Source organism: Amphibalanus amphitrite, unplaced genomic scaffold (genome assembly GCF_019059575.1).
Source record: "Amphibalanus amphitrite isolate SeventyFive unplaced genomic scaffold, NRLGWU_Aamphi_draft 001751F_arrow, whole genome shotgun sequence".
NCBI lineage: Eukaryota > Metazoa > Arthropoda > Thecostraca > Balanomorpha > Balanidae > Amphibalanus > Amphibalanus amphitrite.
Window position 1 is genome coordinate 1 of NW_024883244.1, and position 112,128 is coordinate 112,128.

General features: G+C 49.9%; 5 protein-coding genes and 1 long non-coding RNA gene across 10 annotated transcripts; 3 read left to right on the forward strand and 3 right to left on the reverse strand.

Moving 5' to 3' along the window:
* Nucleotides 1-144: 144 nt before the first annotated feature.
* On the forward strand, nt 145-45,507 carry LOC122374984 (potassium voltage-gated channel subfamily H member 8-like; the record flags this gene model as incomplete). The annotated part of the gene is made up of 11 exons (XM_043354109.1): nt 145-283; nt 6,152-6,320; nt 22,402-22,606; nt 26,551-26,730; nt 28,995-29,113; nt 29,357-29,437; nt 30,765-31,014; nt 36,638-36,897; nt 39,001-39,149; nt 43,035-43,236; nt 44,848-45,507. Coding segments are annotated over 11 exons (2,060 nt in total), but the record flags the coding sequence as incomplete, so codon positions are not given.
* Nucleotides 45,508-46,201: 694 nt separating this feature from the next.
* On the reverse strand, nt 46,202-56,751 carry LOC122374985 (Y-box factor homolog). Of its 3 annotated transcripts, XM_043354110.1 has the most exons (8): nt 56,588-56,751; nt 51,670-51,733; nt 51,068-51,291; nt 49,917-49,946; nt 48,398-48,855; nt 48,103-48,147; nt 47,759-47,824; nt 46,202-47,181 (listed from the first exon to the last, which is right to left on the reverse strand). In XM_043354110.1, the coding sequence occupies exons 1-8, from the start codon at nt 56,646-56,648 to the stop codon at nt 47,134-47,136; spliced, it is 996 nt and encodes a 331-aa protein (XP_043210045.1). In that variant the 5' UTR covers nt 56,649-56,751; the 3' UTR covers nt 46,202-47,133. The 3 variants fall into 3 exon arrangements, with proteins under 3 accessions (XP_043210045.1, XP_043210046.1, XP_043210047.1); XM_043354111.1 differs by lacking the exon at nt 49,917-49,946 and having other exon boundaries at nt 56,588-56,747; XM_043354112.1 differs by lacking the exon at nt 47,759-47,824 and having other exon boundaries at nt 56,588-56,747.
* A 322-nt stretch (nt 56,752-57,073) lies between these two features.
* On the forward strand, nt 57,074-60,578 carry LOC122374980 (lethal(2)neighbour of Tid protein-like). 3 transcript variants are annotated; one of them, XM_043354104.1, is made up of 3 exons: nt 57,080-57,232; nt 58,504-58,592; nt 58,837-60,578. In XM_043354104.1, the coding sequence occupies exon 3, from the start codon at nt 58,866-58,868 to the stop codon at nt 60,135-60,137; it is 1,272 nt and encodes a 423-aa protein (XP_043210039.1). In that variant the 5' UTR covers nt 57,080-57,232; nt 58,504-58,592; nt 58,837-58,865; the 3' UTR covers nt 60,138-60,578. The 3 variants fall into 3 exon arrangements, with proteins under 3 accessions (XP_043210041.1, XP_043210039.1, XP_043210040.1); XM_043354105.1 differs by having other exon boundaries at nt 57,096-57,113; nt 58,241-58,592; XM_043354106.1 differs by lacking the exon at nt 58,504-58,592 and having other exon boundaries at nt 57,074-57,232.
* Nucleotides 60,579-64,839: 4,261 nt separating this feature from the next.
* Nucleotides 64,840-108,767, forward strand: LOC122374979 (kelch-like protein 17). The gene is made up of 14 exons (XM_043354103.1): nt 64,840-64,920; nt 72,117-72,307; nt 79,789-79,885; nt 88,258-88,379; nt 95,222-95,336; nt 95,701-95,807; nt 97,867-97,983; nt 99,088-99,301; nt 100,502-100,786; nt 101,936-102,052; nt 102,233-102,344; nt 105,806-105,949; nt 106,831-107,011; nt 108,225-108,767. Exons 2-14 carry the CDS (start codon nt 72,173-72,175, stop codon nt 108,468-108,470), a joined length of 1,992 nt encoding a protein of 663 aa, XP_043210038.1. The 5' UTR covers nt 64,840-64,920; nt 72,117-72,172; the 3' UTR covers nt 108,471-108,767.
* LOC122374982 (phosphatidylinositol 3,4,5-trisphosphate 3-phosphatase TPTE2-like) lies at nt 69,124-71,768 on the reverse strand. The gene is made up of 2 exons (XM_043354107.1): nt 71,440-71,768; nt 69,124-71,115 (listed from the first exon to the last, which is right to left on the reverse strand). The coding sequence occupies exons 1-2, from the start codon at nt 71,464-71,466 to the stop codon at nt 69,211-69,213; spliced, it is 1,932 nt and encodes a 643-aa protein (XP_043210042.1). The 5' UTR covers nt 71,467-71,768; the 3' UTR covers nt 69,124-69,210.
* A 1,645-nt stretch (nt 108,768-110,412) lies between the features above and the next one.
* Nucleotides 110,413-111,306, reverse strand: LOC122374983. Its single transcript, XR_006255312.1, has 2 exons — nt 111,228-111,306; nt 110,413-110,964 (listed from the first exon to the last, which is right to left on the reverse strand). It is a non-coding gene; the product is annotated as an uncharacterized LOC122374983 (long non-coding RNA).
* Nucleotides 111,307-112,128: the final 822 nt, after the last annotated feature.

The following is a 112,128-nucleotide window of genomic DNA, read 5'->3' on the forward strand; positions in this document are numbered from 1 at the left end:
ATATGATTTGCCAAAGCACGAGGTAGGACTATTGTTCCATAGTGTATGAAACTGTTGCAGTTGAAGAAAATATCCACCAACATCATGTCTATGAAACACATTCATTGTATTCACCTGTTGCTTGTGTGTGTGTTTTGTTTGCAGGTATTTTTAAGTCGTGCTGGGACTGGCTGATACTTGTGGCCACTTTCTACGTGGCCGTGGTGGTGCCGTACAACGCCAGTTTCGTCATGGACCGCGACCGACCGTCCGTGGTCAGCGACGTCGTCGTCGAGGCGCTCTTTTCATAGGTGAGAGAGAGAGAGAGAAAGAGAGGAGAGGAGAGAGAGAGAGAGAGAGGAGAGGAGAGAGAGGAGAGAGAGAGGACGGAGCAGAACGATCGGTAGCTCTCTCATAGGCGAGGAGAGCGACGGAGAGAAGGAGAGGACGAAACAAAGTGACCGTTCTCCGCATTTTTACGAATTTTTACGATTTTTTATTTCCAAGCTTCAAAGCCAATGGAAAAGCAGCTCCGGTGATATAAAGCTTTTGCAGAAATATCTGTTTTTCAGAAGAATAGATTCGCATGTCAGGGACGTCAGGGCCAGGGAACAGTCTATCAGATGTGCTATCTATAAGCAGCGCAGTTCAGTCTGAAGCAGCGGTGAGAAACGGGAGAGGAAGAGAGAAAGAAAGAGAGATATCTCTCTTTTCAGCAATATGCCTCGCCATAACCGTGTGTTCTTTACTCTGGGACTAAATGCCTAAAATGAACTACTAAATACCAAATTCAACAAGTATTCCTGAAATAATCAATAATCGTCACCAGGGTTGTATACGACTCAGTCAATAGCAATCAATTCAATCACGACAAATTTGGGAAACCAATCAAATCAATCAAGTCAGAGCAGTTTTCGGGAATTGATTCAATCGACTCAAACGCGACAATGAAAGGAATCAATCAACTCAATCAAACGACTCAAACCAAGACATACATTAGGTTTTTTGCCCACCAACTTGGAAAAGTGTCCATAGCAGTCGGGTAGGTAGGTACCTACCTACCTACCTATTCGTTTTTCTTAAGTTTGCCCCTCACTGTAAACGTCTTTTTGAACACAGCACGAGAATTGCTAGCTGAATTACTTAGAAAACTGGTTGGCGCACATTGATTTGACCAGATTTGACAGACGATCAATTTGATCAAATTTATTTACTATTTCACAGACTCGTAGCTCGTATTTGCCAATACCTACAGCCCCACAGGGATAGACGACTTCTCGGGAATTATGTCTGAACTAATAAATAAATTGCACGGCGCTTAACATAACGTTAAATCGTCGGTGTTCAAAGCTTATTTTGAAAATATTATTCATATCTACAATACAATGTGCGCCAACCAGTTTTCTCAGTAATTCAGCTAGCAATTCTCGTGCTGTGTTCAAAAAGACGTTTACAGTGAGGGGCAAACTTAAGAAAAACGAACTATACCTACAGAAGAAACATAAAAATATTGTCATTTAAAATTATAAATTGCCATGCCATTCAAAGTTTCTATGTAATAAGGAAGGATACCTAGTGATGGACAGGTGGATCATGATATTGAGGTTCAATGGGTAGAATTGGAGCAGAAGTTTCATTTAATGGGTGCAAAATAACCCAGTAGTTGACTTGCCCCTTAACCCAAATCACCACCTTTCACCTAAAAGTTGTCAATTTAATTTTGGCCATATTCCAACTCCATTTACACTAAATATCAGATATTGCAGTTGAAAGTTGACTGCTCGGATTTTGGCAGTGTTCGTGCTTTGGCCATTTACCCTACACCATGTCTATTTCAATGGATTATATGCATCAATAACATATTAACCATAGGGAAATAGAAATAAATATCTTACCTGTATGTGACGGTTTTGGTTAGACAGAGACTGACGGGCAGCCTGAAAAATCTTTCCACACAATGTGCATTTGAGACGTGGGATGTTGTCAGATTGGGAAGGAAGAGATTTGAAGTATTTAGCGGTCCACGACTCTGGACGTGGCATGTCAATGTTAGGTACCTATGTGAAGAATTCAAAACATTTGTGTTTGAATTTTATTGCAATACAATTTGAAACTGTTAGGACTGGGGGATAGGGATGAGGGTTAAAAAATATATTTAAAAGGAAATGGAGAGGACAGGAACTCTGGAACCACAGTATAAGTTAAGGACAAAGGAAGTGGGAACGAGGAAAATTAAAACGCGAACGGCACGGTGCGACTGCATGAAAACGTTTTGCCAACAAGTATGCTAAGCTTTTATAAATCCTTATTCTACGTCTTTTGATTTTTTGGTAAGATGACGTCATTGATTATCATGTAGTATGGTAGATCATCATAAAATAAATCGGTTATACAACACCAATTTCGTTTTAGTTATTATTTTATTTGAAATAAAACCACTTAAAGGTAGTGTGCCAGCTTTCCTGGACCGTATGGAGTTAATGGCCCAGATAAGGAGAACCGGATTTTTAGAACTTATCCATACCTTCAAAAGTCATGGAAACGTCTTAAATTCTTCAAATTTTGAGTACCCCAGTGCGAAATTCGCCCCGACGGGTTGTCGGTCGTACCCCAACCACATTTCACACCACTATGAACAATAAATGCACACACTGAAATCGCTATTACCGATATGCTCATCCAATCAAGTTTCGATAAACCCGTTCATCATCATCTCCTGCGGTTTCGAACACGCCTGTTAGGTGGCTTCTGATGCTCGTCGAGGTCGGAATTTCCAAATACGCGTGGTGCGTCGGGCCGCGCGCTCTGACTTCGGCCAAGAAAAATGCGTCAGCTGATCTTTGTCATTTCTGCCACTTGCGTGTGGTGAAATGGGGTCATAACTTATAAGACGGCTTTTTCATATCAATTATTTTACATAAAATCATATTTCAAACCATAAATAATGTTCGACAGCCAAATAAAAGAAACAATACCAATACGGGCTTACAGTTTAAGGCTCGACATTGTGTTGTCTACGATTAGACAGCTGATAACTCATTCCCGTACGTCGTATGGTCGTAACACTATAATGACCTTTGCTTATTGTCACAAGTGCGCCGCATTCGCGATTGTTGCCCGACGCCTGTTTGCAGGTGAGCCCACTACAGTTGTTATACATATCTAAAAACCGAAAAACTTTTAGGCGAAAAAGGCACTATTCCAGGCCCATTTTTGATTTTTTTTGCGATATTAGGTAAAAACAGAAGCTTCTTATCCTAGGAAAAATAAAATGGGAAATCTTTCAAAGGTGGCACACTACCTTTAACCCGCGCCCGGCTGGGGGTCCTGGATTTCCACGCCCTGCTGGGGGGGGGGGGTGTTTGAACACCCCCCCCTTGTAACTCGGCTCCTGGGCCACGTAGCGATACGCGGAAGGCGGCGTTCGAAAGAGCGTCAAAAATAATGACGAAATCACTTAGGTCAATTTTTTGGTCAGGTCAAAGGTCAGGTCACCAGAGGTCATTGAAGGCAAAATTTCGCCGATTTCCAGGTCGAATGGCGAAAATTTCCAAGAAGCCAACGCATAACTCGGGAACCAATAGAGCTACAGCGCCGCGGAAAAGCGCATTCGATAGCCCTATTAACGCCCTTTCTGAGTAATTCTCTCAGATTTGACCTAGCGTCAACGGTTTTGCCTGCAGGGGGCAAAAACTGCAAAAATAGCCGATTTTTTCGGAAACAGTTTTTCTGCAATAACTTTTGACCCAAGCCCTGTACGAGCTTACTTTTACCGGCATCGTGTTCCTCTCGTCAAGACGCATCGAATGAACTATAACTTGACCTAGAAAGGTCAACTTGAAAATTTGACCTCAGGTCAAGGTCATGACCTGACCGGAAAGGGTCATGTTGCATATCAGTCGATCCGTATCGTCGAGCTGAACACATCTAAGGCGTTTTCATCGCTCTAGCATGCCTCTATCAAAAGTTATTTGCGAAAAACTGTTAGATACCATTCGTGACCTAAGATGACCTCAGGACATAAACAAGGGTCACGGACACCATTTTCATGTTCAGTGTGTCTAAACCACTTGTAATTCGGTGTTTGGGAATGTTTATAATGTCTTTCATCCAAAAGAGGCGCATTTCATTTTTTCCCCATTGACTTATAATGGGGAGGTCGCAAAATTGACCTGACCTTAGGTCATCGATATCAAAATTCTGAGATATACATTTTGTACATGCTATTGCTCTTAGCAATCGCTGAAAGTTTCAAAGCGATCGGTCACTCGGTGTAGCTATGACAGACATTGAAACATTTATGAGGTGAGGTCACTTCAAGTGATCTGGTGACCTGACCTTGAATGACCTTGGTCTGAAATTTTCACAACATGTGTAGAATTGATGTATGATAAGGTGTACCAAAAACGGCGGCGCTCCGCGCCGCCGTTTTTGAGATATTCGCGAAAAACCACAAGGGGGGGTGTTCAAACACCCCCCCCCCCCAGCAGGGCGCGGGTTAATAATATTCGGTAAAATATTTCAAGGAAAATGAAATATATTAAATATGTTATGCTTAGGCTCTCAGGAGAAAAGGATCAACAAACGTTCTGCTGCAAATTAAACAATGCAGCAAATTAGCTATTAATTAGGCACGTAAACGTAAATAGCGAGACGAAAACGGCGCTTTTGTTTCAGTTATTTTTGTAGGGGTTTCAGATATTTATGGAGTTCAGTGGGTTGTTTCTGAGGAGATGTGGAGATGTGAATTATTAATTAATCACACTTTATTAGTATATAGGGCCTTGCACTTTATCATCTGGATTAGAAAAAACGTTTCCTGCTGAGTGCAGAAAGGTAGGTAGGTGCATCGCCAGGTTCTATCACCAGGATTGGTGCAGTTATTGCAGTTGAAAGTCAAAGTTGGCTGTTCATGTTTAGGCCCTGTTCTTTATTTGGCCATCTACCCCATATTGCAGTTGTGATGACAAGCAGTTTTCAGTGTAGTTTTGTGATCTTTGATGTCATCAATTGGTGTCATTATTTTTCGTCAACTAAAAGTTATTTGAACTCTCCTTTCAATCGACTCAATCATACGAGTCACTCTAATTTTCAGGAATCAAATCAGTCAACCAGTCGCTAAAGTCAAACGAGTCAGTCAACCAGTCATCTCGAAAAGTCAATCGACTCAATCCAATCAACTCAAAATACGCGTTGAAACAAATCAATCAATTCAATCGACTTGATTGGTATACAACCCTGATCGTCACTTATCATCAACAATCAGTTTTCCATCACCAGCTTCAAGTCGGCATTCGCAAAGAGCAGGTCACTCGTATCCTGCTATTTGTCATCACCAATCAATAACCACCAATTATTATCGCCAATCCACCGATCACCATCCACCAATCTAACAATCACCAGTCACCAATCACCATCATCCTTTCTCTGGTTGTTGTTCGCCCTTCCCCGAGTATCATCAGGCGGCCTAAGTCCCGTATCTATCCTCTACGTCGGCAATCGATCCAGCCGCGGCGGCTGAAGGCGAAAACAGTCCACCGTTCCGCCTGATTGGGCCGGTGCGTGACCAGTGAAATCCCACGACGACCGATTCAGAGTGGCCCGAACCGGGTCACGGCATCATCCGTGACCGGAGTCCCGAGCGCACGTCACGCAGAAAGACGCGCACTCAACAAAACCGGAGACGCTTTCGTGAGAGCGCCACGCTCATTTTTCGGGAAAACGAAATTAGATTTTAAGTCCTTGTTGACAAGGTCAGCGTGATGATTGCTGAGATGGTGTTGTAGTTAATTACCTTATAAATTGAAGGTTGTCTTTCACACTGGTATAAATAGAACTGAGGCTCAAATTTATTCAGCCATAGATAGTAGTTTATGATCCAGCATTCATACCTGAACGTGACTTAGACCAAGATAAAGATTGTTGCATGCCAACGGCCAGCAGCATTTAAATATCAGTCCGCTGGGTGTTTACAATAAAATCTGTTATTGTGACTTTGTGTCATATAATGACGCATATTATGGGAATTCATGCTTTCAGCTTATTGACATTCTCTCCCAAAAGGAAATACATTTTGTATATATCCTTGGATGTAAGATGAAAAAAGATGCCGAGCTATGTAAGACAAAAATCACAAGCCCTTTCCCGGTTTCTCACCTCTCGCCGTGTTTCGTTTCTTAGATATCATCCTCAACTTTCGCACCACATACGTGAACAAGAAGGGCGAGGTGGTGTCCAACCCGCGCTACATCGCCACCAACTACCTGAAGGGCTGGTTCATCGTGGACCTGCTGGCGGCACTGCCGTTCGACCTGCTGTTCGCAGCCGACGTCTACAGCTCGGTGAGAAGGAGGCACTGGCCGTCTGTCAGCGAACAGGGGCTGTGCAAGGGTCTGTCGTAGCACCTGCGTTCTGTGGGAATCTGTTAGATTCCATCCACTGTGCTAGTGTCACTCTTCTGAAAAATTTATAAACGGCCAAATTTACATAGCGATAACTGACGTGGTTTGCGATATTTAGATGACGAGTACGCGCTACACAGATGACATGGTGAAAATTGTTCAAAGCATTGTACCTACGTGGTGGGGCATTTTTACGCTCTCTTCTAAGATTTCTGCGGGTACGACCGAAAGACGTTGGACCGATGTATGGCTCATCGCATTTACGGCGCAAGCCTATACACGAGGATGATACTGCCAAGTTTGATGCTTCATCTTTGCATATAATATAGCTGTGATTAGCCTGTTATAAAGGAATGTTACGAACCTGCTCAAGTCTAATCAGTTTTTAAACGGAAAATTGATCGCTATTATAAAACGAACTTTCAACGTTAAAATATTTCGTTTTACACTGTGACATTTGTTAGAAGGCACGCCAAGCACCCTTCGCTGTAGTTTTGATCCTAATTGGGCTCCCGTGCTGTGCTTCAGTGTTGTGGTGGTGTGGCCTAGTCCTATTTATTCATCTGCATGATATGTGTTCCCTCTTTCAGCTGTGGCGCGCTCTTAACATGAAAGGCAAGGTACTTTACGCACGGTGTGACCATTGAGAGTGACGAACTTAACAAATAATTATGATTTTGGAGCGTTTCACCAGAGCTGCATCAGTTCAATTAACGAAAAACGTTGTTTAGGATATCAATGATATCAATATCAATTCAATTCAATTCAATTCAATATCAATTCAATCAGTGATATCAATGTGTTTTGTATGACAGAGTGGGAAAATACTTTCATTTTCAATATCGCTGATAACAAATGAAGTTTAACATGAACGAGAAATTTCCAATCGCCCCACTGTTTTTGTCAGTATGTTTTGAAATTATCCACGCTTTCTGTTTTAATTGTTTAGGTGATCACAGAAACTGACTCATGAGATATATCACTGGCGATTTCTTTTATCGACTAGAATAACGATTTACCTGAACTGAAAAAATACATTAGATTAAAACCCTCGCCGGCCGAGGGAGGAGGGGTGCCACCCCCCCCCCCTCCCTGGGTTTTTTTCGCGATAGCTCCGAACACGCTGGCGAAAGAGAGCTGAAACTTGGCATACCTGACCATTTATTCAAGCTGGATCTTTTGACATCAACCGCATTTTCGGGTCAGGTCAGGTCACTGACCTATGACGTCTTAAGTGAACCTCTGCACGGTCTTCAGGTGTCGCAACTTCACAACGCCCTCACTGCCAGAGGAGCTTTCACCTTTCACAGGGAAATGAAACTTGCAGGATCTAATATCCATTACGAGTCTCACAACTTGTATCGCTCGGATTTTTCCTAAAGGTCATATGAGGTCAGGTCATTTTCGTGACCTCACCATTACCTATAAGTTAATGGGGAAAAACGAAAACTGCTATTCTGGCGCCGGGAACGATCTCCAACTATCTCAAGCACACAGAATCATGATTTGGTGCACTCCTTGCAAGGTTAGATGCGTCACTTTTACAATGTTGACCTTGCGTGACGTCATTTATGACGTGATTAGGGTCATATTAGTTTTTCGTCAATAACTCCTGATCAAATTAAGCTAGCGAGTCGGAAAAGCCACCAATGGACTCAGGAAGACAGGTCTTCCTGAGTCAAATAAAAAGTATATCGTTCGACGCGCCTGAGCAAGGTGACGAGCCCGATGCTGCCAAAATCGCGGCTATGCGGCCGTTTTTTTTTTGTGAAATTATTCACCAAAAACGGAACCGTACCTTGGTGCACTTGACCTGACCTCAGAGGTCACCGGCTGACCTAGGACCTTAAATCGGGTATCAATCTTTGCGTCTCGTAGCAGCGCACACGCTCGTTTTTTCCGCGACGCGCTAGCTCCACCAGGGGCGAAACGGCGAGAGGAGAGGGTTGTACCCCCCCCCCCCCCTCGGCCGGCGCGTAAGTAGAAGACCAATAGGTCCGGCGAGGGTTAAGTACATAAGTTCATGTGATGCAGCTCTGCACCGAACGCATTGTGGCTGACTTATTTGCGGCCTTCCTGCATGTTAGAGCGCAAGTCATGCATGCCTTGTTGTTATCAGTCATATAGGACGCGGACGCATATTTCATCACCTATCAAATAGTTAAGGACCATATTATAGTGAGAAGGTCCATATTATAGTAGGTATATTTAGACCACAGTTGATGGAGGCAAACAGTTAAATGCTTCTTCGGGAATGCAGTAGTATCAATTTCCAGTGCCTGTTGTCCAATACATTCGACGTATTGTTAATGTAGAGGATAATGAATGTTTCATCCGTCTATAAAAAGTATTTCGAAACTTGAAAAGCAAGATAATTTTGCGTTGTATATTTCGGTGAAGAGTACCTTGTGCTACAAAGTCCTTTTGAAAATGCATTTCAAAATGAAAGAACTAAGTAGAATGAGACGTTGCTTACTTAATGGTGCCTCATCAAGACGGTAAAGTATTGCGTTCGCTTATGGAAATGGCGCATGGGTTTTGCAATTCAGCTAATGCATGAAACATGCCACAGTCCATACTGTTCCAAAATGAAGGCACCCAGTTTTGTGATAGCAGTTTTTGTTCTGTTGCGTGGTGTAAGTACCGCATCGTCTTTCTGGGAATCAAACTCAGTGTGTGTGCTGCGTGTTCCTAGGTGGTACCTAGAAATAGTTAAAGCTAGCAATTTGAATTCATTCATTTATTAATCATCAAATATTACTCGGAGGTCAAACTATGACCCTGCCTGGCTGACCTAATAAATCCAGCTGTGACTGCTTTAAATGTGATTGGCCACGATTTATTGTCCGTCCAAATTAGCCTTTCGCTTTAGGCTGTAGCCTGATTACCAATTAGGGACGATTCGAAAGCCGTCATCCGGCGGCTCGATATGGGTGCCATCCGAGTTGGCTCGTTCGTCGCCAACTTGATTACTGAAGTCAATCTGGCAGTGGGAGCGCGGAGCCACGTCGGTCACTCTATGGTGATTGGCGTGCCAGCCCGGGTCAGGGTCTCCCCGCAGCGGGGACATGGCACCGCCGCCGCAACAGCCAATTTCCCCTAAACGAAACACGGGTATGAAAACAGGCGCATAAGCATGGATCTTGAAGAGGTCATACTGTAGGTAGACTAGGTGTAGATTTGCAATGTAAATGTAACAATGAAAAAAGGGATAACGGAATAAAGTAAGCACCAGTTGTAAGGTTGAAGAAAAGCATTGTTGAAACACTAAATGCGCTCCTCAATGATGCCTCTACTAACAAAGCATTCATAATTGTCCATTACAATGTCAAGAACTTTGAAATTGAAGGAGCTTGCCCATAAATATTATATTATCAGAGTCAGGAGCATTTGGGTACGCGCGCTTTTAATGTGACTGGCTCGCTCAGTACTTGGAGCCTCGGAAGTCCGGATGAAATCCCGCAGCATTTCCCCAGTGACGCCAAGAGTTGGCTGCATTTTCTAATTCCGCTCGGCTCCGAGAATGCCCAGGGGTAGCGCCGAATGACCGGTGCCACTCGCTGGAATGAAGTCTCGCCACTGACGGGAAGTATTTGCCTCCTCGGGGAGCACAAATCGCACTCAGGTGCGGTGCGCCAGCCGACCGGAGTGTCACCTGGCTCCTTTGTGTGCGATATTGATCAGCTGGAACTGGAATGGGATAGGGAAGTTCATATCTCGGACTATTCATTCCAAACTAAGAGTAGATACCGGGTAGTTACCGACTAAAGAGCCATAGCTGTCACGGTACCGACATTTTGACTAGGACTGAAACTCTTCTGGGACTTCACATCCGGAGTAGTTTGTTCCATGATTATGTAACGCAGATGCGTTACATTTTTTTCATCTTTCATGCTGAACTGCAAGCTGTGCCACAAGCTGAAACACGGCCATCTGCGAGCGCCGCACAGACACGGTCAGCCGGCTAAATCGGCTGTGATACCCTCTCTCCGTCCCAGCTGCCGTCCACACAGACGGCGCAGTAGGCTCTGACAAACAGGGGTCCTCTATAGATGACCACCCCACTTCATGAGAACCCGGATCTGAAGCCAACAAATAGCATACCGAAACGCGCCATTCTGCCAGCCTCGAGCCATTAATCAGTTTAGCCTTTGGAAAACAAGACTCTGTCCCACGCTCGGCACCCCGCCAGAGAACAAGGAGAGGGGAGTGCAGACCGGCCCTGATTTGAACCAAAACAAGAAAGGGGAGCGGGGACCGACCCGGTTTGTACGAAAACAGGATGAAATGGAACTCGGTCGCCAACGACAAAATATAGGACATCTGGCCGGAGCTGACTTCAAAACAAGGGGGAGCGGAGGGCCAGGCCCGCCACCTGGCACCTCAGGCGCCGTGAGCGCCGGCGGCGAATTCCACCCGATCGCCACGTGAAAGGGTGCGACTGCATGGCCGGGGGTGCCGAACTTCAGCAAATCACGAACGTTTGAAGGCGGAGCCAAACGCACTTTCTGAGAATGGAGGACGAAGATTGGACAAGGAGATGCTGCCCGGCCCTCTGAAGTATGACGTCATCAAAAGTATAAGTTGATGAAACGGAACTGGAACGCTCTCTGGTCCTCGCTCTCTCGGACGACGCATCCCGCGCCGGTGGCACTCTCGGCCCACGTCTCTCGTCTGACATCGCGGACAGCCCACGAGACACCAGCGGCTGGCATCACGGCGCCGGCGGCGCGGCTCTGGCCGCCGGGCCGGGCGCTGGACGGACACGACCATCATGCCAGCGACTCCATCTCAAGTAAGGTCACGCGGTGAACACGGGTGCGCACCTAGTCCCTAAAATCCTTCAAGTAACCCCCCCCTCGTTACTGCTATGTGAGCCACATTATATTCCCCTTTTTAGGTGTCGTCTGCAATGTTTTAGGCCATTCAGTTTAGGTAGTTAAATTTATTCTTGGGACTTTCAGTCTAGGTAGCTTAAGTTCACAATTCGATTTCGGTAAACTATGTAACTGTGCGCGTGGCGCGAGACGCGTGCCGACGTGGACCCTCGTCCGGCGCCCCGTGGTGATTAAGGCGGACGGAGGGGATTATACACCGTGGGGAGTCTGGAAAGGGACGGGCGACTGTGTACCGCACCGCGCGGCTTGTGGGGCTCAGTTGATGGGCGGCCTGGGCCCAGAATGTTTCTTTTAAATTTGACGTGTAAGGGAATTTAAGGTGTTGCGTCGGAGTATGTAAATAAATGGGACTTGTAAATATTGAAATACGAGTGTGAGTATAGTGCTGAAGGGCAGGGATCGGAGGATGGAGCATAAAAGGCCATATGCCAACCCACAGTCGGGAAAGAGGTCATTTCCAAGGTGTCTGGCCAGAGCAATTTACAACGATCAGTTTTCTTTATCTGTTTGATTTTACACAGTGCACACAGGGATTATACGGGGAGCACAGAACACACACAGGACCTCCCTAGCCTAGCCGATACTGGAGCTTCTCCGGTTGACTCCTAAGTGCCCTTGCCAGTGGATTTCCTGGCACTCCATCCTCCCCAAATTATCCCACGGTCCAAACAATAGCGATTACACACAACATACACAGGACCTCCCTAGCCTAACCGATACTGGAGCTTCTCCGGTTGACTCCTAAGTGCCCTTGCCAGTGGATTTCCTGGCACTCCATCCTCCCCAAATTATCCCACAGTCCAAACAATAGCGATTACACACAATACACACAGGACCTCCCTGACCTAACCGATACTGGAGCTTCTCCGGTTGACTCCTAAGTGCCCTTGCCAGTGGATTTCCTGGCACTCCATCCTCCCCAAATTATCCCACGGTCCAAACAATAGCGATTACACACAACATACACAGGACCTCCCTAGCCTAACCGATACTGGAGCTTCTCCGGTTGACTCCTAAGTGCCCTTGCCAGTGGATTTCCTGGCACTCCATCCTCCCCAAATTATCCCACGGTCCAACAATAGCGATTACACACAACACACACCGGACCTCCCTAGCCTAGCCGATACTGGAGCTTCTCCGGTTGACTCCTAAGTGCCCTTGCCAGTGGATTTCCTGGCACTCCATCCTCCCCAAATTATCCCACGGTCCAAATAATAGCGATTACACACAATACACACAGGACCTCCCTGACCTAACCGATACTGGAGCTTCTCCGGTTGACTCCTAAGTGCCCTTGCCAGTGGATTTCCTGGCACTCCATCCTCCCCGAATTATCCCACGGTCCAAACGATAGCGATTATACACAACACATACAGGACCTCCCTAGCCCAACCGATACTGGAGCTCCTCCGGTTGACTCCCAAATGCCCTCGCCAGCGGATTTCCTGGCACTCCACTAATCAATTTACCAACGGTCCGCACACAAGCAACACACTAGACCTTGTTGCACACGAAATATATGTAATTTTATTCTACATGGACACTGCAAGGGATGGAACCGGGGAGATAGATGATGCACGTCACGCCCCTGTGCGTGGAGAATCCACCGACGCGGCCATGGGTTAGGAGGGAGATGAGACGCGAGTAGAGACGCGGACTGTACAAATAGAAAAATCGGGTTTCCCGAATGGCGCTAAACTCGGACAGACCCCACTAGATATAAGGCCTCGATTGAGTAAGCCCTGGATGCGTGCAATAAGTCGCGAAATTAAACGTGAGGATGAAGGCGAGTCGGGCACAGACCGCCGAGGAGGGTTTCAAGAAATGTTACCCGGTCAGCCTCGTGTCCTGGCTCGGAGGGGACGACGGGCTGTAGTCTGTCTAACCTCTGGCTAGCGGACACGGGACCAGTGGCCCGATTGTTCCGGCCCAGGGTAGGCCTGGGTGATAATTAAGGTCACGTGGGCCGTCGCCTGGGATGTGTATCGGCGGGTGGGCCGCCGCGAGATGACGGTGTTCCGTCTCGGATTAACAGCCTCGGAGGCTGGGCAGATTTTAGGCTGCCGGGCTGGCCCGGAAGCCCTGAACTATGACTGGAGCGAGATGCGGTCATCAGTATCACGGATGGACCTTAGTTACCCAGCCCGGTTTCAAAAAGATAGGTAGGCCCGCTATCGGTCCCTCAAGTGGTCGGCGCGGGACGTCATTTGAAGAGCGACATAGATAGTTTCGGAGGTGGTTAGGACCCCGGGCGTCTTAGCGAGGGAATCGTATGCCGCCGGAAGAGTAATGCCCCGCGAAGGAACGTATAATGCCGCAAGACGGGGGTGAACATTAGATACCGAGCATTCGAGTCGGGTGATCGCAGTCAGACGGTGCTGGCCACCCGCAGTCAGTCGAGTAGCTCCGGCCATGCTCTGGTCCTTTCGAATAGGTCTGTGACGACAGCTTAACTACCAGCCACGGATAGATAGGGCTTTGGACGCCTATGTGCTGGTAGTCGACGATGTGTGTTGAGTGCAGGATATCCCCGAGTGGACCTGCGTGCGTGGAAGACGCGTGTCGTCTTTGTAGTTAGCCGACGAGAGCTAACCTTTTTTTAGGTCGCCGGGTTGGCCCGGAAACCCTGAACTATGGCTGGTGCGAGATGCGGTCATTAGTATCACGGACGGACTTTAGTTACCCAACCCGGCTTTCAAATTTTAGATACGTCCGCCGCGGAAAGCCCGGGCTACTGAGTGCCCTGCGAGCTCTAGCTCCGGAACCGTGGGCTGGAGTGTGTTAGAGATGCTGACTGACCACTGGCAGCAGAAGGTAGGTCCACGCGTGAGTGGCAGTAAGACAAGGGCTGCGTACGTTGTTGCAAAGGTTTACCGGCCCATGCTGTAAGTCCATTGTTCGCTCAACAACCTGCGTGCGTGTGTGTTTATTATTTGTGTGTAGGTAGTTCGGCATGGTCTTGGACCCGCTATAAGTCGCGTAATTCAAGGGCGGAGTGCCGAAATCTGTGGTGGTTCGTATATTCTATTCGTGTAGCGTGAGCATTATGAAGCGTTTGTCTGATATACGGAGCATTGTGGTTATGAAGGGATAACGGTTAATGAAATTTAAGGCCAATGACTCAATAATGACTTGCGCACGCCTTAGCACCACCGGGGGAAGTTAGGCAAAGAGGGAGGGATCGGAGACGGCTAACTCTGATAATTATGAGGTATAACTGGACGTATGACAGAAGTGAGAAGGGATGCACGAGTGGAAGTATGATTGTTGTGTATATCCGGTGGGAGATAGCCCTCAGCTAGGAAGGGCGCTGTTGTTTGAGAGTGGGACTTTTTGTTAAATAGAGTTGATTTTCTATACCAATATGATCGAGGGTAATTGATTAACATTTATCATTATCTCCCATTCCCTAACCCTGGCCTATGTGTTTCCGATGATTGATCGCCCCGGAGAATGTAAAGACAGAGTCGGGACGAGTTCGCGAGGGGCTGAACCGAGAAGGGCTACTACGAGTAGAAGCGCACCGACCAGGCCGATTTTAACACCCCCACTCGAGCCAGCCCACCTGCTGGAGAAGTGAATGCCCGGTTAGCCCCGCAACGCCGCGAAATCCCGCTACAGATTTGGCGCCCAACGTGGGGTAGGATCAATCAAAGGAATCATGAAGTCGGTGGACGGACGTGCATTGCCGAACCCAAAGCTAAAATTTCAGAGGAAATGCGAGCGTGAGTGAGAAAACGTATTATGTCTGAGCTAGATGCAGTGGGAGCTGGTCACTCAGTGCAGCGTTACTCGGGTTAAATTGATTTGATTGAAATCAGAAAGCGTGGATTGCTGGAGGGTGTATATATCATGAAGTGATAAGGGTAAATCGAGGATCAATTTTAAGTGACGGGCGAGCGGGCTTGGTATATTTTTTCGGCTACAGGTATCGCTAACTAAAATTATGTGGCTCACATCTAGCGAACCCTAACCTTGAGTGAAATCCCGTGATCCAAAGTTAGAGTAATCACACCGAGGATGCCATTTTTAACCCAATTTTTAAGAGATTGTACCCATCCTATACCAAAAAGGTGCAGTGACCTATGTGTGACCCGTGGACTGACCCGCCTCTGGAGAGAACTGACAGGAGACCGGCAACCGTCCACGAGCCGTTCTCCGTGACGGAAACCCCCGTTACAGAACAGGCAGTCATGTATGTTGCCGAACCCAATGAACGTACTAAAAATACGACTGAGCACGACGCTATGAAGAAATTGAATGTGCTGAAATGAAAATCAGGATTGAAGAAGGCAAAAGTCACCAATAGGACGCAGCATACTGAAATGAAGGTGACAGCGCAGATTGTAAATGATTGAGGCACGTTTTAGAAGCAGTATGGAAAGCTGAATTGCGATAAGAACAAGAAGGACAACACACAGCCGAGTGACGGCGAGAAAGAAGACATTGAAGTAGTATACCGATGGAAACGACGTTGATACTAAATGGCAATGGATACATGCAATCACAGAAAGGAAACGACAGCTGAGAAGAGTAAAATGCAAATGATTGAAGAACTGTAACATCACGAAGCCATTTGGAAGAGCAAACGTGCAGCACAGAGAAGAAGAGACGCCGACAAAAGAACAGAAAAAAGGTAGTCATCAACAGCGACTGCCTGACAGCCAGTGCCCAATGGAACTCAAAATGAAGGCAACGCCGGAAATAAATAACAACAGAAGACCGGAAGAAGGAGAAGGAGACACGAATAGAACCAAAACTACAATGTTGTCAGCAGTTACATCGCACGTCTGTGACGACAAAATCAGACGGCAACCGGAGTAATGGTGACGACAACTACAACCATGAAGCATCATTAGACACGACCATTCAGGGACACTTCAATGCTGCCTGTTTCAACCAAAATGGACAGCTGTAATGGACCGGGTCAGTCTGCGGGCCGATTTCTGGACCGCCCGCCGCACTGGCAGGCGGTGATCCGCCGTTCATCAATTGCAGGTGGCTCCCATTTCCCAAACTTCGAGACCGATCATGTGATCTGCAGCAGGCCGGAGCGATGTTCTCAACGTCACAGCCAAGTAATCATGGAGCAGGCTGCAGTGGAACCACACCTGCCGCCAGATGTGACAGCCAAACCATCATCGGCAGTCTACACCAGAGCGCAGCCTCTGCGGCCACCAGACCAGCAGAAACAGCTTGGAAGCCACGTTCAACCCAGGCTCAGCCACAGACGACGAGTTCTGGGCCGATCATAGCCAGCCCTGACAGCTCACCAGGGCAGCTGCGTACGACATCGATGGTCGGCGAGGACTACGACTACAACTACGAGACTGGGGAAATCCGGAACTGGGACACGACTACAGCAGCAGCCGGCCGGTTCGAGACCAAATCGCGGACGACCGCCAGTCCGTCATCGCGGCCATCCCGGACCGGAGCTGTCGTGGCTCATGGAGCCACCATCAGGTGCCGGGCTCACTTCTTTGGCATACCACAATCTGCACCGGTATGTTATCGCTAATTTGATCGAATTATAGTGACCAAATGTACCAATGTTATTTTTTTGTATTGTCATGTGTTAATTATTTCAATGGTTTCATTCAATTTCCATTGTTTTGCGCGCAAATAATTTGATGTGTAGTTGGTGGTGTATTACGGGATAGTACGTGAATGTTTTTAATTCTGGAAATGTAAGGATGGCCTGAAATACTGTGCAATGACACAAAAACCCGCACTCCTTTTGTCCCAATCATCCAAGCTCGTATTATGCCATCCTCCCCAACCGAACACTCCTGTTGAATTAGCTACCAATCCTTTAGAAGACGGCCACCCGCCCTCGTCACAGAAGTCACCAAGAAACACGACGAAACGGCACCAAATAGCACGGCAGAAGCGGGCTCTCAAACGTTTAGTCGCGGGGCGCGACTATAAAAAGAGGTCTGAAAATGTAACGCAGATGCGTTACATTTTTTTCATCTTTCATGCTGAACTGCAAGCTGTGCCACAAGCTGAAACACGGCCATCTGCGAGCGCCGCACAGACACGGTCAGCCGGCTAAATCGGCTGTGATACCCTCTCTCCGTCCCAGCTGCCGTCCACACAGACGGCGCAGTAGGCTCTGACAAACAGGGGTCCTCTATAGATGACCACCCCACTTCATGAGAACCCGGATCTGAAGCCAACAAATAGCATACCGAAACGCGCCATTCTGCCAGCCTCGAGCCATTAATCAGTTTAGCCTTTGGAAAACAAGACTCTGTCCCACGCTCGGCACCCCGCCAGAGAACAAGGAGAGGGGAGTGCAGACCGGCCCTGATTTGAACCAAAACAAGAAAGGGGAGCGGGGACCGACCCGGTTTGTACGAAAACAGGATGAAATGGAACTCGGTCGCCAACGACAAAATATAGGACATCTGGCCGGAGCTGACTTCAAAACAAGGGGGAGCGGAGGGCCAGGCCCGCCACCTGGCACCTCAGGCGCCGTGAGCGCCGGCGGCGAATTCCACCCGATCGCCACGTGAAAGGGTGCGACTGCATGGCCGGGGGTGCCGAACTTCAGCAAATCACGAACGTTTGAAGGCGGAGCCAAACGCACTTTCTGAGAATGGAGGACGAAGATTGGACAAGGAGATGCTGCCCGGCCCTCTGAAGTATGACGTCATCAAAAGTATAAGTTGATGAAACGGAACTGGAACGCTCTCTGGTCCTCGCTCTCTCGGACGACGCATCCCGCGCCGGTGGCACTCTCGGCCCACGTCTCTCGTCTGACATCGCGGACAGCCCACGAGACACCAGCGGCTGGCATCACGGCGCCGGCGGCGCGGCTCTGGCCGCCGGGCCGGGCGCTGGACGGACACGACCATCATGCCAGCGACTCCATCTCAAGTAAGGTCACGCGGTGAACACGGGTGCGCACCTAGTCCCTAAAATCCTTCAAGTAACCCCCCCCTCGTTACTGCTATGTGAGCCACATTATATTCCCCTTTTTAGGTGTCGTCTGCAATGTTTTAGGCCATTCAGTTTAGGTAGTTAAATTTATTCTTGGGACTTTCAGTCTAGGTAGCTTAAGTTCACAATTCGATTTCGGTAAACTATGTAACTGTGCGCGTGGCGCGAGACGCGTGCCGACGTGGACCCTCGTCCGGCGCCCCGTGGTGATTAAGGCGGACGGAGGGGATTATACACCGTGGGGAGTCTGGAAAGGGACGGGCGACTGTGTACCGCACCGCGCGGCTTGTGGGGCTCAGTTGATGGGCGGCCTGGGCCCAGAATGTTTCTTTTAAATTTGACGTGTAAGGGAATTTAAGGTGTTGCGTCGGAGTATGTAAATAAATGGGACTTGTAAATATTGAAATACGAGTGTGAGTATAGTGCTGAAGGGCAGGGATCGGAGGATGGAGCATAAAAGGCCATATGCCAACCCACAGTCGGGAAAGAGGTCATTTCCAAGGTGTCTGGCCAGAGCAATTTACAACGATCAGTTTTCTTTATCTGTTTGATTTTACACAGTGCACACAGGGATTATACGGGGAGCACAGAACACACACAGGACCTCCCTAGCCTAGCCGATACTGGAGCTTCTCCGGTTGACTCCTAAGTGCCCTTGCCAGTGGATTTCCTGGCACTCCATCCTCCCCAAATTATCCCACGGTCCAAACAATAGCGATTACACACAACATACACAGGACCTCCCTAGCCTAACCGATACTGGAGCTTCTCCGGTTGACTCCTAAGTGCCCTTGCCAGTGGATTTCCTGGCACTCCATCCTCCCCAAATTATCCCACAGTCCAAACAATAGCGATTACACACAATACACACAGGACCTCCCTGACCTAACCGATACTGGAGCTTCTCCGGTTGACTCCTAAGTGCCCTTGCCAGTGGATTTCCTGGCACTCCATCCTCCCCAAATTATCCCACGGTCCAAACAATAGCGATTACACACAACATACACAGGACCTCCCTAGCCTAACCGATACTGGAGCTTCTCCGGTTGACTCCTAAGTGCCCTTGCCAGTGGATTTCCTGGCACTCCATCCTCCCCAAATTATCCCACGGTCCAACAATAGCGATTACACACAACACACACCGGACCTCCCTAGCCTAGCCGATACTGGAGCTTCTCCGGTTGACTCCTAAGTGCCCTTGCCAGTGGATTTCCTGGCACTCCATCCTCCCCAAATTATCCCACGGTCCAAATAATAGCGATTACACACAATACACACAGGACCTCCCTGACCTAACCGATACTGGAGCTTCTCCGGTTGACTCCTAAGTGCCCTTGCCAGTGGATTTCCTGGCACTCCATCCTCCCCGAATTATCCCACGGTCCAAACGATAGCGATTATACACAACACATACAGGACCTCCCTAGCCCAACCGATACTGGAGCTCCTCCGGTTGACTCCCAAATGCCCTCGCCAGCGGATTTCCTGGCACTCCACTAATCAATTTACCAACGGTCCGCACACAAGCAACACACTAGACCTTGTTGCACACGAAATATATGTAATTTTATTCTACATGGACACTGCAAGGGATGGAACCGGGGAGATAGATGATGCACGTCACGCCCCTGTGCGTGGAGAATCCACCGACGCGGCCATGGGTTAGGAGGGAGATGAGACGCGAGTAGAGACGCGGACTGTACAAATAGAAAAATCGGGTTTCCCGAATGGCGCTAAACTCGGACAGACCCCACTAGATATAAGGCCTCGATTGAGTAAGCCCTGGATGCGTGCAATAAGTCGCGAAATTAAACGTGAGGATGAAGGCGAGTCGGGCACAGACCGCCGAGGAGGGTTTCAAGAAATGTTACCCGGTCAGCCTCGTGTCCTGGCTCGGAGGGGACGACGGGCTGTAGTCTGTCTAACCTCTGGCTAGCGGACACGGGACCAGTGGCCCGATTGTTCCGGCCCAGGGTAGGCCTGGGTGATAATTAAGGTCACGTGGGCCGTCGCCTGGGATGTGTATCGGCGGGTGGGCCGCCGCGAGATGACGGTGTTCCGTCTCGGATTAACAGCCTCGGAGGCTGGGCAGATTTTAGGCTGCCGGGCTGGCCCGGAAGCCCTGAACTATGACTGGAGCGAGATGCGGTCATCAGTATCACGGATGGACCTTAGTTACCCAGCCCGGTTTCAAAAAGATAGGTAGGCCCGCTATCGGTCCCTCAAGTGGTCGGCGCGGGACGTCATTTGAAGAGCGACATAGATAGTTTCGGAGGTGGTTAGGACCCCGGGCGTCTTAGCGAGGGAATCGTATGCCGCCGGAAGAGTAATGCCCCGCGAAGGAACGTATAATGCCGCAAGACGGGGGTGAACATTAGATACCGAGCATTCGAGTCGGGTGATCGCAGTCAGACGGTGCTGGCCACCCGCAGTCAGTCGAGTAGCTCCGGCCATGCTCTGGTCCTTTCGAATAGGTCTGTGACGACAGCTTAACTACCAGCCACGGATAGATAGGGCTTTGGACGCCTATGTGCTGGTAGTCGACGATGTGTGTTGAGTGCAGGATATCCCCGAGTGGACCTGCGTGCGTGGAAGACGCGTGTCGTCTTTGTAGTTAGCCGACGAGAGCTAACCTTTTTTTAGGTCGCCGGGTTGGCCCGGAAACCCTGAACTATGGCTGGTGCGAGATGCGGTCATTAGTATCACGGACGGACTTTAGTTACCCAACCCGGCTTTCAAATTTTAGATACGTCCGCCGCGGAAAGCCCGGGCTACTGAGTGCCCTGCGAGCTCTAGCTCCGGAACCGTGGGCTGGAGTGTGTTAGAGATGCTGACTGACCACTGGCAGCAGAAGGTAGGTCCACGCGTGAGTGGCAGTAAGACAAGGGCTGCGTACGTTGTTGCAAAGGTTTACCGGCCCATGCTGTAAGTCCATTGTTCGCTCAACAACCTGCGTGCGTGTGTGTTTATTATTTGTGTGTAGGTAGTTCGGCATGGTCTTGGACCCGCTATAAGTCGCGTAATTCAAGGGCGGAGTGCCGAAATCTGTGGTGGTTCGTATATTCTATTCGTGTAGCGTGAGCATTATGAAGCGTTTGTCTGATATACGGAGCATTGTGGTTATGAAGGGATAACGGTTAATGAAATTTAAGGCCAATGACTCAATAATGACTTGCGCACGCCTTAGCACCACCGGGGGAAGTTAGGCAAAGAGGGAGGGATCGGAGACGGCTAACTCTGATAATTATGAGGTATAACTGGACGTATGACAGAAGTGAGAAGGGATGCACGAGTGGAAGTATGATTGTTGTGTATATCCGGTGGGAGATAGCCCTCAGCTAGGAAGGGCGCTGTTGTTTGAGAGTGGGACTTTTTGTTAAATAGAGTTGATTTTCTATACCAATATGATCGAGGGTAATTGATTAACATTTATCATTATCTCCCATTCCCTAACCCTGGCCTATGTGTTTCCGATGATTGATCGCCCCGGAGAATGTAAAGACAGAGTCGGGACGAGTTCGCGAGGGGCTGAACCGAGAAGGGCTACTACGAGTAGAAGCGCACCGACCAGGCCGATTTTAACACCCCCACTCGAGCCAGCCCACCTGCTGGAGAAGTGAATGCCCGGTTAGCCCCGCAACGCCGCGAAACCCCGCTACAATTACGTGCCCTTTGCAATTGTCGATATGGCTGTAGAGGGTCTGAGAGGCTAGCCATGCGGTTCCCGTAGGGCCAAAACTCGGTAACTCGATCTAACTTGGCATCAAATTAAATGCTACGGTAAGTTCATTACCATGCACTCCTCTAACTTATCTATATAGAGGAGCAATGCTGGAGGCTGGGACGTTATAATAACACACATCCAATGGCTTACATAACCGTCTAATAATGAAAATTCTTGCGATGCAGCTACGGACAACACCACAAAATCTATAGATTTGTCTTATTTTGTCTGACTGGCCTGAAAGGTCTGGCACTGGAGAGAAACGGTTGGAAGTCCAAGAGAATTTGAAAGCATTGGCACTGAGTCAGCTAAACACTAATCTGTCGATATGACAGGGCCAAAAACCGGGTTGATGGGTCACCTCAACGTCTACGTCTGTCCCCTAAGTATCCCACCCCAGCCCCGGGCGATAGGAGACCCTCTCCATCCCCTCTGACTGACCTCTGGGCCTCAGGAGACGCCGATTCACCTTCTGAAGCTGACGCGGCTGCTGCGGCTGGTGCGACTGCTGCAGAAGATCGACCGGTACACGCAGTACAGCAGCATGATCCTGACGCTGCTGCTTGTGCTGTTCTCGCTGGCGGCACACTGGCTGGCCTGTGTGTGGTACGTGCTGGCCGACAGGGAGCGGCAGCAGCACCCAGCAGACTGGGATATCGGTGAGTCGAGAGATACCGACACCGACACTGACACTGACACTGACACTGAACGTAACCTCGGTGACACTGACACTGACACTGAGCCTAACCTTTGTGACCCTGACACTGACCGAATGGCCGACTGGGACAATGGGACATCGGTGAGTCGACTGACACTGACACTGACACTGACACTGACACTGAACCTGACATTGGGCCTAACCTTGTTGACACTGACACTGAACCTAAACTCGGTGACACTGACACTGACACTGAGCCTACCCTTGGTGACACTGACACCGACCCACATGACACTGACAATTAACTGGACCCTGATCTGAGTGGCACTGCCACTGGCGCTGAACTTGACCCGAATAACTCTGGCCATCCGGGTGACAATCACAACAAAAGTGTGTCCAATCAGTACCACTCGTTTAGTCATGCTTATCCTTCTCACCGTTCAGTCTCGTAGCATTTCATTTTTTTTATTTTTGCATCGTTGTTTTTTCTCCGTTCATCGGATAAGTTTGTGCAAATCCCTTCTCTTCCTATATTCGATTGTATGAGAATTAAAGTGATAAAAACAGTTTGCCTAAGTTATCTTGGTTCGTTTTTAGTTCGCCATCAGTAATAACGTTGATGGTCACCTTCCAGTCTCTCGTAACTTTTCTAAAATAATCATACAGAATTATTGACGGCCGGAAGCTGACAGCTTCGTTAGTATGACGTTTCATTTGAGGTCTGACGGTACTTGATGGCTGATGCGAAGATTTTTTGTCTGATGCCTCTTGTTTTGGTTAAAATTACCGATGCCACTACTTACACCATGTATTCTATGATGTCATGATCCTCATATAGATATGATCTAATCTAATGATCTGTTAGATCTAACAAAGCACTTAATAGGTGGACCCTGTACCCCTTTTTCGCATCACTTTCCGACGTTTTTCTTTCTTTTTTACCAGCCGTCATCTGGCTACCGTGTCTCAATTCCTCCTGAAATCCTTGGTGTCTGTGTCCCCGGGGCTTTCAGCGACGATCGATCGCCTTAGAGAAGAGTCGTGAGAACTCTCTGAGAGATCCGTGAGAACTCAACCGGGCGGTAACTCTTGTCCGTTCGCTGCTGAGACGATCCAGACTCAGCTCGCGCTCGATTAAACACCATGGCAGCAGTTTTGTCATCGACGTCATCAAATGATACTGCGTCATCGACGCTGATGACGATGTCATGATACACCGTTGTTCGAACACCAGGGTGATGTTGAATTAATTTCGGGCCACTCCAATAAAAGAGTTAAAAGCTTGTGATGAAATTACTGAACCGGCAGCAGTCGGGAGTTGGAACGCAATTTTTTTATAGAAAAATAATATGTGCATTGTATCGTTTTTTTCTGTTCTCATATTTGTGATATTGGGTTCCAGATTTGTTGGGTTATACCCTGACGAAAGAGATGTAATTTCCACATGTTGTGACGGCTCTAAACTCGAGGCAATAAGGACTCTCCTTTGATAAACGACTTCCACGGGTATGTGTGAGGTTGGAAATAACAGCTGATGGTATGGAGGGCTGAGAAAGTCCCACCTTCTAACCTTGTGCCATTTCACATTTATTCACTCTCCCATGTCACGTCTTTTCATTCATGAGACAGCACCGCACGTGGACTGGCAATGACAACGGGTTCTCAGACACCGTGCAGAGTTTCCGTGCCTACTGCCTATCCCGAACCTCATCTAAAAGTACTGAGGCGGCCTTTTCCCTGCCGCTGTCTCCGGCAGCAAAGCACAGTCCCACACCGTTTTCCACTGCGCCGACCGTAGGTCATCGAGACTCATGGGGACAGCCCATGGCCGGCCTCACACAACTTTTCCCATTAGTTCAGACACCACTGGTGGGAGACGCTTTTCAGCAGAGGTCATTTTCACGGCCTGAGCAGAGAGTAAATCGACCGTGGTAAACTTCAGGTGCCGCTCGAGCGATAACGTGAGCTCTAGCCCCATTTGGCCCGGTGGTCACGTGAACCGCGACAAAATGAGGGCACATAGTTTCGGCCGATTGCGCAGGCTGGTTTGAGTGGTAATGAGAAATTGAAAACATCTAGAATGTAATGTAGAAAGCTACCATAGATGCTTAACAAACAAACACAATCTAGAAATGAGATCATGATTTGCATGCAAACTACTTTTCAGCATGAAGCAGCGTGCAATGTTACCCATAACGCATCAAAAAAAAAACATCTGTCTTTCCTGTTATTCTCTCAATCAATACCGGTGTTTAAATCTTCATCTAGTATCTCATCAGTCAATAGTTCTACTGAATCAGTCGGCTGAAGCAAGCAAAGGCTGTCACAACAATCATTCGCTGCACCTTTGAGTGACCTTTGAACGTTTTTCTTTGAAAGTCTGTTCTGCCTGGTAACCTTCTAACAAGAACAAATCGAAATCCGACAGGATTTCATGCTCTGCAGGATTAAATTCCGATCTCAGAAGCTCCCGCGACATTTTCTGTCACGATGCGGATACAGAATGCGGTTCGTCGCTTAGCTGTCTGTAATTAGCGAGACTGGCTCGGTTCAGATATTGACAGACGCCTCGCATTGCCGACTTATTGGAGTCCTACGGGGTGGGTCGCCGCGCCTCTGACGGTCGCCAAGCTGACGGTCTCGATATGTCTCAGGTATTCCGATGGTTTGTCTCAAAGTACGCCACTGAAACTTCGACATGTCTCCGCTTCGGACACGATGAGTCCAAATTTGCCTCTAATCATGTAAATTCGTTTGTTAAATTGTCTCGCTCTCGTCAAGGAGTCTTGATATGCCTCCGTTCTCGCTACGATGAGCTCCCTCTGCTCGTGCCAGGGACTGCCTCAATTCACCTCTGCTTCCGACTGACTCACAGAGCAGGCCGCCCACAAAGGAGGATTGTTGGGAATTACGCACACGCGCGGAGCATGCTCATATGGACTGCTCAGGTCATCAGCTGAATGACATTTGATCGTCCGTTCTGGCGCTATGATTCGCGCAGCGGCAGTAAACAACGCCAAATAACACCAGCCGTGCTTCCACTATGTTATAGGCAATGGGCATATTGCGTGCATTAATGGTGCATATTGCATATATGCATTCTGCGGGGTTTATGACGACATTTTATCACCGCCAGCGGGCGGGGACCGAGATCGATTAGAGATAAAATTCGGAAAGTTCAGGGTCATCAGCAATCTGGACCATGGACGTATTGATTGAAGCTGGGTTCTGTGAAGGCCAATAGATGAACAGGAAGCGAAATGAGGCTGCGCTTGATTGACAATAACGCTATCGAAAGTGAATGGAATTTGGTTTTGTGAAATAATTCCTTTCTTTATTTCCTTAAAAAGGCAAAGCATTACTGGGCAAAAGATAAATAAATATGTGGTATCTGTTTACGCTTCCCTGTAAATATTGCGATATTCGTTTAGCTAGCGGTACTGCTGACTGGGCAATTTTCTGGCACACTTTTAGAAACATTTCTTCTGGCGACGAATACCAATTTAGTGTCTGCAGCTATAACATCAACCAGCAACAAGCCATTAAAATTACATAAGAACTTCTGAGCTTGGCAATGCTAAGGCTGTCAAGCACTTACTAGTATAAAGGAAGTACAAAGCATCACGCTGAATTCTTATTCACAGTACATACGGTCATAAGAGATTCTGGTCTCATGCTGTAAATCCGAAGAGCGGCGCATCAGTATTCGAACTGAATGTTCGTACATTGAGATGGGATTTCATTAGCTTTGACCAAAGTCCGGTAGCGACCCATTTCCAAAGCAACTCATGTTCCTAGTGTTGCCGCCCATTTTCTTATCTACATATATTCTATCAAAACTCGTACCCCAGACGCGTTGGGTGACGGGCCCGTTCTGACGGGCCCGTCTTGAAACCATCGGAGTCTTTCTAGCTCGTGACTCTCCTGCTGTCGCTGTCTCGCCAGGCTGGATACCGCAGCTGGCGGAGCGTCTCCACCTGCCTGTGGACAATGTGACCACGGAGATGTCGTACATCACGGCTCTCTACTTCACCTGCACCAGCCTGACCAGCGTCGGCTTCGGCAACGTCAGTGCCAACACCAACACGGAGAAAATCTTCAGCGTCGTCGTGATGCTGGTCGGAGGTGAGATGACGCACTGAGAAGGGCCGAGATGAACGTGCCAGAGGACTACTTATGCTTTTTAGATGTGTTGAATGTTAAAAGTAATTTCATTGGTATCATGATACTACATTTAATCGAAAAAAGAAAGAAATGTCTTTGATATGTTGATATTTTGTGAAAAGTTCAAGAGCATTTCCAGAAATTTTAGTTTTATCCTTTTTATTCTCGAGGTGCTTAGTCATCCTTGCATGTGCATATATGAAAATAATAATTTTTGGCAAGCTTTAAAAGCGCTGAGCGCCGAGCAGCCCGGTGAGGTCTCTGTGATAATTACCAAAGCCGACAGCGCTTAACGCGGTGTGATGGCGGTAATTGGCCGTCTCAGCTGCTAACTGGCCGTTAAATGTCGTTACTCAGAGCGCTTGTTCGGCTAAACAGAAGCTAAACGGTCAGATTGACGTTGTTTTACAATTACTTTGCTCCTGTTGCGCATACGTTTTGTATGCAATTTATGAAAACTTCTGTCTGTCGGTTTGATGGACAATATCATCATGGTATATCGAATATTACCAATCGCATCGAATTCAAATCACAGTAGTTCCTTTACAGTTCCACATGTAAAGGCGAACGCTGCCCCCTTCCACACTCTGGCAAATCTCCAGGAATCAGTAATTCCTACATAGGTCTCTCTCGCCCCCAGCGGTGTCACACAGCAGAGCACCGTGATGTGTTATGCAGCGCTAACCTTTTACTGACTAGTATCACATCAGCAGTACTCACCACCGGGCCTGCGACCTGTCCATCGGAGCTGCATTACCATGAAATAATGAACACCGCCATCGCGCCGGTCGGGCTTTGATGTAAAATTCATGTCGGCGTCGGGCCGCTCCCGGAGCTGCTCTCGCGTTGTCTCCGGTGACGGCGGCGTAACCACGCCGCTGCCGCTCCCCGGGGCGGCCCCGCCGCCGGCCTGGACCGGCGTGAATCGTGTCCAGCGCCCGGCAGGTGGGACGGCAGACGTCACATTTGGTGGTGGTTTCAGTCCGACTGCAGGCGGACGGTCGATAGCTGTCGGGCTCGTCGACGAGAAATGCAAAGTGCATTAGTGTCCTTGAAAGTGATAATGCTTCCTGACTAAGAGGTGGAAAGAAATATTTTGTCCAGATATGGTGGGGTTTGACGTTAGGTCCTCTGAGCTTCTGTTTTCGAATAAAAGCGACACTGGTTTGGTTTCCTATTATCCCGTTTCTTCTTTAAAAATTGAACACATTCCATAGCTGAGTTGTCAGCCTGAAAACTTCCAATAATGGCAGCGTTGTTGTAAGTTTTCCGGTTCTGATATCCTGAAACTGGGTAGGAATGCAATATGTCGGCGATGATACTAACGCCAGACATTCCAATTCTATGGGGCAGAGATCTAATAAATCATGCCTATGGCGTTATGTGTCCAAATCCAGAGCAAGTTTAAGAAAACTATAGCTGGCTTATTCACTTGCATATGATGGCATATTTATGGGGAAATGATCAGCCTACTGCGGGACTAACTAGCGGAAGAAAGCCCCGACCGGCTACATCGGTGCCTTTCTCCTCTGCGAGCCACCGACGCAGGCAGCTCCTGGGCGAGCGAAGCGTCGGCAAATCTCTCCCCCACTGTGCGCGGACCAGTCCCTGTTTACCTTGTCGGGGCTTAGCGAGTACAGCTGTGACGACAGCCGTGAGCGGATCAGGGACGGGGAGTCGCCTGGAGAGTCGCCCGGAGAGTCGCCCGGAGGGGGAGATTTGCCGAGCCGAGACCGGCGGCCGGCCGATCAATAAGGCCAGCCGTCCAACCGGGCGTTCACCGGCAACGGTTCAAGGTGTAGCGCCGGCTATAGGTAGCGCTGGGCGACAACGGTTCAAGGTGTAGCGCCGGCTATAGGTAGCGCTGGGCGACAACGATTCAAGAAGATAGCGCGGGCTACGGAATAACGGACGGGCGGCAACTGTTCAAGGTGTAGCGCTGCTCCGGCAGGACCAATCGCCGCCAAAGATATAGCGCTGGCTACCAAACGGCTGCGGCTGGGTGGTACGGTTCGAGGTGTACATATGTAGCGCGGGCTGCGGCCCAGCCGGGGAAATAGGAAGCCTGCGCTTGATGCTGGAGTTTTGATGAGCTGAAAATAAGGACAGCTTAAGAGGACAAACTACTGTCCAATGTCCATCCCGAAGAAATAAAAGCACAGCTGAGTGGCGTTAGTGAGAAATGCGAACACAAGCTTGACTTGGATGATTCTCTCTGATTTCAGCTCTGATGCACGCAGCAGTATTCGGAAATGTGACAGCAATAGTACAAAGAATGTATGCTAAACGCTCATTGTATGACTCCAAGTGGAATGACCTGAAGGATTTTCTCACACTCTACCAAGTAAGTTGAATCTTGATTTCACAAAGCCGCATCAGTATTTGCATGATTGCTGCAATAATAGGATGTTATGACAGTGGAAAATAAGACCTAAATAACCACGTGAAGTTTGTCGTGGTGTTTTATTCATTTGACTTAGATTTCTATTGCTGAATAAATACTCCTTTAGTTTGGTTTCTTTGTTGTTCTGTTTGCTGATATTCGGTTTTTGTTGTGTTTACGACCCTCAAATGTCTACTTCCTCAGGTTCCAAAGGAGCTCAAGCAGCGGATACAGGACTACTTTCAGACTATGTGGTCGCTCAACCACGGGATCGACATGGGCGAGGTAAGATGGCGGGCCAAGAGGGCTGGCTGGCGGGCTCCTCCACGATGGTCCGTTACCGCCTGAAGCACGCTGCGCCGCATTACATGGGTGTCCGGCGGGATAGCATGTGTCGGCGAGCCCGCCCGGTGAACGGACGGACAAAATTCGACGCTTGATCCTGAAAGCACAGAAGTAATTCACACTTTTGCCAGGAAAAGCTGGTTAATAGTCTTGTTTTATCGGTAAAGCTTCCAATTTCCTAATTGTGAGTAAAGCTTATTCCAAATAGTTTTGTAGTAATGGCCCATGCACAGTTCATACCTATAAATCGCAACCACACTCAGAATCAGTACGTGCTACGTGTTTAACTATTTCATCTAAATATATGTACATATAGCGCATTAGTGTCATTGTAAGCTACCAATTACTATCGTGCTGTTCCGGGCCCTCTAATTAACCTTCCAATTTGCTGGCTTACTGGAATGTTATTCGGTTTGAAGCCGCTGATCCTGTCCTCAGCCAGACCAACCGAATAACCCACGCAGATTAATGGCATTGCTGTGTCTTGTGTCGATAGATTTCACTTGATATAATATAAAAATCAATAAAGGCGAAAAACAGAACCGTCATTTTCGTCGCTGTTAGCGTACAGCACTTCGAGTAATGTGGTGCTTGATAGTTGGGCAAAACCTTGCCGTTCCTAGAAGCACATTTATATTTCGAAATACGCCACTCTCAATAACAACAAGTGGTCGTCTTGTTAAAAGTAGCGGACTTCCACCAACTCCTAATCGTGAACACTTTTGAAGTTTGGCAATAAGTAGAGCCATCTAGCAGAACTTTGAATATTGCACTTTGTACATAATTAGGATCTGCTCTTTTCATCAGGCGAAGCCATTCATCACTTCCACATTTAACAAATATCAGATGCACTTACAACCTGGTAACTGCTCTCCTCTACAAACACATAGGTATAAGTCGTCCTGTTCTCCATTCTCCTTCCTCGGCCGACTGTATCGATGACGCAGCTCGTCATTGGCCGTGCTGCCGGTTCGTTAGCTGCTGACCGCGTCCACCGAACAGCTCGTGCAGTCCCGTGCTTTGATGAGGTCAAGGCTATAGCAAATAGCGTGTTCGCTTTCAAAACAGAGGGAAGGAAATTACCCATAAGTGGATGATTGGCTCAGGAGAAACCTATTTTTAGATTGACGGCTGATGGTCAAGCGTGAGCAGGACGACCACAAACATGCATCAATAAATGTTAAATAAATGAAAATAATGAATGTCTGCGGTGGTTCTCGAATATTTACCGCTCACTAACTCGTTAATATTTCATTTTCTCCCACAGATTTTGCACGACTTTCCGGAGGAGCTGCGCGGCGACGTGTCGATGCACATTCACCGGGAGCTGCTGCAGCTGCCCATCTTCGTCACCGCCTCCACCGGCTGCCAGAAGCTGCTCTCGCTGCACGTCAAGGACAGCTTCTGCGCGCCCGGCGAGTACCTGGTGCACTGCGGAGACGCGCTGCACTACATCTACTACCTCTGCAACGGCAGCATGGAGGTCGTACAGACCGACATGGTCGTCGCCATCTTAGGTGAGACGGGGGAGTTTGACAAGGAAGGTGGAAACTGTGTGGGAAGCTTTAGCTGCCATCTGAATACGGGATATTGTGCATACAGTAAAGTTATACCGTACTAGAATTGAAGCATTACCATTGTGAAAGGACATGTCGCCACCATATGCTGAGGAGTTATCAAGTTGAAGCAGTAGGTGGGCGCGGCGTGGGCAGTGCTTATCAGCTCTCGAGGCAGGCGCGGCCAACGTGCGCCATTATCGTCGACATGTTATCGCCGTGGTATTGACACGGCTAATGTGACCACTCAGTCACATATGGACACCATATGACCCCGACATACGCCGCACAGCGTTACAGGGGTTGGCTCTCGGACGCAGCCCATGCCCGTGTGTGGGTGAGACAAATGCATATTGTAGCATAGTGTCGCCATTATTGACCATGTGCATTTTCCACCCCCCCCCCAAAAAAAAACTGATGTCATTAACACAATCTAAATTTATTGAAGTCTAATGTTATCGAAATGCTAAAGCAATAATTAGCTCCAATGCGTTGCCATAAAACCAACGAAATTATTTATCTAGAGCACCCATTTTTGTTAGAAACACACACACCTAGCAAGCAGCGCACCGAGTGAGGACCGGCGGCGGTGCGGGGACCTGCGGGGACCGATCGATGACGCCCTGTGCCGGTGACGGCCGCCGACGCCGGTGCGCCCGCTCTCGTAACGAGCAAGCCATGTCAGCCTCGCGGGGGCAGATTGTGGCCGGGCAGGCGACGCCCGGTCCCGGCGGAGCCACCGGCCGCTCCTTTACCCAGCTGACCCTGCCCGGCTCCACCGCCCCCCCCCCCCCTCTCCATCCCCCCACCTCCACGGCGCCCCCAGGGGCAGAGGCCGCTCTCAGCCCCCGCCCGCGAGCTGTCGCGCGGATATTGGCTCTTAAGAGCAGTTAGGGTGGAAAAGTTCGGTGGAGAGGAAATGGATCTGAGCAGACACCTGAGTCGTCTCTAAGATGGAAATTCCGATATAAGGTCATTCGGGAAAATATCAAAAACTGTAATTACGGCCTTGGTTAGATATTATGAGTTCAAACTACATAATTAGAAAATCGATTTTAAAGTCATCCTTCTGTCCTATATGTAGACAGTGCAGTGGTGCAGTGCAGTCATATGTATATCCCTCGCCGGCCGAGGGGGGGGGGAGCGGGTGCCGCCCCCCCCCCATAGGTTTTTTTCGCAATAGCTCCGAACACGCTGGCGATAGAGAGCTAAAACTTTGCATACCTAACCTTTGATTCAAGCCGGATCTTTTGACACCAACCACATTTTTGGGTCAGGTCAGGTCACTGACCTATGACGTCATAAGTGAACCTCTGCACGGTCTTCAGATGTCGCAACTTCGCAAGGCCCTCACTGCCAGAGGAGATGTCACAGGGAAATGAAACTTGCAGGATCTAGTATCCATTATGGGTACCCTGGGGCACTTTACACATATCCATTATGAGTCTCGCAATTTGTATATCTCGGATTTTTCCTAAAGGTCATATAAGGTCAGGTCATTTTCGTGACCTCACCATTACCTATAAGTCAATGGGGAAAAATGAAAACTGAGCTTCTAGCGCCGGGAACGATCTCCAACTATCTCAAGCGCACAGAATCGTGATTTGATGCACTCCTTGCAAGGTTAGATGCGTCACTTTTGCAATGTTGACCTTGCGTGACGTCATTTATAACGTCATCAAAGTCATATTAGTTTTTCGTCAATAACTCTTGATCAAATTGAGCTAGCGAGTCGGGAAAGCCACCAATGGACTCAGGAAGACCTGCCGAATCGAATGATATGCGACATGACCTCTTTCGACCAACTTCGTGACCTGGGGGTGCTGACCTGACCTTGACCTGAGGTCAACACCCCAAGTTGACCTGACCCGGACAAAAAGTATACCATTCGACGCGCCAGAGCGAGGCGAACACGATGCTGCCAAAATCGGCGCTCTGCGGCCGTTTTTTGCCGAAGTTATTCACCAAAAACTCGTACCTTGGGGCACTTGACCTGACCTCAGAGGTCACCGGTTGACCTAGAACCTTAAAATCGGGTACCAATCTCTGCATCTCGTAACGGCGCACACGCTCGTTTTTTCCGCGACGCGCTAGCTTCACCAGGGGCGAAACGGCGAGGGGGGGGTCGTAACCCCCCCCCCTCGGCCGGCGCGTATGTAGAAAACAAATAGGTCCGGCGAGGGATATGGGATTACATAGTAAGCACACAAATACACTTTGTGCATGACTTTCCAGCATGTTTTTCAACGAATAAAGAACGTCATCTGCAGCTCTTGCGTTGTCTGTGGCATAAGGCATTCGCCACAAAAAAAAAACTGACATGCTGCATTGAATAATCGAGGATTATGTTTTTCCTATCTCAGCTGATTAGACTTTGTTCGAGTTGGTCCCTGCGTTAGCTTTCATCAGACTAACTTTTACCAACTTTCCCATATGGCAAAGTTTTCTGCGCCTTTCTGCGGCTCGGGCATTAGGTGCTCTGCTTCGCGGCGAGCGCCGGCGCTCTCTTTTCTTCCCGAACAAATTAGACGGCCAGCCAAGTTCCCTCTGGAGAGGACATGTGCCCCGTAATGGCACTACCTGTCTCCCAGCAGCGGCGCTTCAAATTCGTGACCGAAGAAAGTTGCGAGAAATTCTCCTAAATCCTTGCGATAGCATAGGTCACTTTTAGGAAAGTTTAGGCTCTCGTGAAGCTTTTGTAACGTTGAAAAAGCACCATGCGAGTGTGTTTTGGGCTACTGGTAGCTTAGCAATTACACTGTCAGTATTATTCCCCGCTTGTTGTAGGATGCAGTTTGAGCGTCCTTTTCGGTTTCATAAAAGCAGGCGGCTCGTCCATAAGTGTTCGATTTAACCCGCGCGGGGCTGGGGGGGGGGGTAAATTTTATCCCCCCTCGCGAATTTTTGCAATATCTCAAAAACGGCGGCGCGCAGCGCCGCCAAACTTTCAGTACCTTTTCTTACATCAATTTGACACGTTCCCTGAAAATTTGAGCAAAATCCGTCGGAAAATTTTTGAGAAATTGACGTTTTAGTGACGTCATGTTCGCCATTTTCGCCTCAAAAACGGCAAAATTTCAAACGCCGCTAACATCTTCACTTTTAAAGGAATCAAGACGTAACAAAAAAGGTTATACGTAATTCTACTTTGTCTATCAAATGGCTATCTCGGTTTTTTGAAAATTTTGGATTTTGACCCAAATTTTTTCAAAAAACTGACTTTTTTGGGAAAATGATCATAAAATCAAAAATTTTGAGTGTATCAAAAAAACGGAATATATGTCAGAGAAGTGGTCTATGTGCACCTACATACTAATTTTTAGAAGAATCGGTTCAAAAATGTGGGAGTTATTCAAGATTTTATGACGTCACGACACACAAAAATTTTGAAAAATGAATTTTTTGGAAGTTCTAGACCTCGTACGGAAACAAAAATAGCACCATTCGATTTGCCGTGAAAAACTGCATCAGATAGACACCTTTTTAGGCCTTAACAACCAACTTCAAAATTTGACCTCACTTGACCTGACCTTGACCTGACCTCGACCTGAAATTCATCCAGAGGTGGTCTATATCACTTATTGAGTGTGCCTATTGAATTCTATGAGTAAAATGACCCATAAAACATGTGTCGCACATGCCCTTTTCTATATTTTGTTTTTTGGTGACCTGACCTGACCTGACCTGACCTTGACCTTGACCTCTGAATGGTATTGTATGCAACGAATGTTGTTTTGGTAGCCTAAGAACACGTTTTGGGCAATCAGTCTCAGTCGATGACTCCATTCTTCGGCAACTACGGTGCAAGGCCGATACTGTAGAAACTTGCAATTTGTACCCTTGACCTGACCTTGACCTTGACCTCAAACTTTAAATTAAGTACATGTTTTTAGTTGTTCGTGATGAGATCTTTCGATTGGCGTTTGATTTTTCCAAATCGGACCATTAGTTCGGGAGATAACAGGGGGGGGGTAAAATTTACCCCCCCCCCCCAGCCCCGCGCGTTCGGCTGGAGACCCCAGCCCCGCGCGGGTTAAGGAAACTGGATCTCTTCCTTACCGCTGTTGATGCCTTACGACGCTCAATTGATCACAATGGCCAAAAACCTTTTTTCTATCCGGTAGACATTGCCCAGCGCCCATGCTGCCTGGTCGTCTCCTCTGATTATCGCCAGGGAATCCCTTCCCTCAGTCAATCTCGGGGGAGGGGCCGCCCCCGAGCTGGGTCCCCGTCGGCTCTGCTCGCCCTCCCGGCGTCTCAGCCTGGTCTCAGGGGAGCACAGCGCCTGGGGACATGGCCTGCCACTCTCACAATCGGCTCTGCATCTGTTGTCTGCAGAATGCGACGATGGGAACGGGGAGGGGCGGCTAGGCCGACAGGCAGCGTCAGCAGTTGTGTGAAAAATCGAACGGAGTTGTCTTCAGAATGCAGAGAAAGAGAGAGAGAGAGAGAGGGAGAGGGAGAGAGAGAGAGACAGAGAGAGGGAGAGGGAGGGAGGGCGGGAGGGATAGAAGGTGAAAAGAGGGGGCGAGAGAAGAGGAGATGCAGAAAGAAGGTAACGATGTGTTGGACAAAAAGAGAAGAGCAAAAGAAAGGGTTGAGAGAAGGATGAATAGGAGAAATTGTGAGTTGACCTGTGTTGAAAATGAAAAATGGTAGCCATTTGTGCATTCTTCGCTAACAACGAAAGACTCAATCCATAACTAAACTTCAAGCATTGCGCATTTTTTAATTTCACATTTAACTACTTTTAGGCCTAAAATGCAATGAGCCCATGTGTCAATGCATTCCTTTTTCAAATAATTTCCAATGTTCTGTCAAGAACGCAGCAGCTATGATAACAATAGCACCCGCTTTCAGCGCCTGGCTCAATTTCTTTTAAAGCCCTGGGATCCCGTTCGCTATCGCTAGTAACTGCGTCGATTTGGCCGACCCCGGTGCCGCTGGAGCCTGGAGAACCGTCCCTGCCACACCGCCCTTACTAGGTTCGGCACGATCTGAGCCCGCTGATCCCGCCCCTCTAGCTCTGGTTCGTTCCGCTGGCTCCCTCGCCCTCCATCCGACCCTGTGCGGTCAGCCCCGGAACCCCAGGTGACCCTGGTGGTCCGTGCAGCCAGCAATCGATGGGCCTCATCAGGTCAGCCGGCCGTTCCATTTGAGACCTGTCCACTGCAGCCGAAACAGGCCCAGTCAAACGGTGAAATATTTATCGTAACTGCCCACCGTGTTATGAGCTCATGCCACACAAGGTACTCGGCAAAGGAATGAAATTATTGAACGGCATTCTCCTTGTAGGTAACTTTGCAGGAAGTACCTCTACAAGAATGTCCGAATTACCCACTCGGTAATAACCGTTTAAGAACTATGACAGTGGTATGCGTCCTATCCACGTGCTCAGTTTAGATGGAAACGTGACATCGCTCTTCAAGCGAAACACGGTCAATCATGTGCAGTGAAGTATCCCGTGATGGTATCCTGTACCTGACCTTCCTTAACCCTTTCCGTCTCCACGACAGGCAAGGGTCGGGTGACCCATGGCGGGCTGCGACTGACCCACCCTGACCTTTCCCTCTCCCTGCGACAGGCAAGGGTGACCTGGTGGGCTGCGACATCCAGCGTCACCTGCAGGACGGCAGCGATGTGGTCGTCAAGTCGAGCAGCGACGTCCGCGCGCTCACCTACTGTGACCTCAAGTGTCTGCACATCGGGGGACTGGTGGAGGTGCTCAAACTGTACCAGGACTTCCAGCAGGACTTCAGCAACGACATCCGGCACGACCTCACCTACAACCTGCGCGAGGGATACGAGGCGGACGTCTCATCGGTGAGCGCGAGCGTCTCCTCGGTGAGATACTGAATGGTTCGTTGGTGAGGTGAGATCCTGAGCAGCGCGAGCGGAGAGCCCCGACCATCCCCTCCATGAGAACCTCACACAGCGTTTGGCGCTGACATTTCGCCAAGGTTTCTTTTTAGGGATAGTATGAGAAACCGACTTGTCATCCTGAAAAAAGCTAGGAATGCATACTACAGCTGAATACAGAATGCGGTCTGTACTTAGAAATCGATGTATCGTAATGTGATTTGACATTAGTATGTGACTGCCGACCCAGCCATCTGAATTAAACAGCGCGCGCTATTCTCGGGAGCGCGCTCGTTTGAAAGATTTGGTCGTTAGTCATGCTATAAATCCCGTGAAGTGGCTCTTTGTCACCGTTACGTAAGTCGTTGATTGCTGATTATCTGTCATGAAGTGCTTTGCGCTTACTAATATTTTTAAATAAATTTTAACGCTTGTTTAGTCCGAAGCTCCAGTGAAATCTTCGTAGCAAATGCACTTTGCATGGTCCTTTCAAATGGAATACCCAAGTTGGTCTATACTAGTTACATTACGATGTTGGCGAATGCAGTAAAATACCGACGAAAAAAAAACTATATTTTCCGTCGGTATTTTTCCAGAAATTATACCCTCCCTCTTTCTTTCTACTTCTCTTTCCCATCCCTCCCTCCCTCATCCTCCGACCATCTCTCCCTAGACTGTCTGTCTGCCTGTCTGTCTGTCTGTCTATCTGTCTCTCCCTCTCTCCCTCTCTCCCTCTCTCTCTCTCTCTCTCTCTCTCTCTCTCTCTCTCTCTCTCTCTCTCTCTCTCTCTCTCTCTCTCTCTCTCTCTCTCTCTTCCATCTCTTCCTGAATCAATTTGCACATGTCAGCGTCGAAGGCTTTTCTCGAGTCGTAAACTGTCCCACTGCGGTGCTGTGGGGTTCAGTGGCCGTTTGGCCGAGAGTGGTGACCATTGACCACCATTGGCTGACTGCTGTTCCTCTCGGGGTCAAGAAAGCTATACCATACCGTGTACTCTGATCACAGGGTCAAATAGCAATGACACAATACTGCTAGAAGGTCATGGGGTGAAACTGCATCTATATGTAGACACGGCTTCCCAATAGTGATTTGCAATTAGGTGGAGTGGGTCGCAGACTAAATTGTGCTATTGGCTTTACTTTTAGCATAGATAACATAATTCTATGCTTTTACAGTGTCAACTTTCGGGCTGGGGAATGCAGATATAATACTGTGTCAAGGTGTTGTTAATGCCAAACTTTTAAAAGCTTGTTAAAACTGAGCCGTAGTTACTTCGTACAAAAGCGGCACAAACTGACCGATACCAGGCAGGTAGAGTAACTTTACTTGTCAGAGATATTTGACAGACAGACTTTGTCCATCAGATAGCTGTGCTAGTTAGCGAAAACACTTCCTGTAAATCGAGGCAGCTTTCAACTATTTCAGAAACATTTTGTGATAAAGCAGAAAAACAGATGTTGGATGATAGAGCTGTAAACCGAAACAATGCTTTTGCGTTGAGACAATGTCTTCCCTTTGTTAGTCCGGATTATCAAAATCTCATACTACTCGCGTTCGCTCTTCTGAGCCGGCGCCCACTGGGAACACGGTCTCTGTGTGGTTCGCTTCCTTGCCTTTTCTCACCCTGGCGCCTTCCTTTGAAGTTTGCCTTTGCGCTGTGTTGGCCGGACGATCGCACCGGTCCGTGAAATCGGCCCATAAAACACCCATTCAGCGTGGTCCACCGAACCGCCCAGCGCTGAATAGACGAGCGCGGCTGCAGCACACAGGAGCTGGCACGCAAAAACGACTTCAGACACTTCCGCCGAGTTCTGAAACTCGAGAACATTTGATCCTAGGCAACATTGCTTCTATACAACAACGTTGCACAAAGACAAATGATAACTCAGTTGCCTTTCATAAAAATGTTCATCGATAAAGCTAGCTCAGATCTCTTTTTCAAAATATACTTCATACTCAGCTCAGATTTGATTATGGACTTCATTTCCACAGGTCAAATATTACATTCCGTAGAAATGTCCACCCTTACCCTTCCGTATAAATTTGCCATACCTGCCTGTAACCAGCCCCTGCTCCGCGCGTTCCCAGGACACGGAGAACAGCGTCGGCCCCGGTCACACACTGCCCTCCATCAGCGAGGACAACGAGGCAGAGGAGGAGGCAGAGGAGGTGGAGGACCCGCCACTCTCGCCGCAATCGCCCAACATGCGCCGCAATGGCAACAGCAGACTCTTCTGGTAAGTGTGGTGTCGAAACGCCTGCAGTGAGAATGTAGAGGTGTACCTAGTGTTGTGAAATGTAACGTGGTTCTATTTGGGCGTGCCTTAGCAGCACGGATTTGTGCTGCTGTTGTGTTTAATTTGTTTATTTTGTTACATCTGCACTTTGTGACCTTTCCTGTTCACCGCTTACTGCATCTCTTGGTAAAAGCATAATCTGTGGATATCATGAGCCAAATATCAGGCTCAAAACAAGAAGTAAGGTCCACTCAACACATTCCCACCAAACAACCAGCTGTGGTAGTTCCCACCAACCACACACCTCCCTTGCCCTGCGGCTTCGACCGAACTATCGAGCGACGAACCAGCGCTAACAAGGCTTTTGCCGCCGAAGGTCTAGTACCCTTGACCAGCTGAGTCGAGGGTCAAACAATAACGTAGAGTTGGTGAGCTTGTGAGCCATTCAGGGAAACAGAACAGGTTAAACTGTGAAGCCATAATAAGAAAGGCATCATATCAGAGTATTCTTGGACTGATTTCGTTCAGCTGAAGCGCCGACGCTCGCAGCGTCAAATTGAAACAGTGCGAAGTGACGCTCTAAATATTTGCTGAAGGCGTGTGAAAAGATTGCAGAGCTTAGGCCGGCGGCGAGGCTTGTTAGTTTTTCATGAGAGCGACGTGCGCTGTCGCCCTCGCCTTCAAGCTCAATTACGGTGATAGTCACTAAAGCCGACAGCTACGAATGAGAAAGTCAGCTTAAAGGGCTTGAAGCGTTCAGGATTCAAGTGTTTGGAGTGCATAGAGTTGGGGTGTTCAAAGTGTAGAGTGCAAAGTGTGGAGTGTCCCGAGTTTCCATGTTGGAGTGTAGGTATAGAGTGTCCGGGGCTGAAGTGTTTGGAGCGCTCAGGGGTGTTCGCGCTCCAGCTGAGCTGTTCGGCCTCTCGGCCCGGTCACCTGGGACAGAGGCGGGCGGAAGCGGACACAGCACGGCCGCCCGGTCTCAGAAAAGGCACTTCAGCTGGCAAATGACGTGCCCCGCTGGGAATGCAAACACGACCGCGCTGAGCAAATGTTGAGATTTGCTTCCCTCATATCTTGGCTTAGGTGGACAGAATTCATTATTAGCGCTTCACTGGAAAAGTACACAGACGTAAATTGTCATATGCTTTCGAAACGCTGGTGGCGCGAAATCACAGTTAGTTACTTGTGATTTGTGAGATACATTTCTGGACATTGCACTTGTATTTCCATTGTCACTGCCCGTGAAGGTCAAGTTCAGAGAGATCATGATTGATCAAAATGACACGATGCGATGCGTTCAACTTTATTTGCTTACTTTATTTTTTTTTCTTTAGTCACTTTAGAACACCGTCTCTTCCGAAGGTACGTACTATCTCGGCGATAGAACGTCACAGCTTGATGAAGCCGTCCCAGTCCGCCAGGCAGGACACCAGTCCGCTCAGTGCGTCCCTCGGACGTTCACTGTCTAAGAGTCACATTTTTCCGATACCGTTCCGTCCCGTTGAGTCGGATTTATCGGCCTTATTATAGCCGGCAGTCCATGTGTCAGGAAGGTTCGACGCAGAGCCGACGCCACCGTGTCGTAGTCGCGTCTTATTGCTCGACTCGGTGACGGTAGAACATGCGGGCACTGACCGGTGCATTGCTGAGGGACTAATTTCCCTCGGGACGGCCCGTTACGGTGAGAAGACGCCTGGTTGAATGTGCGGGACGGCAGTAGTTATACCAGTCGCTAGCCACTAACCACTTCATGTCGACTGCGGTCTGGGAAGGTGTGAGCTGTTGAAACTAGGGGCCGGAGACGATGGAATTAGGTCCAAAGGCATGAGAGATCATTGCATCTATGCATAAACACCCCTTGATTTCTACAAATGAAAATACTTAAAAACGTCACGAACTTTAAAAGGTGCGACACTACAAAAAAATGAGAATTGCTTCTGAAAGTTTCGAACAAACCAACGAGTTCCGCCTTTTGCAGAGCTGGTTAGCCGCCACTTTGTCTCTGTTGCACCGCGCCAAATGAGATGTCCAACTAAATCTCGACACTAATTAGACTGGCCGTGTCAGTGAAGAAATGGCGCCATCAGGAATGAATAGTGCAATTTATGCTAATAAATGAAGGTATCATAGAGACATTCCGGCTTAACAAGCTCCGCGAAGTTTGCTGAACTGTGTGTCGCATTCCCTGAGCTGAATCTATTAGCAGCGTGACTATAGGAAAATAACTCGTCGCTGGTATGCGCCAACAACCAGCGCAGGTAAAATGTATCCACAACACATTTTGGAAGAACGTCATTGCCAATGAGTAAACAGGAAACTGGAGCAATACTTCTGACAAGTTGAGATTTAAGAGATTTTTTTCTCCTCCTTTTGAACTGGCTTCATAACTCATAAGTCCTGTCTTGCCACCGTTTGTGTGTTTTACGGGCATATGGGCATGATAATTTAATCGGAACGTCTATCCTGACCCTCGACTAAATAAACATCTGTTCACCCCTGTACTGCTCGATATTTACCAGAGCACCAGCATTTCTCAGCACCAATATTCCGGCGCTCATCTGGGACTCCTACCGCGCCATCCCGACCGTACCATCGGTGGGCCCGCGCTCCCGTCCCGCACAGCACTCGGCAATCGGTCCGGCGTTCGATGCCTTGTCACGCACAGGCCGGCCCCGTGAAAGCCGGCTGTCACAGCGCTGCTTTCCAGGCCGGGACGGGGGTGATGTGCCCGTCCGTCTCACTCGCTCAGTATTAAACCGGGCGGCGCAGCGGTGCGCGGCCGCTGATGGAAATAGTTTCTCCATTGTGAGAAAGGAGAGCCGGCAACATACGACGCCGACGCGGTCCCGAAGTGTGTTAGATGATTGCTTTTACCTGGGGATCGATGCCGGTCGGCCGACCCGCGCCAGACAAAAGGATGTTTGTCCGGTCCGCCGGACCAGCGTCAAATTGTACCACCGGGGGTACAGGGCAGATCAATGTGCTGGAGATGTAAACATCAGAGATGGATCAGTCTCCGCCTTAACCTCAGCTGAAACTTTACCGCATCAAAATACTCGTTTACACCATATCATAATTTGTGGATAAAGCTATTTTCATCGATCGAACACCTTGCTCGGACAGGATAAGTGTGTAAAACGTCATTTGCAAATATATAGTAGCTATCATCTATGCAGACTTTCGGTGATATTACAATGATATTACAATGATATTACAATGATATCCTTCAGCACATACGATCCCCGCCGAGTTGTTGAGACACGCCGCTCGATACAAGGCGACCCCGGCCGGCGCGCAGGAGCCCTCATGTAGTGCGGCACAGCATGCTCCAGGCGGTGGACACTGAGAGCCATCTGTTGGTGGAATAAGTAACTACTGTGCACTGCGGCACAGCCTACTTCAGGCGGCAGACATTCATGGCCATCTGTCGGCGGGATAAGAAACGACTGTGTACTGCGGCACAGCATGCTTCAGGCGGCAGACATTCATGGCCATCTGTCGGCGGGATAAGTAACTGCTGTGTATTGCGGCACAGCATGATCCAGGGGACAGACGCTCAGAGCCATCTGTCGTCGAGAATATCAGCTTCAGTGTCGGGCGGTACAGCATCATTCAGGCGGCATTATCAAACTGGCTTGAGGACGGACGAAATATGCATAGCGAACTTATCGACGCTGGGCTCTCTACCCGAAATCATTTCCACTTTCCTTCAATCACTACAAAGTACACACGAAATTATTTTTGTTCCATCCAGTCACTTTGTTTCCTTCCAGTCGCTTTGTTTCCTTCATTCAGGCTTCAATGTTGTGAAGTGGTTTCGTCAACTGACACAAGTTTTAGTTTATGTCTATTTTGTGACCTCCTCTCCCCCCCCCCCTACAGTGAGGACTCGGAGCCGCTGCTGCGGCCGCGGCGGGGCGCCGAGCGCAGTCCGCTGGGCGGTCAGCACTCCACCTCCCTGTCGCCGATGGTGCTCCGTCTGCGGCGGCTCGGCTCCCTGGACAACATGGCAACCGACCGGCCCCGGGAGCGAGACCGGCCACCCGACGACAGCCGAGCCAAGGTCGACCAAATTCACGACCAGGTAAGGGAGGGGCTGGACAGGGGCGGGGAGGAGAAACTGACCCTCAGGCGGTCGGCGACGGAATTGGTTACTAAGAGCTGGAACGAGCAGAATTGTAAAGCTCCATAGCTAGAGTGATAGTTCAAAGCCCTGCACGAATTAACAACTCGGAGAGACGAACTGTTTCCTCACCTTCCTAACCATCTCTCGGTCTAAAGTTATGAGTTCTGGCTCACTTCACTGGACTCCCTGGATGAGGACCACTCTCCCCTGTCCGACCTATTCGGCCCGTCTCCTGTCGCCCGTACCGGCCAGTATGCAGATGCAGATGAGCTCCGCGGCTGTCGTTGCAGCGCAATAACGGCGCCGTCAGCCGCCGCTCTGGGGAGCCGTTCGGTTGAGTGATGGTCCCCGTTCATGGCCCGCGTCCGCCCAGCGCCGCGCCGATCAGCTGGCCAGTCGATGGAGGGTGCAGGGGTTCGTCGGAAAGTCGAGTCGCGCCCTCCCACGAGCCGGGCCCCGGGGACCGCCGGTCGTCTGCCGCAGCCGCCAGCCGAGTTAATTGACGACCGACTCAGACTATTTTATTGGAGCGAAATGGCTCGAGCGGTGTTACTATACTGAAGAGGCTGAAGCATTGGAGTGGGACTGCTAGCATTGCCAATTGGGATATTAGTGTGAGGAAGTTAGTTGGCTCTTTACCGGTTAAACGGTTATATAGTGCCAACTGCCAACGGCTTAGTCGCGCGGCTTATGATCCAGCGAGGCAACTTTTCAAATGCACAGTTGTACAGCGTGGCTATTAGGCTGATGAAACTCGACGATATAATGATAGGGCAGCGTAAACAGCACAAATCTCGAGGCTAGAACAAATGAGGCTGCTGTCTATGATTCGTTTTCTGAATAGCTTATTCAACTAACAAATTACTCAATTCACTCACGCTTTTTAAGTCCCGCCCCGTCGCATGACTCATGCATGTAGGATCAATGCAGGTGCACGCCCTCGAAGTATTTCGCACGCTCAATCCTAAAATGTAGTGCGAAGACGGGCTATTAATGCTAGCGGTAACTGCTGCAGCACGAATGTCCAGTATTACAGTTTTACTGTCATCTTACGTATGGATCGGAGACATAACTGCGCCCGCAGGCAGCGTCTTGGAGAGCCGGAAGCTTCCACAAAAGCTTCCATTCGTCTGTCTTATCCGTCTTCATATCAAGAAAAAAATACACACATATTTCAAAAGCAGTCGCCAAACAACAGGGACCAGGACTGGACGCATTGTGACGATGTCAGGTCCGACTCACCGGTCCGAGGGCCGCGCGACCTACAGAGTTATACCTACCAAAACCTTGAGCTATCTTAGACCGGCGCAGGTCCCTTCGAACTAGGATAGGGCTCTCAGAAACCGCTGTGGACCCTCTGAGACTGGCGAATGTCCTCCGCACTCGGCAAGATCGGTTTGCTTCAAAGTCTTTGAATTCAAAGGACAATGGGACGACTGAACAGCGCGGCTCTCGGCTACTACAAACTAGGCCTTTAGGCTTTGGAAGCTAGCTCCAACCCTGTGTACACCAACTCGACCGAATACTGATCCAGGCGGACCGATAGTGACCACGCTCTCCATGTTTCAGGTCCAGACGGCCGTACAGCTCTTACAGACGCTCACGGCCCGCACGGCCCAGCAGCCCGCCGCGCGCGCCACCTGTGACCAGGAAACGCAAACTGAGTTTCCCACACGGATGCTAGAGGAGTTCGTGTCGCGAAACAAGGACCGAGTGCTGGCCCTGCTCGGTGTCGGAGCGGACGGCAACCGCGTCATGAACGCCGCCCATCCACGCTCGCCCCAGCGGGGCGTCACCTTCGCGCTCGAGATGCCCGTCGGGAAGAGCGAGAACGCCGTTCGGTGTCGCGCTCCCTCGCAGGTGACAGACTTTTAGCGCGCGGGTTCTGGCCGCGCGAGTGGGGCGTTGATGATTGTTACGTGCGACGCACAGGCACCCGGGTTTTATCTTTGGACGAGTGTTTGTTTATACCGTGAGTGCCTGTGCCGAGTGGAGGAGTGTGTGAGGTTTGGGAGAGAGTGGGTTCCGTTTGAGAGGCAGAGTATTTTGCGGACTGACCTTATAGGGCGGTTGGATGTTTTGAGACATGTGACGGACGGACGTCGGGCGGCGGCCAAGACCGGCCACTCATATTCCAGTCGAATCAGACGATCTTATGTATATACTTCTTGCGCACTTGTTTCTGTGATCTGCCCATGCCCAAATAAAGACAATATATCAGCTCATCAAGCGGTAGTGTAAAGCGCGTTACGCAGTTCAATGAAAGCTCTATGAAGTCCGTTACCGGCAAGTACCGGTTGACTGTAAGAACATCTGCGTAGGTTATAGCTCAGGGTCCATGGACAACAGCAACCACGCAAACGCTCTTAGCCATCACGCTGAAACAGCACTCCACAAAGCATCGCACGATGCAGCCAAATGATGCATAATAGGGTGTGATGCTTACCAGAGGCCGTCCGAAGATACCACAAAGGCTTGCGTTTGTTTACGCCGGTAGCAGCCCGCGCCGGCAGGCACACGCCACCGCTGCGCGCTGTCCAACGGGGACTGAGGAGGCACCTGGGTGGGTCAAGGTCACAGCTCGGTACTATTCCACGTCACCCTCAGCGAAGGGCATCAGTCCCCAGCCACCACCGGCAGAACGAGTCAGAAATAGAACTTTCTAAGCATAATGACATGATTATCCCAGCATTATGGTGTGGCGTATGTTAGGCCTTCAGGTACACACCAGCCGACCGTCTCAAGTCAGCCCCAGGACCTCGGATAAACAAAACAAAGGCAAGTTTTCATGAGCCTCTGGTCCTCCTGGTCCCTGTCAGCCCCAATGACCGCAGATCCGAGCTAACTAGATCCATCACAGATGTAATCACCCCAGTTCGGTTCCAGACTTGATCCCGTCAACCGTCATGAAAACCCAATACGCCACAGTCAATGAGAAGTTTATTGAAATGCACATGTTTTGAAACTCACAATCTTTTTGGCGTCAAAACTCGTAACAAAGTACAAAAGTCAACACCGAGACAGAGCCCGGGGGCCGATTCTCACCAAAAACAAAAACGGAGAGACAGCAGTAACAGATTTCTGCACTGGCCAAAACTTGAAATTACTCAGTTTTGTACTCGCATTGTATTATGACCAGTACATGTGGTGTGGTGTTGGGGGCCGACCGCGCGGCGGGGGTGCTGGTCGGTCCCCGCGCGGCGGCCGGCCCCGCGCCGGGGCGGCCGGTGGACAGCGCCCCGGCGGCCGGCGGCGCGCGGCCGCCGACCTGCGGACTCTCAGGCCGGTGACTCGTGATGTCCCGCAACATGTGCACGTACGGACTCGGACTGACTCATTAGCGGCAAACGGCATGCAAGGTGGGAGCGGCCAGCACAGCGGCCCGGCGGCCGCCGTGAAAAAGTCGTCACGCGCCAAATCAGAATGGCCTGGGGCGGCGCCGGCCCGCCTCGTTTGGTGACGGATGGTCGGCAGCGGCGGCCGGCGGCGCCCCGCGCGTGCGTGTGCGATGATGCTGTCGAAAACACGCTATTCACAAAACTCGTCTCAGCGACGGCGCACTCTCTCCTTTTAGTGGGAGCCATTCTGATTTGTGTAATCAAGCAGTTTTATCTCAGTACTCGCGCTCTCGCTCAATAAAAGGAAAGGTGTTGTCGCTGGCACGGAGCGGCAGCTCACAAGGGCGCCGTGGCTCCAGCTGGTATCTACACGGCGGCCGGCGGCCGATGGAGCGGCCACCGCTGGCCGCGCGGCCGGCGCCGACCGCCGCCGCGCCGCCCGGCGGAACAGGGCTAATCTGACGGTGTCTGGGAGGGCGGGCGGCAGCGGCGGCGGCGGCGGAGCCCGGCCGCCCGCCTAGGCTTGACTCTCGGAGGTTGTGTTCTCCACGGGCTGGGCGTCAGACTGCCGACAGACGAGTAAGGTGTCACACACAGAGGGCGCCCGCCGACACACCGACTCACAGGGGGCGATAGGGGCACATTGGAGGACACATCACAGCACACCACTGGGGGTTAGTTCAGTCGGAGAACAGACGTTTAAACCACACAACAACAAAGTGCACCAGTTCAAACGTTCGATGGTAAGACCGTAGAATTGGTTTAAATAACAATCATCATCACATGGTTAGACTTCATATCAAAAGAGCAGGCTTTCTTACGTGTTGTGTGAACCCACAAGATACAAAACGTCACGCCAGGCTTTCAGCGAAGCAGCAAAGGCATCTCATAAGATAGGGTATCAAGCGCAAAGGCAATTACCGCCACGGACCACGGGACGAGCACAGATATCACGTTCAACGAGTCAGATACACAGCAAAACCCAGCAACCAAACCAGACCGATACATTTGAAACTCCACAGAACCCCACTCGCAAACAGCACACCGGAGTGAAACTACCAGACACACCACCCCACACCATCACCCCACTCTGCACACTACCCCATGTGCTGTGCATGTGTGCCAGCGTGCCCCGTACTGACCTTGGCCGGTGCGGGCGCCTCCTTTTTGGCCGGAGCAGTCTCCGCGGCGGCGGGGGCCGGTGCCGACTGCCGAACACCAAACACACAGGACAGGCTCAGCATGCAGGCTGGGACAGACCCGGGCCGCAGAGCTGGGTCCAGAGACCACACAACACATACAGTGCGCCCCCACCCACCCGACAACCACCCGACCGGGGCAGGTCACAGGCAGACGCGCGGAGAAACTACCGAGCGTGAACCAAGACAGAGACATGCGCCAGGTGGTTGGGTTTCTGGACGGAGGAGCGAAGTGTGCCGGGAGGATGGGGTTGTGCCGAGTTTCATCAGCCGGTGCGAACTCTCACCTTTTCTTCCGCGGCTCCTCCGTTCTCCTGGGCGTCTCCCTCTCCCTGTGAAGGGTAACGGCCACTAAATACACACAGACGAGACGGCGGGCGGGCGGGCGAGCGGGCACAGGCAGGGGCGCGGCACCGGCAGCGGGCCCGGCGGTCCACACCGGCCGGTGCCGCCACGGTACATGCACGTGCCAATATACACGGGAACCGGCGCCTGGCTACCCTCCTTTCGGCTCACCTCCGAGTCTCGCACTCTCCCTCCCTCTCCCTGCCGTCCTCCCTTCCTCTCTCCCTCCGTACTCACCTTGCCGGTATCCTCGCGGGAGCCGGAGCGGGGCGCACCGCGACCCCGGCCGGCGCCACGGCCGCGACCCCGGCCGCCGCGGCCACGACCTCTCGACCGGCCGCGGTAGCCGCCACGGCCGCGCGGCCGGTCCAGGTCCTCGTCGTACTCGGCGTCGTAGTCGCCGTTCTCGGCAGCCTCGTCGGCGCGGCGCCGGTATCCTCCGCGGCCGCCGCCGCGCTCGCCGCCGCGGTATCCGTAGCCGCGCGGCCGGCCCCTGCCGCGGCCGCGGGGTCGCGGTGCCGGCTCCTCCTCACCCTCTAGGTGTTCCTCCTCGTCACCCTCGTCATCGCGCCGCCGCCGGAAATAGCGCGGGTAGCGCCGGTAGCCACGGCCGCGGCCACGACCCCGACCGCGGCCCCGGGCGCCGTCACCGCCGCCCTCGCGGTCGCCGTCGTCCTCGAGTTCTTCTTCGTCATCTGAAACACCGACACCGATACAAACGGTCAACGGAGCCGAAACGACACCGGGTTTCGGACAGGCACAACACGGTAAGACAAACACAAGGAAAGACACACGTAAGCACAGGGTCAGAAAGCAGCAAGGATATGCTCATCCACTGTTGCACACCGATACAAAAACTGATACAGAAGCGGTCAGAAGCACCGCACGGTCGGAAAACAGTTCTGAACAAGCGCAGACTCAGAAAGGCACGGACATTGTGTCAGACATCCGAAGACTAGCAAGAACAGACACAGCTAAGAACAGACATGGACAAACACAGCCACTGATATGATACGGTCAAATGCCATCCAGCGAAGGACGGCCGTGCAAAGCACCAGCATGCCGGAAAATATAAACGGATCCAGCATCTTACCTGCCATTGCAATCTGCATTCACTTATCGTATCACATGCCAATTTTTGTGTAACCGAAATCGAGGTTCAAATTAATCTTAACCATGTTTTAAATACGCACACAAAATCACAATCTCATGCTCCGCAATTTGAAAGTTACATACTGACGGTACAAATCAAGCCACAACATTTCCGCTATAATTAGGACGCCAATCCGTTCCTTCCCTGTGCGAAGGGAAGCTCTACAATCTCTGGCGCAGGGAAGACCTACAGAGTCAGCGCACGATGGGATTACGGCCAAAGCTGCACTACGGTTACCCGTGGTCTGCCGTACGTCCAGCTGTCCTCCCAGGCCTCAGCGTGCGGCAAACGACCATGCAGAAAACAAATAAAATAAGGCAAACCACCTGGCAAGCTACCACAACCTGTGTTTAGAGGTGACAACAGTAGTACAGCCACGCCACTCGAGCATATCGTGGGCACCCCTGATCCAAACACGTCATTTAGGGTGCATAGCCGCCCCCCCCCCCCGCTCACCACCACCTACCCAAGCAGTGCACACAACATTCAACACCCCTATCGCCAAGTGAACCCCCGCCGCTTGAATCACCTCACACCCACTCCCCCCCCCCCCCCGCCCCCGTGCTACAATCACGGCCCGCCCCGCCCGTGTCCCATACTAACCGTGGTACTCGTGACCCTCCTCGCCGTCCTCTAGAACAGTGACAACAGGCACGGATCAGCGTCAGAGAAGCGGCGGCGCCAGGCGGCAGCGGCGGCCCGCACGGCACAGAGCCCACACTGACAGCCGGCGCCGGATGCGACTCAGCAGCAGACGGCCAGCTAAGACACCGGCCAGTGGAAGCGAAGCTCGGCTAGAATGTGATCGCGCCAGATCGGCCGTCCAAGGGGCGAATGTGCCCGCCGGCAAGCAATATAATGGCTGGTAAGCTGATAGGAGAAGCCCGAGCAAACAGATACTGAGCAGTGCTTTGAAAGATACGGAGAAAGGAAATGCCAGTCGCTAAGGCACCTACGATTACGTTAGCACTCAGTACCGTTTTATTCGTTAAAATACTAAAAGGGAATGAAAGAAAGTGACAAAACATATTTAATCTGGAATTATTCATGACAACTAACTCATGCAAGATCGAGAGCATTTACTTTTTTTTTTTTATTCAGGCCTCCCTCCAACGGGCACTTATGGCCCATTTACAGGAGGGCTCCTCCTCCTCCTGGCCCTTGTTCCCCCACCCCCCAGGCTACGGCTGAAGTGGGAACCTACCCCACACCTGATGACACAGCCGGGGACGACGCCCGCGGAACGGGCGGAACCGGGAATCGAACCCGAATCCGGCACCGCCCGCACCGCGGGTCGACGCCTTAACCGACTGCGCCACCAGGGCCGCTTTTAGCGAAACGACTTGCATGTTTATTTTGAACAAAACGTACACGAGCAAAACCAAGTCTACGTACAAGTCTACAGTCCGTTGCCTTTAGGTTCGTGATTCATCACTAAATCGGCCGACTTTGTCCATACAAGCAAAGCCACGTGAAGAGTCGAGACATCAGGACATTGACAACCACATACGCAACCATCGCGGACGACTGAAGCACCCGGGAAATAACTATAAGAATATCGTCCCACCCACCGTTTCATAGCCCTAATCTTGCAACGATTAAATTCTCGTGAGGAAAATCGAGTGCAAAGATTCAACTAAATGCGTAACCCCATGATACTCCAGCTCACTTCGTTATACGGCATCCCCGTCCCCCCTCACCCACCCTACCCCCCCCCCCCCCGCGACCCCGCCCGCTCCCTGCCGCCCCCTCACCGTAGAAGTAGCGGCGGTAGCGGCGGCGCCGGTCCGCAGCGTACTTGCTGCCCTGGACGGGCTCGCCCGACGGGCCGGTCACGTTGGCCGCCTCGTTGCCCTTCTCGCCCACCACCACGTCGAATTCGACGATCTCGCCGTCGCCGACGCTGCGCACCAGTTTGCGCGGGTTGTTGCGCGTGATGGCACTCTGGTGCACAAACACGTCCTCCTTGGTGTCATTTCTGGCGGTCGGGCGGGGCGGGGGGGCGGGGGCAGGGGCGGGGTACGTTAGGCATGGGGCGGCGGCGGGCGCCGGTCGGGCCCGCCTCCCTCCCCTCCGACGGGCCAGGCTATTTTGGCAGGCGCCGGCGCCGACGGGGCGGTAGTAAAACGCGCGCAAAACAGAACGGCGGGCCGCACACCGTCGTACCGCGATCGGGTGGCGGCAGGGACGGCGTCTGCCGCCCGGGTCACCCCGCACGACCTGCAGGGCGTCGGCGACACCCATGACGGCATCCCATGAGTCATCATACCGCCCCACGGCACCGCGTGTAAGGAAATACGGTACCGCGCGCCGCTCACGTGAGGAAAGAGGGCGCCGCGCCGCCGCTCCGGCGTACCTGTTGATGAAGCCGTAGCCACTCTTGACGTTGAACCACTTGACGGTGCCGGTGACCTTGGTGGCTGAAACGGGAAAACGGGACGCTCAGCGACAACAACAAAAAACGGACAACACCTCAACTGACCGATGCGATCAAAGCAAAACATGTACTTACGGCACGGTGTTACCCGCTCGGTTCGAGCAGTTGCGGTACAATAGCGTTGTTGATAAGCGTTCAACGACTTAAAGGGACCCCCCCACCTTAACATTAGTTTTGAGTTGAGATAGCCAAGTTTGCGGCCAGGCTCAGAAACCACCATTTATCCTGGTCGCAACCCCCGCAGCTTTATGGTGTTCAAGAAATTTCTTCCCTTTACTTGCAGGGTGGGACCAGCGTGGTCCCTATCTCTTAACCATTACGGGAATCTGATGACGTCATCAGGCTTTCGAACGTCCGTTAAATGTTTGACTAAAACGTTTTGTAGCACGCGGTGGTATATGCTGCTTTGCGCGCAACAAATGCCGCACTTTCAAATAAAGTCGCTAGGAACAGCGGAGATCCCAAAAAGTAAACAAAAGTAAAAGTCTAATATCTTGAAAACCGGTGAACATTTTTCGATGAAATTTGGTAGATATTCGTTTTTGCTCTTTCTGAACCGAGCGACATCACTTTCATGCCAATTCATTAACTTTTTTGAAGGTGGGAGGGTCCCTTTAATGGCTTACAGTTTTGGTGGTCAAATTCGGAAATAACCTCGACTTAGGAAATTAATGTCGTTTTCAAAATGAAGTTTAAAAAAAAGTCAGTGCCGACCATTCGGCTTAGTGAGTGTGGTCGGCGCACAGTTCAAGGGTCCAAGCAAAAGTGACCCTCCACTGTGAGGTCAAGCATTTCTTATCTTATGTTCCTTATCTCTCAGTATATTTACTTCTCAATGTGAAGTGCGGCTGAGAACATGCTTCAGAGTTCAGGGCAATGCTGGCAAATGGAAAAAGTGAGGGCGTACTTTCATTTAATATATCCAAATGCTTCAAAAGAGCAGACTTACAAAGAGGGGGCCAGAGTTGGCTACAAACAGAGCTTGTTGTACAGGATCTATACCACACAAAAAAAAATGGTTTGATACTTCTGGTAGTCAACATGAAAGAACATGAAAATTACAATAAAATGATCACACAGCAAAGCATGGCCTGACTATGGAAGGCTAAAGTCACATATCCTAGTGCCAGAAAGAATGATACCACAGCTTTCACCACTAAAGCCTGATGGCCTATGGCCAGTTTGGTTTCTGGATTACAGTGTGAATATTGTGATTGCTGATAAGTGTAGTCACAACACACAAAATGAGCAAGCTTTTCAAAGGCATGACAGAATTTTCTGAGGCAATAACAGTGCCTCACAAACATACAGTTAAAGCAGAAAAACATGCAGTTAAAGCAGGAGTTTCTCTTCAAAGACTTTATTATCCACTGTGGGTTTAACCTGTGAGCTAGGAATATACTCCATGCCTTTCTAAAAATGTCTTGCTGAGAATTCAAATGCATGCCTCATCTAAAAAAAGTGTTGTAATTATGCCAAAAAAAATAATGATAACTGTAATATCAAGGCACTTCAGTTAAACATTTTTACATAACACCTACATAAATGACAAATTTCCAGAAGAAAGACAAAAAATATAAGGTAGTAAGTGCCTGCCTTTCCTAGAAAATACCTTAATGGTAGCCTGCCATTTAAAGTATAACTCTTAGCTCCAGTGTCCTGAAATTGATTTTTCGGAGAGTGTGATTGAAGCCGCGAGGACGTCGCTATTTCAAAAGGACGTCGATATCGGTGCGGAGCCTAAGCCACTGAAGCCCTTATCTAAATTAGCGATTTTCACTGGCAATATTGACTAATACCACCTCAAGGCACCTCAAATGATCATATATAGACACAAAGTAATGCCAGTTTACCCCTAGTAAAATACAAAATTCAAGCATTCACCACAAACACCAAAACAACACTTTGAAGATGTCTAGTTCTTGTCCATGATCGTACACAACAGTCAACAACAAATATGCTTCAACAAAAATCAGCCCAAGAGCCAGCGGCTATCACTAAATATTGACGTCATAAGAGGGATATCATATCGAGCAAGAGGACTGATGTAAAAAAACAGACGTCCAAACAAAGAGGTGGAAAACAGCTCGGAAAATTAATTTCCATAGCTTCCTGTTATGAAATTCAATTAAGAAAACTCCAAGGTGGACGCTGAATTTTTCTTGGCTGGAAAAAAATGTGAAATCATTGTGCACTTTTCAGTTTTGTACCGACGTCGATAAAATGGGAATAACAAGGTCAAACGACGTCCCCAACATTGCGTGTATTTTTAAGCCAAGGACGACATACTTGAATTAATACTGTTGAAATTCGGTAGCTTTATTTTAATTCAAACAGATAAACATAAAACTTTTTCCCCAACTACTATCAACATATGCAAAATTAACTACTTTTTAAGGGCATGTTCAAGGGGCAGCGCTAACCCGTTACTGTGACCTTCTGAGGGGAAAAAATAATTAAATATGTTACAGTAATTTGATACAAAAGGTATGTTGCGTGCTTATAGATAAATGTCCAAGTAATATATTCGCATGATTAATTTTTATCTATACACTGCACAGTTACTAAAACTGAAAAGTGGAAAACGACGTCCTCAGATCCCTCTATTCCGACATCTTTTCTCCTTCATATGGCAGCATTACCTTCACATGGTAAAGGAAAAAACTTATCCATATCTGACGCACAGAAAACAAAAATAAAATAAAACCGCGTTGTTTACTGTTGCTGCAGTTGGCCAGGAAAGGGGAGTTGAGTGTAAGAGTGAGTTTTTGAGGACTTAGGATATATTTATTGTCATTTTGCATAGCCATGTTTTTAGGCAGAGGTGATATTTCTTTTTGTTAGTTTGCTTTTGGTGTTCGATATACCTATAGACTTTTATCTGTCAGGGACGTCGTTTGGCTTTCCGGGACGTCACAAAGAGAATCTGTTAGGTGTGGGTTTCCACCCAAATTCACGAAAATCAGGACACTGCTTAGCTCAAAGGATGAGGTGAAAGATTCAGAATTTCAGATATACTAACTATCCAACCAAATCATGGATCATAGATCAATCATGAGATGGATAATGACATGAAGCAGGTACCTAAAGCATAAAGCCTCCTTTTCTTAACTACCTACTTATAAGTATTATTAGTTATTAGTAAATTTTGCAAGGCTAAGCTGGGCAATACCCAGTACATTATACTAAGAGCCCCTGTGTCACAGTTAAACCTATCCCACAATAAAACATCAACATGACTTGAATACTAATATATTGGACAGAATGATACCTTAGTGCTTAAAAACTTTACTTTAAACCAATTTCAAAGCTCTTGGGTTAGAACTTTTGAATGGTTGAAGATATTTTCTGAAATTCCAACCAAATCATGTTCCAGTGCAGGGGTACATATGTGCCTAGTTTCTTGTCTTTAATCATTGTCTTACTGATTACTTCAACCAAAGTTACACAGGCCTGTCAAAGTTACCCCTCATGGTAATCAAGTAACCCCATTTTATGGAAGCTGAGTTATATCAATATGCTGCCCCACCCGACTGGAAAAAATGCACGCTTTCGTCGAGAACTCGAGCGTAGTTGGGCGTTTGCGCCGAAAATTTTCGGCGTACTTCGGCGTAAATCGACGGCTTGCGCCGAAATTTTCGGCGTACTTCGGCGTAAATCGCGAAAAAAACCGTCAGGGGGTGGCACCAACCCCCTCGGCCGGCGAGGATTAAATGTCTTCGGGAGTTAAACATCTTAAATCACTTATCTTGTCTCGTGTTCGTCTCAGGGTATTTAAGTCACGTTCAGCGAACCTGATTGTGACTCTCCCACGGCGGGAACAGTTCACCGGTCGAGAGTGAGGTTATGGATTGTCGGATTCCCTAGTTCAGATAACGTATGCTATCGTGTGTGTATTGACCGCTGTGATTCCTGTATTTCCGGCGTGTGGTTTGCGAGCGGACGCTGGCAATCGGTCCCGCGTGGCCTGGTATCTGCCCGATCCCATCGGCCGTGCTTGCACCACGCCTGTTGAAGGCCCCGTCAGGCGTCAGTCACCGGCTGGGCACTACTGCTGATCAGAGCCGAGCAACAAAATAAAGGTGAACATGCCAGTGAGTTTGTGAGTCAGGAGATTTTGTGATAGCGAACGCTGGTGCTCAGTCCCGCATGGCCTGCTGATGTATATTGTCTGCCCGATCCCGTCGACCGTGCCAACAACCGTCTGTAGACAGTAGTCACTGGAAGACAGCCACACACACACGCCAGCCCCCCCCCCCCCTCGACGAAAAGTGCGTGGCTACAGCCTGCAGCCATCAGTAAGCCTTGAAAATTTTCGGCGCATGAAGCATGGCTTGGTAAAATAATTTCGGCGCATAAACCCTTGCGCCGAAATTTCGGCGCATCACCTCCGCCGAGAACTTCAGCGTAGTGGAGGCATTTTTTCCAGTCGGGCTGCCCCAGGCTAGGATTATGAGTTGATAAAGAAATTACCCCAAAATTGTACCGCTAACCGCAAAGATAACTGCACATGTGTTGAAACTGTGTAATAAGTGTTTTAGCCAATATCCATGGGTGGCTTAGCGATAGCCATTGAACATGAAGGCATGCGTTGGTTCACTCAATGCACTGCTGATTACACAATTTCTGCCTTTATTTACAAATTTGATACTATTGCATAGCATTCAGAATCAACTCAGTGTGAGTTAATTTAGTCAATGCCGGTCACAACTCACAAGGAAAAATTAACTAAAACAATTGAGTAAATGAACCGCGTGGCCTGAGATTGGCGCGATACGAAAGTGGCGCAGACAAATTAATCGCATTACAAGCAAATACACAGCGAATTGGGGCTTACCAATTAGTTCTTTTTCTTTTACAGCCTCTTGTTGGTCAGGCTGCTTATTAGAATCTGCCATGGTGTTGGCTGGCGATGGAAATAGATGTTCCGATTAGCCCCGCGGTGGTTGCGTTCCCCCTCTTCTAGATCTTGTCCAACATGGCGCAGGCACGTTGCCATGGTGCTTGCAGAAAAGCTTTGCTATGATTGGTCCACTATTTTGGTACCAAATTGGCTGCCAATTTGGAAGCGATCACATTTTTGCACTCTTGTAAAGCATAAGTTTCATCAACACTATTACTTTTCACTTTTTATTTGCTCAAAGATATACATTTCTGTGATTTTGAAAAGCATTTCACCATTTTCACCGAGCAAATATCGTGAGTTTCAATTTCCCTTCACCACATTTCTTCCTATAAAACCTAATTCACTCCAAAATAATAGAATTTGCGAAAATTGGCAGCAGCTATATGTTCTGCTTATGGCGCACAAAGGACAAAAATTGTTTACAATTTCTTTTTGGGCAAGCTCGGCAAGCTAATAGGTCGATAGGTTAAACTGTATTTCGATTATTTTATGAAAATACTTTTATTTTCATTATATTTGTGAGAACCGATAAGTTTTGGTTGCCCTCTGTTCATTTGTCCGGCTGAAGTCACACAGGTTAGGGAGGAATATGCTTGAAGTTGAGAGCACAGCTGCTGGCTGTGTCGCCTTGGTGCATGGGCAGTGCTGCCAGATTTGGAGGATTTCCGCAAATCTGGAGGATTTTGAGCTGTATTTGCGGACAAATTTCGCTTTTGGAGGATTTTTGATTTTGGAGGAAAATCTGGAGGATTTGTCACCCGATTATTATATTCAATTTCATGGAAAAATATAACACATTCAAGACTAAAAAGGCATTTTCCTGCCCAGCGTCACCCTACCCGTGAGGAGATATCACGTCCTTTATCACCGTGAGACTGCAGAATGTCTCAGTCTGTAGCTATATCTACGAGGGTACCAAACTACTGGCAGATCTAAGGGGGACATTTGGGGGCAAATGCCCCCGGTTCCCCTGCAGCGCCCGAAATAGACGAAAATTTTCGTTTCTTTTTGGAGGATAAAACGAAAACTAAACAACTTTTATCAGAAAAAGTATCTTTTAAACTGCACAGCAGTGCGAAAGGATTCGAAATCCGACGAGTTTTTAGAATTTGGTGGAACTTTTTTGGGGGTATAGCCCCCCGGCAGCGTCCAAGACCGACTTTCTATATCTACCAATAGGATTTGGAGGAATCTGGAGGATTTTTGTAACTGATCTGGAGGATTACAGCCTTCCCCATCTGGCAGCACTGTGCATGGGGTATATGCAACTTCTGGTATTAGTAGAGCAGACGTCACACGAAGGTTTTCCAACCAAGGAGAGGCGCTATGCCTGGAGGTACTTCTTTCTAACAAAACCTAAACAAACCTAACCTAACCTGACGTAACCTAACCTACAACCTACAACCTACAAACCTACAACCTAAAAACCTACAACCTACAACCTACAAACCTACAAACCTACCCTACAACCTACAAACCTACAGCGCCTCTCCTTGGTTGGAAAACCTTCGTGTGACGTCTGCTCTACTAATGCCTGCTCTGCTCTACTAATAATGAGAATTTGAATTGTATGGGGCTGATGAGTGATGGGAGCAGTTACAGGCAGTTGAAGTCCAGTAGTTGACTAGCACAGGCTGTGTCAAATTTTGAAGGTTATGCTAAGCTATAAAACATTTATCCTTTTGCTACCGAAATAACCTGGAATTGTCCTTTGAAACTGTTGAGATCGCTGATCCCAGGCTGCGCATCTAGAGCTGCTTCTGTCCATGCTGTCATTATAACATTCAAGTTGAATTTGTGTGATAAAATTTGTTTATACCTTACCTTACCTTACTTTATGGTATCAGGATTTTTTAGGCATAGAGCCTGTGGGCTGTGGTACCTGTTTTCATCAAGCTCCTGGTCTTGTCAAGGATCAGTTGGAATCGGCTATGGTGTAAGTTAAATGACCATATCCTGGTATAAAAAAAGTTCAGCAATACACTTGTTTCTTGTTAATTTTTTAGCACAGCTCTTCATCAGAATACCTACTGAGTAAAAAATGTCACGTTATTTTGTCTGGATTTTTTGTATTATATCAGTTACTTAAACAATCTGAACACTGAATAAGCATTGAACAAGCCACCAAGCTTATCACTCCTCGAACTGCCATTCTTCAGCTGCACTCTGTGTTCTGGCAGGGTGTGACTCGGCTCCCTGTGGTGGCAGAATGGCTGTGCGGCGCGCGGCGCCGTCGCGCTGGCGGCGGCTGCGGGAGGCCGTTTCTGTGGACCGACTGCAGCAATGTCTGTTCAGCCCGGAGCTTTGCGCGCCAATGGCGGCCCTGCTGCTGCTCGCCGAGTGCGTTATCAACGTGGCCGTCATCGAGCGCGTGAAATACACGGAGATCGACTGGCGCGCTTACATGCAGGAGGTGGAGGGCGTCTACAACGGCACGCTCGACTACTCGCGCCTGGGGGGCGACACGGGCCCGCTCGTGTACCCGGCCGGCTTTGTGTACATCTTTCTCGGATTGTACCACATCACCTCGGGCGGCGCCAACATGCGGCTGGCCCAGTACATCTTCATGGCCATCTACCTGGCCAACTGGGCTCTGGTCAGCCGGCTGTACGTCCGCAGCAAGAAGGTGCCGCCCTACGTGCTGGCAGTGATGAGCCTGACCTCGTACCGCGTCCACTCTATCTACGTACTGCGCCTGTTTAACGATCCGGTGGCCATGCTGCTGCTGTACGCGTCCATCAACTGCTTCATGGACGCACGCTGGTCGCTCGGCAGTCTGCTCTTCTCGCTCGGTGTGTCCGTCAAGATGAGTGTGCTGCTGTTCGCGCCGGCGCTGCTACTGGCCTATCTCTACACGCTCGGGTTCTGGGGCACTGTCAAACAGCTGACCATCTGCGGCGGTGTTCAGGTGGCGCTCGGTGCGCCGTTCCTCGCCGCCGCGCCCGTGGCGTACCTGCGCGGCGCGTTCGACCTGGGCCGGGTGTTCCAGTACCAGTGGACGGTCAACTGGCGCTGTCTGGCCGAGGAGGTGTTCCTCGACCGGCGCCTGCACGTGCTGCTGCTAGCGCTGCACCTGATCGTGCTGGCGGTGTTCGCGCAGGGCCGCTGGCGGCGCTTTCTGTCGGCGTTCGGCCGTCTGCAGGCCACCGGCGGGCCGGAGATCAGCTGCCAGCTGCTGCTGCTGCCGCTCTTCACCGCCAATCTGATCGGCATGGCGTTTGCGCGCTCGCTGCACTACCAGTTCTACGTGTGGTACTACCACAGCCTGCCGTACCTGCTCTGGAGCGCGCCGTTCGCGCCCGTCACGCGGCTCTGCCTGCTGGGCGTCATCGAGCTGTGCTGGAACACCTACCCGTCGACGCCGCTGAGCTCGGCGGCGCTACACTGCTGCCACCTGGTGCTGATTGCCGGACTCTGGCGCACCGGCGGACTGCTGTCACAGGTGGCGCCACCGGCGCGCGCTCAGAAACTGAAAAAGTGAATGAATGGTCCCCACTCGAGGAGCAGGGGCTGCTGCAGGGAGTGGAAGGGGACAGTGTGTGTGCAGTGAATTCCCGTGCGCCGCTCTGTGACCGTTATTTGCATTTTGGTGTCGTGTGTGGTGTTATGCCATTTTTGGGTAGGATCAGCCGAGTTGTGTGCCGCGGGGGAGCAATCATAGAGGGGTCGGTTTTATAGAAACAAGTGTTTGAAGTAGGCTTCAAGCTCGGGTCACATGTTGTTTGTGGCCTCTGTATTGTCCGATGTCAAGGGCAGGAGTATGTGGGGCACGTGCCTTGACGACGTTTTTGTATTTTGGTCCTGTGTGCACCCTGACTTGCCGACCCCTCCCTTGAACTGACCGAGCTCTGGGGGCTCGATGCGATGACCATGATTCGTGTGGTGTTCCCCAATCGTCCAATACATACCCTTCTGTGATGCAGATCATCTGTGACGAATGGCATTCTTCGTCTAGTTACTCGTTGGCGTTTTGTGGTATATTGTTTAGGTGAGACATGACAGTGAAGATATGCATCACTGGCTCACACGTGTACAGTAAATAAGGAATACCACTCCTGAACTATTGGTGCAAGCACACGTTACTCGTGAACATTTTAGTTCCAAGTCGATGCGATAGCCAGGCCGCGTCAATGACAGCACAAGGAAAGAAAGCTGTTTTCGATGGCTGCGCTGACTGAGCGGTTGCTTTGAAAATTTCAATCTTCGGTCGTGTCATATAATTCAACAAAGTCTTATGATTCGATTCCGTAACACATGGATCTTCCGAAGCGAACGTTTAACCCTCGCCGGACCTATTGGTTTTCTACATACGCGCCGGCCGAGGGGGGGGGGGGCGGGTACGACCCCCCCCCCTCGCCGTTTCGCCCCTGGTGGAGCTAGCGCGTCGCGGAAAAAAACGAGCGTGTGCGCCGTTACGAGACGCAGAGATTGGTACCCGATTTTAAGGTCCTAGGTCAACCGGTGACCTCTGAGGTCAGGTCAAGTGCCCCAGGGTACGGTTCAGTTTTTGGTGAATAACTTCGCAAAAAACGGCCGCAGAGCCGCGATTTTGGCAGCATCGTGTTCGCCTTGCTCAGGCGCGTCGAATGATATACTTTTTGTCCGGGTCAGGTCAACTTGGGGTGTTGACCTCAGGTCAAGGTCAGGTCAGCACCCCCAGGTCACGAAGTTGGTCGAAAGGGGTCATGTCGCATATCATTCGATTCGGCAGGTCTTCCTGAGTCCATTGGTGGCTTTCTCGACTCGCTAGCTCAATTTGATCAAGAGTTATTGACGAAAAACTAATATGACCTTGATGACGTCATAAATGACGTCACGCAAGGTCAACATTGCAAAAGTGACGCATCTAACCTTGCAAGGAGTGCATCAAATCACGATTCTGTGTGCTTGAGATAGTTGGAGATCGTTCCCGGCGCCAGAATAGCAGTTTTCATTTTTCCCCATTGACTTATAATGGTGAGGTCACGAAAATGACCTGACCTCATATGACCTTTAGGAAAAATCCGAGATATGCAAGTTGTGAGACTCATAATGGATACTAGATCCTGCAAGTTTCATTTCCCTGTGACATCTCCTCTGGCAGTGAGGGCGTTGCGAAGTTGCGACATCTGAAGACCGTGCAGAGGTTCACTTATGACGTCATAGGTCAGTGACCTGACCTGACCCAAAAATGCGGTTGGTGTCAAAAGATGCGGCTTGGATCAAAGGTCAGGTATGCCAAGTTTCAGCTCCCTATCGTCAGCGTGTTCGGAGCTATCGCGAAAAAACCCTATGGGGGGGGGGCGGCACCCGCCCCCCCCCCCTCGGCCGGCGAGGGTTAACCCTCTCCCGCATTTTGCCGTTTGGCCACTGATCAAGCTAGAGCTTCGCGGAAAAGACAAGCGTGCTGCTCGTGACCATAAGAGAAAATCGAGACCTGTTTAGAGCGCCGTAAAGTGTGGCTTTGGGGGGGGGGGGGTCAGGGTGCTGATCACGAATATCATTTTAGTTCTTATCACAGATGATGTCCTCATGCATTTAGGCCAGGTCGAGTCAGGTCAGCTCAGGTCAACAAGTAGGGGTCCTGCCGGATATTCGTAGTATGTGTCAACCGCCCCTGATAGTTTCGTAACATGTTACGAACTAGCATCAAAACTACTTCGTAAATGTTCAAATGGCTTCTAAATTCGAATTCAGCTTCAAAAACTAGCCTTCAAACATGTAAAACTCGAAGAAGTGACCCGAGTTCATCAAAGGTCCATGACCCGACCTGACCTCCAGGTGACCCTGACACCCACCCTAATGCATGGGACCAGCATCATGTCACGTGTTTGAACGCTTGTGAAAACATGAAAAGACTGCAAACGCGCAGCTAATGCAAGCCGACATACGCCGAATCGCGATTCCGGCCAAACATATGGTCTCGAGAAATGAGTCACAGGTCAGAGGTCATTGAGTTCAGGGTCATGACATTCTTAGTCGGTATGTGTACAATTGATTAACTCGGGAGTCGGGGGTACTGAAAGTTTCGTCATGCTCGGCAGCTCTTTACGCGAGTTATTCGCGAAAAACCGAGCGAGGCCGTTCGATCCCCCCCCCCCCCCCTGTATACGCGAGAAATATCATGAAATAGATGTTGTCTTACTGGTCGAGGAAATGCAAGAGAAAAAAAATGCATCGATCTTAGTTGATCCTGTCCCCCTCGTTGGAACAGTATCATAATATCCAGAGGAAAACGGCTTTGACGCCTCCTCGACGGAGCTGGCCGGCGAGTCGGAAGGTAGAGGTAGACTGTACCGCATGACACGCCTGCGCTGCGGTACAGCCTCGCGGCTTCCTTCGCCGCTCGGCCCGCTGCTGCCCCGTGCCTGCATAAAGGTAGTGTGCCAGCTTTCCTGGACCGTTTGGAGTTAATGGCCCGGATAAGGAGAACCGGATTTTTAGAACTTATCCATACCTTCAAAACTCATGGAAACGTCTTAAATTCTTCAAATTTTGAGTACCCCAGTGCGAAATTCGCCCCGACGGGTTGTCGGTCGTACCCCAACCACATTTCACACCACTATGAACAATAAATGCACACACTGAAATCGCTATTACCGATATGCTCATCCAATCAAGTTTCGATAAACCCGTTCATCATCTCCTGCGGTTTCGTGTAACACGCCTGTTAGGTGGTGCGGGCGGTAGACCGCGCCCAAAGCCAGGGCCCCGGTAACGTGAGGTAGCCGAGTCAGGGCAGCGTGCGCTGACCCAAGCCGGAGCCGCGCGTCCTCCCGGTGTCATGTGATAGCCCGGGGCTGCCCGCGGGGATGCGGTAGACCGCGCCCAAAGCTGCGGCCCCGGCTTGGGTCAGCGCACGCTGCCCCGACTCGGCTACCTCACGTTACCGGGGCCCTGGCTTTGGGCGCCGCTTCTGCTCATACTTTGTGGTGCGGTGGTGGTGCGTCGGGCCGCGCGCTCTGACTTCGGCCAAGAAAAATGTGTCAGCTGATCATGGTCATTTCTGCCACTTGCGTGTGGTGAAATGGGGTCATAACTTAAGAGACGGCTTTTTCATATCAATTATTTTACATAAAATCATATTTCAAACCATAAATAATGTTCGACAGCCAAATAAAAGAAACAATACCAATACAGGCTTACAGTTTAAGGCTCGACATTGTATTGTCCATAGAGATCTTATAATATTATTATAAGATTCTTATTATTATAAGATCTCTATAAGATCTTATTACTATAATATATACTTCTATAAGATCTTATTATTATAAGATCTCTATGGTATTGTCTACGATTAGACAGCTGATAACTCATTCCCGTACGTCGTAACTCTATAATGACCTTTGCTTATTGTCACATGTGCGCCGCATTCGCGATTGTTGCCGACGCCTGTTTACAGGTCAGCCCACTACAATTGTTATACATATCGAAAAACCGATAAACTTTTAGGCGAAAAAGGCACTATTCCAGGCCCATTTTTGATTTTTTTTGCGATATGAGGTAAAAACAGAAGCTTCTTATCCTAGGAAAAATAAAATGGGAAATCTTTCAAAGGTGGCACACTACCTATAATCTGTTGGTCAATGGTCGCTCGGTGTCTTCCAGTTGGCGAAGTCTTCTCTTTGAGCGATCTTCTTATATGATCTTTCTCCTATGTTAAGTGAATATCAGCTATTGCTGCTGAAGAGTTTGAAACCCTTTTATCCTTTCACGATCCCATGTGTGCCATTTGCTGCGCATTTTCTCTACTCTCTCTCTATTACCTACCTATAAGTCAGAGGACGAAAGGACGATAGTCGAGATTGAGAACGAAATCATGGAACATGGTCATAAGCTACCGAGGAGGCACGGGGAGCTCAGAGGACGGGGGATAGGTATTCATTTATCAAATGTCTGGTAGAGAAACAGAAGCATGCACTGACGTCGGTATGTAGCATTTTCTTTTTGTTGATACGAAGCGATCGCCCCACAGGGCCTATCATTATTTTCTTACGGGATAAATAATCTCAACCCCTCCGCCCCACCTCGTCGTCATCTTACTTTATAGCAGATCCACTGACCCATCATCACGGTCGGCGACCCACTTTTGCAGGCCATTTGAATAGTGAGCCGCCCCCTATTGACCAATAGCCGGCGGCGACCGACGCGCGTGCGCCACCGCCGCCGCCGCCGCCGCCGCCGGGCGGTCGGAGCAGAGCGGTGGGCGGTGCGGGCAGTGACGGGCGGTGAGCGGAGTGACCGCGGACGGACCGGGACGTGCAGCTGCCGCGGGAAGGTGTGAGGTGAGTCGAAGGGAGAGAGGTGACGGGGAGGAAGGGAATGCAGTTGGTGTTGTGTTTGGGATAAAATGGGATTACGCTCGCTCGGTTGTATTCATGATCACGCCGGTACCTAATGTGAGACGGTTGAAATAGCTTTTAGAATAAATATAATAGAATAATAGAAAGAATAGAATAAATAGAATAAATAGCATTTAACAATAAATTGACGAATATAGTTTGCGTCGTTCTGCGGTGTTTTCGTGTCCTGAAAGGGAATATCTAAAATTAATAATTGTAAGCCAGTCTACATCCTACGGTCTGCCAGGATAGAAACCTCACGCTAACATTTGTCGTAGCCAGGAGCCTGCCACTAATAGGGGCTTGGACCCAAACAAGCACACTTTTACCTATGTAAAAGATAATTATTTATCAAACTCTACCCATCTATACGGTGACAACTATAGTTGTCAACGATATAGCTTATTATGTCGTGTATGTAGCTTATTATGTATTATGTCAACGATATAGCTTATTTCCGTCGGCTGTATACAGCCGACGGAAATAAGCTATATCGTTGACCCTCCTACAGACAAAAACGCGTGATATGAGGAAAACGTTGAGGGGATCGACTGTCCAAATATTTACCTTCCGCGTTCTACATCAAGTGTTTCTTCAGCCGACAGTAAGCGCCTGCTGGTGTCATAACAAATGGTTATGTTGCCTGTTGGTATTTGGCGGGTTTAGTGAATTCAGACGACGTACAGTCAAATATTTTATAATCCAATGTCTTATGTATATTCGAGAAAAAAGATGCGCTTTTCATACAGGTGCTTTGACGAATGACGCCTTATTTTATCTCTGTACCTGTCTTTTGTTGTATGTACCAGCAACATCGTACTTTTTACTAGATTTGGATTGGATTCGATTATGGAATGAAAAAATTAATACTTGATCTTAAATGCTTGATTACGCTCTCAGATAATGATACGCATTTTGAAAGCTAGATAAATCGTGCTTAATTTCATCGAATAGTGGATTTTTATTTTAAACTTCCCCTTAGATCACTATTTTGTTAAAATCAGAAAAGCATGTTGACCCACGTAAATTTGACAGAAAAGACGTAAATAATAAATTGTCACCGATATTGGTGGTGATAGGCCCCAATCAAACATTTAGCACCGCGAGCTATGTCTTTCCGCAGGTATTGCAACCAATCTCAGGGAACAGCATTGGAAATCGGTCGTAAATGAATCAATGAACGATATCTCAGCCACTATCAATGAAACGAATTGCGTCGCATCTAAGGAAAATGTCATCGAAATTGACCAGTTAACTGCTATGGTGACCATTTGACCAATGCCACGTACGATGGTGCTGACTTTGAGATTAAATAATGTTGTTGTATGTAGCGGTATGTAGAGTTTTGATGTAAGGGATGCGCACACATTACTCTATTACTTACCGGTTGGTGGTTTTGAATGATTTTGTGATTTTTTATTTTGCCTTTGGCGCTAGTGCTCGCAAGTAAATTCAATCAAATCCACTGTCCTCTAATCACCGCAGTGTTTACCAATCAGCCAGTTCACCGGCCGTGCCCTTTCGATGTTGACACTCGGTGAGAGTTTAAAACAGCCGCCGTGATGAGATGCCCGCCGGGTCACCCAGTGCTGTGTACTCTGCCATCAAAGCTGTGGCGCGGATGGCGACGGCTCCGGTGGCTGGGGGGGCCGGCCGGCGGGTCGCCGGGTCGGGGGCTCGGCACACATGACCCAGACGGGGATCGATAGCCGACGGTTACCACCCCTGCCTGAGCTGGCTGGCGCGGGACACAGGTGTGCGCGGCCCGCTGCTGCCAGGCGGGCAGGCTGAAGCCCTGCTGCCTCCCGCAACACACCGTCAGCTGTCGAACTGGGAGTGATGTGCTGACTGACAGGGCTGGCTGTTCGGCTCTCTGTGGCTCAATCCAACCCGTGCCTGTCGCCAAGAGTTTTTGCCGTCCCGTAAAAACTACTCATTTGTGTGCTGTATGACGTTACGGACTAGCAGAGATCGTAGATGGTCGAGATCCGTGGTCGCGCTGTGATTATCTCGTACAGATTGAATTGGCGCCCGATGTTCAAACTTCAAGCTATATATAGGGTGTAATATTGATGTTTGGCGCGTTCATGATAACTGTGATTTGAAACCGATCCTTCTCTACTATTAAGTGTTTTCTCATCGTACGCAATATCCACCCCTTGTAGCCAATCGCAGTGCTCCAATCACAGTTTGATTGGCTACCATTCACGGCTGTCGATACGTCCCGAACAGACTCTCTGGTAATCGGTCCACAGACGGTGCCAGACACGCAACGCACGCGTACCACACGCACATGGGGGTTGTCGTTCCTGGTCCAATAATAGTCGACACAGGACCATTAGAATAGGCACGGTACACGAGTAGCTCACATCTCATTCTCAAGATTGATTGACACAAGACGCGAAGGATCTTTTCGAGACTCGCACTAAATCAGACCATCACCTGACCTCACCTCATTGAGAGCAGCCGTCCCTCACCGGTTATGACCGTTCAGGAGCTCCCCTTCAGCGCACTGCCACCCTCCGCCGTTATCCCGCGGTAAGTGGTCTCTTGACCGGCGCTATTGTTACGATAGCTGGGTGGGGAGGGCGTAAAGCCGCGCATCGATTGACCAGAGGGCCCTGTGGTGGTCTCAATTAGCCGAGCACGGTCTTGCCAGGACGGCCCGTCCGTTAGCCGATAGGGGAATGGCGCTTTGCCGAGACTTCACGGACCCCTACCTACCTAGGGAATACAATGGTCTGGGGAAGTTTAGAAAGATATATTATGATTTCGGAAAGACTAAGTTAACCCGCGCCCCACTGGGGTCTGTGTATAACACGCCCTACTGGGGGAGGGGGGCTATTCATAGCCTCCCCCCTCCTAACTCCGAAACTACTGGGCCGATCGTCAAAATTCAAACGGCATCTGATAGCCCCGGGAAAACTGTCGATCGAAACCTAATTTCATTGATCTCGAGGTCACCGATGACGTCACAGGTCAGGTCAAAGTAAAAATTATTAGCATTTTGGCTTGTTCACATTTTGGGCTCTGGCCGCCGTCTTACAAGTCAGATCAGGCACATTTGTGGTTTCCACACTCGTGAACAGATGCTCTAGATACCTTGAGGGTACCAAACTTGTACTTTGATTTTCAGGTCAGGGTTAGGTCATCACAGGTCACGAAAATATTATATCATGCGTCGGTCACGTGACACGTTTTATGGTCCATTTAGGCCATAGATTTCGAATTTGATGTCGTCCGTGTCATTCGAGGTCATTTTGAGTCGAATTTAGCTTAGGTCAGGTCACTTTCAGGTCAAAAAAGGTCAAATTTTGAAGTTAAAATTTTTCAACAAAAAAGATGTCTATTGGATGCAGTTTCAGCTCAGGAACACGATGGTGCCATTTATATTGGTGTACGATGTCAAATACGTAGTGAAAAATTGATTTGAAAAATTAATAATTTTGAATTTTTTGCAATAATGCGTATAACTTGGCCATTTTTGAAGATATTTAGCTAAAACTTTCTAGAGCTAGTCATAATCATGCGTTCTGTCACATATATTCTGTTTTTTTTTCGAAAAGTCAAAAACTTTTTGAAAAAATATAAAAATATAAACTTTGAATATTATTATATAAAATTTTCGAAATTTTCAAAATTTTGAAAATCCGAGATAACAGTTTGATAGCGCGGTCAATTCTGAGTCCTTTCATGCAAAGAAATTGGATCTAGCTTAAAAACTGAGCTCTTGGGAGCGATTACCGTGGTTCAATGTTTTGCGTCGAAATCGGACGAACATGACGTCACTCTGACGTCATTTCCGGCCGACTTATGGTAGGTACGAAGTTCAAATTTTGACACAAGGTGTCAAATTGATGCAGCCGAAGGTACTGAACGTTTGGCGTCGATCCGTCAAGCGGTTTGGAAGTTATTGCAGAAAAACGGGAGGGGGCTATAAATAGCCCCCCAGTGGGGCGCGGGTTAATTTTTTTTTTTTGTTGTACGGTGTACCTACTTATTTTTATAGGATAATTTAATTAAAGATTATCAGGAACAATATTACTACAAATAAATTTGAAAATAACATTTAGCCTAAGCTTTTCTTGGTAACAACTCGTGATAGGCCAACATCTTCACTCGCGGTGATTATAAAAATGAACAAAATACAGATTGAAAGTCCTGTATTTCACACGTTCAACACTCATACACACATAGCCTGATACTCCACATACCACTGACGGGTGACCGGACTCACCACTTTCCTCCTCGATCCTTGCGCTTGGTAATCTTCGCTGGGTTCACTTTTATGGTGAACATCCTCGACAGCCTTTTGCTGAAGTTGCCATGTCGAGTTTGGGGAGCCGCCTTCTCCTTCTTCACCTTTTGGAAGGAGCACTCCACACTGAAGTTCTCTCGGAACACATCCCATGTCTTGTTCTTGTGAGGGTTGTCCAAGTCGGACCTTTCTAGCTTCAGACGATTGTGGTTGATGAAGCCAGTGTGGAACCAGAAGAACCACGCCGTCTTTTCGTAACCCTTTGGCACTTTCCGAGAGCTGCACTTGAACTTGAACCTGATGTCGCCTCTGAAGGTCGGCACCGACTGGAACGTCACGAACAGCTCGTCTACGTCTTTGTCGTAGAGGCGCAGAGATCCTTTGCCAAAGTGGTTCTCATAGATTTTGCCTTCCTCTGCTGACTCGATGAGCAGAGTTAGGTCAGATCCGTCTCCTTTTCCGACCGTTGACATTCCCCAGATGCGGATACTTCTGAGCGTCATTTCCACCTCATTGGGAAGTTTGTGCTTGTGGTTGCGGATGGCCTCGTAGTATCCGACATAGCGACACTGGCTGGGGGTTTCGACGCCCTGGAAGTTGTTACCTTGAGTAGTGTCCGTCCGACGGGATCCGAAGTAGTCTAGGCTGTCTTCTGCTGTGGAGAAGAGTCCGTTGTCCACCAAGTAAACGCAGACCATTGTGCCTGTTCTGCCTTTGCCGCCCTTGCAGTGCACGGCTATCACATTCTTGTCGTCTTGATCCAGCCACTCGGATGACAATTTAGCAAACTTTAACATGTCTTTGCACGTGGGCGGGTTGTGGTCTTCAACGTAAAATCTTTCCACTTGGTCGTCGAAAATCCGTGTGTCGTATCCTCTTTCCTTGCAGAGATTGAAGATTTTGTAGTGACCACCGTGTTTGGTCTCGAAAAACCGAGCAACCTCGGTGATGGGATTTCGGTACAAGGTCATGTGACCTGAGGAAGGGAAGCTCATGGCTATGACACGATCGGTGACGTAAGTCAGGTCAAGGTCGAATCCATCGATATTGTAACGCCTCTTGTTTTGTGAAACAAGCTGCCTTGCAGCACGCTTGATATTTTCGGCTTCATAATGCAGCCGGAGGAAGTGAGCCAGCCTACAGAATCTCAGCGCAAATATGAAGTGCCAAAATCCAGGTGAACGTCTGTCTTGAAGCAAGAAGTACTCTCCCTCTTGAACTCTATCTACCAATATGTACGTTGTACCCACAGTTGAAGCAACAATGATGAGAATGTCTAGTATGTTGTACCAGAACCGAAAGAAGCAGAGCCCAAATGCAAATGCTCTCAAGCAAAGCTCCAGTACAAAACACCATGAGAAGACGAAAGAGCACTGGATGAAGTAAAAGTGTTGATCCATGTCCCGTGTGATCAGGTCTATCACGATCAGCGTTATGTCGGCAATGATCATCGCTGCGATTATAAGACGAAGTGCTATGTGTTCCAGGCCCCTTTTCAAGGCCCATTGAATATAGCTGCAAGTTCCCGACCCTGGGTCCATCATCGGATGCGCAAGGACCATGAGTGTATCATCCGCCTTCACACCAGTGTCCTGCTGATCATCTGCTGGAGGGGCATCGTCCTGTAGCAAGAACTGGGATGCCCGCTCAATGACTTTGGCGGGATTTTGTCCGGCGTCAAATCCGACGTGCTGGGATGCGTTGAGTCCCGGCTTGCTTGCCAGAGTCTCGGCTCCAGGGATGGACAGACGATTCTGATTGAAGGATTCATTTGATGGCGTGACATAAGCTTGGGAACGATCAGAGCCAGCCGACGCTCCGAGTCGCTGAGCTTCCACATCTTCAACTGACTTGCTGAATTCAATGGAGCGATGAATTTCCTACAGAAAAAGAAAGACATTTAATCGTTCAGCTGCTGTTATTAAGCTAGTGCATTTCATAAGCTCACAAAAAATATGGCAATCCTTTGGCGATAAAATTAAAGCAATGGAATAAGCACAAAATAAAGCTGATTAAAAACACGTTCCGGACTTTGGCTTTGTTTTCTTCCATGTGCATAATGCGCAAGTGATAGGTAATGCTACTAAATGATTAGTTGCCTCATGTTATTTTGCGCCTTAATTTTGACGCGTATTTAAGAAAAATATTAAAGGCAAAAATACAGACGGTTACATTTACGGCAGCCATGATAAAAGCATACTTACAGTTATTGAAATCTGTCTTCTTGACATTCCAGGCAGTAGTCCATATATGAAGGCATGCCAGGCCCTCGAAGGATTCTATAGACCCGATGTTTATCCCTTGCATCAAATGCGTACACATTCAAATAGTCGAAACTTCAGCTAAGTGTGGAATTTACTGTTACCATATCAAAGTTTCATGCGCAAGAACTAGAAACAATATCATTACAAGGGTTCATAAGCTACACAAACAAAAATGGTATGCATTCAAATATCTCATCAGTACACATAGGTACTGCGGTATCCAGGGCCTTGCGCAATCCGGACCGGTTCGCCTCATTCACGCAAGGCACAAGAGCTTGATGTTGAAAACAGACGTTGAGCACGTGACTAGGCCAGTGATGTGTTTCTGCCTACCGAGGTAGTTAACTTTTTTGGCGCGCGAAAATACCGCTAAATTTTGTAAGCTTATATGTTTATGCATAACATAAAAATAGAAGCCTAAATATAGGTCATATGCCATATGATAGAACTTCAAGATGTTTAAGTGATTGATGTATAGGTGACGCTGAAAAATCCCTGTTTTCTTAAATACCATACATACACTACACCAAACCATACACATACAAAAACCATACACTATGGTTTTCATTTAAACCGTTTTGAGACGCACATCTCAACAACTTCCCTTTTTCCTCTAGAAACCATTCATCGGAGACCACAGAGCTGCTGAAGCTGTTGCTGACAACCTGCAACAATGAGTGTCGCCTCGTGGGCCACACAGCCGAGTCCCGGCTCACCCACGACTCCGCTGGAAAACAGCTTCTTCTCGGCACCGGAACACTCGAAAACACTGCTTCAAGTCATGCACAAGATGCGGTCAAACTCACAGGTGAGAAATGTTTTCTAATTTCTTATTGATGCACACACAGAAAAATATTAACACCGTTAGCGGTGTAATTGCACAGTACATATCTGAGCACTTGAGGAAAGTTAATTTAGTCCCTTCCCCGCTTAAATTACTCGCGCTTCCAAATGAACACCAGGAAGAAGGTAATAGAACACTGTTAGGAGGGTTGGGTGTTTTGCTACATGTAGGAAAACACCTAACCCTCCTAACAGTGTTCTATTACCTTCTTCCTGGTGTTCATTTGGAAGCGCGAGTAATTTAAGCGGGGAAGGGACTAAATTAACTTTCCTCAAGTGCTCAGATATGTGTTGTGAGTTGTGAGTTGGAGGAATGGAATGGTGTGGTGTGTTTGCACCTCCATAGTGGCGCAGCGGCCTGAGTGGGGTAACATGACGTGGACAGTGTGTGGCAGTGTGTGATTGGCCGTGTGGATCTGGTGCGTTGTGATTGGCCGAACCCCGACCTGGCGGGTACTCGCTGGTCCGGGGCGGTCAGTTGGGGTCTGGAATAGACTGTGAAAGGAGCCCTGTGTGTGTGGAGCCCGAGAACACGCCAAAGTGGTGGCAGCGGTGTGCACTCACAGGCTCACACAAGATGTCTGGAGATATTTCTCTCGACAAGTTTACTGGTACGTCGTATCAAGAATGGGAAAACTGGTTTGACGACTTCAAACTGTTCGGGGAGCTAAAAAAATGGACGACCGAGAAAAAGGTTAGTTTCATCCGTTTCTTTGTGGAAGGAAACGTAAAAGAAGCTCTTCGTCAGACACATTTTGAGACTCTGGAGGAAGTTGATATCACAGCCAAGAAGGTTTTAGGCGGAACACCTGATCAGCTATCCGCGGCCAGGTCTATTGACGCGGAACAATACCGTGGCAACATCCAAGATTACTTGTTGAGAGTCAGGGCTGGAGTGCGCCATGCATATCCGCATTTGAGCGAGGAGGGCCGCTCTAGTGTGACGCTTCTCCAGCTGCAGCGAGCGCTGCCGGCAGAATACGGCAGAGAAATAACCCGAGAGGGCTGTGCCACGCTAGATGAGGCCATCCGCGTGGTTGAGGCGTTAGAACGCGCTGATCATCTTTACGGCTCCGCGGTGGCTTCTGTTCATCGCGTGCCCGTCACAACCGCAGATGGTCCCGGGCGAGCTGACCCGGAACGGGACCGTTCGGCTTGCTTCGTCTGTGGCCAGACCGGTCACTGGAGACGGGAGTGTTTGTTCCGGGGTGACGTCTGCGGGCGCTGCGGCCGACGCGGACACCTGGGAGTTGTGTGCCGCAGTTCGGGAAACGGAGGCCGGTCGACGAGCGGTGGGGCCGCCCGGTCGACCGGCGCATCGAGTCAGCCCCTTGCCTGAGTCAAGGATCAGGAGAAGTCAGGCGAGCGGTGCTGGGGGTACCGCCTGGCTCGCGACCACCTCGGCCCGGCCCGCCGCCGCTGTGGCCGCCACTGCCGCAGCCTGGCCCGTTGCCGCCGCCGCCGCCGCGGCCTGGCTTGCTGCCGCCGCCGCCTGGCTCGCCGCCGTCGCCGCCGCCGCGGTCTGGCTCGTTGCCGCCGCCGCCGCCGCCGCCTGCCTCGCCGCCGCCACCGCCGCTGCGGCTGGGCTCGCCGAATCTGCCTGGCCCATCAACGCAGCCTGTCTTGCCGCTGCCGTCGCAGTCTGGCTGGCCGTCTCTGCCCGGCTCGCCGCCGTCGTCGCCACCGCCGCTGCAGCTGGGCTCGCCGAATCTGCCTGGCCCATCAACGCAGCCTGTCTTGCCGCTGCCGTCGCGGCCTGGCTCGTGGCTGCCGCCGCGGCCCGGCTCGTTGCCGCCGCCGTCTGCCTCGCTGTCGCCGCGGCCTGGCTCGCCGTCGCCGCCGCCTGGCTCGCCGCCGCCGCCGCCTGCCTCGCTGTCGCCGCGGCCTGGCTCGCCGCCGTCGCCGCCGCCGCGGCCTGGCTCGTTGCCGCCGCGGCCTGGCTCGCCGTCGCCGCCGCCTGGCTCGCCGCCGCCGCCGCCTGCCTCGCCGCCGCCGCCGCCTGCCTCGCTGTCGCCGCGGCCTGGCTCGCCGCCGTCGCCGCCGCCGCGGCCTGGCTCGTTGCCGCCGCCGCCGCCGCCGCCTGGCTCGCTGCTGCCGCGGCCTGACTCGCCGCCGTCGCCGCCGCCGCGGCCTGGCTCGCCGTCGCCGCGGCCTGGCTCGCCGTCGCCGCCGCCTGGCTCGCCGCCGCCGCCGCCTGCCTGGCTGCCGCCGCGGCCTGGCTCTCCGCCGCCGCTGCCTGGCTCGCCGCCGTCGCCGCCGCCGCCGCCTGACTCGCCGTCGCCGCCGCCGCCGCCTGCCTCGCCGCCGCCGCCGCCTGCCTCGCTGTCGCCGCGGCCTGGCTCGCCGCCGTCGCCGCCGCCGCGGCCTGGCTCGTTGCCGCCGCCGCCGCCGCCGCCTGGCTCGCTGCTGCCGCGGCCTGACTCGCCGCCGCCGCCGCCGCCACGGCCTGGCTCGTCGCCGCCGCCGCCTGCCTCACTGCCACCGCGGCCTGGCTCGCCGTCGCCGCCACAGCCTGGCTCGTCACCGCCGCAGCCGCCGCTACTTCTGTCGGATGAAGAGCAGTCGCTGCTGGCACGCGGCGTGGTGACCGGCGGTCCTCAGCCGGGTGGCCGGTTCGCGCAGGTCCTCATCGATGGCCGCCCCGTCTGCGCCCTGGTGGACAGCGGTGCCGACGAGGTCATCATTCGACAGGACTGCTTGGCACCGGGAGCGCGTCTCCGACCGCTGGATAAGAAAATCAGCCTGGCTGATGGGGAGGCTTGCGTTCACATTATCGGTAAGACGTCTGTGACAATCACACTTGGGGACTGTGTTCGTAAGGTGGATTGCTATGTGTCGGGAAAGCTGTTTGATCAATGTTTGCTGGGTGCTAAATACTTGACTGAAATCGAGGCCTGCTTGGACTTGGGACAGGGGTTGCTGAGGGTGGGTGAATATGCACTACCATTGTCACGTGTCCCACACGGACCCCGGGTACAGGCGGCGAGGGTGGTGGTTAAAGACCCGGTGGTGGTGCGCGCGGGAACGGAGGTGATTTGTATGGGAGAAATGTGTCCCCCGACCGATGCAACCCTTGAGTCCGCCTCGGCGCTCCTGGAGGGGGAGGACAGATTTCTGGAGCGCAGTCCCCTCCTAGTTGCGCGACTGGCGGTTCGCATCGGCCCTGACTGCTCAGTGCCGATGCGATTATCCAACACCAGTGAAAGAGACGTGCATCTTTACAAAGGCACTCACATTGCCAACGCACACACAGTTGATGAGCAGACCGTTCTCCCTCTCGGGGACGCCACTGAAGAGGGAGAACTTGATTTTGACACAGTGGTCGCGCACCTGCCACAGCCTGAGAAAGATAAGTTCAAACATTTGCTCATGGAATTTTCGGGAGTGTTCACAGGGCTGGGTAGAACTGACCTTGTGGAACACAGCTTTCCGACGGGCTCAGCCCGGCCGGTGTCTCAGCCCTACAGGCGAACACCAGTTCATCTAAAAACGAGTGTTCAGACTCAGATCGACAGCTTGGTGAGCCAAGGAATTTTGGAGCCCGTCAGTGAGTCCCAGTGGGCCAGCCCCTTGGTACTGGTCAAAAAGTCGAACGGGGACATCCGTATATGCGGAGATTTTCGAAAACTAAACTCAGTGACTGTCCCCTCCGTGCAGGTCATTCCCCGTATCGACGATTGCTTGAATCGTCTCTCGGGGGTGAATTGGTTCACAACCGTTGATCTGAATCAGGCCTACCATCAAATTCCTATCAAGGAATCTGACAGGGACAAAACAACAATTACCACTGAACTCGGCTTGCATCGTTACACATCGGCACCGTTCGGTTTAGTGGGGATTCCCCACACCTTCAACAGAGCGCTAGCGATGGCACTGTCTGGCATCTCTCCGCGAGTGTACATTCAATATTTTGACGACATACTGGTTCTGGCAAAAGATTTGTCGGAGATGCACGCAAATTTGCGTCAGGTGTTGACTCACCTTCATGCAGCTGGTTTTACTGTGACGCTGAACAAGCTTCGGCTGTGTCAAAAACAGGTTAAGTTTCTGGGGTACATTATCACACCCGATGGTATTTCTTGTGACCCGGCCAAAACGCAGTTGATCAAAGACTGGCCGACACCGTCGTCTGTGACAGAGGTCAGGGCATTCCTTGGGCTATGCTCGTACCTGCGGAAGTATATTCAGGATTTTGCTTCCCTCACCAAGCCGCTCACGAGACTGACCGAGAAAAGGGTCCCTTTCCGGTGGACACCGGAGACAGAGGCAGCGTTCCAAACGATGAAGGCCAAAATGGTGTCGCCACCAGTCCTGGCCCATCCCCGGCTGGAGGCTGGAGCCGCTCCGTTCGTCTGTGATACAGACGCGAGTGGAACAGGCCTGGGAGCATGCCTCCTGCAGGAGGATAAAGTGATCGCCTACGCCAGCCGGGCACTGACAAAATCAGAGCGGCAGTATTCGGCAACAAAGCGGGAACTTCTGGCGGTAGTATGGGCCACACAGCACTTTCGACACTTCTTGGTCGGTCGGCAGTTTGTTCTGCGCACCGATCATTCCGCCCTTCGGTGGCTGTTCGGATTTCGAAATCCCGAGGGCCAGATGGCCCGATGGCTGCTACAGCTATCTGAGCTCGATTTCCGCGTCATTCACAGAAAGGGAACCTCCCATGGCAATGCAGATGCACTGTCGCGCTACCCCCACCCACCTGAGCCGGGTGGCGAGGTGGCATTTAAATGGGTTTGTATCCCCGTCTCCTCGGAGGGGGAAGAGGGGCGGCCGGTGACTGAGACAAATGTTGAGGCAGCTGGCAGCACCGGTCTGGTACCCTCGGAGACGGGGGAATCTACCGAGCCGGCGACGGTCCGTGCCGTGGGAGCCGTGCAGCCATCTGACCCCTCGATCTGCTCCGTTTCTAAAATGTCACTGCCGGACATCAGCCGCGAGCAGGACCGCGACGAGGGCATACGGGAGATCAAAGCTTGGAAAGAGAGTAAAATCCGTCCTCTGGTGAAAAATTTGAAAACTGATTGCGCTCGCCGTTTGTTACGCGATTGGAGGTCATTGGTGCTCGGGAAAGGCGAGCATAAGGTGCTGTATAAGCGGATACAGCCACACCGAGCTGCTCCTGTCTGCTTGCAGATTGTTTTGCCTCATCACTTGAGGAAGGAGGTCCTGCACACACTGCATGCTGGCTTCGGAGGAGGCCATCAGGGTGTTGCCAGGCTGGAGAGCATGGTCAGGGAGCGTTTCCACTGGCCGGGGCTCCAACAGGACGTGAAGGACTACTGCAAAGAATGTGCAGTCTGTGAACGACGACGGAATCCTCAGCCGACACCGCGGGCCCCTTTGGGTTCGCTTCAAGTGTCAGCATTTCTTGACAGACTTGATATTGATCTCGTATGTGGGCTGCCGGCGACACATCGTGAGGGTTTCCGATATGTATTGACCTGCACTGATGCATTCACCAGATTCCTGTGGGCTATTCCAATTCGTGATCAGGAAGCGGAGACGGTTGTCAGAGCACTAATGGACCACGTCATTAGTGTTTTTGGCATTCCGAAATGCATCCATAGTGATCTGGGCAGAAATTTGACTGGGAATGTCATGAAATTGTTTTGTAGCTCGTTGGGTATACGTCAGTCGACAACAACGCCTTACCACCCACAGGGTAATGCTTACGCCGAGCGTGGTCACAAATTTCTTATCGACGCTGTCGCTAAGCTGAGCGCTGATAATCCCAAGCACTGGTCTGAGTATCTTTCGGCGGCAGTGTTGGCCTGCAATAGCAACATCAACAGATCCACTGGTCTCTCTCCGTATGAGTGTGTGTTCGGGAGGCCGCCCACGCTACCTATTGACGCAGTGTATGGGGGAGCACGAGCTCAAACTGACACGGGTCCTGCCGTCCCGGCGGACCTTCTTGCATACGTGTGTGGCCTGCAACAAACACTAGAGGCCACTGATGCCATGATTTTTAACGCGAGCGTCGCTGCCCATCAGGCGAGCAAATCGACTCACGACACACATATCCTGGAGCACGTGTACACAGTGGGCGACCGTGTTTGGGTGCGCCGCGACGGGTTAAAGAAGGGCGAGAGTCGAAAGTTGGCACACGCATGGGAAGGTCCATATAAAATTGTCGAAAAGCTTCGCAGTTGGACGTATCGGGTACAACGAGAAGGTGGATCCAAGCAGAGTGTGATCCATCACAATCGCCTCAAGCCGTGCACTTCCGTGCCTGAGGTGCGCCCTGGTCGGCTCCGTGGCGCTGCTAGACGACACTCCCTGGGGGTTGGGGAGCGGGGGAACGTCAGTCTCGAGAGTGGTTCTCACCCCGCCCGCGGGCGGCCGTCCCCACGTCCACCAGTTCCGCCCGCGGGACCGCTCAACCCACTGCGCCCCGAGTGGTGGGCGGTGTTGGGAGATTCCACGGCGCGCCGTGGACGTTCACGGCGTGCGCCATCCCCACGTCCGCCAGTTCCTCCCACGGGACCGTTCAACCCACCGCGCCCCGAGTGGCGGGCGGGGTCGGGAGATTCCGCGGCGCGCACGGAAAACTTCACCCATATACCACCGGATGACAGGGCTGACACCGGGGACCACAGCCAAACTTGCTTCGTTAAAACTCCAATGAGACGGGGTGCATCGCTGTTAAATGGCGGCGGTCTGCAGGAAAAACAGTCATTACGGCGTTCGGGACGAGTGCGCCGACCGCCCGAGCGTTTTGGAAACGTCGTTACATATTAGAACCGCGGTGTTTGCTCAGTTTTTTTTTTCTTTTCTGTTAGTACCAGGTTTAGGATGGTGTTAGTACCAGCGTATCGTGCGCTCATTGTCGTGTGTCGATTGCTCATTTAGGCTATTGTGGTTTCACGATATTTGCTGTTCGTTGGTTGTCGGGACGACAACCTTAAATGGAAGGGGGTAGTGTTGTGAGTTGTGAGTTGGAGGAATGGAATGGTGTGGTGTGTTTGCACCTCCATAGTGGCGCAGCGGCCTGAGTGGGGTGACATGACGTGGACAGTGTGTGGCAGTGTGTGATTGGCCGTGTGGATCTGGTGCGTTGTGATTGGCCGAACCCCGACCTGGCGGGTACTCGCTGGTCCGGGGCGGTCAGTTGGGGTCTGGAATAGACTGTGAAAGGAGCCCTGTGTGTGTGGAGCCCGAGAACACGCCAAATATGTACTGTGCAATTACACCGCTAACGGTGTCAATATTTTTCTGTGTGCACCACATGATGAAACAGAGGACGGAGCATAAATGCTAATGTCCCTTATATAATGGCGACACTTTTTTATCCGGAGTAATTTCACCATGGTTGTCATCGGATGATTAAAACATGTAATTGCATGACATGGAATTCACTCATTTCATTTACTATGAAAACACCGAAGTACACCATGCACGAGTAATGTTAGAAATTTCACAGACACTTCTCACTTTCAGCTGTGCGACGTGGAGTTTGTTGTCGGCGACCTGAAGATCAACGCGCACCGAATCGTTCTGGCGGCCTGCAGTCCCTATTTCAGCGCCATGTTTACAAGTAAGAACACCAGCGTCGCATGCACGCTTTATTGTTACCTCGCCACATAGTTATTATAGCTGATGTTGACGTGTACCGCTTTTAAGTGTCACGTGACCTGACGTCGTCCGTTCCTCGCCCAAACCATGGATGAGATAATAATGGATTGGTGTCTTCGCAGTTTTTGGCGACATTGAGCTCAGGCCTGCCATCTAGCGGGAGAATTATCGTAAGTTAGGAGCAAGCCGAGTGAACGCCGCTGATTAGCATTGTGATACACGGGAGTGTGGTGTAGTAGCAGGCTTGTTGTGCAATTTTTCAAAAGATTATGTCTTTATATGTCAGTAAAAGCGAAGAAATTAATAGATTTATGTGCAGGGTCAGTAATAAGATAAGCAGTTCCATGTTATTTCCTCATTAAATCGTGAAACAGGGAGTTATTGGAGACTTCGCCAGCACGTGTCGTTTTCGCTATTTTTCACATGAGTCTTTACTTGGCCTAAATCAAACAAATTGTCCGATCAAAGAACAAAACGAACGTAAGTACTATCCATAAGTCTAATGAAAAAAGTTAAACGGAATTGCTAACGTCATTGCCGCTCAATATGCCATTCAAGACGCTCTATGAAAAGGACCCAACCAGTGCTGCGTAGTCGATGAAATTTCAGTGACTTTGTTTCCAACTCCGATTCCGGTATCCAAATATCGACTCCGACTCCTTCGGGCAGAACTGTCGATTCACACAGACTCCGACTCTGCAGCCCTGGTAAGTCTGTGAAGTCGATGACTTTTCGGTGACGTTCGACTCATACTCCTACAGCTGTTAACCCTCGCCCGCACATGGGGGGGTGGTTGCCACCCCCCCCCCCAGGCAGTCTTTCTGCTCTGCACTCAACATTTTTAGAGCTAGAAGGCTGATTTTTCGTATAGCTGCTTGTCTATCCTTTCTTGATGTCCACTGAAAATTTCAAGTTTCTGTGATTTTTGGTTTCGGAGATATGACCTTGTTTTTAAGGTCATGTCATGACCCAAATGGCCAATTCTCAACATCTTGCGTTTGCCATGGGCCTTGTGAGCTTTTGACACCCTGATTTCGGCCTTTTTTGCCAGTCTTACCTCCCACCTATCATGGAACATGTTGTTCGACGATGTCCAGGGGTCAAGGTCAGGGTCAAGGTCAACCTAGGTCATCTAAGATAATTGCGTTTTAGGCAAGCTGAATTTACTTTTTGTGAAGTTTTTTGACTGCATTTTTGGTAAAAGCTTCTCAGATCATGATTTCATGTGATATGGACCCAAAAACAATCGGTGCACACATCAGTATACACACAGACACACACAGACATACAAACACATATAATTGACCTTGACCTAACTTGACCTGAAATGACCTCAGCAGCAAAATTCTGGTCGGATAGTGTGACAAAGAGGTTCTAGCTGGCTTGGCACCAGAAAACAGCATCGTCATCGGTATTTGATAAGCAGCGCACTTGATATCCAACGGTGACCCAAAACAGCAACATTTTTTAGTTTGACCTGACCTGGAAGGTCAATGACTGACCTGAGAAGGCAAAACTGGGTATCATTGGATTCGTCTCTTCCCAAAGAATCTTTTTGGTCTTTACTGCTAAGCTCTATCTCCAACAGGAACGAAATGGCGCGGGGGGGGTGGCAACCACCCCCCCCCCCCCATGTGCGTTCTAGGATGGGAAAATGGCATGTGCGGGCGAGGGTTAAAAATCAACCGATTCCGAGTCGGAACAGAACCGCTGGCTCTGACTACAACTCCGCAGTCCTGGCCCAAGATAGCCGCCTAAAACAACTTTGATGTGCGATCTTCTTCGTACATTGTTAATGTTATTTTAAACAAGGAGTGGAAAAGGGAGACGAAGCCTTCACAAACAAGGATCTCCTGTTGCGGATCAATTAGCTGCTGGAACAGAAAGGCATAAACACCACGCATCTCATTTCATCGTTTTCCTAACGACTCCAATGTAAGCACTGATCAATGCAGTGCGAGCATCGATGTGACATTTGTGTACCAAGTTTGAGTGTTATCCGCCCAGCCCTTCTTGAGATATGGAAGCGACACCCCGCACGTGCGCACGTGCAGTAGCACCCCCATGGTGACACATGGAAATGCATTGGCCACGGTGCCTAACTATTGACGAAATTTTACCGTAATGGGCCCAGCCATTGCGGAGTTACTTCATGTGGAACAATTTCGACACCCCTAAGTTGGCACGTGACACGTGCCGTAACATTAACTAAGATGAAGAAAATCGGGCGAAATTCGGAGAAGAAGGAATAAGCCTACCAAATATGTATGACATATTGTCAAACTGCTGTACCATTGTGAGTAAATGGCCATATAAAAGCTCGTACAAGCCAATGGAACTGGGCGTTTCAATACACACCGTCTTACGCATTTTATTTTCGTTATTACCTAAAGGCTGCTTGACGTTTTTGGCTTTCAAGCATTTAAGACATTTTTGTCGTCTCAGGTCCAGTTAGATTACCTCCAGCTCGTGGGAAAATGCATTTCGAGCCAACTAACACGCCACACCCACGTGTGTCATAATGCTGAGAGATGGCGTTCACTCGGCTTGCTCCTAACTTACGATAATTCTCTCGCTAGATGGCAGGCCTGATCCCAATGTCGCGGATCCCAATGTTAATTTCCACGAGACACCAATCCAGTGTTATATCATCCATGCCCAAACCGTTGTTTTTGTTTTCGCCTTTCCGTCGCTCGGCTGAGCATCCAGGTCACATCGTTCCTCCATTCCCCTCGCTTTCTATTCGTTCCCGGATGAATTTGTCCCGCTCGGCTGGTCTGCGTCAGAGAGTGTCTTATGGAAAATCAGTGTCGTTTTTTATCCAAGCATACTGTAGCTTACGTAATTAGTCACGCCACCATAACTATGCAAATAATGCTGATAACTCTTATTTAGCCTTAAGTAGATAAATAGCAGCACAGACATGCGCTATCACATCAGCAAAATGTATCGCAACGATCACAGACATGCGCCAGTGCAACCAAACACCACAGGTACAACTTCGACTCGTGTAAATTCCTCGGCATGTACTCAGTACGCCATCCTTATATCCGTACGCAGCCGTAAACCAACTTCTTAACGTCGACCGCTTGCCCACGGAAATTAATGACTGGAACGACGGACCGCGGCGGGCCGGTCTAATCCACGGCGCGACGCTCAAGACAAAGAAACCGACGATCGCCCCCAGCTGTTGAATCAGAGTCGTTCACGCAAGATGGACGGCTGAGCTGTTGGCGGAGGAGGGGGAGAGGGAGGGGGGCGAGAGTCGGCGACGGTCGGCGCGGCGATGGGCTTCAGGTCAGTAACCCCACCGCCGTCCTCCGGCTCGCCAGCCGCTCGGCTTGGTGACAAAAACAATGTCAATATCGACGGGGCCGGCGCGGTGTCGCCGTCGGCGCCGCGCCGACTAATGTCCACACTTATGGTGGAGGAGAGGGGGAGGGGCAGGGGTGACGGGGCGGACGACCGGCGACACCCCAGCCGCACCCAAAGCCACAGATCACAACCATATCTTCCGCGGCTTTGGCAATCAAACGGAGTCGCTGACAGCCGGCAGAACTCCCAGAATCTCTTCCGCTTATTGCTGTGGTCAAGCGGGACAAGAGCACTCTGGTCAGAAAGGCCGTCAACGAGGAAATGACTCACGGCCCGCTGCCCTAGGGCGTTACTCTGCGGTTAATGGTCACTGCTGCGGACACCCTGTTGTAGCGACCATTGTCAGAGACCCCTGGGATGGGACTGATGAACCGCTGACCGTATGGGTGTGTCGGTCGTCAAGTGGGTGCCAAACGTCTTGCAGAGAGGCCATATGAGAGGTCGAAAAATTATCTGGTGATCGTTGACTCTGGATAAGAGCAATTGTGTTGAGTTTTATACATTATTGCTTGATACACTGTTACGTCTGTTTCAAGAAGTTCATATCTTGTTCCTGCGAGATCGTTTACTGTCGGAAAATATGCCTATAAAAATATAAATCGACGACTTTCGCTACGCTAAGTCACCTTATTAGTTAGCACTGGAAGGCGCATGCTTTTACATTGGCGATCACATCACAAAAATCCAAAACCTTGAATCAAAGAATTTCTTAAAGACATTAACAAGTCTTCTCCATTCCTCCACACACATCCGTTTTTCTTTACTATCCCTCGCGCCAGAGCTTCTTCCAGCCCGGCCCGCAAGACGTGCCTGCAGACTGCAGTGGTAGGCTGGGCCGCCGAGCGCTCTTGTATTGCGGCACAGTATACCTACCAGCGTCTCCAGAGCAGCGCTGTGTTACGCGCGGATGGAATGGACTTTGGAATGGACTGCGTGTAGTCCAGCAAGTAACAAGATGATAGTAATTTCATTACATATTTTTCAGCTAACTCAGGATATATACTCAGTGCATTTTCCATCCCTGACTCGAGCCACAAACTACGCAGGTGGTTATATACTGCGTTTTAAATGGAACGTGCTATCTGGCTGCCGGTCCTGGAAGCACCTCAGTCCGGGCTCGAGCTCCCAGGCGGCTTTGAGTGCACTTCGGGCCACCTCGAGAGTCACAGCCTCTGGTAGTTAGGCTCAGGTCGGCCGTCTCTGCCGGGTCTTGGAAGTGCCTGACGACGACCAATACTCGGGGCGCCGGGTCGTCAGCTGCCGGCTGGAACTCGCAGACGGGACATAAAGTTGTGCGTGATTTGACTTTCGGGAGATTTATTTAGCTTTATCTAGTGGTCAACTTCACTCGCTGGTGATGTTGAAGTTTATCGTTGGCATCAAAATTGTGCTGGTTCATTCATACTTCCAATAAAACTCGTACGTAGAACTATACAAAAATGTTTCTGCAGAAACGCGTATACTTTTTCTTCTGCATGTCCCAGAGCCGCCACGCCACTATCACCCGCATCTGCTCAGCACGCTGTTGTCGGGCAGCTGTGGCATCATAGTACGCCCGCTCGGCGGTGACTGACGCATCGATGACGGTCCCTTTCCCACCGCCGCACGCGCCGACAGCTCATGAATGCCGCGACCGCCGCGGGCCGGAAGTGGACCGGAAGCAGTCCGCTGTCGCCGGGCCGTCCCTCGCTCGGCGTCATCATCCTGCCGTTAGTCGGGAGCCACGCTCAATGGTGGCGCCATCGACGGCTGTGGTGGTATCGGTGGCGGTTGTGGGACCGGCACCGGTGGCTATGGCCGTACTATAGCCCTGAGATAAATAGACTTTGAGACAGAATGACAAGTGGATGATTATTTTATCAGAAGTCTCCGAAGATGGCAGCCCATCGGGTTCCCGGAACAAAGACCCATCTGAGTATCAGCCGGCCGTCAATATACGCTCTTAATCACGACCCGGCCGTGGCGGTCGGCCGGTGGTCCGGGTCGGTGCGGCGAACCTTGGATCGATCCCCGATCTATCTGGACCGGTCGAGAGGCCGTCCAGCGCGGCGCCGCGGTGCCATTAGCACGGGCCGGCCGCCGGTGTCCTGTGGCGCCCGTCCTACTCTCCTGTGACCGAGCACGGCCGGGCGCCGTTCCCGCGCCGTTCTCGCGCTCGTCTTCTGACGTAGTTGGGCGGCGGCCAGCTCTCGGCACCCACGTGGGGTACGTCCGGTCCGCCGGAGCTGCTGGCGCGACTCCCCACCCGGCGCTGGAGTCGGAGCTGTCGGACAAAGGAGCTGCGCCCGCCGCGGAGGACGGTCCGGCCGGAGCGGCGTCTTCCCGTCCTCTGCCGCGGACGGCGGAGTGCCGACAGATAATGTCGGAGATGTGTCAGGCAGAGACGGAGGATGAGTGTGCGTGCCTACAAATAGACGATAACATGCGACGATGTGTTGATACGCGCCACGGCCCACTTCGCAGCTGTTTGGTGGCACACGTATCATAAATAGGCTGTCGCCGACGAGATGATGTGTTGCTTATGCGTGACAATGGAAGAAAAGATATGAAATTAATTCAGTAACCATCACCTATTTAGTAACCATCACTGCTAACGTGGCTGAGTGATGTGTCACAATCACGTTGCCTTTCCGAATAAGAAACATTAATTAATGCATCAAATTCCAAAATCTTAGTCAGGACTCAGGTCCCTATTGACTTTTTTTTCTTCATAATTGTGCTTCGGATGACATGTGCAATAGGAAGTATGCTAACTTGTAGATGACATGTATGCATGCATGAATATTATGTATGCATGCTCGCTTCCTTGGGAACTCATCTGTTGACATTAGCGCCGTCGTAATCTACAGTGTGCACAAATGTTTGTCATGAGAACTTATCACACAGATGTATTAGCTCCGGGACAGCATAGCATCCTGTTCCTGTCTCACAGTATAATTAGATAGTTCCTCCCAGTTTTTGTCGTTATGGGCTCAGAGTAATTTGTCAGATCAACCTAACAATCGAATTACTGCTGACAGCTACCGAACAGTTTTGGGGTGCTTGATTACAGACAGATAAAAAGCAATAACGACAGCCTGAACCGAGAGCGCAGCACTCACGCTATTAACTAGATTAGTGATGACAACCGCGCGTGCGAAATGTCATAAAATTTTGACACCACCGTCACTCGGCATGTCGCCTTCAATCTCCGAGATTTCTGGCGCGGTGGACCGTCATTTCAGCCACCAAAATTGCGGAGCATGCATAACGCAACGCATGGTTTGTATCCAAGATACCTATAAGGTTCGTACGCTACCACCGGGAGACACGGTCCCGTTCGTACGCTACCAGCAGCCAGAACACGGTTTGCACGCCGCCGCCGAGATCACTTGTCTCCGTGTCGCCATCACTCGTACGCCGTACTCCACTCGCTGTCCGAACGGCCTTGTGTATTATGGGCTATCACAAAGCGCTATTCAGCCTTCCGACACGACAAACGACCAGCCGGCACCCTGCTGGGCCGTTGGCCGCAGCTGTGGCTCGCGCACAACCGGTGGAAGGCAATCGCAACTCCCCCGTCGGTCCGCTCCCTACCACTCCTCTTCCGTATGTGATTTGACCCTTCTTCGTCCCTCTGTCGCATCGCTAAGCCCTCCCCTCTCTCTCCCTTTCTCTCTCTCTCTCTCTCTCTCTCTCTCTCTCTCTCTCCTCTCTCTCTCTCTCTCCTCTCTCTCTCTCTCTCTCTCTCTCTCTCTCTCTCTCTCTCTCTCTCTCTCTCTCTCCTCTCTCTCTCTCTCTCTCTCTCCTCTCTCTCTCTCTCTCATCTCTCTCTCTCTCTCTCTCTCCTCTCCTCTCTCTCTCTCTCTCTCTCTCTCTCTCTCTCTCTCTCTCTCCACCCTCTCCATTTCCGCGTCTCCTTTCAGTACAGTCTCATACCGTCACTCTAGCCATCACCGCTGACGTCTGTGACTTCCTGCTCAGTCTCTGTGACCACCCATAACAGCTCCCGTCCGTCCGTCCCGTCGACTTCCGTCGGCTATGTCGCGTCGGTCTCGACGAACATTTCGATTCGGTCCATCGCGACCGGTTGGGGTAGGATGGCCGAGCAGATGCGTGCGTAACTCGTCGGTCAACGCAGTAGCGCCAGCGAGGCCGAGCCGCTCGGAACTGGCCTTTGTTCGGAGTCCCGCGTGCCCACCCCCGCCTCGTTCCTCCCTGGCTACAAGCTGTGCCACCGACGTCGGGAGGCCCCGCCCCTGTCCCCGCCCTCCGCCCTACGTCCTAGAAGCATTCCCGTTTGGGACTGTTATGGTGGAAACTCGAGATAGAAGTTAGTGCATTGCAATATTAATCTGAAAACAGCTTTGCGGTAGCATCTAGATAACTAACTTTGAATTGTTTTGACGGTATTTACCAGAATTCCGTGAAAAAAAAAATCTGATTTAACTTTGGTCACATCTCAGTTCTAAAACAAAAAATTGATTACCTTGGCTATATCGTTTAATTGTATCCCAGACACTGAGGAATTAATTACTCCTGATAGTAGGGACGCGCTATATCGTGGTCCAGGGGAGAGCCCCGTCATCCATCGATAGCGGGAAGTAATGAATCGCTAGATAATCGAAGATGTCATGAAGACGGAAATGACAATGATGTACGAGCTAAACCGGGATATCAACGAACACGGAAGGCACAAGAGGAGGATGAGAAGGACGTCGATATGAAGTTATCTGCATCTCTTGCTAATTGTAACAATCCGTAGGAAGCAATGGTCATTACACATATTTACAATTACTATAACACAAAAGTGCAAATGCTACGTGCTTGAGTAGTGAAATGAATACCTATACCTAGGCATTTATAGGTATTGATTTTTGCTACGCGAAATCATGTCACAAATTTACCTAGACTGCGTCATGCTCTGTGTTGACTAAGGCATCCTCCTCTAGCTAACGTGACCTAACCTGACCTTTTCAGATGACCTGGCGGAGAAGCGCCAGTGTCAGATCACCCTTCACGACATCGACGCCCATGCCATTCAGCTGCTGGTAGACTTTGCCTACACTGGAGAACTGCAAATATGCGAGGACAATGTTCAGGTGAGGAAATGGGACGGCAGTATCAGACCACTGATTCTCTTGACCGAGCCCCTGAAAGACATATTCATTCCCACCAAACCGCCATCTTTTTCTCGCAGCGACTAGTAGTTTTTTTATACTAAGGACAGCTATTGGTTTACCCACGTGTTGGCTATACTGGCGTGACGTCAGCAGAAGCCTGTCCAAGTTCTCGCGTCTCGGAAGATCCACAAATCTCCCACCGATCGAACTCCCAACGCTGACCGCCCTGCCAGCAGGCAGTGATGGGGAGGTCGTTGACCTACCTCTGCTGTCTGACCCTCTGATGACCCTGGTGGTATTACGGGGCGTTTCTGACCGCGGGTCGGGATGTGGTAGGGATATACGGTAATCATCCCGGATACACGACAATAATTAGCTTATATCCGTACCGGAAAGAGGTGCTCGTACCGTGGCTCGTCAGAGGTCAGAAGGTCACACACCTGATAATGCCCAGAATAATGTGTCAGTTCCTGGACGATAACTAAGAAGCGCTGCAGATGGAATGGATTTGTTTCACTAATATCCTAAAAAGTCAACCTACAGTTTTGCAACATTGTCACTATTGCATTGGACCGACGTCACATATAGGATCATCGTATCATTATCCGATTTGTACGTCTACATCATGCCAGTCTGGCGTCTTGACTTGAACTCCAGAACTCTTGTTCAGCTACAATCGCCACCATTAAACTGCAGTAAGTCATCCAGTGGTTCATTCCTTTGTTCACATGAACCTTCATCAACAGTTTCGTCGCGATAATACTTTTAGTTAGTTAAGTTCGCAGCTCCTCCCAGTTCGGGTTTGTCAGACTATACTTCTACATGATACACCAGACTCAAGAAGCCACAAATCTCCATCTAACCGAGGTATCCGGAAACCAATATTACTCCCACCAGGCTCGGCGCTGGCGTGCCATCAGTTTCCACCCGACTCCACTCTGTCCGCTAACTCAATCCTGCGGAGACCACGTCCCAGGGCACTCGATCAGCCCGGTCGAGATGTCGCGGAACGGGGCATTGTTCTACCGCAGAACTGGGTAAAGCCCCACCGCAGGACAGGCTATTGTCCCATCACAGATCGACTAACGTCACAGCATACGCAAACGCGTGTCATGCCGCGCATCATAGCACTTAGGCATTGTCCATTAAGTACCTATCGCAGAACCGTCCATTACTACTCAGAAGCTGTCCGTAACCTCAATCCCGGTCCATCGCCCTAGCGTATTTGTCCACGGAGCCACGTCCACGGTCCACGGTTCGGACCCCACCTAGTCTGTTCATCACCGGGCTGGTCACCGCCCTCTGAATCGCCGCCGTGCTCTCAGGCTAAGTGTGCGGCTCAAGTGCTCAGGCGGGTGTGGGGTCACTCTGCAGCCCGGGGACGAGAGGGAGGGGAGAGTGCGGGTCGTTGTCAGTTCGATACTCGCGCCGAGACCCGATCAGAGCGCCCAGAAATCCCGGATAGTGGTGGAAGATCCCGGATCAAGCTCTTAACCCTCCCAGTCGGCTCGGCTGCTGGCTGAATACGGTGGGCCGATCGGCGATTCACAAAGGCGGAGAGATCCCCGTTCGGCGGGCGGAATTCAGATCTGATCTGGGGACGTTGACTTCGGAGCTGTTGTTGAATGAGCTGTTTGAGAGACCGTTGACGGATTCGATAGAGGATCACTAATACGTCCTAAGAGCACACTTTGCCAAACAAAGAGTGAGTGGACTTTAAAAAAAAATCACTGCAAAAAAAGATTGACACGCTTGTAAAGGATTTAGGCGCAAAGGTATCTTGTACAATAAGTTGAACAGACTTTGTAAATCATATTCACAACATGTTGTGTAAATCCCAAGAGCCTTCCCAGCAAACATGCCCACATGGGTCCCATATGGGGTGAACATGGGCCAGATGGGCCCACGTGGGACATGGCTACAGATGGGCTACCCATATGGGCCCCATATGGGATAAAAATGGGCCAGATGGGCCAAACGCATGTGGGCTGGAGATGGGCATCCCATGTGGGTCCCATATGGGGTGAACATGGGCCAGATGGGCCGACGTGGGGCATGGGCTACAGATGGGCTACCCATATGGGTCCCATGTGGGCGCCGCGTGGGTCCCATATGGGGCCTACGTGGGCTGGCCCATATGGGTCCCACGTGTCACCCACTGCCATTCCCATGTGGGACCCATATGGAAGAGGTGGGGGGCCCATGTGGGCCCCATATGGGAACCATGTGGGCATGTTTGCTGGGTTCATACTCTTCGGATCGCAGTGGCTATTCTAATGTCATGGAGATGAAATAGTGTTGCCACGCTGGTGAAAATGTCATTCTGGTTTGATTATGACACTATTGTGGGACGTTGGTCCTGCATGACATTAGCATCGGATAACAGAATCATCCAAGTAATACATTTTCCATCAACTTAAGTGAGATTCGAGTTGCAGTGCCCACTGCTCAATAATATAACAGACTACATTGTGTGAATGGCATGCGTGGATATAATTCATCAATAAACGACATCTCATACCACCTACAGTGAAGGTATGGAGGTGAGTCGTGACCCGCGCGGCTAAGCAGTCATTAGCTTTGAGGAGTTGAACAAAGTCGCACCTTTTCGACCTCACCCCGAGCCACCGAACCGGTCGAAACACGACTCAGCCCTCAGTCACCCAGCCCGCCTTTCCGTCAGCGGCGGACCTGTATCGATTCGCCTTTGACGCCGCTTTGAAATACGGCCAAGGACGACGGGCACTGGCGAGCCCCACTGCACTCGGCAACAAGTGCCGTCCCAGACGAGCGGGACTGGGTGATTTCCCAGCCGGAAAACTTTGAGAAAATATGGCTTTGTCAGTTTGTCTTGCTGAAATGCTAAACTCGCCTCCGCGTAGTCGCGTTTTATGCCGGGATTCATGAGGCTCGTCAGGAAGGCTCAAGCGTGAGGCAGATTTTCACTCAGTCGTTGAATGGGTAAGGTTTCGTCGAGAATATGATCCAACCATGTTGGGGTGACCCACGTGTGTGTGAAGTCTTAGAAGGTTTCGGCAGGAGCTAAAGTTGTTGAAGCCCTATGTAGTGATGATCTGATTGTTTGTGACTGCCTCTTGGAAGCGATTTCTCTTCCGTGAAAGCTCACCGCTCGGTGGTCAGTTCCTTAGAAATCGTTAGAAGTCGTAACCGCTGTTTCGACTGAATTTTGATAGCCGCACCATCGCCCACTGTTGTTTGCGGCCCTGGAACTGGGGTCGTCTAGACGTCTGGCTGGCGACAGCATATGTCTGGCATGAATCACTAAATGTCTGTGACTGTGCATGGCTCCGCCCAGTTCAATGGCACCATGTCTGGCGAGCAATGACCCGCGGTTTTCCATGGAAACCGACGATAACCGGGAAAAGAGGCACAGGCGGCCACCGGCACGGCTATACTGTAGGTTATCTGGACGATAAATTACCATCGATCGCCTCTCGACAGCTTAACAATGCCCTGAGGCTATACGGTCGTGTTACGGCCATGCTGCAGGGAAGGCGAAAGCGATTTCGGTAAAGCTGCCGTATAAATTATATCAGCAGAAGCATGGTGAACCATTCAATATTGCAAACCGTTAATTGTTTGCGTATTCAAGAGTAACCTTCGACATTCTTTGCCTTTCTACTCTTATGCTTCTTTTCCACGCCTATAATGTTCAAAAATATTTTCAAGCATTGTTTTATACCTATTTCATTCCTTGCCCCGGACAATAGTTCAACCACAAATGATGTCTTCTGAGATTGTGGTATTTAGTCGAAAAGCAAATACCAGATATGTTACAATGGCACCATGTCATTGTCACAGAAGGCAGCTGTGACCACATTAATGCGGCGTCGCGGCGGTGATGCCTGTTGCTAAGCAATCGCTGACAGCTGTGACTCGAGTGTCGCGTGCTAGAGCCGGTGACAGTGGCGGCTGCATGTAGACACTCGGGCACTCGTGATGACGACGATTGTTACGAACGTCGATAAAAATGACGGTGACGATGACTGAAAAGACTACCGCACGCACTGTCTACAGACGTAACCTCTCCTCCCCTCCCTCCTGCCCTTTTCAGTCGCTGAATGTGTTTCGTGCCGGCGACCCGTCACCTCAGGTCATCAGTCAGCTAGACGGTCGGTTCGTGCAGTCTGTGTGGCGACACAGCGGTGCTGCGTTGCTAGGCCGGCACACTTTGTGTAGCAGAGGGCGTTGACCTGCAGCCTTACGTCCAGAGTATTTTACGTTAGATAATTACTCTCGTACGTCAACAAGGTCCATGGTAGGATCAAATGGTTCATTTAAAGGACCTTTTTATTTATGGAGCTTTACGTTAGTCATGGTCACACGGTGTACACGATGGGTTTTGTACAGATAACAGATGCATCTTTCCCATAATTCCCTACCAATCACATCTACATCACCGCCTAAGCGCCTCCCGGTCCCTGCTCCATGTTCAGATCGGCCGACCCTATATGTGTGCTCATCGGCCAGTGGACACGATATGCCGCGCCCGACCCGTCCTCAGTGACGGATCACCATGGCAACGGGCGTCATCGGTCAGCGATGACAGAAAAGAACAGACCACACATGACGCCTCACGGGTGGAGGTGCGTGAGAAATTTGTTCCGTTTTGGTATGGCAAGGATTTTTCATCTCATTGGCTCTGATTACTAATGAAACTCTGCCTTGCATGTTAAAGCACCTTTTACCGAAGATATAACACTATTTTTATTCATAAAATAAGCGAAACATAGGTAACATGTAAGTACATACAAGTAAAAGTACTGATGACATGATGTTCAAATAATAAAATTTATCTTCAAGGAAAAATAAAACAGCAGCGAGGACTATTTTCTTTTCGTGTTCATCCATACAGTGTTGGCCTCTGCGAGTCGGACAAACATCCGGCAGCCCCGGTGTGGGGTCCGCCCGTGTCCTGCGCAGTGCCTGTGTCCGCCGCACTGCGTCTCCCCGTTATTTCCAGTGCCCCGCCGGGCCTGCGTCAGACCGCTCTGGTGCCGCGCCAGGTTTTCTTCGTCACACTGCCAGGGTCGTCTTTGTGAGCATCTCCATACCTGGCTGCCAACTGCAGCTGCCGGACGGCGTGCAGGGCACCTGGGACGTCCCAGCCCCGCCGCCCCCGCCGCGCCGGCCCCGCTGCCCAGCCGGGGGCGCCCGGTCGACCCAGCCAGCCCAAACCGACCACAGAGCCGCGACGAGCCGCGATCGGCCGGCGGCCCGGCTCCAATCGATCTCAGCACAGGAATATGACGTACGGGGCCGCCGAGTTCGCCGCGGCAGCGACGATGGACGACGGACGCTGTTTTGCGGCGGTACTGGCGCGACTAACGCGCCGCTAATGGCACACAAGAAACTACTTAGCCTTTGCCGGCAGACAGAGTCCGCTGATGCAATGAGTCGCCGACTGTGTCGGTTTTTGCCGTCTCTGACTATCTCTGTGTCGCCTTCTGGCTGTTTGTCCGCTGGCGGGGCGGAGATATTTTAGGAGCGGTTTGTTGTTGGCGGGTTGATGGAGTAAAATCGACGGCCGGATCAAAATGGATCTGTTTGTGTGAGCTGGAACAGCGTGGCAGCATACTGCACTGATTGTTGACGTCCTGATCCGACTCAGGTTTGTTTTGAATGGTAGCTCATTTTGGTGCCTGCCATCTATCGCATATTACGACTAAATTTTGTTGTTTCCTTGTCATTAAAAGCTGTATTTAAAAAGTATCTTTTACGCTGCTGCACCTTTTGTAACCAAACCAACTAAACACAGTAATCCAATCATGGTTTATCCTCTCCCGTAATCCTCTTCTCGATATAGCGAATCAGCAGATCTGGACCAGCGGGATTAGTCTCCAATTATCTCGCCACGGTGGGATGAGCCCTGAGCCCTCGCTATGCTGAGTTTTGCCAGTGACCTTTACGTGACTAGCGAACATGGCCGACCACCATGGCCAGTGGCAGCTCGCTAGCATGTCTTGCCAGCCGGGGAGTGACTTCCGCGTGTGGTTACCGCAATAGCTTCATATCTGATTCCGTGTCTGGCTAACGCACCGGTTTCAGGTCTGGTAATAACCCCATGTTATCGTGACTGGAATTAAATATCGTGCTGGTTCCGCATGTGATTTGCACTGATTCTGCACTGTGCCTGGCTCCATGTCTAGTTTGGTGTTTGCTACCGAACTGGATATTTCATGGTTACCTTACGTTTCATGCCTGAGTCCCGCACCTCGCGAGTCCCGATTTCCATCGCGCTGAGTTCCCGTGACCGGCTAAGCGAAACATGTCCGGACGGACTCAGCCCGGCCTAATTAAAGGTCACGGTCGGGGTCAACGACCGCTGAAAGACTTGGCGGCGGCCTCACGTATACGAGAGAGCTTCGTGCCGTGAATACTCGCCACAGACAGGAGTTGTGGTGTGCGACGGAAGGTCATTTGGGGCTTTGTGTGCGGAAATGTTTGGACAGGTTGCTTAGCAACAGGCATTGAAATACGTTAGAGTGCCTTAGGAATATGTCAGTAAGCATGTGAGGTTATGGATAATTGCAAGCTCTATAAATAGCACTCGCCTTTGCTATTTGTCTTGCGGCTTTCGTGCCCTTAGCTTAGCGATGCAATTACGCTTTCTGTGCTATATGAAGGATGATGTGCATTGTTCACTTGGAAAGAACCACTTTTCTTCACTTCGTAGGCATTATTGATTGAAGTTGCAAAGCTCCATCCCCTGATTGCACTCCGAGTTGAGCCCCTGTCTCTGACCTCTGACCTGACTCTGACCTTTGACATGCGTCTGTCGCCGTCGGCGGCTGTTCCAGGTCCTGCTACCCGCCTCCAGTCTACTTCAACTGACCGGTGTTAGGGAGGCGTGCTGCTACTTCCTGCTCAAACAGCTGCACCCCTCCAATTGCCTCGGAATACGCAGCTTCGCAGGTAAAACATAATTAGAAGAGCCGTGTAGGTAATTGGTCGTAGCCTTGACCACAAAGAGCGGATTTGGTGTTACGAGGCGCAACACTAGACGATAACAATCAAAAAGCATTTTGTCGTTGGCATCAATAGTTGACAGAAAAAAGGCAAGTAAGATTGTAGATTGTTAGTAAGATTAGTAAGATTTAGTAAGATTGTAGACGTTAACTAAAGCCATTGAGGTCATTCTTATTCTTTACCACAAGCACAAAACATTTTATCGTTGACATCAATAGTTGACAGAAATAAATTAAATTAAGGTAGATAGAAGTAAGAATTATCATTAACACATACTTGAAACCACCTAGCAAGAAATTTATTGTTTCAGACACCCATTCCTGTGACGAACTTCACATACGCTCTCACAAATTTGCGCTGCAGAACTTCCAAGAAGTGTGCGGCACAGAGGAGTTCCTGTTTCTGCCCTTCAAACAGGTAATTTGGGCGGGGCTGCCCCTCCCTTGACAGCGGTCAAACGAGCCCTAAAAACTTTCCGCGCGCTAGCGTGCGAATTTGGACCGTGATTCAGACCATCCATTGATCGCGGTAGGGCGGTGTGGCCTCAATAACCTGAGAGGTCAGCCGCATTGGACCGTGTTTAATCACTTACAAACGACCGGCGAGCTCGTCTAAAGACTCGTCTGTCGGCATCGATTTAACCCGCGCGGGGCTGGGGTCTCCAGCCGAACGCGCGGGGCTGGGGGGGGTAAATTTTACCCCCCCCCCCTGTTATCTCCCGAACTAATGGTCCGATTTAAAAAATTCAAACGCCAATCGAAAGCTCTCATCACGAACTACTAAAAACATGTACTTAATTTAAAGTTTGAGGTCAAGGTCAAGGTCAGGTCAAGGGTACAAATTGCAAGTTTCTACAGTATCGGCCTTGCACCGTAGTTGCCGAAGAATGGAGTCATGGACTGAGACTGATCGCCCAAAACGTGTTCTTAGGCTACCAAGACAATATTAGTTGCATACAATATCATTCAGAGGTCAAGGTCAAGGTCAGGTCAGGTCAGGTCAGGTCACCAAAAAACAAAATATAGAAAAGGGCATGTGCGACACATGTTTTATGGGTCATTTTACTCATAGAATTCAATAGGCACACTCAATAAGTGATATGGACCACCTCTGGATGAATTTCAGGTCAAGGTCAGGTCAAGGTCAGGTCAAGTGAGGTCAAATTTTGAAGTTGGTTGTTAAGGCCTAAAAAGGTGTCTATCTGATGCAGTTTTTCACGGCAAATCGAATGGTGCTATTTTTGTTTCCGTACGAGGTCTAGAACTTCCAAAAAAGTCATTTTTCAAAAAATTTGTGTGTCGTGACGTCATAAAATTTTGAATAACTCCCACATTTTTGAACCGATTCTTCTAAAATTTGGTATGTAGGTGCACATAGACCACTTCTCTGACATATATTCCGGTTTTTTCGATAGACTCAAAATTTTGGATTTTATAATGATTTTCCCAAAAAAATCAGTTTTTTGAAAAAATTTAGGCCAAAATCCAAAATTTTCAAAAAACCGAGATAGCCATTTGATAGACAAAGTAAAATTACGTATAACCTTTTTTGTTACGTCTTGATTCCTTTAAAAATGAAGATGTTAGCGGCGTTTGAACTTTTGCCGTTTTTGAGGCGAAAATGGCGAACATGACGTCACTAAAACGTCAATTTCTCAAACATTTTCCGACGGATTTCGCTCAAATTTTCAGGGAAGGTGTCAAATTGATGTAAGAAAGGGTACTGAAAGTTTGGCGGCGCTGCGCGCCGCTGTTTTTGAGATATCGCAAAAATTCGCGAGGGGGGGTAAAATTTACCCCCCCCCAGCCCCGCGCGGGTTAAGCTAAATTTTTCAGAGCCCGATAGTCACGCTTCAGACAAGGAGCCTATTTTGGACGCGGTAGCCACCTGGACACAGCGAAACGCGCGCAGTTCGCAGCGGCCTTGTTATAAACTCGTGAAAAATAAAATTGAAAGTGAATTAACATTATAGTTGATCGATCATTAAATGAAAATTTCGCCAATTTGTTTGGCAAATAGTGCGATTTAAAGTCTCATTTTGATATCTTGGAACGTAAATCTCGCAGCATAATTCATTTTTCCTTCATAACAATTTAATTATACAACTAATAGTAACTAGGAATTCCATAGACGATTGAATTGATTCTAAGAGGCCTGTTTTTGTCATCCTTTTTCGGCTAGCCCGTCCGTTGACTCTGGTCTTCAAGCGTTAAATGACGAGTGACGGCCTGTTTTCCAGTTTCCGAACACGAAACAAGTTTCTATGCAGACTTGTGCCTAAAGCCTGGAAAACGTCACGATGCGGCCGCTGAAATATGTCCCACAATCGTCAACATGCGATATAGTTGTTTCATTGGGTGTTATATTTACCTTACCTTGATTGAGATGTTTCTCAGAAAGTAAATCTCAAGTGCAGCATTTCATAAATCAACGTCTTTTTGTGACTGATTTCTGAGACGTTTCACCTGGTGCCCAGGTGAACGAGCTGATTGCCAGCAACCAGATGAACGTGGCGGACGAGGAGACGGTGTTCCGGTCCGTGGTCAAATGGGTGCGGCACGACGAGGCCGAGAGGAAACAGCATGTGGCAGAGGTGAGTGCAACCACGTGGCATGTGCCGGGGAGAGATGAACTTCAGTGAAAAAAAACTCCGCTAGCGTACTCATGAATTAGCGTTGGAGCGTGGTTAGTCGCTAAATGAAGCGGCCAACAGTTTAGCACTGGGAATCCCTCAAGTCTCAGACCCTTTGATGTTCTTACTTTTCTTCTGGAATGACAAATGCGCGAATCTGTCAATATTTTTTTCCGAACAGCAAAGCCGCCTTGCTGTTCATGACACTGATCTGAATCCATGGCCACGCCCGATACTAAATCAGCCCGTATCAGTTTATAGCCTATTTCCGCTGTGGCTGCACGGTTAGTGATAAAGGAATTCCAAATTTCCGACTGTCCCTCAGATAATAATCCGAATATTATACTCTACTGCTTCGACCAGTGGCGTGCCAGCACCCTGTTTATCACCGCGTCCTCAGAACTTGGCACCAGGGGACTGGGGACTGGGGCCACTCGTATCCGACCGGCTATCATTTTTAACTGCGGGGTATAGAATGTTATGGCCCATAACACTCAGAGCCTGCTCCTACCCATTTTTGTACATTAGTGATTAGGTCGTTGCATGCTGAGAGGTCCTGACGCGAAATCAATAACCATGGTGACGCCTGCTCGATACTTATAGAAGGTGGTAGCATTCCCCGGTATTTTCCGCAATGACAAATATGCACAAAATGATAGCATTCACGGTTGGTGAGCGTTTGTGAGTAATGGCATATCGCAAGGGCATGTCAATGTATTATTCCTGCGCTGATGATTGATTGTCCGCTCCAGCAACGCAATCAATCAACATCATTGATTGGCGATGGTTTCTTGCCACGCTTCCCAAGTTCTATGTCCATTGTCCAATGCAACGGCATTCGACTTTAGGCTATGGCTGTTGAAATATGTTTTGCGCACATTGGGTGCTGTTGCTGTTGTTATACAATCTAAGAATGCTCCATTTTAATTTCGTCATATGCGTGACTTACCGAGACCGTTTTATTCAAACACGCTCCCGGTAATTTAAGTAACATCACCAAAACCTCCAAAACCTCTAATTATCTAGCCTCCCCGCCTAATCTCCCTCCGTCTGGACATGTCGCAGCTGATGTCGCACGTGAAGCTGCCCCTGCTCTCGCGCGACTTCCTGGTCGGCACCGTGGACCAGGAGCCACTGCTGCGAGAGGACGCCGCGTGTCGCGAGCTGCTGCTGGAGGCCCTGAAGTACCACCTGCTGCCAGAACAGAGGGCCTCCATGGTGTCTTCACGGACCACGGACAGACGACCGGACGCCGCCGCGCCCTACCTCTTCGCTGTCGGTTAGTTCGGGAAGGAAGGGAGGAGAGAGAAAGGGAGAGGGAGGGAGATGGAAATGGAGAGGTGGAGTGAGGAGGGAGAGGGAGAGAAGAAATTGGAGAGGGAGGAAGGATGTAAGAGAGGAGAGATAGTGATTGGGTAGCTGAAGAGATGTGGCAGTTTTTATCGTGGCAGTGTGAAAAAGTAATTCGGTCCTATGAATATTCGGTGAAAGGACATACGTGAAGGGATCTCTTATACAAATAAAATATGCTAGAGAATATTGTACAGTTACTCGGTTTAGCTTGTGTATCGGACGTTTTACGATGATGTGTCCAAAGACGCGAACGCTGCAGCAGTCTCAGCCGTGCGGCACAGTATACTTCCAGGCGTTTACCCCTAGCGCCATCTATGAACGGGAAGATCAGTGAGCTAATCCCGGCACTCGGCAGATCAGCTGAGAAAAGACGGTCCTGCTAGAATGAAATGAGATGCTGGGAATGCTCACTTTCACAATTTCTGCAAATCAGAAAAATGTGCGCTGCTTGCTGATTATTTGGTCAGTAAACAACATGTTCCAAATCGACTATCTACCTGCTCAAGTCGCGGTCTTAGGTACGATTAATGTTTCTCACCAAACACAACCTTGCCTTGCTGGACAAAAGCTATTCTTCGCAAGTCATCCGATCCAAAACAGTTATTACGACGCATTATACTCCCTATTTGATATTTACCATTACCGACCGTATACCCGACCACTGAACCCTGATGCCCAGTCTGCATTCCACCGAATCTCTCTGATCCCCCGCGGCAGACAGATTAATTCCACTCAGCTGCTAGCATTCAGGCCACACGGAATAAACACTTTTTTTCGTCGGACTTTTTTGGCCCAGCACGGTGACTGCTTGTCCTGGTATTAGTCGGTTGCACCCATTGTTTGCTATGGAGCAGCAATAACAAAATGCTGACGAAATAAACGAGCTATACCGGGTAGACGGACCGAGAAAGCAATTTGCTTTTGGAAAAGTATTAACTTATGTCAACCATAAAAATTACTGAATTAATCCAATTGAACGTTTGTGATCTAGTTATTGTGATCCACTAGTTTTGTTCCTATCTTCAAGGAGAAATCAGAACCACAGGGCACAGCTATATTTTTGTAAAGATATATGTTTATTACAATTTAATAAGTCAGTTATGTATTTGACCCTCCGTCTCGGCAGGCGGCGGCAGTCTGTTCGCGGTCCACTCCGAGTGCGAGGTGTACAACCCGCGCCTGGAGCGGTGGCTCTCGGTGGCCAGTATGAACACGCGCCGCTCGCGGGCCGGGGTGGCCAGCGACGGCCGCCTGCTGTACGTCATCGGCGGCTACGACGGCAGCGGCGACCTCAACACGGCCGAGAGCTACAACCCGCTCTCCAACACCTGGAGCTACGTGACGCCCATGGGCGCCAAACGCAGCTGCTTCGGCGCGGCGGGCCTCAACGGACTCATCTACTGCTGCGGAGGTAAGTGGGGGTTCCTCAGGGATGGTGAGAGGCAGAGAGCAGGGTGATGGCTGTTGCAGGAGTGGTGCTTTGGTCGAATAAAAGTGCATTTTAAATGTGAGAAGCTGTATATCACTCACAGTTTCTGTTTTTACATGTGTCGATGACATCCAATGCTAATCCATTTATTCCATTAACCCATTGTCTTTCTCATCGACGATTTCTTCCGTTGCGCCGCACCGCTGAGACATGTATGTATCCCAGATTTGTTTTCACAAAAGGGATGACTTTTGCAATCCATTATCCATCCGTCGTTTACGCCAAAGTTCTCATGCTAAAATGTGAAATCGGGACACCAGCTATTTACGAGCAAGCTCTAATTCCAGCACTAGGCTAGCTTAATATCGAAATGGGATAGCGTAGCGTGAATTGAAGCCAGAAATGATTGAAAACTGAGATCACTCTGTGGTGGTGGTCCAGCTTAATGGCTCTGGGCGGAGTGAATTGAATTGTCACCACTTTTTTTCTGGCTGGATGCCTAATGGTGATGTCTCTCATAAACGTAGAGCCATTAAAGCCCTGGCAGCCTCATCTTCACGATGAATAGCCCAACTTTAGAGCGCACCGGACGGGAGGGGGAGACACTGGACACTGCACCCGACAGTTTAGTGTCGCGTCTCCCGTGATCCAGCCAGACTAGACTGCATTATTGCGCGGAGTTAGTAACCTACCAGAAAACCCTGCTGCTCTGGACATTACAACGATGCAATTAGAAACGAACTCGCTTCATGACTACTACATTCACAAGTTATGTAGCCCGTTTAGTCCGTCCTCCAAGTTCCTAATTTGGAAGGGCTCAAGAGGATTACCTCTATCGGGTCTAAAAGGAATTCCGAAACGCTATGAACGTGCGAGAGGCAGACTCTGAAAATGCCAAGCGAAATGATCCGGCGGAATGCAAATCATGGGGTTGGTAGAAGTATAAGCAGATAAGTGTATAAGACGCTGGATCACCTCAGAGTACAGAAGAAACATCGCATAGTCACAGACGCATTGCGCGACCCCATCTGTCGCTAGCGACCCGTTTAACCATGTGAGGTCTGCCAGGTTTTCAGATGGCGCGCCTCCCAAGTAAGTCCCTAACTCGTCTGACCATGTGGTCTATTACAGGGTACGACGGTGCCTCGTGTCTGAGCAGCGTAGAGCGGTTCGACCCTCTGGCCGGCACCTGGTCCTCTCTGCCCCAGATGACCTCACGCAGACGCTACTGCCGACTCGCCGTCCTGGGTCAGTGCCGAGCCCGCGTGACACCCCAATTGTACATTGATGCGCTGAGTATACATATTTATGATGCACCTTTTTGCGCTATGAGTTGTTTCAAATCGTCTTTTCTTTGCGATTTTTTTTTTCTTTGTAAAATCAATCAAACGTTTTAGGAAATCATATTTGCCCTTTTCCCGTTTACAGATAATTGTTTATACGCCATCGGCGGTTTCGACTCGGCCTCCTACCTCAGTACCGTGGAGCGTCTCGATCCCAGGATGAACAAGTGGACCAGCCTGCCGCCCATGTCCAGCAGGTCAGTGCAGCGAGATGAAGAGTCTGCCACACGCGATATCGCTTGTCTTCAGATAGGGACTGACCCACAGACCATGAGACAATATATGGGGTGCCTGGAAACTAGATGTAAATAGAGCACCGCGCTTGTTCGAGAGATTCAAAACAGAACACTTTGACCGAAACTGCGTGGGCCGCTAGTTTTACTCAGATAAAGTTTTAACGAGGCACGTATTGATCCACTTAGTTAGTATGTGAAGTACCGACAATATTGCCCATGTGGCATGTAGCGTAATATGTAGGACCGGACACATCTCACTCCAATTGTCACTTTCAGAGTCAAACGAACGATCAAAAACTTTGAATTGTAATCCATCATCATTGACGAAAGCATGTCTAACAAAGTTTACGTTGGAAATGTAGTCCCCTTTCCAACCAGCCAAATCCGTCGTGCTCGGCAGAACGCGTGATCAGTTAGTTCGATAATAGATATCGGGTTTTTGTCATTTGTTTCACCTTCGGCCATCTCATTTCCGCCGCTGGACGGTGCCAGAGACGAGTTGGCAGCACGCCGCATTAGGCGATCATGGCGCGGCGTGGCGCCAGTTGGATTTGGCAGCAGCGGTGCGGTCTGCCTGCCTCCGATGGCTCCATCGTTCAGCATTATCGCACGTCGGTGTCGGCCGCAGGCGGGGTGGGGGCAGGTCGTAGGAGCTGAAGGAGGTCACAGGAGGGGCTAAGGGTGAGTTAGAGGTAGGATGGAGAGCGGAGGCCGAAGTCGGAGGACGGGATGGAATTGAAGGAAACATCGTCGCTGAAAACCCAGAACTGAATGGATCGATTAGTGGTTTGGGAAACTGACAATCGAAAGAAAAATAATGGGCAAGAGGGAAATGAAAGGAATGCTGTAAGCCCTGAGCTGCATGGCAGGGTTTGAGGTAGAGCATGTAGGCAACAGCAAGAGCCAGGAGCATACAGGCTAAAAACTGTGCCATTATTTTCTAGGTTTAGACACCAGTCAGCACTCAACGCCGACCAAAACGTTCTCTTCACGCCGATAACCTCCAACATTTTGACCCAGACCCTTGTCTCAGCACTACCATGAATGGCCTGTAATAATCTATGAACGTACCTGCGTTTCGATACTGGTCAAAGAGCACCACAGTAGTCAGTTCCCCATTAGCGCGGTGCGTCAGGCCGTGTACGAACGAATACATGCATGTAGTAACGCTGCATCATTAGAGCTATGCGTCTGCTTTTACGCTTCTCACAGTTCCTTTAGAAAGTGATTGCGTTACGCAGCTTACACTGCACGGTGTTAGCTGACGGGTATTGACTACCTACAGGACATAAAAAATCGACACATACGGACTAAACGTGTTAGCTCCAGACTGTCCAGGCGCTGGATGAAAGCACACCACCGCGCCGGCGTGACGGACCGCGTCATTCCCCGTTTGCCGGCTCTTTGTGTGACGTTTAGTCACGGGGTGTGACGGGGTGACGAGGAGAGCGTCACGGGCGGTGACGCTGGGCCAGTGACCGATGTGACGCCCCCGGACCCTCCCCGTCACGCACCTTTCTCATCAGCGTTGCAAGCCCATTAACACCCGTGGGAGCCAGCGATGTATCGCACGGAACGGGGAAAACTTGGTGTCACGCCAGCACACAAAGAAATTGTGTTCTTTGGCGTGATTGCCGCTTCGTGGTGTCGTAGCAAATGGACTCCTGTGTTTTGTGACAACTTTTTGTAGATGACTAGATATTAGGAGATGCATTCTTGATGCATGGACAGTTGAATTCTTGTTGAAAGCTGCTATTCTGAATGCATTCGTCGTTGATAATGCTATCGAGGATAAAGGAGCGATGTTAAATTATAGTCGTACTAATGACCAGCCGTAGTCTGATGAATTGGTTAACACAAAGTATTCAATTCGGTATTCAAGCACGGACCTGTCTCTTGATCGTATGCTAATTTCACATCTTTCTAACAAGATCCGTGCTTATTAAAAAGGATGTGTTTGTGCGAGAACGGCTGGGAAGAGCAGACAAGGTTGTGCCTTATTAAATTCACGACGCCTTGTACAAGCTTATAATTGAGGCTCATACCCTTTCAGAGGCCAACCTACCGCATCAGGCTCTAAAGCTGTGCGCAGTGCGCACAGTTTTGTGTGCACTGGAGAACTAGAAGTGTGCACGTGTGCAGTTGCACTGCACATGTATCAATTTTAATTTTCCTTTAATTAACCCGCGCCCCGCTGGGCTATTCAGCCATACGCGCCCTGCTGGGGGGGGGCAGATTCTGCCCCCCCTGTCTAACTTCCGAACCGATGGTCGTAGAAAGACGGGGAAAACGGCAATCGAAAGCTCTCAACAAGGCGGATCTTAAGAGCCCAAATTTTTTTGCTTAAGTAGGTCAGAGGTCAGGTCAAGGTCAGGTCAAGGGTACAAAATGCAAGTTTCTACAGAATCGGCCTTGCACCGTAGTTCCCGAAGAATGGACTGAGACTGATTGCCCAAAACGTGTTCTTAGACTACCAAGATAATATTCGTTGCACACAATGTCATTCAAAGGTCAAGGTCAAGGTCAGGTCAGGTCAGGTCAGGTCACCAAAAACAAAATATAGAAAAGGGCATGTGCGACACATGTTTTATGGGTCATTTTACTCATGGAATTCAATAGGCACACTCAATAAGTGACATGGACCACCTCTGGATGAATTTCAGGTCGAGGTCAGGTCAAGGTCAGGTCAAGTGAGGTCAAATTTGAAGTTGGTTGTTAAGGCCTAAAAAGGTGTCTATCCGATGCAGTTTTTCACGGCGAATCGAATGGTGCTATTTTTATTTCCGTACGAGGTCTAGAACTTCCAAAAAAATGATTTTTCAAAATTTTTGTGTGTCGTGACGTCATAAAATTTTGAATAACTCCCACATTTTTGAACCGATTCTTCTAAAAATTGGTATGTAGGTGCACATAGACCACTTCTTTGACATATATTCCGGTTTTTTTTCGATAAACTCAAAATTTTGGATTTTATAAATATTTTCCCAAAAAAGTCAGTTTTTTGGAAAAATTTTGGCCAAAATCCAAAATTTTCAAAAAACCGAGATAGCCATTTGATAGACAAAGTAGAATCGCGTATAACCTTTTTTGTAACGTCTTGATTCCTTTAAAAATGAAGAAGTTAGCGGCGTTTGAAATTTTGCCGTTTTTTAGGCGAAAATGGCGAACATGACGTCACTAAAACGGCAATTTCTCAAAAAAAATTCCGACGGATTTCGCTCAAATTTTCAGGGAACGTGTCAAATTGATGTATGATAAGGTACTGAAAGTTTGACGTCGCTGGCGTAACGCGTTTAGAAGTTATTGGCGAAAAACGGGAGGGGGGGCAGATTCTGCCCCCCCCCAGCGGGGCGCGGGTTAATACAAACACCGCTCCACCGATATTGTTCGACTATACCGTACGATGTTGTTCCGTTCGGCAGGCGGAGCAGCTGCGGCGTGGAGACGGTGGGCGACTGGCTCTACTGTGTCGGCGGTAACGACGGAACAATGTGCCAGGCCACCGGCGAAAAATTCAGCCTCCGCAGAAACACATGGGAGACCATCGCCAGCATGCAGTCGCGCAGGTGAGGGGCGCATGTGCTTAGTAATCCAGAATATGAAGCGAACTTAAACTGATAATTAGATCGAGGTTTCAAGGCAAGGCTTCTCTTCCTTATTTGCACGATATGTCGCTGTCTTGCTATTGCAGAGGAGTGCGCCACAAGAGACCTTCAGGATCCTCCACACCGTGTCGCTACGAGTTGCAGCGACCCGGTTTAGACGCGACCCGGTTGGACGGGTCGCAGCCTGCGACTCGGTATTTTATAAGCCAATCGCCCGATCTTCTTATGTCTCCCACAACCTTTTCTTCATTCACTCGATTCTCTTATCTCACATGCACAACCTTCTCTTCCTTCTCCGTTTGGACATCCATTCTCGGCGTCTCCTCCTGGCGTGTTATGAGATCGTAGCCGCCGATCGAACCCCCCTATAAACCACCCAAACGAGCGCTCCAGTCCAGAAACCGTCCGTCAGCCGGCCCGGAGAACCCCCAGAAAGGAGCGACTACCACCCTCGCGTGCGCGGGGAAATCTCGGCCGCAATCCGCCCTCGGAGAGACATTAGTGTTATTGGTGCTCCGATGCGGCAGGATGTCTCGTGAGCCTGACTTATCGCCGGTAGTGGATGAATGATGTGGCCGCGCACGGAGGGAACGGCCGGGGGAGTGGGTGTAGTGCTGTAGATGCGAGAAGGATAAGGCAGTGTTTACTGTGTAAGAGCTATCATTAGACTTATCCATGCATACTTCATATAGATACAATCTCTGCCACATGTTCTGCGACTGCCGTTTATCTTCGTAACACGAGTTTTTGTATGCCTACACAAGCTCTTTATGCCTACCGAAGTTCGAAACTCCCACTGACGGTCCTGCACCCTCCCCTGTCCCCCCCCCCCCATTCGTCAGGTCCACCCACGAGCTTATTCACGTCAGTGGCCGTCTGTACGCCGTGGGCGGAAACGACGGCAGCTCCTCCCTCAACACAGTGGAGAGCTACGACGACCGCCTGAACCGGTGGAAGCAGGAGCCGCCGATGGCGTGCCGACGCAGCTCGGTCGGCGCCGCCGTGCTGCACTGTGTCAGCCTGGTGAGTCCCGACCGGTGGTCGTGGCGCCGCTCATAGGCGACGTCATAAGCTTCAGTTCGCGAGTATGGCAATAGGTGGCGTTGTGGTCGGAGTGATGGGAGAGCTACTGAGGGGTCGTGAGGTTGTCGAAGATGTTTCCCTGACTCTTGATGCAGGAGTGAGGCGATTTCGGTCAGGTTTCGGTAATGTTGCGGAGAGTGACGAAGTCTAGAGCTGAATAGTCAGTGTTGACAGACAAGTTCCATAGGTCAATCACAGATGGCAGCACGAGCGAGCCTACATTGCGAACGAAACGACGACCGACCGATTGGGGTCGACACTATTTTCATACATTTATAGTGTGTCGGTTTATTTTTAGCGTGTAATGAGCAGCAGCGTGCTCGATATTTATACCTACTCTGCATTACCTACCTGTGGACACATAGAATAGCAGCGTTGCGCATAGGTAGATAAGTTATTAGTTTCAGCCAGGGTGTAGGATCTCACACATCCATAATTACTTAGGTACTATGTTCATAGAAACACCGTGATGAGAAAGACGATTAACTGCGTTAATATTTTAAGGTGCGCAGTTTTAGTGATTTATCTTTATGCTTGAAATGTATCCATTCCGCCTGTGTCGGATTCGATTCAATCCGTCTGAGGCCGGTCAGCTTTTGGATTGCAATTGTGTGCATAGTTACGATACTTTTATTTATTGGAATGTATGCGTTGAGCATTTCAATAAAGCGAATAATTTTCATATATAGTGGGCATTGCTGATTGATGAATAACTGGTACTTCGCTGACTTGTCGCCGAATGTCTATTTACTCTTTAATATACAAATGCAACGTCCTACCACGCTCAATGCCCACGTCTATGCAACTGTCATAGTTATGCATCTACCAATTTGATAAGTTGGCAGGTAAGATCGCATGGTTTGTGACTTGTGCCATCGTGCCCCCCGCCATCAAAGAAGTTAGCAAGTTAGCATGACAAGTATATGTTTTCTGCAGCCTTGTCTTTCACAGACGACCTCAGTCCTAAACGACTAACATCCTTCTTGGCAGATCTGATGCCGGAGTGGGAACGCGATGACTAACAACCAACTGGCTTGTCTTTCCCAGATATCCTCATTAACGCAGCGACTCTAACCAACTGTAACCCGTTCTACCTCTAGCCACCGCACGCGCATGACCCGCCCACTAACCGCACTAACCATCCCGCCGGCAGGAGCGCCTGTTACGGGGCAAACAGTGGAGCGCCACGCCCATGTCGACCTCTCTGACGGCGGCCTCGGCTCTGAACGGCCGGCCCACCAGTCTGTGTGCGGGCCCGGGACACCGCCTCGGACAAGTCGCGCCGGGAGCGGCGCCTCGACTCGGCTCACCGCGGCACCTTGTGATGGGCGCTCTCGCGCTGCCTCTGCAGGCCCGTCTGCTAGCGACATCGCGCGGCGGCAGAGCGAAGCTCGAGTGATGGGGTCGGCCGACAGGCGGGCTCTGTGCACCGGATTGAGAGGCACTCGGAGGCAGCACGAATTTGTTTTTGTTTTCAAGTGACATGAATTGACGATTCCATCTTCACACTATGTGCTGACTTGTTAGCACAACGGGTCTTCTAGTACCAAAATAGGAACTGGATAGTTATCAACATGAAACATGATCATAGAGCGTATCAGCTACCTACACTTTTAAAAAGGACAATACCAATCATCTTGACCATAGACTTCTCACAAGTAATCCTAATTCAACCTCCGATCCCTCTGATCTATCCTCAGGACATTCTTAGGTGTTGTTTTTATCCGCTGGGACTGAGAGCGTGATGATGTTTTTCGTACTCCAGCGTAGATGGGTAGCCATACGGCTGCCACGGTTGTCAGTGATGACAAGTCATCTTTTGCAAGCTCGTTAAAGATTTGGGCTATACGGGGTTCGAATCCCCGTATAGCCCAAATCTTTAACGAGCTTGCAAAAGATGACTGTTGTCATCACTGTCAACCGTGGCAGCCGTATGGCTACCCATCTACGCTGGAGTACGAAAAACATCATCTCACATATCCTCAGGACACTATAATCCTCCTCAACACTCCAGCGTTGATCTGTAATCATCGTCCCATTGGATAAGCTTTGATCAGAGCACGCCACCAAATAGTCAATATGGATTCCACTACTCAGTACTCATCACCAGTCACCTCAATATTCATCAACCCAGAACGGACTCCGAAATTTGACCTCCAATTGCCTTAGCCTTTCTACGATCACTCACAAATAACGACCACAATAGGGCATATCGAGCCCCTACTGCCTGAGCCACTGCCGAGTATCTACGGTTAAAGGGAGGGTACAAAACGGGGCACACTACTGACGACACTGCCCCAAAAGCCGGGTCACTGACTGGGGAGTGGGGACCCTGTGAACGTTGTATAAGTTGATCTGAATTGAGAGCATGTGAATTTACCCTGACCTGCAGTAGCAACTAGCACCATCGGCACCAATGAGTCATGTCAGCACAATTTAATGCGGGTTTACCTTTATTTCTACTCCATGGAGTCTGAACGGAGCGATGAATTTTACCCCTACCCAGCACCTTATCCCAGGATAATACGTTGCATTGCGTGTTTCCTGATTCACGTGTGTGCGTCCAACAAACTCAACGTCTAATCCGTGAAATGTGGCTGGGTGCCATATGAAAGTTTTCATGCAGCCCATAGAGCAACAGACACCAGCACAGCTGCAATGTCAGAACCTCAGTCAGCCTGTCAGAACCGCCGTTGTCCCTTCAACGTCACTTCTTGCTGCTATCCGACCAACCCCTGCTGCTGAGGTTGTTAGTTCGAAACAGAACCCAATTATTGGAAGGAGCGTGTATACTTGCATATTGCCCTGTATGTATGTACAGTAATTTGATGTAAAGAGAGCCTCCCTGTCCCCGGTGTCGCCTTTCGCGTGCAAATGTATAATGCATGCTACGACAGCTAAGTCTGTTTTGAGGAATACAGAGTAAACCATCCCCTACAGCCACCTCTCATAGCGTAAATGAACAGCTTCTGGTGTAACTGTGCATGAAGTGGCGACCTAACAGTAGTTTTTGCACCTTCTAAAGAAAGCCGAGTCTCCCTGCGTACGTGGGTGTGGAGCTAGACTTGTTTGAGCGAGCGCATTGGCTGTTTTGTGTGCAAACAACTCTGTACAAAATCGTGCCCGTCTTCAGCTGCCATATTGTGAGTGTATTTTGCATGGCTGGGGATTTAATAAATAATGGAAAAACGAGGTTGAATATTACTTTGTTACGAACACAATGTAGAAAATGGGAAGACTGGTTCAGCCACATGACGGAGGTGGAAATGAAAGCGGGCTAAAATCACTGGGTGATCAAAATGCATCTTTTTCAAGACTTTTTAGAACCCAAAGTGCACTGACTGACTTATGACAATAATGTATTCATATGGTCATCGGCAGCTGGCGGTAAACGGCCGGCCGCTGCGCACTCCGGACACTATCAGTATAGGGGCGGCGGCAGACGCGCGGCCCCGCGGGTCCCGTGCTCCGGTGAACGCTAATCGACGGGACGCGCGGGCCGCCCGGCGTCTGCCCGCCAGCTCCGACACAGCGCAGCGCTCACCGAAAACTCATCCAAAACGGGCACACACACCACGACTGACGCATCCTCACGTGTAGCACTAACTCACTTACACTCGCGGCTCACCCACAGTGGCACCACCCAACTCACGAGGCCCAGCCGTCTGGCGCGTTCGCGCGGTTGCAACACCGTCCGCCCGCGCCCGGAATTGAACCCACGCCGCCGGCTCACTGTCCCAGGCACACTGCACCGTCTCCCACCTCTGGTACGGCGGCGGGACGCGGGGTTTACTTCTTCTTGAGTCGGTCGGCGCTGGCGTCGAACTGGTCGTCGTTGATGTTGAGCATCAGCGTGCCCGTGTTGAGGTAGACCTTGTCTGTGACTGGGCGATCTGTGAAATACCAGAGAGTGAAATCAAACGAGTTCCAACCGAACACGCCTCACACAGGCCATGGGATCTACAAACGAGTTACGATAGATGAGTCCTCAAGAAAGCTTTTAAATCGTATTGGCAGAAATCTGCTTCCCATCCACATGGTGTTGACCTTTTCTCAAATGTTGGTTCTAGCAAAAAGGCGAGAGCCGACTTTCGCTACTAAGCCATCGAATAAAACCCTCAAAAGTTAAATAGATAGCGCAGCAGCACAAACGTACCGTGCGCGCGATGTTCTGCGCGGCGCGGATCTTCCTCAGCTTCAGGTAGCCGGGGTTCTCGCTGATCGCCTTACCCACGTGCGGCCGAGTCAAGGAACACTAACACCAAAATCAGATCGAGTCAACACTACCAGACAGTCGTCGATTACCAAAGATCTCGTCACCCGAGTCGACCACCCTCTCCCGGTCCCCTGCTCTGCCTCGTCTCCCCCTCCCCCCTCTCCCCATGTACAGGCCGCCACGACCGTCCTCAGACACCACAGAAAAATCAGCCCCGCAGTTACGTTACAATGGCGCCATCGGACGGCCGCGCCGGCAGCTGTACTCTCCATGGCCGATAGGTGCGGTCCTGTCACACTCTACGTGCGGCCTTACAGCGGAGGGCGAATCTCAGGCCAACCGCCAAGATTTCACACGATAGTGACGTAGCAGAGCAGGGCCGGAGGGGCGGAACGACTACAGAGTCGGATTCGCCTTTGTTCATCATTCGGAGAGTGAATCAAGTCAGAATGCCTAAGCTGGCACCTCATGAAAGAAAAAGTTCATCATCGCGAATATAGGTATCAGAAATTTCCTTTCGGTACTACTTTTTGTTATATTACTGCCTACCGAAAAAAATTGTTGCGTCTTAAAATTAGCTGATAATCGACTACTATTATTAATAATTTCCACTTGGCGCCCTTTTACATGCCAATAATGGAAATCTGATCTCGAACGTATGGCAAAAAGCAATATCTAACTTAGAGGATGAACTATTTCCTCTGAGGCATAAAACGTTGTCCCACACAGCAAGGCGATGCTGTGCAATACGTGGTGTGCGGCCACCACGTCCCGCGCAGCTGTGGCGGTCGTGTGATAAAGGATATCATCTCAGCGGCCTCAGTTTCCTCCCTCGGCCCTG

Excerpts from the sequence above, each read along its gene's own strand:
- LOC122374985 (XM_043354110.1), bottom strand. The coding sequence starts at position 56,648 with ATGGCAGATTCTAATAAGCAGCCTGACCAACAAGAGGCTGTAAAAGAA. Across the intron at positions 49,947-51,067 it reads CTACCGCCGCTACTTCTACG|AGGACGGCGAGGAGGGTCAC; the intron begins GTGAGGGGGCGG and ends TCACTGTTCTAG. Across the intron at positions 48,148-48,397 it reads CCCGCGAGGATACCGGCAAG|GGAGAGGGAGACGCCCAGGA; the intron begins GTGAGTACGGAG and ends TACCCTTCACAG.
- LOC122374980 (XM_043354106.1), top strand. The coding sequence starts at position 58,866 with ATGGCTGTGCGGCGCGCGGCGCCGTCGCGCTGGCGGCGGCTGCGGGAG.
- LOC122374982 (XM_043354107.1), bottom strand. The coding sequence starts at position 71,466 with ATGTCAAGAAGACAGATTTCAATAACT. Across the intron at positions 71,116-71,439 it reads GAAGACAGATTTCAATAACT|GAAATTCATCGCTCCATTGA; the intron begins GTAAGTATGCTT and ends CTTTTTCTGTAG.
- LOC122374979 (XM_043354103.1), top strand. The coding sequence starts at position 72,173 with ATGAGTGTCGCCTCGTGGGCCACACAGCCGAGTCCCGGCTCACCCACG. Across the intron at positions 72,308-79,788 it reads AGATGCGGTCAAACTCACAG|CTGTGCGACGTGGAGTTTGT; the intron begins GTGAGAAATGTT and ends TCTCACTTTCAG. Across the intron at positions 102,053-102,232 it reads CTGCCGACTCGCCGTCCTGG|ATAATTGTTTATACGCCATC; the intron begins GTCAGTGCCGAG and ends TCCCGTTTACAG.